Genomic DNA, 144,179 nt, shown 5'->3' with positions numbered 1-144,179 from the left:
TTCAGTGCCTAGGGTTTGGAAAGTACTTGAAGAAGTTCAGGTTCTACTTCAAATTGTTGTCATGTCTGCAGAGGTGTGCACAGATGATTCCTTACTTAACCTGTAAACTACCTGAGGACAAGGATATTTGAGTCATCTCTGCACCACCCCCCCACCACGATATTCAGGCTCACTGCTTGCACACAACAGGTGCTCAATATATAGGTTGAATAAATGCAGTCTATGAATAATGGAATATCAATGAATACATTAATTTTAACACACTAATGATTTAATAAGGCGTGATGCAATGATAAATGATCACATCTTCTACTACCATAGTGAACCAAGTGTAATCATGGCAAGCATTTGTTAAAGATGAGCAATAAAAGGCTGCAGCTTTTCAAATAACATCACTTCACTGAACATCATTTTGTTATGATGTTGCTGAGGAAACAACCAGGATTTGGGTTGGGACCACTGTGTGTGAGGAGTTGCACCTTCTCCCCTTGTCCTAATGGGTTTTCTCTGAGGACCCACTTCCTCTCGCCTCCCAAAGAGGTACACAAGAGTTTTGTGGGTGTGTCTCCATTGCCCCAGTTGCAGTGAGTGTGATGTACCCTGAGATGGAAGGGCGGCCTGTCCAGAGTGAGGCCTCGCTTTGCCCCTAGCTATGGGAGCTGCCTTTGGGCACCCATGACCCTGAACTGGAATAAGCAGTTAGCAAACGAAGGAAAGAAGGGAGAGATAGAGAAAGGAGGGGAAGAAGACAGGAAGGGATGAAGGATACAAATGATTGTTTCATATTGGACCTGCTGTGGGTCTTTACTGAGAACTTAGGTGATGTTTTTGTGATATTTCAGAACTGTGCCTTAGGAACTGAAATTCTTGTTTATATGAATCAGCCTCTGTTCAAATTAATTTTTGATTCATTGATTCACTTAGAGTTGCAGTTTCCAGGAACCTGTCCACCACATTAAGTGAGGACTTGCATGCAAAACTGCAGCACATCTTTGCTGTTCGGCTAGTGCTGGCTGCTATATTCATGGTGTACACGAGCAAGGTAATGAGTTGGCATTACAGGGGTCTTTTCCTTGTTGAAGCAAGCCAGAAGAATTTTTTAAAAGAGGAAGGGAGTACAAGGTAGGTAACAAAAGTGGGCAAAAAGCAAAGCGGAAAGGTTCAAAGGAACAAAGGGAAATAGGATAATGAAAATAATCTACCCCCATGCTAAATAGGATTTGTTTCATGAGATACCTCTCCAGCTCCTACAAGCCAGAAGTACTTGCCACAGAATTGCATCTAGAATTACAAATTTTGAATGATACAAAATGTAGGTTTTGAAAGCCCACCCTATTCCCTGTGAGAATATTCCTTTTGTTCTTTAGATGATGATGTAAGAAGCAGCACACAAGTCCTAAAAAAGAAATAGCAGACAGTACAGCAATTGCACATCTGGTACAGCTTATCTGAGTTGTAAATAGATTAGAAGAGTGAGAGGAAATTCTAAAATTCTACAAAGAGAGAATTGAAGTAGCCAGAGATGTCACCATATAGATAACAAATTACATGTTAAAAACACTTTTAAAAGCAAAATCACCAACAGTGATAATTAGGAAATTATAAAAGGAGAATGTTGATCCTAGGACTGCTGAGTAGAAAATAAGAAAGAAACTCATAGGTCAAGAGTTTATGAGATGCTAGTATCTGCAAATGGTAAAATGTTGCAAACATACGATTATCCTCTACACCCTCTTCAAATACAGAAAAGACCTTTTTGTGCTCCATCACTGGAAACACAATAACAATCATGTACTGAAAGCTGAACTATGTTAAGGCATAATGTGCTGAGACTCTGGTACACACTGCTCTTTTGGTATCTTTGCACACAGGAACTGAATCACCTAAAATGAATAAAGCTCTTCTTTAAAAAAAAAAAAAAAAAAGATTTATTTATTTATTTATACTGTCAGAAGTGCGGGAGGGTGAGAGAATTCACCAGAGCCAGAGCGGGGAACAGAAAAGGCAGACTGATGAAGTACACTGCTGAGGGGAGCAGCGGGTGCCACAGGAGAGGTCTGCGTGCCATGTGGGACCCCCACCAGAGGCGGGGGATCGAACCAGCACTGCAGAGGCTGCGGGCAGCTTTGTAGCCCAGCGCTCAACCGCTGCGCCACCGGGGAGGCCCTAAAGCCCTGCTTTTCCTCCTAAACCAAGCCTGGTCACTGTGACCAATAATCTCAGATAAATTGCTTTTCCCTCTGTAATACAGAAAGACATCAGCATACAATGTTTACACATTTTAAAAAGAGTTACAGTCATTAAAGTTACCTTTACCTATAAATTTCTATTGGAAATTTTATGTCAGAAAAGTCTAGGTATTATTACCACCTACATACTTCTCATTCTAGCCTCCTCTAGGATTACATGTTTAAAACTTAATTTGACTTATAGAAATACCCACACAGGTAACCATAATATCTAGATACAGGTGAGAGTTATTAAAGGTGAGAGACAATATCAGCTTAAGAGGTGAACAAATTATCAGTGTTCCTTCCAGGAAGAAAGAAACTGAGAACAGTCGAACCCCTGCTCCCCTCTTTTTGTAATATGAGTAATTTTCTTCATGAACATAACTACAGACTTAATTAATATCAAAACCAAAAATGTGTTCACTCATCGAGTGCCTATTTCTGACACTGCAGTTCGTGCTGAATTTAGATATTAGGTAGTCCTGCCAATGAGTCCATGTTGCATAGATTAAACCCAGATTTACTGCATAAAGAATCGGAGTATATAAAGCACAAATAACACAAGTGTCACTAAGAAATGAGGAAAGAAATTACACCCACACAGTGCATTGGTGAAGGAAATTCTATGGGGACTACACCTGAGGGGGTGGGGGGAAGCAAACATTGTTAAAAATGAACAGTGATGTAGAAAATATATTTTTAAAAAATTTTAAGCGAAAAAAAAAAAAAAGAAATTACACCCACACAGAGATAAAAGAAAGAAAATGGACGGAAAAGAAACCAGGATTTCTTTGAGATCAGGTGACTCCTGTGGGTTTTCCTTAACCCTTTTTCAACGGAAAAAAAAAAAAAGGTTTTCCATTTCACAATGCAAATAAAATTTAAAGTTTTTCACTGGGTCACCACATCATATTCTCAAAAAAAAGGAGATGATGAAATCTACTAAAAAAAAAAGTAGGTGATGAAAAGTATATGAAATTGCACGGGGCTGCTGTCAAAACATTGCTAATTTGTAAGACAGAAATGTGGGCTCGCTTTGTTCAGATTCCAACCTGGGTTGTGAGGGTTTGTTTCATTAAAAAAAATTCATCCGGTAAAGAACTCTCAGTGTCAGGCTGTAGACTTCTACAAGCACAGGACAAGATAAACGGGCACCTCGGGCTGTGCCATACACTTGATTTATTCCACACACTTGGGAAGAGAAGGATATACTGGTGAGAGAAAGCTTTTAACATTTTTAAATACAATACACAAGTAGTTCTAATAACAGGTTTCACAACATGCAGTGCAGGCGGCTGTGGAAGAAGATACTATTCCTTTGTCCTCAAGCTAAATCTCCAGCCAGCCCCCCTCTCTGGTCCTTTGCTGCTTGACCAGCATTTACGTAGGTTCTTGGTGACGCTGGAAACACAGTAGCTGCTGCGTCCACATCTGAATGTGACCTAAGAATCTCTGGAGCTGCAGGAACAGCCAAGGGGCCAACCAGGGTGACTGTGTCAGACTTTCTAAAGTGCACTTTAATAGGAAATGTCTAAATCTTCTCTTGCTGGATTCTAAAAAGATTACACATCACCTGCCTTGTACGAAAAAAATGAGGAAAATATGTCAAGTGCCTGTCGAACAGGTGGAAGGCGGTGTGCTCCCTTCTTTAGGAGTTCCTGATGCAACTCTTGATAGACACATTCACTGGAGGGTCCCAAGCCTGAGTCCCAGACTCTCATTACTTAATGGAAATTAAGTAATTCCCAAGACAGCTGCTGTCTGTCCTCCTTTCCAATATGGAATGTGTAATTCTATTTATTCCCTGTCTTATATGAAATAAATGGCTATTTTTGGAGATCACAAATGCTATATAAATGATGTCTACTTAAAAAAAAAAAACTTCTTTAAAAAGTGGCCCAAGGGCCTCCCCTGTGGCGCAGCGGTTGAGCTCTGGGTTGCGAAGCTGCCCGTAGCCTCTGCAGCGCCGGTTCGATCCCCCGCTGCTCCCCGGCCACCAGAGGAGGGTCCCACATGGCGTGCAGACCTCTCCTGCCGCCCGCTGCTCCCCTCAGCAGTGTACTTCGGTCCTTCTGCCTGTTCTGCTCCCCGCTCTGGCTCTGGTGAATTCTCTCACCTTCCCGCGCTTCTGACTCTACCCAGTGCTTGCATAAATAAATAAATAAACAAATCTTTAAAAAAAAAAAAAAAGTGGCCCAAGTTTGAGACAGAAGTAACATTGATGATCCTTATCAATGCCCATTCTGCGGAAAGGGTGTCACACTTCTAAGCTAACTGCACTCCCAGGATCCACATAACTATCTCTGGGTTAAATGGCAAAATAGTCGTGTGTAAGTAGAAAAACAAGCAACAGTATCCCCAAGTGAAGGGAGGGTTGTGGGAAGGTAAAATTACAACACTGGTGTCATTCCTGATGGGGATGTTATTAAATAACTCTTTAAAAATGAAATAATCCCCCCTTTTGCTCCCAAGCAATATTTACATTGGAAAGGGATTGCACCTTGAACAAATGGGATTTATAGGATGATTTCAGAAAATAGCATTACCCTCCTCCCTCTGCTGCCTGTCAAATTCATTTCATGAAATCAGTTCTTTCCCTCACTCACAAGGAAATCTTAGCCTGGTCACGCTACTTTCTGTTGACCTGTGAAAGAGGAAAATGCAAAGCCCTGTGATCACTTATAGTCCTCCCAACAGGCTCAGTAGAAGGTGGGTAGAACAAGTTTACCTCGCACTTCCTTTCAATTCCAGCTTCTTTCCTTCCAGAGCAACATACCCGACACCTCTAGTTGGGAAAGAAAGTCCCAGAGAGGACTTTTCTGTTTTCTATCCCAGCTTCTTCTGTCCTCCCCCACATTCACACACCCATTTCCTCCCCCAGGGTAGAACAAGACTGCCTCTGTCTCCTGCCGTTTGAGATTTGAAGGAGAGGAGTTAATGAAGCATGGAATGTCAACCTTGCCTCCTGGACCAGGACAAATATTTACCCTGACCTTCTCTTGTGGCCACTTTTGTGGGTCTTTGGAGACACCCTCCCCCCTTCATTGGTGATCTCTTACCTGCAGCGTCTTGGCAGGGTGAATGCTTCTCTAACTAATCACACACCATTTCTCCTCCAAATTCAGATATGCAAGCCATGCTTCAAGCCTTTCTGCTGTGGTCTCACCAACGCTCCATGGAATCTAATCAAGTCAGCCCCAAACTGTCTGGAGCAAGAACCTTTATAAAGATAACACTCTTTTCTTCCCACCTCCTGGCAAGTGGGTCCACCCTCCGACCTTTTATCTTGCATACATCCCAAGCATGAGTCAACACCCATCCATGCGTTGTGTCTGCAAGTGCAGAGGACAAATATGAAATACCGTTAGTGAATTTCTTAAAGCGTTTACTGGAATTGAGGTCAGGAGAGAGACTGCCCCACCCTGCCTTCATGGGAGTAGGAGTGAGACACAGGAGCAGCTCTTTCCAAAGAAGCCCTCCTCTAATCTCCAGATCATCTGTCTGCTTCTCAACCTGTTAGACACTCTGACCATTAGTGGTCAGCTCAGAGTTTCCATAAAACCCACTTTGGCTGTGTCCTGGCAGGTACTGGAGCCCTGTCCCACACATCAGGATCCATCAATACTTAGAAAACATGCACACCTTCCCAAGCTGCCTGGCGTGAGTGGTATTGAGACCATCCCTTTCCAATTCTTCAGTTTCTATTTAGACTCTGGTAAACTAATCTACCTAAAATTGTTCCCCATTTTCAGTGATGGCTTTGAGCTAGTTCTCCATTCCCACCTGCACAATCTCCTTTTCTCACAGGACAAAACAAAAGGTTTGCTCTCCTATCCTGAATCTCGCTGTGGCACATTCCATTTCCCTGTTTAGGAAAGAGCTCACTCCCGGACGCAGATGCCCAGGGGAACAGGCCTCACTACAGCTCCTACTCACTAGTAGTCCTAACGCCCTCTGCTTTCACACTTGATTTTCAGAAAGGATATATTTGTTCTCTCTTCACATCAAGACATCTATTGTACTTACATACAAGTGAAGGGCAACACATTCCCAAAGAGAAATCTAGCTAATGATTCCCTAAACCTTAGGAAACCCCTTTCCCTTAGTAGGACCAGATTATTCCTGTTCAAGAGGATAACACACTCTTTCATTCTAGCCATTTTGCCATTAGAAACACCTGCATCTTCAATAATGAAATTGCACTTTCTGATCAATTTGATGTATATTTTTCAAATATCCATTTCTCTGTCCATCTGTCAAGATTCTCGAAACTTCTTAGAGCTTAGAAAATTAAACTTTGGAGGACTCCCAGGTGACCTAGGTGTCAGATCTCTGCACTATCACCATTAAGGCCTGCGTTCCATCCCCAGCCAGGAGCTGACCCACATGGCACAGCAGATCTCTCCTGCCTCACCTGCTGCTCCCCTCAGCAATGTATCTGAGTAGATCTGCCTGTTCTGCTCCCCACTCTGTCTTTGGTGAATCCTCTCAACCCCCTGCACCTCTGGCCTACTGTTGTGTCAGGTAACACCACATTGTCACAGAAACGGAAGTCGTGGAGCAACCTGTTTCTGACAGGATGCTGCCAAGAAGGCAGAACCTGGCCTTTTTATTGAGTGAGTGATTTTACAGAGTCAATTACTCAGGGCAGGAGGCCAGAGAGAAAAAAGTTAGGAGGAAGGAATGCATGTTTAGGTTATCTTGACTTTATGGGGAGAGGAGTCTGTGAATCTGAATTAGATTTCTGATGATTCTGCTGATGTCTGTCTGGATGCAAAGTTATATATCAGTCAGTGGCTCCCAGGCGTTCCTGGTCATGCCTCATGATGCATACTCATTGTCCCAGGAAATTAAGCACCCTGATCTTGTTTAATTTAAGAAGCACCTCTGCAGGGCCAATAGTTAATTGATTGGCTGGGCCAAATGTAGTTTGTACTGGTAAGGCTGAACTGCATAACCAAAATGGTGGCTTAAGCAGCCCTTTAATTCTAGCAGACCCACAGCCTATACCCCAGTTATATGCAAAAATAAATAAAATAAATAAATAAGAAAAGAAAGAAAATTAAAATTTGGCAAAGAAAAATATGTCTCTTCCTAGCCTATGAGTAAAAAAAATTCAGAAATAGAGGCCAACTTAATGTGTATGTTTTTTGAGCCAGTTTCATCTCAGTGTAGCTTCATTAGTTCTTTCACATTGAGGTTTCATTGGCCCTAAGTGGAGTTGTAAATGCAAGCCACTTTTAAATGAAAGAGAAACAGGTATAACTGGGAAATTCTTTTATAAGTCTCAGTAAAATCACTTGGAATTTTTCTCAGAAATTGAGAAAGTGAATGATTCCAATGACTCAGTAGCAGATCCTCCTGTAAGAATTTCCTTTGCTTTCAATGAACTTGAAGGAAAGCCAATTGGTAGTAACTTATGATACTAGACCACTGCTTGATTGTTGACATATAACTATAAGGAGTTTAACAATGGCATGACGTTACCACAATAAAATTTCCTTATTCAACTACATCTTCAAGTAAATAATATTTCCTTGTGCCTTCATCTATAAGATGGTAAAAGCAGGGCCTCCCCTGTTGGCATAGGTGGTTGAGTGCCACGCTGTGAAGCTCTCTGCAGCCTCTGCAGCACCGGTTTGATCCTGGCCGGCTGGCCAGCGAGGGTCCCACATGGTACAGCAGACCTCCCCTGTCTCGCCCGCTGCTCCCCTCAGCAGTGTATTTCAGTCAGTCTGCCTGTTCTGTTCCCCGCTCTGTCTCTGGTGAATCCTCTCACCCTCCCACGCATCTGGCCTGTACCCTGGTTCTTGTATAAAATAAATAAATCAATATTAAAAAAAAAAAGATGGTAAAAGCAGCTTAGATAACAAATGCTGTAGCAACGTAGCAATAAATACAATACAGAGATCCTGCTACTCAGCATCTCTTCCTCACAGAGAAGCCATACATGTGGTGTTTCTGAGAGGCAGCCTTCTTCTCAGGGCAGGTGGTAGGAGATTTCAAGGGGAAGAGTGACCCCATGCAGCAGACAAGGCTTCAGAAGTCAGTACAGCAACCCTTAGGATCTTTGGAAACAGTTCCATTTATGTGATGGTGTCTATTGTAACTTTCTTTCCCATTCTGATCAACTTGCCATAGTGATGCCACAGAAATATGGACTGTCCCACCTTACTTCAGAGGGACAGCTACAACCTAGAATGAGTTGCCCCTGAACAGGTAATAATACCTGTATTGATACCTGGGCAAATTCGACTCTGTGCCCAAAAGAAAGGTGCTACAAATGTGGTCCCTGATGGGGCCTCCCCTGGTGGTGCAGGGTTGAGCGCTGGGCTGTGAAGCTGCAGGCAGCCTCTGCAGCGCTACACCCTCTGCTCCCCTCAGCAGTGTGTTTAGTCGGTCTGCCTGTTCTGTTCTCCGCTCTGGCTCTGGTGAATTCTCTCACCCTCCCGTGCTTCTGACTGTACCCAATGCTTGTATAAATAAATAAATAAATCTTTAAAAAAAAAAATGTGGTCCCTGGGGATAGTGAATTATCCCAGAAAGAGACATACATGTAACGCAATATTTTCCTCTTCAGGTATGTAAACACTTCTAAATATGGAACAAAGGACGTAAGTAGGACACCCAAGATCTGTATTTTCAGTAGCTTAGAAGACTGATTGACATGAAAGAGCGGATATTTCCATAATGTTGTTCTAGCAATTTCTTACCATCTTGTGGGAAGATGTTAGCAATGTACTTTACTTAGCTCTATAATGTGCTATGAAATAACTAAGTAAAATTAAGAAGAATAAAAGTCTGCCTGCTTATGATCATGATTCAACCATTTTTGATTATGCAAAATGATACTAAAAGACAAGAAAATGAAAAACATAAATGCGATAAATTAAAAATGTTTTCTTTAACTGCAGATAATTATTAATAACTGTAAGACACAAAAATATTCCTAAAATGTTATAATTAATCTAAGGTATGATACATGAAGAATATACAAAACTGAAGGCTTTTCTTTATACTGGCAGTGCCACCTGAATTAAGTTAAAATATATATAAAATCCTATTTAAAATGACAAACTAAGACTGCCTTGGGAAAACCTGAACAAAATAGTGTAGAAGCTCTGTGAAGAAGACTGCACTATTTTATATTGAAGGACATAATGAAAAAATTTAAGAAAAAAATTGATGAGGCTTACTCCACAAGAAAACATAAAATCTTCTCTCTTTCCTACATGAATGCTAGTGTTGATCCAGTCAACTGATAAGGGACTGATCACAAAGATATACAAAGAACTCACACGATTCAACAAAAACAAAATGAACAATCCAGTCAAGAAATGGGCAGAAGAACTTAAAAGACATTTCTCCAAAGAGGAAATGCAAATGGCCAACAAGCATATGAAAAATGTTCAATATCCCTGATAATCAGGGAAATGCAAATCAAAACCACATTGAGATAACCCACCTTATACCAGTAAGAATGGCACATATCAAAAAACAAGCAACAACAAATGTTGGTGAGGATGTGGTGAAAAAGGAACTCTCCTACATTGCTGGTGGGAGTGCAAACTGGTCCAACCACTATGGAAAGCTGTGTGGAGGTTCCTCCGTCTACTAAAAATGGAGCTACCATAGGACCCAGCAATTCCACTACTAGGGATCTATCCAAAGAACACAAAAACATTGATTCAAATGACCACCTGTACACTTATGTTGATGGCAGCACTATTTACAGTAGGTATAACCTGGAAACAACCCAGATGCCCAAAAATAGATGACTGGATCAAGAAGATGTGGCATATATACATTATGGAATATTATTCAGCAATCAAAAAAGATAAACTGATAAACTCATGCCATTTGCAGCAACATGGTTGGAACTAAAAGGAATTGCACTCAGTGAAATAAGCCAGAAGGAAAAAGAAAAATATCGGATGGTTTCACTTATAGCAGGAATATAGGGAAATCAAATAAGACATCAGTGTAAAAAAAATAATAACAGTACAAAACACAACAAAGCAAAAATGGACAATTATAAATCAGAGACATGCTGCAGGGGAGGAGGAGGGAGAGGGATCGGAGGGAGGGAGGAGCACAGGGGACTGAGGTGATGGTGCACGGGTGTGTTGGTGAAGGAAACTCTATGGGGACTACACCTGAGGGGGTGAGGGGGAAACAAATATTGTTTAAAAATTGATTAAAATTAAATAAAATAGAGAAACATATATAATAATAAATAAATAAATAAATAAATGCAGTGTTGAGTACCATGATCTATGTCATTTCACTGAGGAATACTGTGCTGTGTTTTCCTTTAGAATGATTTTTAAATTTGTAAGGAGAATAAATGTATAAGATTTACTAAAAAATACTGAGAACAAATGGTAGGCAGCTACCAGAGGAGGGACTAAAACTTTCTATGACCCTAATCTAATCAAAACAGCAAAGCATGACAAAAACACAAATAACCCACTAATATAAGACTGTGTTACTCTCTAAATCCTGTGAATGAAAATGTAATAGATGATAAATACCTGATAAATAATAGTTCCCCCCAAAATGCAGTGTATTTAATAAATGTTCTTGATAGCATAACTAGATCTCTATTTGGCAGGAAAACAGATTAGCCCTGCCTAATGTCATGTTCAAAAATAAAAATAACAATGGATTAAAGGTTATGTTATAAAAATTAAAGCTACCTGGAAAAAACAGGAAAATGTTGGAAGAAGAAAAATTTCTTCCAACAAACATGATACTATAATGAAGAAGTGTCCAAGTTGATTTTATGATAATTCAAATTGTATAAAAGCAAAAGGACTATAAATAATATTTTAAAAAAATATGGAGAGTGTGAAATAAATATAAGAGAAAGAGTTTATATCTCTAGTGTAAAAGAATCCTACATATTGATAAGAAAAATAATGGGTATGAACTAGAGTTTGTAAAAGAGGAAATGCAAATAGACAAAAAAATTTGGAAAACTTTCTATAAAAGATGCTATGTCTCACAAGTCGACAAGGAAATACAATTCAAGAGAGCATAATACTCATTTTTTTTTCATATAATGTCAACTAGAGTACTCAAAACCTTAGAGAACCATACTCTTTAAAAGATTTATATACCATTCAATGGAATGGGGAAGAGAAATGGTGATTTTGTGGGCTGCAGTACATATTATTTCTGCAATTTCACTTGGTAATATACCCTAGAAATGGATATAGTTCTTTCTAAAGATATGTGGGCCAGAATGATTTAGTGCTGACTTTGTAGCCTAGTACATGGTTAAATGAATACAGGAGTGAAAGAATGTACATATAAAATGATATCCTACTCTTGCAAATAAAAGAGCAGCATACATATATGTAATATCTAATATATAAATACATATAATTGCAAATGTTTTATATATATTTTACATGAGCATAGAGAGAAATGTAAAAAGATATGCACCAAATTGACTTTCTTTTTACACTTTCATGTTATTTAGATTTTTTTAAAAGTAACTTTTCCATATTTGAATTGTGAAACAAAACTCCAATGAATTGTGTGTGTGTGTGTGTGTGTGTGTGTGTGTGTGTGTGTAAGTATAGACAACAAATATTCCAGCATTTCAGGGGAGAAAGAGGGCCATGAAGAACATGGGACTTGAATAGAATTTAAAGGATAGATTTGGAGGGACTAAATAAATCAGGAGGGACCTTTTAAACTGCGGACAAAGTAGTAAGCAAACGTCCCCCCAAATTGGTTATTTCAAGGACTCCAATCCACTTGTAACTACATATTTGAAAGAAAATCAAAGTTCACAACCATATGTTTATGTGTGCATGTTTGTGAACACACCATATTATTACTATCACACAAACCTGCATTCATAAAATTATCGCCACTACTAACAAATTATAGACAAGGTTGTTAGAAAATCCATAACATATTGTATTTCTGAGTATTTAATCTGCCTTATAATTTTTTCACAGCTAAAGGGATTGAAGTGCCACCCACAACAAGCCAAATAAATGAACTCTTTTTACCTTAGCATTCACCAATCCTCTCCATTCACTGCAGCTTCCATAAGGTGAGAGCATCAGATGTTTTAAAAAATTCCATGTTGAGTAAGGAATATGCATAAGGCTCCCTGCACGGGGGATCTAGAGCTTCCTGCTCTCCAGAGAATCAAAGTGGTAAATAAAAGGATCTTTGTTTACATAAGTTTTAATCCTTTGATAAAATTTCTTGGACTCTGTGGGTTGCATAAAACAGGTTATAGAGATTAGTCACTTGGAACCAGAAGCTCCTCCTCGCTGTTGTTATTTTCTTTAACAGTTAACCCTTATATTGCTCTATAAGTTATTTCAATAAGGAACCCAGAAATTCAGATAACGAGTTAATGTTACTTGACTTGCTAAGCTTCCATTCGCTCAAGTCTTTTTCCCTCATGTTTAAGAAGTCTTTAGCAAATCTTGGAAATCAGAGAATCACTTGCTGGTTTCCTCACTTAAGAATGTTTATCTATTGGAGCCTGAGTTCAATTTTCTGTGTACCTGGATCACCTAAGAAAAGGTGACACCAAAATAGGAATAATCTTGAAAGCATGGAGTTGCTGTAGATCAGAATATTCACTTCTTTAGGCTGAAGTTCACCAACATGAACAGAAGGCCCAGTGAACGAAACAATGCTTTTGTCAATTACTTTGCTAGTGGCTTGCTAGGTTGTTTAGATGAGAGAAAGATCAGAGATTGAATTGGGTACTGAAATATCCACGTGGAATTTGGGGTGAACTGGTAAGTGTTGATATTTTAAAGAAAGAAATGATAGAAGATTACTATAGAATGCTCAAAACCACTGCTCAACCCAGTTCCAGCACTGGCTGATTGTGAGAGTGGGCAAATTCATTTGCCTCAGCTTTCTAATCTGTATAATATATCTTCGTTGCTTCTACTTTTAGTGCACACCAATATAACCAACTTCATAAAATTGCTGAGTTTCTTGGTCTCTCATTCAACAGTTATTTGTTGCATGCTTATTCTATGCCAAATACTGTTCTCAATCCTAGGGAGATGATAACAAGCTTCCCAGCCTAGATCTCCATTGCTTCTTTGTTTGTTTATGCTGATTAAAGGAAGAAAATAAACAATTCAACATAATAACATTAAGAGGGAATCTTTTCTCCAGATCTATTTCATAAATATATTTTAAACACTCTGTGTGTATATTATGCCAAATCAGCTAGAACATTTTTTTTGCCATTGCTTTCCCACCCTCCCCTTACCACACCCCCTCCCCCCAAGTCTAGAACAATTTTTTGACCCAAGACGATATTTAGTTATCCTCAGTTAGTATTTGTATTGCTCTTCAGTGTCTGTGGGTGTCTTTATTGTTCTCTATGGTTGAAGTAGCTTAAAGAAGAATGTGCATGACAGGTCTGTCCATCCTGAAGCTCTGTGGACAAAATATGGGAAATGTTTCAAAAGCAGGGACTGGGGAGAAACTCTGTTTCCACCTGTCACCTCATCCAGAGCTGAAATGAAAATTTCAACATTTCATTTCTCTTAAGAAGCCCAAGAGGCAGGAGGCAGGGCTGTGTTTCTTCTCTGGTGATAATGACAGTTAACACTTACTGGATGTTTATTACGTGCTCCAGGCCATTGGAAGGACAAAGGTGTATGGGCTCACTTAATCCCCTCAGATCTCACAGCTCATGAACTGAAGAGAAGGGATTTAAACCCTGGTAGTCCAGATTCAGAGCATTGTTCCACCCTGCCTCACAACAGGTCAGCAAGAACATGAAAATAAGTTGGTAGGAATTGCATGTTCTTTTTCTTCTTTTGCTGCAATCTGTATGAATGATCTCTTAAAGTATTCAAAGACTTGGAGAACCACACTCCTGAAAACAATATGGCAGTTTCTGTATTTTATCAAAAGAAAACATCATCCATCCCTGACATCCAGAAGCACCCAGGCTACCTCCCTTCCTCACTTCCAGAGCCCCTGGCAGAGTCATCCAAAGCTCTTATGAAACATTTCCTGGAGGCATATGTGCCAGAAGATGATCAAAGAGAGTGATGGATACATGGGAGGAGGGTGCCCTTGGGTATATGGTTTGGGGGTTTATCTGGGAACCCCCCTGAAAAGATACTGCTTGAATGAAATGCAGTCTAAATAGGAGCAACTATATGAAGCTCTGCAGACAAAGGCCCCAGAATGAAAGGCCAAGAGTGGAAGAAAACATTCTCACTGTGTTTGAAGATTGACAAGGAGGCGGTGTGGAGCTGGGAGATCCCCACTCGCTGAGGGAATGGAGGACAAGATGAAGCTGGGCATGCCACAGAGGCCAGGTCAGGACAGAGCTGGTTGGCAGCAGGGTGGTAAGATAGTATTCTACCCAAAATGGGAAGCCCATAGAGGTGGTGACCAGTGAAATTGCCTGCTTTTAAAAACTATCACTTTGGGGGCCTCCTTGGTGGCCTCGGGGTTAAGTCTCAGCACTACCATTGTGATGGCCCTCTGTGGCAGCCTGAGTTCGATCCCCAGCCAGGGAGCTAACCCACATGGCGCAGCAGATCTTGCCTTTCTCCCCTGCTGCTCCCCTCAGCAGTGTATTTCAGTCAATCTGCCTGTTCTGCTCCCCACTCTGTCTCTGGTGAATCCTCCCACCCACACTTCTGACCTACATTCCAGTTCTTCTATGCAAAAATAAATAAATAAAATATTATTTTAAATAAATAAATACTAAAAAAATATCACTTTGGCTGTTGTGTAGCCAAAGGACTGAACATGAGAAGCAAGATTGGAGCCAGAAAACCATCAAGACAGTTCAGGCACCAGGTCATGTGTGGCTCGAGTAATGGGGAAGCAGGCAATGGTGAGATTTATCAGGGTATCATTTAATAGGATTGAAACTTAGCCTCTGCACTTTGCTCCGCTGAACAATCCTGGGAGACAAAGTCAATAAAAAGGGGGCACCATTCAGTTGCCATAGAAACCAAGCTTTGGGTCCAAAAGAGGTAATGATCAAAAGAGACAATTGGGAGTTTCTAGGAATGCAGAAGCAGGCCAGGGGCATGTTCTGGGTCACAGGCCAGAGCCCAGACCACACACCCCAGCAGACACCTGGCGTAAACAGGCTCCCTGAGTATGAAAGCCATGGAAACAGGTTATAAAAGAGACACAAACCTTCTTTGGGCACAGACAACCTCTTCCATCTTGCCCACTGCTCCCTTAGCAGGGTTTGCAATAAATCTGCCTTTTCTGCCCCTCATTCTGTCTCTGATGAATTCTTTCACCCCACACCTCCAGCCAACACCTCAAATTCCCCACATCCTCCCAAATAAGATTGGCACACATTCAGAATATGCTTGAGAGATAGCCTGAAAAACTTACTGGTGAAGATTTCTTGCAGCCTCCCAGAAGGGAAAGGTTCAGAAACTCCTCCAGAAGGGAGTCCTAGATGCTAAGGTACCAGAAAATTTTCTCCAGTACTGGTCAGTTTTTACACCAAATAATATCTCCATGACTTAGATGGGCCTGCATCATACACAGAAATAGCTGTTATTAAGATTTATTTATTTATTTATTTAATTTATTTATACAAGCACTGGGGTACAGTCAGAAGCGCGGGAGGGTGAGCAAACTCACCAGAGCCAGAGCAGGGAGCAGAGCAGGCAGAAGGACCGAAGTACACTGCTGAGGGGAGCAGCGGGTGGCAGGAGAAGTCTGTGCGCCATGTGGGACCCTCCTCCGGTGGCCGGGGAGCAGCCAGGGATCGAACCGGCGCTGCAGAAGCTGCGGGCAGCTTCACAACCCAGCGCTCAACCGCTGCGCCACCGGGGAGGCCCAGAAATAGCTGTTATACATCAAATTGTTACAGGGTGGACACCAGAAAAGGGGAGGCTCCAGTTTCCCTGCCCCACGCAAGGAAGAGTGGAGCGGAGCAGGGAGAAGCTGGAGAGAAGACAGGGAGAAGGAAGGAAGAAAGATGGGGAGCCAGAAGGAGACCTCCAGGAGGCACATGTTGCAGAGAAACGTGAAGAAGCTGCTTTTGGTTCTTCCCCCACCCCCGTGGAATTTTATATTTTTGTTTGTTTTTTATTTTTTTATTTTATATATATTTTTTACATCATTTTTCATTTTATGTATTTTTACATCATTTTTCATTTTTGCACAATGTATGCATTGTCATCTTGGTTATATTCCCCATACAATTCCCATCCCCTTATTTTGACCCTAATCCCTCCTCCCCTCCCCTGCCCCAGTATGTTCCTGGTTTATAGTTACTTGTTGATTTTGATTTTTACTTTATCATCATTAGTCTTTTTCCTGGTCCCTTATTTAAGTTTTCTAAATTCCTGCTATGAGTGAGACCATCCAGTATTTTTCTTTTGCTTCTTGGTCTTGGACTCGTTGAAACAGATGTGGGTGAGAGACCTGTGGGACGGTTAAAAATGGCAGCTTTTTTTTTTTTAAGATTTGTTTATTTTTATACAAGAACTGGGGTACAAGCCAGAGGCTCAGGAGGGTGAGAAAATTCACCAGAGAGAGCAGGGAGCAGAACAGGCAGACTGACCGAAAGCATTGCTGAGGGGAGCAGCTGGCGAGACAGGAGAGGTCTGCCACAACATGTGGGAATCTCCCTGGCCATCCAGTAATTGAACCAGCGCTGCAGAATCGAACCTGCGCTGCAGAGGCTGAAGAGGCTGCGGACAGCTTCACAGCGCTGCCCTCAACCCTCTGTGCCACCAGGGAGGCCCCAACAATGGCAGCTTTTATCTTGATTTTAATTTTGCTCTTTTCCATCCAGACTTGTCTACCTGTTTCTGCCCCTTTTCTATGGGTAGGGCAGGGAACCTGGAACCCCCATTTTCCTGGTGGCCACCCTGTTACAAAATGCTGAGCCTGCTATGGTCCTGGCATTTAATGTCATTTCTCCGCTGTCAGCACTGTCTTACCACGTGAACGCCCACAGACCCGCATGAGTGCCTTGGCATTAGCTGGCGAATCCACCAGAAACCTAAAATGAAGAAATCCTTTTTCTGTCCACAAGACCCAGTGTGGTCTGTAGCCTGTGGGAGATACTGTTCTTAGAAGTTCTTGAATCTTAGCTGTAGGCAGGCCTGTGACTCAGGAAGGCAAGCTTTGAAAATCTCAGCGACCCCTCTCATGTGTGGGGTTTCTTTTCAAGACAAGCCAGGTCACTGCTGCTGCAAAAAGGTGAGCTTGTCTCATCTACTCCAAAAATAGGACAGGAGAGCTATGTCCAAAGATCCCCAAAACAATCCTGAAACATTTCCTGGAAAACTAGTAAAATAAAGCTTACTTTCATTTTCAAGAAGCTTCAAACTTGTAAATAATACACAGGCATTGAAATTGTAGACAGACAAATTGGCAAATCAACCTCAAAAAGACACCCTGGGTTCTGAAAGCATAGAAGGCTGGCCCTCCCCTCATCTTCATCATCCCCCCCCCCAAAAAAAAAAACTCTTTGAAATATTTTTCCTATTTGCTTTGCCTCAAATCCTCCATCTCAAATCTGCAACTCAGGATACTGTTATTTGATGATAATCCATTGTGACCATCCCTATACCCCGGTCAAAGCTTTCTTCTGTTCCTTCTGACATTGAAATATGTGGCATCCTTGGAGGGTAACTCAGTGAACCCTAAGACATGACCTAAACACCATGGCTCCATACTGGAAAGTGTGTTGTATGACACCCCCACTATGATGCAATGTAGAGACTATTCTTTTGATAGATCGTATAGAACAGGGTTCGGCAAACTATGCTTTTGACCCAGAACTGGACTTTCTTCTGTTTTTTGAATTAAAGTCTTACCTGAACACAGCCACATTCAACCACTCCATTTCATCCATGGCTGTTCTCCTAAGTTCCAACACCCATTGTATAGACTGCAATGCCTCATACATTTACTCATTAGCCCTTTAAACCAAAACGTATGCTGACCTGGGGCTAATAAATGCTTCTGGTAGTGGTAGTGCCAGTTTGGGGTAGTGTCAACAGAAGATCTGATAAAAACAGGACTTAAAGCTAAACAGAAACTAAATCTGACCTAGAAACTATCCTTTGAGATATCTGAGTGGCACAGCACAGAACCTTCCTTCAGGCACTGCACACCCACTTCTGTCTCTCTGAACGTAAAACACATTATGTGTGTTCTCTGCAACCCATTACACAAGTTCTTTCCTCTCAGTGAGCACTGATTAGTCAAGAATTGTTGCTCATTTTTTTTTTCCTGCTCTCTATTTTTAAAATAATCAGAGTAACCCTTTTAGGAAATCCTTCATTTGGAAAAAAGTTTTTATTTCGTGGACTTCCGGAACACTAAATTAGATTAATTATACTTCTTGGTTTACAAATTGTTCTCATCATTATTGATGCATGAATATGCTTTTATTTATGAAACCTAGAACTTTGCCAATCAACTATTTCTAACCATCTGATTTCCTTCCACCAACCCACTACTGGTCTGATCCAGCCCAAGGCAATTTGCGCCAAGATTCAGATGAAACTTGAAGTTCATCGTTCACTTGCTTGCTGTGTAGTTTTGTATGTGTATGTATGCTTGTATGCATTTAATTGTTATAAATTTTATAGAGAGTTTCAGGCTGTATGTAACTGGGAGGAGCTCAATTTTTTCACTTCTTGCTCTGATTTGACTACTCTACTGCACACTATGCCTTTGCAGTTAATTTGGTATTGTGTCTGCATAAAGCTCCATTGGGTAAATGCACCATGATAACTTATGAAGTCTCGCCTTCATGAGCACATAGGTTTGTGAGACAACAGAAAATAATATTGGCCTAGGCTCCTCATGCCTGACATAGAGCCCCTCATGCCTGACATAGAGCTCCCAAAACCTTGTAATTTCTTAAGTGTCTCTTATCCTAACATTTGTGTTTGACCCCATCTGGACACGGGACTTCTGAAACCATTGTTGTACATTTCTAAGTGCTAAGAACATCAGGAGCATCTTTGTTCTTCAGAGGCAACTCTGGGTGGGCTCCTGGATGGGGGCAGGTCACCAGAGAGACCAAGCCGTGCTTAGAAGCTTACAATCCTTACAATTATCAATTCTATACCTCAGCCTCCGGAAAGGAAGTTAAGTGATCATGACTATTCAAGGAAACCTCCCAGAATCCCCATAGTGCAGGGTTGGGTTTGCTTCCAGGTAGAGGAACACATCCCAGTACCAGGGGGTTTCCACTCCTACTAAATCAGCTTAAATACAGGACTTAACTATTGGCATATACAACAACCTGAATGAGACTCCAGAGACTTATGCTGAATGGAAAAGGTTACTAATTATCTGATTCCATTTATACACTGTTCTTTAAGTAACCAAGTTAAAGAAATGGAGAACAGATTAGTAGATACTAATGGCAAATGGGTGTAGTTACAGAAGGGAAACAGGAGGAATCCTTGTGGTGATGGAGATGTTCCATGTGGTACATTTGTGCAATAGTGACATTGTGCTTTAGTTTTTCAAGATAGCACCATTGAAAGAAAACTGAACCCAGGGTATGTGGGTTGGTTTTTCTGTGTTATTTCTTACAACTGCATGTGAATCTTCAATGATCTCAATACAAGAGGTCTAATTTTTAAGTCATGCAAACATTATATGAAATTCAAATTTCAGTGTCCATAAGTAAAGGAGTGTGGTGTGTGTATCAAGCGTGTGTAAATGGTTGCTTTCATGCTTCAGTGAGAGAACCTCTGAGTAGTTATAAGAGAGATCGTCTGGTCTGCAAAGCCAAGAATATTTATCATCGGCCCCTTTGTTTATTTTTTTAAAGATTTATTTATTTATGTGTACAAGATTGATTTATTTCTGCATACTGCTACAGTGTAGACCAGCAGTACAGAAGGTGAGAGGATTCACCAGACAGAGTGGGGAGCAGAGCAGGTGGATCTACTAAAATACGCTGCTGAGCAGAGCAGTGAGCGAAGCAGGAGAAGTTTTGCTGCTCCATGTGGGTTAGCTCCCTGGCCAGGGATAGAACTTGTGCTGCAGTGGCTGCTAACAGCTTGATAGCACTGTGTCTTTAATCCCTGCGCCACCAAGGAAGCCCCTCATACACCCCTTTATAAGAAAAATTTGGTGACTCTTGATCTAGATAAATCAGACTAACTTTCTAACATTGAAATACATGAAAAGCATATACATAAACAATTGCAAAACTAATCAACTTCTATGGATTCTGGCAACAAAAGCCTGACTAGAATGGATTTAAGAAAAGAAATATTTTTGTAAATGGGTCACTCCTACCAAGAGTGACCTTATGTCTAGTCTCCTTCAAGTCACTTCTGACTTATGCCTACAATTTCATACAGTCTTAGAAAATCGGGTCTGGATGATAACTTATGAAGTCCATCTACCATTGCCGTGTCCATTGTTAAACCCAAGAGACATTCCTCTTGCTATCTTATTTATCAGTGTCGTGGTTGACAATCTTTTATTCCTTCTCCTCCCAACTGGACTCCCAGGACCCCACATTCTCTTGTTTTCACCCCCTTCTGGTGACTTTTCAGTCTCCTTTGGTGGACTCCTCTCTCTATGTGATCTTCTAACACTGGGACTTGGTGGCTAAGTCCTTGGTCCCACCCTGCACCTATAGTTAACATCCTCAGGGATCTCACTAGTCTGATGACTTTTAAATATATTCTGTAGGTTGAGCGCTCCCAGACAGGTATATCCAGTGCCCACATTACTACCAAACTTCAGCTGTATCTCACTATTTCTACAGGATTGCTAATGGACATATCAACCTTAACATACACAAAACAGAACTGACCTCCCCATGATCGCTTCTTCCCATCCAGAAAACAACAAAATCCAAACTATTCCATAAGCAGGTTTCCTTTCTCCATGGCTGGCAGGCCATCCTATCATCCTTCTGGCTACTTGAGCCAGAGATTTTTCCACAGTACTTGTTTCTCTTTCTCTCCCAGCATTCAATGTTGATATTGTCCAGAGGATGTTTTTCTGACCTACGATAAACAATTGCTAGGATAAATAAAATCAATTGCTGTAGAATATAGGAACAAAGTCTGGCTGGAGTGGGTTTAAGAGAAAAAGAGAAAAGAAGTTGTTCTGCAAAGGGGAAAGATACTCTTTACAAGATCACTAATGAGTCTAATCTCACATCCAGTTTTGTCCATGACACTTCTCGTTTGTGTCTTCCCTTGTGCTGCTTAATAGCCTCCCTTTTCAGTTTTAGAAGTGTCTGGATGATAAAAATGTTACGTTCAACGTCCCCAAGCCCTGTTGATTCTTCCTTCAAAATATTGATATATCCAGGATCCAAATGCTTTTGCAGACGCAGCCACCATCTCCGCTCACCTGCTGTACTTTGTCTCTGACAGTTGCACCCTCAAGCTGGTGAGGGCAGCGAGGTCTGATCGCGATCCTGCTGACACAGGCCTGCCTCTATGAAGAAAGGAAAAGAAGAAAGTGAGGAGTGAGGTCACCGTTCCTTCTCTCTTTCAGAGTTTCGCTTCCTTTTCCAGCCTCTCCTTCATCTACACCTGGTCCCTCTCTTTTTGCCGCCTGAAAAGATCAGATTCCTTCTGCCAGTCGCAATTGTCAAACCAAAACATAAAGGACAGGGATTGAATCTTTAATACATTATTTAATTAGATAAGCAAGCTAATCTGAGAACAGCAGAGCATCAAGCTCCAAAGTAAACCATCCTGATACCCCATCTCGAACAGGCTGCTTTATAGGAGTGAAAGATAGTTAATTATCAGTGAATGGTCTTCACTCCAGGCAATTAGCTACTTCTGAGAGTTTTATGGTGCCCTGTCCCCCTGGCAGCCTGCCCCTCCTCTGGCATCTAGAGCACTTCACTCCCTTTGGGATGGCTCAGTCTCTGACAGAAATGGTGCCCATCACTCTTCTAGGAACCTCTGGCACTGGAAAGTTAACTCAGCACAAACAGGTCACAGGTCAGATATATGTGTCCATGCAGGTTCATAAGCTAGGCATGCTAACTTTCTCATCCCTCTTCTGGCCCCTGTCACTTTTCCTCTGGGAACTCAAGGGCCAGTATCTTCTCTTAGCTCTCCTTCAAGGGGAAATAGCTGTCATTATACACAGGATAATCTTGATCTTGGGCAGCGAGGCCAATAAGTCTTTAGAGAACTGGGGGGCAGCCTCATACTCCATCCACTTCCTAAATCATTCAGTATGTTTACATGGAATTCTTGCTACCAACTGAAGATGGGCAATACTACGGTAGACCATAAATAACCCTGAGATTAAGGCTTTTATGGTGAGGAAGGAAGGGAGAGATGGGTAATAAATAGTTAAGTGACATAAGTCAGGGGATGACCAGGTGCAATTATTGAGGGGGTTGTGATGAGAGTTGGTGTTCAATGAGCAGGGTCCTTGGGTTACCTCTGAGAAAACTTCATCAGAGCTCCCTTTTCAGTGGCATAGGGAAAGTCTACTAAAGAAAAGATGTATGCATAGATACAAATAGGCAAAGGCTTTTTTATATTTTAAAAGGATGGGTTTATTAGGAAAAGGAGAAAGAAAAAGAGGCACCTGCATAGACACAGGCGGGCAGTCTAGGAAAGAAAGCTTCATTTTGCTGGACTAGGAGTTGTTCTTATATAGAGTTGTTTTGAGGAATTCATTCCTTTGTGGACTGACAATCTCCATTTTCATAGGATTTCCTCTAGCAGTCCTGCATAAAGACTTTGCATTACCATAGCTGGTTTAATGACTATGTTAATCATTTTTATCTCCACCTCCACTTTCTGGTCTTGTGAAGCCTTCCAAATTCTCTCCTTCAGCCTCCATCACTAGTGAACCACAAAGAAGACACTGCTCAGGCTTAAAGACATTAAAGAAAGTTTCGGAGGTGAAACAGTCGCAGTTGTGCTGTTTGAAATCTGAAGTGGGTGTTGTAGTGGGCAGGAAAGGACACTGAGCAAGTTTTCTGATCCAGCAGAACGGGTAAAGGAAGAGTCCTGGAGCCCTCAGTGGCTTTTGCAGGCTTTTATTGAGATTTACCAGGTACACGGCAGGCAGGGGTGCTGCGGGGCAGGGAGGCTGGCAGGCCTCCCAGCCCCCAGCAAGTCTTCACTTTATCTGGGCTCTCCAGCCTTCTCTGGTGGTCTCTGCTTCTCTGCTTCTCTCTTGGCTTCTGCCTGCTACTCTGCTTCTGCTGGCGTCCCTGTGATGCCGCCATTAAAAGCCCAGTCTTCGCCCAGGTGAACCCCATCTACATATGCCCACACCCTATTTAGGCATGCATTCGGAACTGCAGGGTTCCGTCATCTATCCTAATGGCGGGAGGTCAGAAAAGCCTGATGCTTTTACCTTACCCTACAAGTGTGGACTTAACTAAGGAAAAGTAGTTGGGGAAGAGCATTGTAGGAAAACTTGTGTGCAAATATTCAGGGGGAAAAAATGGTGTATCCTGGGAGTGTGGAACCAAGCTTAGCCGAGGTTTCGCCATTTTGTATATCCTCCAACTTGATATGTTAGTTCTTGTCCAGCCACATTCCGGAGATAGTTTCAGCAGTCACAACCCTCACTCCACTTGGTGACGAAAAAGCAGACCACCCCAGCTGCCAATGAGGGCAGTCCTATCCATAAATGGGACAACATCTCTAACCTTCCAATCAGTTTGAAACTGTAAGCGCACGCGCCAAAATGCCTTTGTAGTAGCCAATGAGTAATTGCCAGCTTCTTTCAAAATTCGCACCACCTGTGACCCTATAATTGACCCCTGCCTCCTCTGTTCAGGGCTCTCGAACTCTGCCGTTGCATCGGTGCGTGTCGGGGGCCCGGACTCGAGCCCGTAATAAACTCCCTTTTGCATTTGCATCAGCTGTCTTTGGATTCTTGGAGGCTGTGCTAGCTGAGTCTGCTGATCTTGGGCACAACTGGAGCTGCAAGTGTGGTTCAAATTCCATGGAGCACAGTGTGAGTGTGCTCTCCAGAACGTAAGCTGGAGAAGTAGGCAAGTATACATGGGCTTACAGACTATCTCCTCCTCTAGACCCGCTTTGTTTAGTTCCCTCACCTGGTAATAGGAATTAGAATCACTGAACTGCTTACTATTTAACTAATTAAACTAAAACCACAATGATATCAGCAAGTCTCTGTAAAATTAGATGTGGTAGGTGTTTCTGTTTGTACAGAAGGGCTATTTCCAGAAGGGCTATTTAAAGAATTAAAAGGGAGTTGGTAATAGCCAGTTTTAGGGTGAACCACTAAGAAAATGACTCCTTTTTTTAAATTGTAATACAAGCCCTAAGGAATGTATTACATAATATAGCAAAGGTAATATTAAATAATAAAATAATGTAAATAGTGGCCACTGTAATGCGATATGATAAAAGTGGTTTAAAAAAAAATAGCCTTTCCTCCAAAGAAATGAATACCACCCAAAAATAGCATCAGCAGTGAAAATTTAGCTGGCAGTATTTCTTTCAGCCTGCACATGCTGCTATTTACTGGAAACTCGAGTGTGTGAAATTGAATGAAGGATTCAAAATTGAGTCCATCAGGGGTAGGGCCACATGCACCTGCACTGGTTGAGCTTACAGCAAGCTGCCCAGCCCAGCCGCAATCAGGGCCAATGAGAAATTGTCATCACCTCCAAATCACAATGAACTTTGCTTCAAAACAGGCTTTTCCTACTTCCTCTTAAGCCTAGTAAAAGTTAACCTCCCTTTTGCTTCCTTGGATGGCCTGTGGTTGCCAGAGTGCTGGTCTCTAGTTGCAATCCCTTTGATATCCCCAAACACACTGGGTTTAACAAGATCTTGTTATTTCAATTCATAGTTCACTGTGGGAATGCTCCCGTGTTTTCACTACTGGAAATTTAAGTCACGTTCAAGTTTTATTATTCCATATACTACTGGAATAGAAGCCAAGCTCAAAATCATACGTGAAATGACAACTTCTTTGAGAACAACTCCTTAGTATTTGTAGGGTAAATGATTGTCAGGCTTTTCAGCCCTCCTGCCATTAGGATTGATGATGGATCCCTAGGGTCCTGCATGCATGCCTGATGGCGGGCACCTGGAGTGGGCTGTGGGCATATGTAGGTGGGTACACCTGGGCTGAAACTGGACTCATAAAAGCTGCATTATAAGATGGGCTCCTAAGATGCCAGAGGAATATAACCATCAGAAGGAGAAACAAGCAAGAGAGCAGAATGAAAGAGGAGCAGAAGAAAGAGAACGAGACCACAAGAGAATGCTGGGGCAGGAAGGCCTGTGTAAAGCAACCAACCCATTCTGAGCAGGTTTATGAACGGTTTTAGCAGCCACATGCTCTTCGCGGTGGTTTGTAGTCGCTCCAACACTCCTTCGTACACTCCACTCCTCCACCCTCGACACCGCACTACCACCACACCGCACTCTGCTGCACCACCCTTATAAATCAGTCTCTTAGCTCAGGTGGACCCACTTCAGGTGCCCGCCATCAGGCATGCACCCAGGATCACAGGGCTCCCTCATCTATCCTGATGGCGGAAGGGCAGAAAAGCCTGATACCTTGTACCTTACCCTACAGCCTGCCAGTCTCGCGACCCCATGGCGCCCCTGACTTCCATGTGTTAGGGGGAAAAGGATGTCCTAAAGCTAATTCCATACAGGCTTTGTGGACTCCACCCCCACCCCAGGCCAAATCCAAAGACACTGGGAACTCCAAATCCCATCACCACCAAAGGGAAGGTGGCTGGTTGATATAAAAGGCAGACACGTGGGCTTTGGGGGATCCCCATTTTGGCTCTGCGCCAGTTCGCATCATCCGGCCAGCTCTGAGAGTGACTTTGGGTTTTTCCAGGTCGTGGGATCAGGTAGGACGCATTAAAGACTTTATTTCCCTATTTTCTCCCTAAGTTGTACATTTTCCTTATTTCCTTTTCCCTTGTAAATAAATCTTTTATTAACCTTTTGTGTGTGCCTGTAATAAAGTATTAATAAGTCCCTTTTTAAGCGCGCGGGTGAGGACCCACAGCCAAAAACCCCGTTAAATATCGGGGCTGCTCTATAACACATGTACCTGGTAAAATCCCCATAAAAGCCTGAAAAAGCCACCGAGGGCTCCAGGACTCCTCCTTAGCCCATCTGCTCCGATCATAGAGATCCTGCAGTGTGCCCTTCCTGCTGGCACTGCAGTATTGCTTTGCTGTAACAGGTCATGAAGAAAGAACTTCTACCAGCTTGCAGGTGAAGGGGTGGGGGAAGACTGATATTCCTGAAGGCCCTTTGCACCTCTAAGAATTTAAGAGCTGAGCCTGCACCTAATGTCTCATAAAAAGAATGGTTAAAAACCCACAGCCGTTCCTGTATTCTAAGAACGCTCTGGGCCATGAGAAGAACACTTGTCTGTGTTTAAACAATCTGACCCGCCTTTCTGGGACGGTGCTCTTTGCTCTGCCTGTAATTTGTTTCCGTCTTTAGCGAAGATCGGTGGGAAAATTCCTAGCAGGTGCCATGTCACAACGCGGAGCCCTGGAAACCACCAGGCGGCGCTGTGCTCCCGAAGCGCGGCCTAGGCCCGAAAGGCGAAGCGGTGTGACCTGCTGGGCACCCGTAGCTCGGCTTCGCGAATCGCGCCGGAAGCGGCTTCCTCCCCGGAAGCCCGGCCCCTGGGACGCCGCCGGGGCTGATGCTGGAAGTCGCCAAACATGGACGTGGACGCAGCGCGCGAAGCCCCGACGGCGGGCAATTTCGTTGTGGTCGGCGGCGGCATCGCGGGGGTCACCTGTGCCGAGCAGGTAGGGCGGGGGCGCCGCGGCTCCGCTTCTTCGACTCCGAGCTCATCCCTGCCCTTCCGGCCCCTCTTTCGCCGCTGCCTGCGCTCCCCCGGTGCCTTGCTCCCCAGAAACTGGGGTCACCTCGCCAGCTTAGACTCAGACACTGGGAGGAGGGTGGCGAGCAAGTTGTTGGGGGGCGGCTGGGTGGGGAACCAGGGCCCACTGAGCCAGATCCTGGTCGTAATACTGTCAGAGACGTAAGGGCTTAGGACTAGAATGTGCCATCTTAAAAAACTCAGCCCCCTCTCTTGATTAGCTGTTTGACTTCGGCTGCCAGATGGTGCTGAGTCCTTAGTGCAGCGTAACTTAAGAGATAAAGAAACCCTGACATAAATTTCCCGTACTTTGAACTCGCAAGAGCGTGGACATGTCACCACTAGTAATATTTTGTAAAGCAACCAGCAAGGGGATAAAATGCAACTTGGGGACTGGGTTGTTTTATTGACATTAAGTGAGCATAAGCAATCACTGATGTCATAAGAGGGCAAAAAATTCAGAAGTTTTTTTTTTTTTTAAGTGTTATTGAAGTAACATTGTATAAGGTTCAGGGGAATCATAAATTAACATCTGTATATATAGTAAGTCCACTCCTTTTTTTTGACATTTTCGGCCTTTGGATAGGTATTTTGCATTCATTCACCAAGTAAACCCTTATGTTCTAGGCACTATGCTAAGGGCTGATTAGTCAGATATAAACAGAGCATAGTACTTGCTTATTAGGGACTTGCCTCTAGTGGGAAAGAGATGTAAATAAGCCATTACATCAGTGTGTTGCCTGTGGAGGTGACGGGAATGAGTTAGGGAGGAGTTGCTGTTTGAAAAGGAGGTATCGGTTTGTCTCAGTATAGAAGAATGAGTCAAAGTTCACCAGGTAGGTTAGAAACACCAGCCACGCAAAGGTATAATGACAGGTGAAAAGTATGGCAGTGACTGGGAGCATCAAAGCTTAAACCACATGCTGCTTGGGGAAACTAATGCAATGAGGCCAGAAGGTTGACGGAAACCCAATCATACAGGGTCATATATATCATGCTAAGAATTTCACAGGAACTTACAAGTAATCAAATGATTTTGAGATGAGGGCCATTGTGATCACATGAAAATAGCTGAAAGGTGATTAGTTATGTGTCAGGGGCAAAGATACCTGTTTAATATGAGCTGGGAGGTTACTTTAAAAGTAATTTTAGTAGCATAAGGTTTTGAGAACCTAGTCTAGCAATGGAAATAGAAAGGAGATCATTACAGAATGTATAGATGAAAGATAACAAATGTGATAATATTACAAATTATTAGTAAATTTGGATAATATGATACTGAAAAGAAGCCGATGGGACTTCCAGAATGTGAAGGTGACTGAGCATGCAGTTTTAATGGTGTAGTAGAGAAGAAATAGAGATTGGTGGAGTTTAAGAACTGAACTATGAGTTAAAGTGTTGTCAAGAACTTAAAGGAGAGGTGGCTAGAGGAACATGATTAAACCAAAGCAAGATAAACTTTGAAATGTTAAAGTAATAATTGAAGATGCTTTGTCTTCCCTATTTTATATCTGGTTGGACATTTGGAAGGGAAAGAATAAATAACATTGTCCCTATCTCACTCTCCATGCCCTGTATACTAATACCTAAAGTTATTTTTCATATTTTTTTTCTTACTTAAATAAGTTGGCTGTCCAGTTTCCATCAGAAGATATCCTCCTGGTAACAGCTTCTCCAGTAATTAAAGCAGTTACAAATTTTAAGCAGGTAAGAACCTTTACATAACTTTCTTAATAATAACTGTTATACCAAAAGAAAATACAATAACTTGTGGGAAACTGCTTAAAGTAACACATAGTCTTTTGCTAGTCCTTTTTTGCTGAATTCAAAGCTCAAAGTTTAGAATTATTCAGATTGCCAAAAGGACTCAGAATGATACTGAATCACTGTTCAGAAAATCATAAATAAGATTCTTTTGAGGAAAGATGCAATGCTCATCTAAATATGAATGCAAATATATATGCATGTCTTTATAAATATGTGTGTGTTTACAAATTAGAAGAAAAGAGCTTCTAGTTGAGTTTGCACTAGCAGATAATCAGTTTCAGATAAGTATTAAGCATTATAGAATCTTTCATGGTTCCATATTATATTACATATATTATGACATTTGAGTAAGATCTAAGATCATTTGAGTCACACATTATCATAGAAGGGGATCTGCAAACAATTTTTTAAAGATTTATTCATGTATACAAGAACCAGGGTACGGGCCAAAAATGCAGGAGGGTGAGAGGATTCACCAGAGACAGAGTGTGGAACAGAATAGGCAGACTGACTAAAATACACTGCTGAAGGGAGCAGCGGGGGAGACAGGAGAGGTCTGCCGCGCCATGTGGGAATCTCCCTGCCAGCCGGGATGGAATCCACGCTGCAGAGGTTGTGGACAGCTTCACAGCGCTGCACTCAATCCGCTGTGCCAAAGGGGAGGCCCTACAAACATTTTTAACCCGGTACTTCACCTGCTTAAAAGTTTTGCACTACTCTTCTAATATATGTGCATTTATAAATTATATACATGTCCACATTGTTCTACAATTATGAATATTACAATGCCTGTGCAAAAATAAATTTAAAATGGAAAACAAATCTTCCCACATCTCAGTAAAGACTAATACCATAGTTTTTGATTTAATACGCGCTTTCCCTTATAATATTCTGATAATAGAATATAACTTTCTCATGCTATAAACCCCCAAAACCAAGGTCATTTCATGCCTTTTGCTGCTCCTTTATAACACTTAGAAATACATACGATATCTTAGTACCTGGTGCAGCCACAGGAACAATGGGATTGAAAGACCTAAGCACTCATGCTGGCTGTTCCTCTCTTTTAAAAAAGTGTATATTCTGTTGTATACACTTAAAGGCACACACATAATGGTGCAGGGCTGGGTCTTACAAGTGTCTTTTCAGGAGATTTAATTCAGCATAGCGATGCAGAGTTGTAAGCCTTTGGTTCAGTTTTTGCCAATTTGTGCTTGGGATGTGGTGACATGCACTGAAGAGGTGTGAGCCTTACCCTCTAATCATAATAGAGTGTAGAAAACCCAGTTGCCTCATTTAAAAAGGATTCATTTTTAAGTACCCATTTCTAGTGTATCATTGGTGACTGGGACCATTTATTCTATTTTGAGGAATGAATGGAAGGTAACTTGAATATAAAATAAATCAACTTTTCTCTTTTCAAAGTAGGCTGCAAAGAGAAAAAATTAGGGTGGCAGTGAAAAGTATTTAGTTTTATTTTTTTAAGGTGGAAAACACCTTATCATGTTTACCTGTTGAGATTAAAAAACCAGTGGGAAAGGCTGCAGGTGAAGGACCGACAAGGAATGCATAATGAGAAAAGCATCCTGAGGAGGTGAGAGGCCAGGAGTGTGGAGCACAGGTGAGGGGATTTACCTTGGTAATGTAGAAGGTGGACAGTCAGTGGAGAAAATGCTGTAGGATTTGTCAGTATCTCGAGTCTGGTCAGGATAAGAGGGGTATTGTTTGCTGAGAAGGAAGTGGGTAGATAGACTATATTTTGGGGACATGGGGTTAGTAACAGTGTGGAAGATTGTGGAAGCTGTCCCTGGCTGTGCTCACTGCACTGACCTTAGCAGGGACCATACTGCAACTCTGTTCCAAGGAAAAACAGTGTTGCAGTGCTGGGTTGCAAGATGATTTACTTTTTTTCACAGAACATCAATTTCACAGGAAACAACAAACTGGGTATATTTGGAAGATGGGTCAAGTAAGCCTTTCACTTCACGGAAAGCAACTGGCTGTATTTGTTGCCAGAATGAGAGGACTGGAGTTTTTAAGCAAAAAAATTAGTATTTTGGAAAACTATTCTTCACTGTGAGCATCATGATACTTAAACAATTTCCTGATGAGGTTGTGGGGGAGAATAATGAATGTGATTTTTCCATACTGTAGTGATAGGAAATGTGTCCTGCGCACATGTGTGGTGCTCCCAGAGCCATTCAGAGTGCAGCACAGATGCCGGTGTCAGGCTGCACATCCACCTGACCTTTAATGACCAACCTGTCACACAAAGGAGGCCGTACCACTGTCTAAAAAGGTTGCCTGTCTGTGAGAGGCCAGACTGCCTTTGCATGTTCCAACCAAAACAGTGCACTGCTGCAGTCTGAATGCAGAACAGAGGTGCAGCTTAGCTTCTCCTAAGGCCGGCCTTACAGAGATATGCAGAAATGTAGAACAGTACCCTTCTTCTCACCTAATTTTTTTCATGAAAAATATATGATGACCTGTGGGAGCACTGGGTGGTGGATGGGGACTGGTAGGTAGGAAGTGGGCGAGTGTTGTAGGGCAGGGTGCCCTTGGTCCCCAATCCTGCCCCCAGTGAGCCAGCAGTATTTTCCTTACATGATTGTTCTACTTGCTAGAGGTCTGAAAGGGTTATGAAAATGTAGCAAAGTAGGGTTAGGGGACTTGGGTTAGGAATAAGGGGGAGAATATCAGGCTAGAGATGAAGGAGACTTAGGGAGGCCTCAGCAGCTGCCACTGTAAACCCTGGTTGATGATGAGACCACTGCACATCTGAGTTCACAATCTGGGAACCAGATGATGGAGTGGAGCTTGGACTGAGACCAGGATAGATACAGACAATCTGTTTAACATGTATTAGATTTATTGTTACTTTCAAGTGAATACGAAATATTTAAACTTTTTATCATTTTAATTTCTAATGTAGCAAATGTCACTGGGTTTAACCATACAAACAAACTCTTCGGGGGATCCTCAGTCATTTGTGTGATTATAATAGGGTCCTAAGACGAAAGGTTTGAGAACTGTTAGGGCCACGTAGTAGGATTTCCCTGCAGTGTTTAGGGAGCAGGCAAGGGCATTCTGCAGGGTGTGGTTCTTCTCTAGTTATTGGTGTAGGACTAGAGAAAGCAGGTTGTGGATCTACATTTGGGAGTTTGGGGCAGTTAGTTGTTAAAGATAAGAACAAATGATCCACTGTAGAGTCTTACCTGGATACAAAGGAAAGTGAGTCCAAGAGGATGCCGATGCCTTGAGGATAGGAAAGTTCAAAGACTAGATCACATAAGGTTAGCTAATGGGCTAGCAGGATGAGGCAGTAGGTACACTGTTTGATGAAAGTATAGAAGTAGGTAGTCTTAGCATTTGTTTTATAGGCCAGGAAACTAAGGCTCCGGGACTGACCTACCTAGCCCACAAGGGGTAGAACTAGTGTTTGAGCTCAAATCTTCAAGTGCCGCCTCCACTCAGTCTAGTCTAACCACTGCAGAAAGTGCAGGTGACAGGCTTTCTTGTTTTATGAGCAGGGACTAAGTACAATAATTCATCACTTGGCACTGTTGATAGATTCTTGGAAACCACAGACAATGAAAGCAAGTGTTCCAATAATGGCATTTCATGGATTATTTTACCGTATTACATTTTCATGGGGCAACATGGAGCTACCTGTTAGTTGATGACCTGCTATAGGCTATAAAAAGAAATGAAAGTATTTTTATTTAAAATTGATGTAAATTCAAGGATATATTTTTTACCTCTTTGATCTAACGCAGGTTTCTAAAGCATTGGAAGAATTTGATGTTGAAGAACAACTAAGTACCATGTTAGAAAATCGCTTTTCCAATATTAAGGTTATAGAATCTGGCGTAAAGCAACTGAAGAGTAAAGAACATGTAAGAGATTTTTTTTTCTTTAATGACAATTTGTTAAACCTTGGTGAAATTTTTCCTGTCTTCATTAGGCCCTACCTGTACTATTTCTAGCACCCAAGTCTGTAGTATGCATAGTTCAGTTACACTGATGCCCATTATTAGAAACATTTGTCCTTTTTGTGAGTTTATTGGAATTATATAATTAGTTGGCTGAGCATTTTAGGTTCCACATTTCAAATGAGCATTAACATTTATGTTGACACTGGAGCTGGGAAACAATAGCATTAATGTGAGAACTTTCTTCTAGGAGCACTTGGTGTCATAGGTAATACAGACACGAAAACATAATTAAATGGACAGTAAAAAGTGCAGTCATTGAAATATTGTCAAAGCTCTGATATTAGGATTTTAGGAAAGCTTCACAGAGTAACATTTGAGCTGGGTTTGAAAGATAGGTGAACCAAGAGTTCACCAGGTGGAGGAAGACCTTCTAGGAGAAGGAGACTGTGTGTTCAGAGACCCAAAGGAAGTAAATGGGGCTTATGGAGTAGTGAGGTTGTCACATGGATCAGGATGAAAAGAAGTAAGGAGACTGCCAGACTAGGCCAGAAAAATAGGTAGATTGAGAAAAGTTTTCTGTCTCGTGCTAAGAAATTTTATCTGTTTGGTAATCACGGGAGAAATAGTGAAGAGATTTTATGGGGATGATGATGTGGATTTTATGTAAAAGATTTCTTTTAGGAAGATAAATCTAATAGCATCAAAATGGAGTCAGGGGTGGAGCAAGTAGTGATGCATTAGTCTAAAATGATGTAAGACATGAACCAAGAGGAGGATATTGTTGGAAAAAATGGCCCAGATGTGAATGAGATTTCTGTTATGGACTCAGTAGGACTCAGTAACCTGTTGGAGAAGAGTGACACAGGCTATCACAGGAAAGGATGTTAAGGTTTACAGTGTCTTCAGACGAGCTTTAGGTAAGATGGAAAATAGAGTTTGGAGTTTTTTTCCTATAGCAGCTCTAATTTATGAATTTTCCGCTAAGGAGAAAGCACATATACAATACATTTGAAACACAAATCATTTGACAGGAAAGAAGAGAGGAAAAAAGTACTGATTTTTTTCCTAAGAAAAAATAGTTTTAAATCCTCAAACCAAAATAAGTTCTGGTATTTATAGTGGTAGTATATATCCCATGTAACATGCCTGTCTGTTTATTTGCAAATTGAGGTGGGCTCAAAAGTAAAGTAATAAATTGTGAGGGAATTTCTTTTACAGCATCTGATGAGTCATTTTCTTCTATAACCACTTGAAAGTGTCCTACAGAAGAGAAGTCTGCCTTCTCTTCCCCATTCTTTATATTCCTTTGTGCATTAAAGGTAAAGTGTTTTACCTTCTTGCCTACTTCCAAAAATTTAACAGTAGCCATTGAAAAGAGGTTTTGTTTTTGTAGTAGTGAACTGTTTTAAAGTTGGCTACCATAACTAATACATGTTTGTCAGTTAAGGTTCTAATCAGATTACCTGAAAAGACTTGTATAAAATTCCCATATGGTTTATACTGTACTGGATTATTGGTTTTATGTGTTTGTTGTGCAGCTGAAGAGGTAAACTGAGTAACAGATATCTCCGTGTCTGTGAAGTGCTCTGTTGTAATTTGCCAGGTTTTATAAATAAAACACAGAACAAATATTAGCCCCTAAACCTTTCCAGCAAAGGCTGGCATCTCTCAAAGTAGCATGCCCTTACATATATCTGCTTTGTAAAGGCTATTACTTATTTATTTGTAGGTGTTCATTCAGGCCTGGCACATGAAAAGGTACTCAGGATCACTGATCATCTGGGCAATGCCCATCAAAATAACAAGGAGATAATCATCTCATACTTGTTAGACTGGCTGTTATCTAAAAGGCAACAAATAAGTGTTAGCAAGCATGTGGAGTAAAGGGAGACCTTAGGCACTGTTGGGGAGAATGTAAATTGGTGAGCCACTATGGAAAAGTATATGGAGGTGCCTCACAAAATGAAAACTAGAAATTTGATATGATCCAGCAATTCCACACGTGGGTATTTATCCAAAGAAAATGAACACACTAACTAGAATAGGTGTATGAACAGATACTCGTTGCAGCATTATTTAAAATAACCAAGATATGGAAACAATTGTATTGTCCATGGTAGGTGAATAGAGAAAATGTCATATATATGCAATGGTAAATTATTCAGATGTACATGAATATATTAATTAGTGTTATACTAATATATATAATCAGATATTTAATATAGTTGGATGTCTAGTAGGCATTTTTAGATTCCTCAATATTATTAAAAATTAATATAAGTGGGCCTCCCCGGTGGCGCAGCGGTTGAGCGCTGGGCTGCGAAGCTGCCCGCACCCTCTGCAGTGCCAGTTCCTCTGCAGCGCCAGTTCCATCCCCGGCCACCAGGTGAGGGTCCCACATGGCGCGCAGACCTCTCCTGCCGCCCGCTGCTCCCCTCAGCAGTGTACTTCGGCCCTTCTGCCTCTCTGCTCTCCACTCTGACTCTGGTGAATTCTCTCACCCTCCTGCGCTTCTGACTATACCCAGTGCTTATATAAATAAAAAAATCTTTTAAAAAAAATTAATACAAGTAACTTTATAGCTGGAAACTGCTGGGATTTAAAGTTTAGATGTTTTTCGCTTACATGAAAAGATAATCCCCAAAGAGCATTTGCTTTGTTGGTAAAGTAGTTGTTATTTGTTCTTAAGAATATAGGATTAAGATTAGCATGTCTAATCTTTTCAGGTTAAGAAAACATTGTAACTTCTTTTACCAACACTGCTTTAACAGATACCAAGGTGTAATCTGACTAGAATCTAGATCTTCCAGTGGCTTCCATTGAGATTAGAAAGGTTCACCAGGGCTCACCCAAATCTATTGTAGTTAGAATGCTCAATGTTAAAATATCTTAATGTTCATAGTACTTAACCTCAGGTCAACATACCTTTCCAAATACTATGAGACTCTCTAAGGTTAAAGTGATTTCTCCAAGGGAGAAAGACTAGTTTTCATCAGAACCTCAAAATGGCTCAGGCCTTTACAGTCATGAGTCACTGGACTAGAGACTACGTTTAGATACTTAGTTCTCGCATTGCTGCAACAAAGCATTGAGTATCATTGAGAGGCAACTTTTAATACTTTTTACTTTCGTCTTACTAAATTTTTAATTTAAAATGAAATTTTGCACCTATACCTTAATATATTTCCCTTCCCCCCTTCATTGCTGTGTGTTTTGCAGTGCATTTTCACAGAAGATGGCCGTCAGCATATATATAAGAAGCTTTGTCTGTGTGCTGGAGCTAAACCAAAGCTGATATGTGAAGGAAATCCGTATGTGTTGGGGATCCGCGATACAGACAGTGCTCAGGTAACATTCTGAGGTAGGGTCATGAGAAAGGAAGTGAAGGTTTCTTATACTTTCCTGCATTTGATTCAAAGTGTTCTACTTATAATTTAATCAAAAGTATCACTGCTGATTTCCATTGGGTTTTCATTGATAATTTGTTTTTTAGTTCCTGTTGATGTTCTATGTTCTTTCCATTATGATACCCAGGTATCTTCACTATACTAAAGGTTACAGTGTACATTACTCACACATTCAGCACCCCACCTTGATTGGGAACATGTGGTTTGCCACCTATAATATAATGATCTTTTTCCAAATGGGTAAAGCATATTCAAAACTTGCGGAACTTATTCTTCACCAGAGAAATTAATATGCAGATCTTTGTGTACAGAATCATGGTAATTCTGTGTGACAGTCACTACTCCCACTCTGCAAATGGAAAACTGCGATGGGGAAATTAAGAAATATGTCCCTGTAAGTTTAGTTATCAGAAGTACAGCTTAAACTCCACATCCAGTACATTTTACAGATCTCTAAAATTATTTACTTCCCTCAGTGAAAAACAAACTAAAATTAACTTGATCTTCCTTGTAGAATGTTAAAGGAGTTAGTTTTGATGATTATTTATTGAATATTACAATGAATTTTTGAATCAGTTTTGTGGGGAGTGAGGGATTGAGGCATCAACAAGGAGTTTTATGATGGTAATAACATTATTTTCCAATAAATGTGAAGATATTATGTGCCTGCTATTCTTAAGCATTATCTGCATCATCTTTTTTTTTTTTTTTTAAAGATTTGTTTATGCATACAAGAATGGGGTATGAGCCAGAGGTGTGGCAGGGGGCGGGGTGGGAGGATTCACCAGAGACAGAGTGGGGAACAGAACAGGCAGATTGAAATACACTGCTGAGGGGAGCAGCGGGTGAGTCAGGAGAGGTCTGCTATGCCATGTGGGTATTTCCCTGGCCGGGGATCCAACTCGTGCTGCAATGGCTGCGGATAGCTTCATAGGTTGTGTCTTAACTCCTTATACCACCAGGGAGGCCCGTTATCTGCATCATCTTAATACTTAACAGAAACCTTACAAGACAGATGCTTCTAATTTCCATTTATAGTTTAGGAACCTCAGGTGCAGAGAAGTTAAGCAACTTGCCCAAAGTCACCTAGTTGGTAACTGCTAGAGCCAAGGACTCTGTAGTCTGTGCTCTTAACCACTGTGCTGCTGTGCTTCTCATTCCTGCAAGTTCTACATGCTGAGTTATTCCAAGAAAAGTGTTCAGTGAGGGACTGGAAGGAAAGGCTGAATCTGTTAGTTAGGGTACAGTTCACTGTCATGTTAGTAAATTGGTCAAATGATTGGGAATGTGGTAAGCTAAGGACAGTGTCTCTTAAATTCTGAAGTACTCTTAAGTGTGGTGATATAAAATGCAAGGAAAATCAGTAGAGGCACTGCCATAAAGGCAGTGTGGAATGAAACATTGAGGGGAAAATTTGTGACACTAATTGGGATGGTACATCCTGGCAGAGTGGGAAAGTGAGATTTATGTTGTTGTTCTTAGGAATATTGATGAAGCCTCTTGCTTCAAGTATTGCCCACTGTTATAAAACAACAATGTTGTTTTCTTTTGAATACAGGAATTTCAGAAAAAACTTATCACAGCTAGAAGAATAATAATCATAGGGAATGGTGGTATTGCACTTGAACTAGTGTAAGTATATATATATATATATATTCTAATATTTAAGAATTTTTCTGTAATTCATGTGATTATTGGCAGACTAGAAAACATCTTGTTTGCCTGAAAACATAAATATAACTGTTTTTCATGTGTTTTTAGGGAGAAAAATATTTTTTTAGCTTTCATGAAATTCATAGTTGCAGACATGGTTTGATTTAAAACCATGTTGTATATTGAAAAACAATTTAAGTGTGCATACCTTTGGAGATTTCTACCCCTACCTCATTACTTTTTATTGTTTATACCCATCCTGCTTCACTCATTAATATTAGCTGTCTGTCTTGTGAAATCTAAAGTGTTTGTGTCTGTATTTCAGGACATGTGGCACTCCCAGTTCTTGTTATTTGGGAAATTCAAGAACTGTGAACTTGTCAATAAAATATAATCATTGTAAAATGATATTTCAAGTTCAGATAACTTTCTTAGTGATTTTATCTTCCAGCTGGTAGCTGACATGAATAGTCTAGCTATTTTTCAGGTAGAAAATTGATACCACCACAAAGAGAACAAATTTGTATCACAGTAGGGAATCCGCTAACATCCTCCCTTCTCTCATTTTTGTCCATTCCTACTCTCAAACTGGGTTGTTGCCCCTCTTTTTTAGAGACTGGTGAATCCCAGTTTGAAAATAAGGCAAGTGGCAGTCACTGCAATTATGGCATTTGTGGCATTGTATGGAGAACTAGAGGAACAACTAGAAAGTCAGCCACACTGGCCTGGAGAGGGGAGGCATGTGACAACTGTTCTCCATCAGCTATCAACAAAAGCATAACAGAGCTATTACTTACATTGAAAAACTTTCTTACATCCAAAAATGCACAGGGCCTCACAACACTTAGTCCTGTCCCTCATTTTCTTTAGGTTGGAGATTGAAGACTATATAATTGGATAAAGTCGTAATTGTATATTCAGTAAACTGACAATTTAAGGAATGTCCACATGGTAGAATTGTTTCAGTTTAGGCCCACTGAGTGGGTATTTTTATTCTCCTCATGAGGTGAGTCTCTGAGGCGAATTTTTCTCATAATTTCACAAAATTATATTTCATTGCTATCTTTGAAGTGTGGTTTAAAAAAGGAAAGCATTATTTTGTTCATGTGTAACGATACCTTCTTGTTTATGCATTTTTCTGAGGACATAGTTCATAGGGTAAGGAGATGAGAGGTTATCCTGTGAGTGCCACACCCGTCAGTCAGTGCTGGTAACTTGCGGTAACTGGCCTGCTGATCAAGAATCAGTATTTTAACCTATAGTGGCATGTGTTACACTTTTACACTACTTTAAAATACAGAACTATCACAGAGAAATTTCCAGTTTATAAAAATTAAAACATTTCACTACAACCGTGCCTATATGTAAATTGAAATACAAGAACTGTGTAAGTACCAAATGTTTGTGTATTCTACTTTCTGTTCATCCATAATGGTAGCCAACCTGAATAGAATAGCTGTGTTCTCCAAAAAATTTGAAATTCAGTAACTAAACATTCTCTGCTGCCATAGGAGAGCAGCAGTGATGAAGGCTCAATGGACAAGGGAACAGGCTCCTTCCGACGTCACATTTACTAAATCTTTATCATCTGCTTAGCCTTGCTTATGTAAGCATCTGCTTATTTCTGAAAAGGCGTATAATCTCATTGTGTCACTCTATATCGGTCTATTAAAGATGGCAAAATAAACACTGCACTATAAGTGTGAAAACTTAATAACTTTAACATGATACTCTTATTACCATTGCAAGTTTAAGTAAATCCTGAGATAGTCAGCTTGACCGTAACACCCGTTTGTTCAGAATTGTCCCAGTTTTCATCAGTTGTTCCAAAAAACAAGTCTGCAGGTAAATTATAATGGAGTTCGAAGACTTTGGGAAATGAGTATTACAGGCACAGTCACAGTGTCCAAACCTTGTTCATGGACAGGAATGGAAAGTGGCTTATATATATTCCGAGGCCATTCCTTTCTTCCTCTAAAATCCTTGATTTTCTGTGAATTTTGTGTCTTTGGCTGGGTGCCTTGGAAATCTCTGATGTGAAGGGAAGTACTGCAGGATAATGGTTCCTTTGTAACAAGGTTAAGATATTAGTTTATATCTCTAAATCTCTTCTTTCTCTTTCTGTAATATTGTGTTTTGAGTATATAAGGTATTTGTAACCAAGGAAGTCAGCTATATATAGAATGCTTATATATGTAATGATTCCATACATTACTACACTATAACCAGATAACAAAGTTTACTCCTTGGAACTCTGGGGGCGATTCTAAAGAGCTGTATTGTCGAAATTGAACATTTTGAAGTGGTGTTCATTGTACTGAAATTTTACCTCATACTCAGTACCTACATATTTGTCCCTTGCATACTTGTTCAGTAAAGTGGTTAAAATTCTTCTGTTGCTTATTGTACTTTAATTTTTACCTTGAAAGAGTATTTATTACCTTGTTTCTATAATCATGCTCCCTCATTTTGCCTTAAAATACTGTATTTACTTTCACCTTAGAGATCATTGTTAGTTGCAAATAGGAAAATTTCTACTCCAACTTTTGAAACTGCTATGACTAAATTGAATGTTCTTTTTAGGTATGAAGTTGAAGGCTGCGAAGTAATTTGGGCCATTAAAGATAAAGCTATTGGGAATACTTTCTTTGATGCAGGGGCAGCTGAATTCTTGACATCAAAGCTCACTGCTGAAAACCCAGAGGCTAAAATTGCACATAAAAGAACCAAATATACAACTGAAGGTAAAAGTAGCATCCAACTCATTTACTCATATATGAAAGGGTTTACTTTTTAACCATACAGAAAATTGTTATAAGAAAATTTAGCAATCTATTTGGAAGATAGTAATATATACAAATATATATGATATTTATTCCTGTGTAACTTTAGGGTTTTTAAAATAGATATTTTTAAAAAAAATATTTATAATTAAAACTGAAAGTATAAAGTAAATTAAGCCAGCCCATCTACAAGTACATGTTATAAGTGGACAAAACCTAACATAATTTTATTAAAAAATACAATGAGATTTAAATATAATACAAACCTCACAGTGCTTTAGTTTAAAAGAACTTTTTTTCTTTAACCTTTAGCTTCCAAAATTCGGGAATTTTATAACTAGATAGTTAAAAAATTTATTTTGAAAATCGGATTGTTAATTTTCTTATTAACTAATGTATATGATATCCAACACTCACTTGAGTGTTTATACTCAACACTCAATTAAAAACTTACAGCTTTACATTAGAAAGTATTTGAAATAACAATTAATGAATAGAGATAACTGTGTTTAGTCATGCTATATGTATAAATGAGAATCATATTGCCTAAATTCTTCAGACACAAGCATGATTCTCTGCTCATGACTTTTAAATCATTTGAATTTTTGAACGCTTTAGGAAGGAAGAAGGAAGGAGAAATGAAAGTGAATGCTAACAATTTAGGCAGTGCTTTGGGACCTGACTGGCACGAAGGCTTGAATCTTAAAGGAACAAAACAGGTAAATTTTTGTATGCTGATTAAACAGGTCTAAATGCAACTTGAAGTTCTTAAAATTTTTGTGAAAGACTGGTTATAAAGACACAATCACATAGTCACTAGGTCACTTTACTTACATCCCTAGTGTTATAAAAGGACTTCACAGCAACTTGACCTAGTTGCTCACCAAAGACTGATGGATAGTAGAGTCATCTAAACCTGACTCTCAGCCTCCTTTTGAAATCCCCAGGGCTGGAGATCTCCACACACAGGCTCCAGACTGTCCTGTTTTAAATTAATGACTTCTCAGAGGTTACCACAGATGCATTGTGAAATGTAAGATTATTTTACTAGATTCTAAATAAAATACACATTTCATATCCTAACTGGAGAAGCAAATGACTACTTTTACTCATTTTACTTCTGGAAATTTTAGTTTGTTATCAATGGTTAAAATATTGTGATATTTAAGTATTGCAAGATGCATATGTGCAGTTCTGATTACTATGTATGATTTCTTTACAGCCTTGGGTAGCTGGAAGGGAGGCTGGATGCATGTGTATCTAACATTCCTGTTGGAAATGAGGCAAAAATCAGTTCTTCCTAAGATTAATAGTAATTTTAACCAGGAAACTTCAAGTTATTTCCATGAACAGTTATTAAATATGTCATACTTACCTGGCATTTTATTAAGGTTCTGGGATTTAACATTTAGTTCATAAGACCTGTCTGCAGAAGTTTTTATTGTCTCAGAGTTGTAATTTAAAAATATATAGCCATGTAGTTATCAATGAATCTTCTATTAAAAGGCACTCGAGCTACCTGCCACTGGAGCCACTAGATCTCTCTGTTCTCAATGATTACTCTCTATGCCCTTTATGCACAGAAATTGAAAGGCTTATTTTGGGCCATGTGGTGTGTTTTCATTTTTCTATATGTTACTACAAATATAAATTTTCCACTATACTTTCTACAAGTATAGTGACCAGTATTTCCTTATTTTAGTTTTCTCGTAAGATTCACATTGAAACTGTGTGTGAAGTAAAAAAAATCTACCTTCAGGAAGAATTTAGAATTTCTAAGAAAACATCTTTGATTTTTCCAAAAGACCATCATAATCAGTCAGTTACAACTGAGACAGGTAAGTAATGAAGTAAGAAAATATATATTATAATCATTTTCACAAGGATAATTTAATCTTGCTGTATTATTTAAAACTTCAGGTTCCCATACAAAATTTAAACGTAAAAATAAACCATAATTTAATAATGTAAGTTATTTCATTGTCACTATTTAATTCTTTAGATTTTATAGTAAATTACACAGTTTTATATTTCACAAAGGACTCATGGTGTTTTGACCATTACAACCCTGTGAATCAAGCAATATCTTACAGGTTAAAAGAAAATTAATAAAAAATTAAGTAAAGAAAAACCAGTACTCTCAGAGGTGAAGTGGCTATCCCAAAATCAGATTGAAAAATCTGTAAATGTGGGACTAAGAAACAGGTTAAATTTCTCACCACCTCTGAGAACTACCATGGATTTGAAAGACACTCAACCAAACCAGCGTGAGAGAAGGCTAGTAAGGAAGGCACTGGAAAGCGAGCGGCCTACAATCTGCTACAATGTTAATATAATAGACTTCTAAAGTAGTAATTTATAAGTGATCAATAAATTTACTTTGTTAGATTTCTATGTTAAAATTTAAAGAAAAAAACTTGGGGACTACCATTCTTTTGTTAGTTACATCTAAAACAATGACAATGTTGATGGCATTAAATAGATTTTAATAGCTGTGCTTTATAAAATGTTATAAGCAGTGCTGCTTTAATGTTACCTCTGCTCTTTTCTTTGTTATAGTCATTGTGTTTGTGTGTATGTATATGTATGTACAGATATATATGTATGTATATGTTTGTTTGTTTTTAAGAAATTTGGCCTGTGTATGTGGAATTGACCAATGGAAAGATCTATGGCTGTGATTTCATTGTCAGTGCTACAGGAGTAACACCAAATATAGAACCTTTTGTCAATGGCAATAACGTAAGGTGACATCTTTGTTCCATTATGAATATTTTAAAGTATTTATGAAGATCACTAGTTCTCAAGCATGAGTACTTACTGTTTTAGTACAAAATTTTAACTTGACTGAAAAATATTTAGTTTTTCCTCATGTCTTGACTTACAGTATTTACTGCTCAAAGTCCTTAAGCAGAGATGAGAATCCCAGCATGTTAACATTAATGGAACATAGTGCAGTTTATGTATCTAAAGGTTGGTAAGAGAGTGACACCTGCTATAATTCTTAAAAGTGATTTGTTTAGAGGAACTATATTATAGTTCTTTTTTAGCATTTGAAGCTTATAAAAATATCTTTTTGCAATTTTGTGTGGGGTAGTCATATGGTTACTAAGTATTCTTGATGTTGAAATTCTTGAGAATTTTATGGCTTTGTCTGGGTTAATTGGAGTTTCATTCCCTGGCTAGCTCAGTACTCTAAACTTTGTAGCTATTTTTCGTTAAACAACAGTACGCTGAGATACAAAAATTTGACTTGTTGCATTAGTTTAGAATGCGGAAGTCATGTTTCATCTTTCTTACCACCTGTGCTTATGAGGAACCTTGTTTAGTTTGATCTAGGAGAAGATGGTGGCTTGAAAGTGGATGATCACATGCACACCTCCCTTTCTGACATCTATGCTGCAGGTGACATCTGCACTGCTGCCTGGCAGCACAGCCCCTTCTGGCAGCAGGTAAGTCAGCACATGGGCTCACATCTGTACCAGACATCCCAGAAAATAAAGGAGTTGCTGTGGGCAAATCCAGCTTTCTTGTTTTCCAACTTGTCTACTTGAAGTTAAATAAATAAATAAATAAGCTTTTTTTTTTGTGGCATCATTAGCATTCTTGCCTTTGGTAACTTATTGTATAATTATCTTTTAACTTAAAAAGAATTCTCAGCTATTTGTCATTCTCAGATGTTCATCAGCACTGTGAACTGGAACTAGATGATAAATGTGCTGTACTGCTGCAGTGTCCAGTCAGGTAACCACTAACCATGTGTCTGTTAGCACTTGAAGTGTGATTAATGTGACTGAGGAATTAAATTTTAATTTTTTTTAATTTATCTTTAGCTACATGTGGCTACCATATTGGACACTGTAGTTTTTGACTTAAAAACAAACCACGGACATAAACCATATAGGTAAAGCATTCTGTTTCTGCTGACCCTGTTCTGTGTCTATGGGAATTATTAATGAAAAAAATGTAACTATAGCAAACATCCTTTCCTGAGCCTAACAGCTCCTTCCAGCTGCCTCTAGACTTCTTCCTGCCTCCACAGTGTTACCACTTCCTAATGGTGGATCCAAAATTCAGCTTGGACAACTCAGAAGTTCGCAGCGTTGGCCCCCTCAGAAATCTGCCTATAACTTTTAACCACCTAATAATTACTGAATATCCAACTGTTGACCAGAAACCTTACCAGTAACAAACATACTTTTTATGTTACATGTGTTATTTACTGTATTTTAAAATGAAATAAGTGCGAGAAAAAAAGGTCATTTAAATCATTGGTGTACCTGTATGGTACTGTACTGAATTTATCAATACTGTACATTTACATTGTCTGTTTACAAGAAACACCATTTACAGGTGGGCCCATGCCATGCCAATCCTTGTCCAGGGTCACCTGTACTACAGGAATCTACCCAGTGGCCATAGTGAGGTTGTCTTAGGAGGAATAGAGGCAAGGGTAGATGTTATGAGGAAAAGGACTAGAAAACACTATATGGGAACAAGACCAGCTTCACAGGTGGGGATATATTTCATTCAGATTAACTGTGGATTGTGAAATAGCGGAAGAGCTAGATATGTTTTAAAAGTCAGCTTCACTATTTTATGTTTTCACTCATAAGAGAAATAACATGAATAAAAGTGCATTCAGCTTGTCTCTAAAATGCTTCAAATTAGCATGTTTTCTCTATGATCATTCTATTTATGGCATATCTATCACAAACTCTCAGTTAAGAATTGTAATTGGTGGGATTTTTAAAAAACTGCTTTTACTGAAAGCTTTTACTGAACGTATCATTGGTTTACAACACTATATAATATCTTGATAAATGTTATATCAACATCTTGATAAATGTTGATACCACACCACTCCCATCACCAAAAAGGTCTGATTGCTATTCACCACTATTCAATTGGCTCCCCTCTACCCACGTCTCCCACCACCATCGCACCCCCTCTGGTAACCACCATTCTATTGTCAGGGTCTACGGTTTTGCTTCATTTCTTTATATTCCATGAATATAAAATTATTCTGCTTAGCATAATCATCTCACGGTCCATTCATGTTACACAAGGCAAGTTACCTTTTTTTTTAGCGAGTAATAATGCTTTCGCTTATATTCACCATCGTCTTTATTCAACCATCCATCAGTGGATCGTTAACATTGTTTCCATGTCTCGGCCCTAGTGACTACTGCTACAAACATAAGGCAGCATGTATCTTCTTAAATTACTGATTTCATATTCTTTGAAGTGGAATTACTGTGCCGTATGGTATTTTTAGAGGAACCAAAATACTGTTTTACATGGTGGCTGCACCAGTTTAGATATCCATCAGCAGTGTACAAGGGTTCCATTTTCACCTCATCCTCATCAACACTTTGTTTCTTGTCAACTAGTCAGATCACCTGTAAGTGGTTTTGATTTTCACTTCCCTAATAAGCATTTTTTTCACATACCTGTTGGCACCATGCATATGTTCTTTGGAGAAGTATCTATTCAGATCTTTTGCCCATTATTTCATTGGGTTGTTTACTTTTGGTTGACTTGTGGGAGTTCTTTGTAGATTTGGATATTCCATTTCTTTATGGAATGAACAAGGGATATGTCTCCATCTCTGTGTGTCTTTTATTTCTTTTAACAATACCTTGTTTTCAGAGTACATGTGGAAATGCAATAAATTTTTGTATATTAAATGTGTAGACTGCCACTTTACTCATTGTTTCTCATAGATTTTTAGTGGAATCTTTAGGGTTTTCTAAATATGTCACCCAATCATCTACAGATAGTGCTAGTTTTACTTTTTTTAAACAATTTTTTATTTATGCATACAAGAGCTAGGGTGTAGGCCAGAGGTGGCATGGGGTGGTGTGGGGGCCAGGGGGGCGGTGAGAGGATTCACCAGAGACAAAGTGGGGAGCAGAAGAGGTGCATCTACTGAAATACACTGCTGAGGGAAGCAGTGGGCGAGACAGGAGAGGTCTGCTGTGCCACGTGAGTTGGCTCCCTGGCCAGGGATCAAACTCATGCTGTAGTGGCTGGTGATAGCTTGATAGCGCTAAGACATTAACACTTGCACCACCAGGGAGGCCCCTAGTTTTACTTTTTTTCCAATTTGGATTTACTTTTTCTTGCCATAATGCTCTGGCTAGGACTTAAAGACAATGTTGAGTATTACTGATGAACGGTGGACATCCTGTCTTGTTCAGATCTCCAAGGAAAAGTTTCCAGTTTTTCAGTACTGAATACGGTATTAGATGTGGTTTTTCATATATGGCCCTTATTATTTAAGGTATGCGTCCTCTATGTACTTTGTTGAGAGTTTATCATAAGTGGGTATTGAATATTATATTCTCTAGGATAAATTATATCCTTAATGTGTCATGCTGACATATACTCAAGATGTCTGTTCTGAGTGAATCTAGTAAACCCCTTAAGTTGCAGAAACATTCATTTTAAAATGTCTAAGACACAAACTTAAAGGTCTTTGGGACTGGAAAACATTAGGGTAATAGTCCAGCTGTATAATATCACAGGCCACTTCTAACAGTGATTCTGTAGTTTTTACTGTTCTCAGTATACTCTTAGACTCAGCTCCCTTATCATAGACTGCCTCTTCATTGTATCTACTTTGTTTACAAAGGAGAAAGTAAGAAGAGGAACTGATGTAGTTGTAAAATTAAAATGACTTCCCAGAATCAGCTGCTGAAATCTGCTATGATATTTTGGGGGCTGGGCACCAAACAGTAATTGTCCTGGCCAGTGAGGTTTATTTGTATGGTAGGACTAAACTGTCTAGCACTAAAAAGTGAGGGTTAGAGAAAGGGACACACTTGTAAGTTACAATTAAAATTTTATCCCCATCTCTTGTAACCTGAAGTATTTTAGTAATTTTTAATAAAATCTAGGTATCTTGAATTTGATATAGTCCCAGCTGTTTATCTTTGCCTTCACTGTCACTGCTTTGGGCGATGTGTCTGTAAAGATGTCTTTGAGGTACATGTCATGTAGTGTTTCGCCTATATTTTCTTCTATGTATTTTATGGTTTCAGGTCTTATGTCCAGTTCTTTAATCCATTTTGAGTTAGTTTTTATGCATGGTGTGAGGTAGTGGTCAACCTTCATTCTTTTGCATGTAGTGAGCCAGTTTTCCCAGCAGCATTTATTGAACAAACTTTCTTTGCTCCAGTGCATATTCTTTGCTCCTTTGTCAAATATTAGTTGACCATAAATCTGTGGGTTTATTTCTGGATTTTCTATTCAATTCCATTGGTCTGTGTGTCTGTTCTTGTTCCAATACCATGCAACTGTAAACCAGAGACATACTACCCGAGGGGGGGAGGGAAGGACTAGAGTCAAAATAAGGGGGTAGGTGCAATTGTATGGGGACTATAATCAAAATGAAAATGCATACATTGTGCAAAGATGAAAAAAGATGTAAGAATAATATAAAATAAAATATTTAAATAAATAAATATTTTAAAAAAGAAAAAAATGTAATAATGTAATGCCTTAACCTTTGTTACCGCTGACTTTGTGGAATATCACAAAATAAATTTTTCTGGAGACTCAAAAAAAATCTAGGTATCATCCTATAATTTTAGAGTAATTTAGATAGAATTGCCATATATCAAAGTCCAGTCGGTTCGTGTAAATTGGTGATTGCTTCTGTGGCAGAGATGAGTCAAGCAGTTCTCAAACTCTCTAGTTCTAACAAATCTCATGGACTGTAAAACATTGAATCCCTGTAAAGAATTTTATGAGGTTAACATGGTAACTTTATTTGTATTTCAGATGAGGCTGTGGACACAGGCTAGACAGATGGGCTGGTACACAGCCAAGTGCATAGCTGCAGATGCTTCTGGACACTCTATTGACATGGATTTCAGCTTTGAACTTTTTGCTCACGTGACAAAATTTTTTAACTATAAGGTAAAATTAGCAAATTAGTATCTAACTTTTGTTTGTACTTGTCATTGCTAATCTTAGTTTTGATATTATCTACCTTTCCACTATACTATCTTGATATTTACTTGTCATTGCTGATCTTAGTTTTGTTATTATCTACCTTTCCACTCTATTTTATCATAAAGAGGGAAGTCTCCTCCAGATTTGTTCCCTGTTGGAGTAGTTCTGAATTTTGAAATTCATTCTTTGTGAAAGGAGCTAACAGCTGTCATACTCAAGAATGAATCAGGTGTTTTCCCCCATACATACTGTCTTAATCCTCTTTATTACTGAAGCAGGATTTTTTCCTTCCTAACTTGTAGATAAGGAGAAACAGATGCAAACATACACATCCAGGGAGATGAAATCACTTGCCCATTAAAGATAAAACTCTTTATCTCAGTTCATTATTAAATTTTTAAATCATAGCTCCAGGCTAATGTAGTCCACATCCTATATATTTTTATATTTTTGATATTTGTGTGGTTGTATCATCTGTAGAATAAATGAATGCTATTTAGCTGTTATCTGTGGGACCCTCACTAGTGAGAGGTTTTGTGATAAGTGCATCTCATGCTTCCTTTTGGTACTTATTATGGTCATTTTTCTATCCCTCTCTGTATAGGTTGTGCTGCTGGGAAAATACAATGCACAGGGTTTAGGTTCAGATCATGAATTAATGCTGAGATGTACCAAAGGACAAGAATACATTAAAGTCGTCATGCAAAATGGGCGGATGATGGGAGCTGTGTTAATTGGTGAAACTGATTTAGAAGAAACATTTGAAAACTTAATCTTAAACCAAATGAATCTGGCATCATATGGAGAAGATCTGTTAGATCCAAATATTGATATAGAAGATTATTTTGACTAAAGTGGGCATTACAAGAAACACAACACAAAGTCACAACAGAGTAAGTGATGCACTGATTTTACTGATGACTAACATTGAAGCTAAAAATACAGACGTGATAATGATTCAGTGAAAGTTTTAAAAAGATGATGGAATTAAATAACTTATAGATTTTTTAACACAAAATTGACCACTGTTATGTGAGAATTTAAATTATTTTCAAATAAATGCATTTTAAATTTAAACACATTTTGTGATTTGGCTGGAGTATCTTTGGTTAGTAGATCAGTCATTCTTTGATTATAAAATATTGAGACAGGGATGTGACTTCAAGAACATTATAATTTTATTTTATTTAAACAGATGTAGCACTATCATACCTGCTAATATTTATACTTATACATTCTTTTAACTAATGTTTGTAGTTGATGCCTTAGTCTTTTTTAGGTTCCACACCTGTTATTCTAACCTGAAGTCACTCACTTTCTGTGATGAGCCTGTATAAATTTTCATTATAACAACATTTGATATACAACTAGGTATATCAACACAGAAAAAGCTTTAAAGTAGCTGTGCGAACTTCTATGTTTTTACATTTAAGGATTTTGCATAAAACACGATCCCCTTGTTTTATAAAATTATATAATTAATGATCTCAAATGTTAAATACCTCAGAGGAAAGTTCTGAAAATACAGTTCCACATGTATAAAATATCTCATACATCAATTTTTCTCTTCTTAGCCCCTGTTTTCTTAGAATCAGATTGCAGTATGTTTACAGGCTTCTGGAAGTTACCTGGATTTTTTCCTTCTTTCTTATTCTTAGCTCCTTCAGAATGACAAGTTTGAGAAGATTCAGTCTACAAAATAATAAAGTGAGCACTGTTAAAAATTCAGCTATTCTACTTTAATAATTTCAGTAGTCCTTATGTAAGTGTCTTGCTTTTTTATCTTTCAGTTTCTACTTAAATTTGAGCCCAATTTAAAATAAAAGCGGCTGGGCTGTGAGAGAAACCTTTAAGACCACGTGAAGTGTCCCTAGTCATAAGTTCATAGCATACTGTGCAGGCTTTGTAAAATTTCATGTATAAGACAGGCAGACTTCCCAACCAGTAGTGATCATGACCAGTATCACAAGGGTGGGTTGCATCTCAAAACTAGAAAACAGTTTTCGTATTTGTGTGTGTGCGTATAAGTAAATGAAAGGCTAGTCTGAATCCCACACCCAAAATCTACACATAACTGATCTCATGTTCAGCTGACCAAGGAGACTATTAATTAAAGAAAAGCATTTGTAGGCTTTCAATTCAGTCAGTAGTGAGTTACCTGGAAACAGCTCTGCTTAGGCTTCTTTACTTGCATGGTAATAACATGTGCCTCACCATTCAGAAGATGAGCTTTAGGTCCTATTTTCAAGTATGAAATAGTAGCATAAGCGGTAAAACTGTAATCTTCTCTGCAAAAGATAAGAGTAACAATCAGGTTTTAAGACATCATAGTAAAAACCTAAGTTAGTAAAATATTTAGGTGTTCAGATTATCTTAAGTAGTGATTTTAAGGAACATTGATATATGAAGCTTATGCCCTAAGAATGCAAATATCTTTATAGAAAGTACTGTGTTTTAGGGGTTTCTTTGCAAATTACAAAAAAGTGGATATAACATCATTAAGACAAAAAAAACAAAAAATGGGTTTGTTTATACTTAAGATACTGCTGTAGAAGAAAGTGCGCGATCATTTTCTCCAGGTCTTCACGAGGAAGTGTGGGAGGAGCCACGCCTGCTACTCGAAGTTTTGCTGCCCCCTTCCCCAGCCAGGAATCTATCAATTTCAGTGGGGTGAGTTTTTCATTCAGTTCCTCTGCCTGCTTCAGGATCTTGATTAGATCTCTGCAATGTTCTGTTACATTCTTTCTTTCAAATGCTGTCATGGAGGAGACAGTTATAGAGAGTCAGGTTTAGAAACTGGGCAAGGAAAGGCTGTCCTAAGTGGTCTGACTGATTTAAATCTAGCCATCATCATGAGTCACTCTAAATCAGTGGATTTGTTAATGTCCTAATTAAGGCCAACCTCTTCCTCAAGTCTCTGGGACTTGAGGAATAAATAACCTGGTTAGGGCCTCCCTGGTGGTGCAGGGGTTAAAGCCTCAATGCTATCAAGCTGTCACCAGCCACTGCAGCAAGAGTTGGATCCCTGGCCAGGGAGCTAACCCATGTGGCACAGAAGACCTCTCTTGTCTCGCCCACTGCTCCCCTCAGAAGTGTATTTCAGTAGATCCGCCTGTTCTGCTCCCAACTCTGTCTCTGATGAATCCTCTAAACCCCCATACCTCTGGCCAACACCCCAGTCCTTATAGGCATAAACAGATAAATCTTTAAAAATATAAATAACCTGGTTATCAGAAGGCCTTGTGGTAGCTCCTGGAACCAAAGTGTCTGGCAGACATGACGTGGGCAGTTTGTAAGGCATACTTCCAGGAAAGCCAGTCTGTTCTTCAGATTTACCTGATTTATGCTCATTAAGCACTACTTTACAGACTAGTGTGGTTTCCAGGTACTCTGATTTAGAGACAAGAATACCCTGGGTAGAGATCCCCTATTTTAAGGAACCAGCACTCTGATTTTTATATCAGTCTTGTTAGTCAGCAAAAGACAGTCACATAAACTCGCAAACAGGTTTCTCTTGCTGCAGGTTGTCTGCTTACCTCCACCCACAAGGCATCAGAACTCAGGAAGCTTTGTATTAGGAACTGGTTAGTCCAGCTCTCCAAATCCAGCACATACACACAGGATCAAATACAGCATCAAAACTGCTAAGTTATTGTTGAGGAGCTGCTGCCTGGATCAATTGTCTACTTTGCACTAAATTTCACTTTCCAGCTATGGTATTAGATTATCACAAGGTTAGTCCTTTTGATATAAATAGCATTCTAATTCAGAGTAATTTACAATTTTCCCTGCATTTCTTAAAAATTTCATTTGCATTCAGTATAGCAACATAAAACAAATCTTTCCTCACAGTTAGTCCTCACTTAACGTTGTAGGGTCTTGGAAACTGCAACTTTAAGCAAAATGAACAACAAATCATGAAACCAATTTTATCACGAAACCAATTTAATCATGGCCCAGTTGATACAAACGTGTTAAATCCTGTGGTGTATTTCTGGTCACAGAAACATCACCAAACTTCTAAACAAAGACCCAAAACACTTTTAATATTAAACAGGAATTTAGTCATTCCTTTTCCAACCCATACATTCTTGGGTGGCCAGAGCCTACCCCAGCAACCCAGGACACCAGGCAGCATCCCATTCATTGCAGGGTGCTACACTCTCTCAGTGGGACAATTTTGATATGCCAAGGACCCTACCAAGTGCCCAGAGAAAACCCACAGAGCCATGGCAAAAACTGTAATCTTTATATAGGGGCTCTGGCCAAGAATTACTATTCTAAAGAAGTGCCCTAGTGGCATTTGTTTCGACGCTCTGGTGCAACTTCTGAATCTGATTCACACCTTGTATGATATTTTTAATCCATTTGGGGGTATAATGTGCCCTCATGTAGTCCGAACTATATATTAGCCTATAAAGGTTTAAAAAACAACTCACAGGGCCTCTCTGGTGGTACAAGGGGTTAAGATGCAACCTATGAAGCTATCCACAGCCACTGCAGCATGAGTTCGATCCATGGCTGGCGAGGGAGCTAACCACATGGCACAGCAGACTTCTCCTGACTCACCCACTGCTCCCCTCAGCAGTGTATTTCAGTCATTCTGCCTGTTCTGTTCCCCACTGTGGTGAGTCCTCTCACCCTCCACATCTCTGGCCCAGTTCTTGTATGCATAAATAAATAAATCTTTTTAAAAAAAACTCACAAATGTCTTTACAGCAGTTATCACACATTTTGTTACACTCTGCAGAGTTCCACACTTCATCAAAATGCTGAGCTATCAATACACGCCGACATCTGCAAACACATTTGGAGATACAAATTATTAAATGAACTGATAGTTTTAAGATCCCTATTTGAAAATACAGGTTTTATTTCATCAGTCCCCATTGCTATCATAACAACACAAACTTAGTGGCTTAAAAAGCATAAATTTATCTTCAATTGCTGTAGTCTAAGACAGGTCTCATTAGCGTAAAATCAGGTTGTCAGCAGGGCTAGATTTCTTCTGGAGCTTCTAGGGAAGTGTATATTCTGCCCTTCCCAGTTTCCAGAATCTGCATTCCTTGGCTGATGGCCCCTCTCGTCCATCTCAAAGCCAACAGCAGTGGTTGAGTCTCTACATCATTCTGGTCTGGCCTTCTGCCACCTCCTCCCACATTTGATCCACCCAAATAATCCAGTACAATCTCGCTAAAGTCAGCTGATGAGCATATCTGAACAGCTTTTAATCTACCCACCACATATAATTTTTTTCCTATGTACTTGAAACATTGCTTTTGAGAAGGGCAAGACTTCTTAAAAATTACAATTTTGTTGATAGCAAGACAGTTTGTGTTTTAGAGTACCAATTTTAATTTAAGCCCCAAAATAGGCTTCATGAGCATCGACTAAACAATCAAGGAAATTTTCACTTTCTCACTTTAATTAGATTAGTGTAGCACCTACCAGAAAGCAATACCATTTTTTATCTCTGTTATGCCTCTCATTTCAACATTTTGGAGCACATTATATGTGATGGGCAATAAGAATACAAGAAGGGCTAAAACCAAGAATCCATCAGGGAACTTATACGTTCTAACTAAAGCCACCCTAAAAAATAGAAATGTATTTTTTTTTTAATTTTTAAAAAAAAATTTTTTACATCATTGTTTATTTTTAAACAATATTTCTTACTCCCACTCCCTCAGGTGTAGTCCCCATAGAGTTTCCTTCACCAATGCACCCATGCACCATCACCTCAGTCCCCTGTGCTCCTCCCTCCCTCCCTCTGATCCCTCTTCCTCCTCCTCCCCTGAAGTATGTTTCTGGTTTATAATTGTAGTTTTTGCTTTGTTGTGTTTTGTACTATTAATTTTTTTCACTGATGTCTTATTTGGTTCCCCTATATTCCTGCTTTAAGTGAAACCATCCAGTATTTTTCTTTTTCCTGCTGGCTTATTTCACTGAGCATAATTCCTTCTAGCTCCATCCACATTGCTGCAAATGGCATGATTTTATCTTTTTTTGATTGCTGAATAATATTCCATTGTGTACATGTACCACATCTTTTTTTTTTAAAGGAATCTTTTTTTTTTTTTAAAGATTTATTTATTTATTTATACAAGCACTGGGTACAGTCAGAAGCACGGGAGGGTGAGAGAATTCACCAGAACAGGCAGAAGGACCAAAGTACACTGCTAAGGGGAGCAGCAGGCAGCAGGAGAGGTCTGCGCACCATGTGGGACCCTTGCTGGTGGCCGGGGATCAAACCAGCGCTACAGAGGCTGCCGGCAGCTTTGCAGCCCAGCTCTCAACTGGTGTGCTACCAAGGGAGGCCCTTTACCACATCATCTTGATCCAGTAATCTATTTTTGGGCATTTGGGTTGTTTCCAGGTTTTACCTATTATAAATAGGGCTGGAATAAACATAGGTGGTCTTTTGAATCAATTTTTTTGTGTCCTTTGGATAGCTCCCTAGTAGTGGAGTTGCCAGGTCGTATGGGAGCTCCATTTTTAGTAGACTGAGGAACCTCCAGATAGTGGAGGTCCTTTCCATAGTGGTTGGACCAGTTTGCACCCCCATCAGCAATGTAGGAGAGTTCCTTTTACACCACATCCTCGCCAACATTTGCTTGTTTTTTTGATATGTGCCATTCTCACTGGTGTAAGGTGGTATCTCCATATGGTTTTGATTTGCATTTCCCTGATTATAAGGGATGTTGAACAATTTTTCATATGCCTGTTGGCCATTTGCATTTCCTCTTTGGAGAAATGTCTTTTAAGTTCTTCTGCCCATTTCTTGACTAGATTATTTTGTTTTTGTTGAGTGGTATGAGTTCTTTGTATATCTTTGTGATCAGTCCCTTATCAGTTGAATGGAATGCAAAGAATTTTTTCCCAATTAGTGGGGTGTCTCTCTGTTTTGGTTAATGTCTCTTTTGCTGTGCAGAAGCTTTTCAGTTTATGTAATCCCAGGTGTTTATCTTTTCCTTGACTATCCTTGCTTTGGAAAGCTTGCAATGGAAAGCTGGAGGTTCTTCAATCTACTAAAAATGGAGCTACCATACGACCCAGCAATTCCACTACTAGGGATCCACCCAAAGGACACAAAAACAGTGATTCAAAAGAACACCTGTAGGGCCTCCCTGGTGGTGCAGGCGGTTGAGCGCCACACTGTGAAGCTATTCCCAGCCTCCGCAGCACGGGTTCAATCCCGGCCTGCCAGAAAGAATCCCACATGGTGAGGCAGGCCTCTCCTATCTCGCCCGCTGCTCTCCTCAGCAGTGTATTTCATCAGTCTGCCTGTTCTGTTCCCTGCTCTGTCTCTGGTGAATCCTCTCACCCTCCCACGCATCTGGCCTGTACCCCAGCATTTGTATAAATAAAATAAATCTTTAAAAAAAAAAAAAAAGATCACCCATACCCCTATGTTATTGCAGCACTATTTACAACAGGTAAAACCTAGAAACAACTCAAATGCCCCAAAATAGATGACTGGATCAAGAAGATGTGGCATATATACACAATGAAATATTATTCAGCAATCAAAAAGATAAACTCATGCCATTTACAGCAGCGTGGATGGAACTAGAAGGAATTATGCTCAGTGAAATAAGCCAGAAGGAAAAAGAAAAATATCAGATGCTTTGGGTGATGAGTCTTTAAAGATGTTATTGTGATATATGTCTTTTAGAGTTTTACCTACATTTTCTTCTATTTATTTTATGGTTTCAGGTCTTATGTCCAGTTCTCTTAGTTTGATTAGAAATGTATTTCTTAAAGAGATGCTTGACTCTGCTTTCAAAGATTATATCCACCCATCCGGTTAGTGTGTGTTAATGAATTCCACTCTTAAAATGCCTACTCAATCACCTTTTCAAAATTATTAAAACATGTATTATAGTTGTATACGAGTGACCCAAAATAAAGCTTTTCTTGGATTAAAACAGATCCTGCAGGCTTGTGTCCTGGTTCCCACCTCTCTATACAGATTTGCACTTGATGTTACACAGTTCTCAGCAAGTACTCCAAATAACAGCATATGCTGTCACACTGCTAATCTTTCACAAAGTTACACAAAGCGGTGTGGCTTACTTGCTCATGTTCTGACAGTACGACACCATCTCATAAAGCTTCTGTTGTCCTACATTTTCCATCACCACCATTGAGCTTATTCTGAATATATCTCCAAAGCCATAATACAAAATACAGTCTGCTTTCATGTCATCTCGACCTGCAGCATGAGACATCTTGAGATTGCATAGTTATTTTAACATTTCAAAACATGCAATGATAATAAATGTACAATTCGCTGGCAGTGCTTCCATCTAAATATATCACATCTAAACATTCCAGACAAATGTCCAAGTTTTTTTTAATTTGAGGATAGTTGTTACAAATGACCAAAGAGACTTACCAACCATGAGGTTTATTAAGTAAAAAAAAGTCCATAAATAAAAATCCAGTTAAGTTACAGATTTTAAACCAAAATAAAAATTTAGGCAACAAAAATGGCCATGAAGCTAGCTTAGAGAACAGCTTGTAGCACTCCAAAACAAAATAAAGTTTCTGCACAAATAAGAACGTAATTCCAAAAGAATACCACTTACTTGTTCTAAAAATACTAGACAAGGTTGAAAATATGAAATCACTGCACATCATTTATAATGAGTTTTCTTACAGAAGGCTTTTTAAAAACTACATACCTGCACGTCCACTCTCTTGGTAGTAATTTTCCATAGATTTACTCATTGAATGATGAATCACAAATCTCACATCTGGCTTATCAATTCCCATACCAAAAGCAACAGTTGCCACTACGACCTAAAACATTTTAACATTTTATACATTAAATAAAATGCTTTTCAAGGTGAGCTAAAAACTATTGAAGAAATATACGTAACCTGAATTTCACTTGCAGACCATTTTCTGTGAACCTTGGTTTTATCTTCTGGCTCCATGTTGGCATGGTACGCACCTGCATGAATTCCCAGTTTCTGTAAACTAATCGTGACTTGCTCAGAGTCTTTCTGAGAAAAACAGTAGATGATTCCTGTAGTAAAAGGTCAATTATTAGGTGCTGATAGTATATTCCTAAAGATAATTTGCAACAGGCACTCAAGATCAATGCAATGCACAGGAGGAACAATTTTTTTAAAAAAATCTAAGGTCTTAAACATCTGTCAATTTTGTTATAATAAAAGATTTGATCACAAGCTCACTTTATGGAAATGAGCTGAGTTGGCTCCTATACCTCTTATTTCTCTCCAACTTTACCTCCTACTACATGGTATTTCTCAAAATGAGTCCCACAGCTCCCTAAGATGTTAGTGTGTACATTGTGCATGAGTTTGGGAAACACGGCACTGAACAAAGTTAAACAGGGCTGCTCAGCTCCTCTAATGTACTGATAAAGCCCTGTGAGTCTTTAACAAGGTCAGTAGCTGTAGCCTTTCTCAAACTTACTTGACCCTGGAACTCCTTTTAACAAGAGTACCTATTAAGAGCTCCTGAAAATCTACAGAAAAGTTCTGAAATGCTACTTGTATACAAACTCTTTTCTTTAGTAACACTTGCCTGATCATTAATCCTGGGGGGGGTGTGAGTGTGTGTGACTGCACATGTATGTTTATCCCATTCAATATATACTTCTTTTAGTATAAGGGACTGTATTTTCATATCCCTTTAGAATGTCAGTGCTTTTAACCTTCCATCTTACAGAGGGTAATTACTAAACATACACTTTTTTTTTTACTTGAATATTTATTTATTTATGCATACAAGAGCTGGGATGTAAGCCAGAGTTGGGGGCGGGGACGGTGAGAGTCACCAGAGACAGAGTGGGGAGCAGAACAGGTGGATCTACTGAAATACACTGCTGAGGGGAGCAGCAGGCGAGACAGGAGAGGTCTGCTGCGCCATGTGGATCAGCTCCCTAGCCAGGGATCGAAGTCATGCTGCAGTGGCTACAGATGGTTTCATAGTGCTGACACTTAACCCCTTGGGCCACCAGGGAGGCCCCTAAACATATGCTCTTGATAGTTAACATTGAGTCATTAGATGCCTTCTATAAAATGACTAAGCAAAAAGAATCACGACATTTTATGACTCCTACAGTCCCTGCTGTTAGCAAATTCTAAGATCAAAAAGCTAATTAATGTCATCACATTTTCAGGTATCTCCCACCATGCATTGGTAGTCTTTGGTGCTAATGGTTTGTAAGTATACTGTACTAGAGCTGTATTTCTGAAAGTTCAGTCTTCAAAGTTGGTTTGTATTTATGTTACCTGATTGCCCTTTGTATCTCCCACTGATGAGCTTTACAATATCCTCAATAAAATCTTCAGTGTTTGAGGGCTTCGGCCGAACCTAAAAAGATGGTAACTGTTAAAAAGTAAATTGCTAAGGACCGTCCAAGCAGTCATTTACTTACATCTCTCAGGTACCATTCTTTCACGAGCATGGCGTTTGTTTCTACTCTCATACACCTCCTCTGCCTCACTCCAGCAGCCCACTGAACTTTTTTCTTGATTTTTTTTTTTTTAATTTCTCAGAAGGAGGCACAGAAGCAATGAATACTTGATAACATGGAGACCTTTTCCATGATGTTTCTTTTTTAAAAACATAACCAGGCATAAATAACTATTCAATGAAAACTCTGGAAAATGTTGAATAGTCTTAAAAGGACTAAAAAGCAATATCACTATTAGGCTATTTAACTTTCAAAGCCACGTATCAAATGCAGTCTCTGCAGAGAGCAGTCCCGTGTTGCTCAACAACAGGGATACCTTCTGAGAAAACTGTCCTTAGGTGATTCTGTCATGTGATCATCTTAGAGTATAATACACAAACCCAGATGGCACAGCCTCCCACACAAATAGACTGGATTGTCCTCAGTGTGATCACTGTGGTTGTGCATGTGACTTGTGGACCACCAGCCGTGCACTGCATGGCTGCACAAGCAAAGCGGCACATTAGTTTAGCTCCACTTACTAATGAGCAGCACATTAGCTTAGCTCTACTTAGCAGTGACTTGCAATGCAGATGTTATTAGGGGCCCTGGTATCAATGCATTTCTTGCCATCCTTGCACAGAAGGAATGTAAATTTAACGAGGGAGTATCTTCTACTTAACCTAACAAAAGATTAAATAATATAGGAGATATATGAAAAAGTATTAATAAATATGCATATAGTTACCTCCTGTTCTTAAAAAATTTTAAACACAGTTAACTCATAAATATAGTGAAATGGTATCCTCTCTGCTACTATCCATCACAAAAATATTTTGATATGTTACATACCTCATAAAAAAGATTTGGCCGATTAAAAGAAGCTGTGAAAGTCAAACACTTTCCAACACACAGTATTTTCTGAGCATCCTTCAGAACATGATTAGTTGCAGTTGCTGTCAGCCCAATTAATGATGTGTTGGGGAACTGCCGCTTTAAGATCCCAAGTGCCTTATAATCTAGAAGAAAAGTACAAAGTGGCCTTCTCTCTGTCCTCTAAGGAATAAAGCAAATTGCACTTTTTAACATGATCCAGATAACCACGACTCCTGTCACTGCCATCACTCTCTGTCGGTTAATCCCAGCAGCTGCCCGCTCTAACAGGCAGCTTTATTATACTTTACACTAGCTCTTCGGAAGCACTGTTCTTGGCCACGAGTGCAAGTCCCTGTTGAAAACAGAACAGCTGGGTGTTTCCTGCAAGCTGTGCACTTCAACAGTTTCCTGCACATTCAACAGTGGATGCAAGAGACAGTGGGGTAGTCAAGGTGTTGGAATCAATCAATATTACAACAGACAAGAGATAAAAGCAGCCTTTAACCAAACCCTCCACCACCTCCAGCATCATCCCAGAGTGCCAAGTTCAACTCCTAAAAGCTTGGTCTGGGCATTGGTTTTTACATAACCTATTTCAAAAAACCACTCTGGGCTTATACATCTAAACCACTCTTGTCCTACACATCTAAATCACTAAATAAGCTTTCCCTCCTCAAATACTTAAACTTAATTTATCTGAAGAAAAGTGAAAAATGAACAGTAGAAATTGCTAAACGCTAAGGCAGAAGGCCACAGTGAAAATCCAGAGACAAAGTAATGCTTGGGAAGTTGTGACAGGTAACACGTGGGCTGGGTCATGAAAAGTGAGCAGAAGTTCACCAGGAAGGGAAGAAGATGAAAACCATCCAGCATAGGAAACGCTGCCAACACACCAGCATGAGATTACTTGGCAGGTTCAGTCACCCGCAAGCAGTTAGGTGGAGCTAAATCACAGGGTGTGGAGCCTAGTGAATCTCTCAGCTCTGGTAAGCCGAGAGCTGTACAACCTGAGTGGCTTCGAGAGGGCGCTGGCACTAGTGGTCCTCACACTACTTCGGGACTAACTAGTGAATTTTTTCTGATCTTCAACTCAGCCTTCAGACCTTCCTTTCCCCAGCTCCTCCCACAATCATGGAAAGTCTACTTCCTAAAATAAATCCTTTCCCTTAACATTCATAGTTGCTCTGCTTCCCCACCCAAAACCTGTTACATGGAAGAATATAAAAGTGCAGCTTTGAATAAGACCGTGACTAGAGTCAGCTGATTCTAAAGAGTGAAGGCTTTATCTAGTAGGAAATGAGTCATCATGTGATTTTTAAAGGAGAAAGAGACATAGACTTGTATTTCAGAAGTCACCTTCTGGTGGCAGCGCAAAGGATGGGTTGGAATAAGCAAAAGACAGAGACTACCAATATTTTGGAAGAGAAAGAGTTGTTGTCCATGTCTAATGGCACCTGTTTTGTGGGCAGTTGGAGGCATCTGCTAGGCATGAGGAGTTAGGGCCTAAAGAAAAGTTAATGATATAAAGAGCACACTGGACGAAATGTAAAAAGGAGATGAAATAGGGACAAGAGGAAAGGTACATGAAGAAAGGTGAACTGAGGTTGCAATGAATAGAGTTATGCCATTTTCCCAACAATGTTTAATAGCCAAATAGCAAGAATGGGGAAGCAGAAGTCCGAGTGGACCCTTTATCTCGGTCTAGCACTGCTTAAAGCAGACTGGTAACACACCAGGCAGTGCAGGAGAAATAGAAGAGGCAACAGAAGAGTCTGAATGGGTAAGAGTGGCCATCTCTTGGGAACCAGAGCCACAGACAAATATAAGGAGAGGCCCCACAAGCTCCAAAGAGGTGCCAAAGCTGCTTCACAAGGAAGAGGTTGAAATCAGAGACCAGGATTAACTTATTTTTTTCACAGAACAAGAGTCTCAGAAATCTGCTTCAATTTGGGCTGTAAAGTGAAGTTGAAGGAATAAAGAAAAGGGTTACTAAAAGGACCCATAGAACTGTAATGCTGAGGAGCTGGTTCGACAGATCCCGAGGATACTCAGTATGCTGACTAAACACAACAAATCTGGGGCAGATGCAAATCCTCAATGGATGTGAAGGAGAACTGGGAGGTCAGAAAATGCCACAAAGATGGGCAAGAACCATACAGTGCAGAACGCCATGTACGACAGTGCTCTCAATAGTGTGGAATAGGATACACCATGTGGTTTTGATGTGATTATACCCTAGGATGTTCAGAAAATAACTGAAGCACTTAACGTCCCATTTCTCGTAAAGTATTCCAGTCATTAAGTGATGCCTAAACTGTACTTGCACAGATAACACAGGTTGTTATAATCACACATTCCAAAGGATAAAGGAACTAAGACTAAACATGACCCAGAAGGGAATAAAGACATTAAAAATTCTGCTTTTTGGCTCCCCTGACATAGAGGTTAGAGAAAATGAGTAGTAGTAACTACCCAAGAGGATAATTTTAATGGAAGTAGGGATTTTCATCATGAAGCTGAGAAAGAAAATAAGGCCTAGCGTGAAGGAGTCTTCTAGATACAACATACATACCAGGCCTGAAGTCATGTCCCCACTGACTACAGCAGTGAACTTCATCCACAGCAATTCGGGTTAACCTCCTTGCTTCATAGGCTTTCTCTAGCCTTGACATAAACATTTTGCTTTTTGCAATTTTTTCTGGAGTCACATAAATTAGCTTGAGCATGGAGTTTTTATTTACCATTTCAGCATGAACCCATTTTACATGCTCCTGTTGAAAGAAAAACCAGACACAATGACACAGACATTACCCAAAGGCAGGAGCCCGGGGCTGTTCTAGCAGCAGATGCTTAGAGTTCATTAAAAACCAAAACCACGTCCCAGTGCTAAACTTTATGGCAGCTGTGTAAACAGCATTTTAGTTATTTACTTACATCCAAACTGTTGATGATAGGAAAATAGTCTCATTTGGCAAAAAGAACAAAATATAAATGTGAAAAGATACTCCAAAAAGCATTTATTCTGCAAGGGCATAATTCTAAATTGCTCATAATAAACTTTAAAATGTAAGCTAAATGGCTATAAAGGTGGGTCTTATCCATTTTAACATTGTAATTACTTCATATGTCTGTGCATGAAATTTATTCTTGGAGGGTAGGTTGGTTTAAGGTGGCGGCATAAAAAGAACCTGTACTTACCTCCCACAAACACAATATTCTACAAGTAAATAAGATAAAATCAATAAAATTAGGAAGATTAAAATGTATCAACCACACAACCAACCACACAAAAAAGGGCAAATAAAAACATCACAAAAAAGGTACAGACCAATATCCCTAAAGAACAAAGGTGCAAAAAGCATTAACAAAATCTTAGTGAAATGAATTCAACAAAAATACATTAAAAGAATCATACAGCATGAGCAAGCGGGATTTATTCCCGGATGTAATGATGGTTCAACATCTGAAAATCGATCAGTGTAATCCACCACATATAAAAGAAAAGATAAAAAATCATGTGACCATATTAATAGATCCTAAGAAAGCATCTGATTAGGTTCAGCATCCATTTATTATAAATGAGTAAGCATGGTAGTGTTCTAATAGGACTTCATGAATGGGCACTGAAATTTGAATTTCACATCATTTTCACGCTTCACAAACTAATTCTTTTGGTTTTTTTTTCACTACTCAAAACACAAAAGCCATTGTGAGCTTATGGATCATATAAAAATAGCTAGTGGACTAGAAATGGCTGCTGAGCAGTAGTTTACAGCTCCTGAGGTAGTTGTCAATCTATAATTTTATGCAACTCAAACCATAGCTAAGGCTTCTACTTCAGTGAGTATACATTCAAAAAAAAAAAAAAAAAAAACAGAACCAAAAAATCACAGACACATACCTTAGAACTAGAAGCATTTAACATGGTGGCTGAAATTCCTAATTGTTTTAAAACCATTAATTGGTCTTCCATAAGAGAAATCAATGGGCAAATCACGAGTGTAAAACCTAAAAGAGAAAAAAATCTACTTTAAATTTTACATCACCATCAGAATGACTCTTAATCACACCTTTGTTACTGTAACTTGTGGGTACCACCTATCAGTTCAGACTGATTTTTAATACAGCTTTAGCAATACACTACCACTGCTTACTCTCCTTAATAAAAGAAGTAGACAGGAATAAATGATCATAAGCCAAATAAGCTAAAAATAGGTTAAAAACTCTTTCCTAATTCATTTCCATAAAAAGAGAAGTGTTATTTTGAATTTTTATTTAATCACCATTTTTTACAATCAGCATTGGTTATCTCAGTAAAATAATTCAAATCAAGTCAAATACTACCCAGTTAAAGCAGGGAAAAGTTATTCCAAACCTTTCCGAAGTCAAAATAGCAACCTGTGTTATGAATAATAGTTACAGGATAGTCTTCCACTTACTGCAGACAGATTTATTGTGAGTGGAAATCAGTGAACATTTTATTGACCTGATAAAGTTCTGGCAATATATCCCTTTTCTAACTAAAATACCTTAAAACTACAAGAGCTATTCTACATTGTTAAAAAGCGTATGACCTTATGTTTCTGTAGTTTGTTCCTTAAAATACCATCAGGCAGAGAGCAGACCTATTTAAAAAATCTACTCAAATTAGGACCATATCGGGGATTCACCCTCTCCATTATCCTGTCACCAGTTCTTTTACTTTCACCCACGTTACTGGCACATTCTCATACATTTCAACAGTCAAGTCTCTCCTGTCTTGATATAACCCTGCACACCTAATTTAGGGTCATCTCTTTTTCCTTTCAAAGTAGTTCTTTCCACAGAGTGTCTCTGTCACTAGTCCCACTTCCTCTGGCTTCTCACAAATGCTGATGCCCTGATGAAAGCGCTTCTCTCCAACACTGGCCTTTGTGCTGACTCAGTGCTATCTCTCAGTTCAAATGATAACTTCCTCAGGAAGGACTTCTCTGGTAGCTGCTAGACCAGATCTCTGCACTCAACTCCCCATTAAAACCTTTACCTCAAAATCCTTACTGCAACTGCATGTTTCTCCAGCTATCTGAAAGGACACCATTCCTAGGAAACCTCTGGTGAGTCAAAATGGCATAAGGCAAAGAAGTAATTGTCATTAACGTGGAAACATTTTAAGCATTCCCCGACCCTAAAATCACATATCAAATCATACCAAATAACACATGAAACCTAAAAGAACATCTAGTAAAAGCAGGAATTATGTAATTAAATACAAAGCCTATAGAAAGCATCCCAGGGAAGGCCCAGGCAGGGTCCCTCACTGCTCAAGGTGCTGCTGCCTTCTAGAATGGCAGCCTGGAAGCCAGGCTGACACGCACAGCTCTACATCTTTAGTCAGATTTGTTTTAGTGAAAACACGTGCTCTGGTACTGGTAAAAGTGGCATAAGGTGAACTTTTGAAAAGCAGGGGACAGCTGTACCCCAGTTCCCTAGGGCAGGGGCAACACATTAAGTGCTGGTTGCTTGTCTTTCCAAATCAGGTTTTAATGGACACAGCCAACTGTTTAAAATATTCTGTGGCTGCTTTCTTGATACAAAGGCAAGGTTCAGTCATTAGCCCAGAAACATTCAACCCACAAAACCTGTTTAATATCTACTGTCCAGCCCTTTAAGGAAGTGTGCTGACCCCTGCTGTGTACCCCAGGCTCCCCCCAACATCAGGATCACTGGAGAGCCTGCTGAAATGCAAGCTAGTGGGCCCTACACTGAATTAAGTGTGCAAGTTTATCAGCTCTCCAGGGGGAGAGAGCACTGCTCCAAGAGTTCTGTGAGCTGGGACCGAGAGCACTCCAGTGCCTAAAACCACAGAAGACAAGGTGGTTGTCTTCAACCCCATGAAGACGAACCACAATCGAGGACTACTGAATCCTTTTCTAGTTGTTTTTTCTCCTCTAACATGATTTTTTGTAATTTTGGGGACCAGATAAAAGCATTAATTGCTTTCAGAAATGTTTCCCTTCCCTCTTTAAGGGAACCCCGTAATAATGCCTTTTAATATTAAAAACAATTTAAGAACGCACTTGAGTCTTACACAAGTATGGTTAGGATTTTTTTTTAAAGACTTATAAATATAGTAAAAGCACTAACTAAGATTTCTTAGATTTAAAATGAATGTGTATTAATACATACCATCTGAACACAATGCTGGCAACTGGTAGCACAAGCTCTTTCCACCCCCTGTGGGCATCACAAGAAACATGTCCTTTCCAGACATGGTTACATTAATAGTTTCAAGCTGAAGGAGTCTGAACTTCTGCAGTTTAAAGACATTTTGTAGAACATCTTTAATTTTGCCAGACCATGGAAAATCTAGAAAAAGAAATAAGATGAAAATATCACAACTATTTAGGAATATAGCTGAGACATACATTTAAATGGCTGCTTTTTTTTTTTTTAAAAGATTTTATTTATTTTTATGTGAAGAACTGGGGTGCAAGCCAGAGGTCCGGGGTGGGTGGGTGGTAAGGATTCACCAGATAGAGTGGGGAGCAGAACAGGCAGATCTACTGAAATACAGTCTTGAGGGGAGCAGCGGGTGGAAGAGAGATCTGCTGTGCCATGTGGATAGCTCCCTGGCCGGGGATCGAATTCAAGCTATCAAAGTGGGCCACTGTGTTGGTAGCACTGAGACTTAATCCCTAGGACACCAAGGAGACCCAAAATGGCTGCTTTTATAAGAAAGACTGAAACAAACATATGTAAGACTTTTTCTAATACTGACAAAGTTAAACTTTGATTCTAAAAATTTTGAAATCATTTTAACTCACCAAGCTAAACAAAAACAAAGTTAATGATATATCATAAGAAAGATTACATGTAGAAAAACTGGAAACACTTGCCAGTTGAGAACCAATCTACCCAAAAGAGTCGGTGACTGATGGGCCATTTGAACAACAGTCCAAGTGTTGATCATGGAATTCATAGTATCGTTAAAAATAAATCTCAAATATCATAAACAAAGTTAACAATTATCTGGAATTTGGGTATAAATTTCTCATTGAGAAGTGAATCACTGGAAAACAAGGCCTACAGAAGCACTGCACTACCCAGATAGAGTGAGAATTTTCCACTGTAATTTACAACAGACACGATGCTTGGCAAGACCTTGAATCAAGATCTCTCTAAAGAGTTTGCTCTCTAGGGAGAATGAACTAGACTTTGGCAAAGAGTTTGAATAATTTTCTCTTGTTTATTGTTTTTAGTTAAAACTTAAATAACTTATTTTTCCAAGCGTTGACTAATGCTATTAGGACCAATTTGGAAAAAAACAATAAAGTCTGTATAAAAAGAGATTGATTCAGATAAAACATGGGTAAAGAAATGGTCTGCCTGCTAGATTCCTGTTCCACTTAAGGAATGGCTAGTTTCACTAATAACAGCTTTCAGTACAGGCCAAGGCAGAATGATTTAATTCCAATATAAGGAAATATGAAACAAAACTAGCAAAAGAAAAAAAAAAGGAAACCTTCTTTATTCCAAGCAGCAGGTGAAGAATCACATTCATTGCTTTCCCCAGCATCCGAATCCTCTAAACTTTGCTTTATTCTATTTGTCAGGAGGGTTTTCTTCTGAATAAGCTCTTGCTGTCTTTCCAGAAGCTCTTGAATTTGAATGTCCACTGCATGTAGCTCACTGGTTATAGCCTCCAATTCCTCAGTCAAAGCTATGAGGAAAGAAAAAGATACAATGACTAGACAATTACACTTTCAGGGTTCTTTTGTTAATTTTTGGGTATTCCTTACCACCTAAATTACAGCCAAAGACAAAAATAGGATGGCAGAGTGCTTAAGAACAGGTATGTTAGAGTGGAACAGACCTGAGCTAAATCTTTCTTACCTGCTGAGTGACCTCAGGCAAGGTACTTAACTAATGCTCAACTTTCCCCCTGTACAATGGAGATACTACCTCGCTTTCACAAAGTACTGTTATAAGGAATTAAGTGAGATAACATACTGGAAATTCATGACTACCTAGTACACAGTTAAGCATTTGATAAAAGATAATTTTTATTTTTATTATTTTACTATGTTGGGGAACAGTCTCACAATCTCCTAAATCACTGAAGTAATGTGACCAGACTCAAACAAAAATGAGCTATTTAAAACTAAGTCCCTAGCTACTTAGTTACTATTTCACAAAAACATTCATATTTGGGTTCACATGATGGCACAATAAGGAGTTGGTGATTATAATGAAGAGGATGTAACACATAAAAAGAGAAATTGACTGTGCTATTGGAATTGACATTACAAGCCCATTGTGACTAATTTATTAATATGCCTTAACATATAATTCTAATCAACCCTAGTATTCAAGTCAAAGTGAAATTCGTTTTGATGCTACATCAACAGAAGCTATAACGTTTTTAAAAATGTCCTTGGTGCTTGTATCAAGACTTTTTTTAGAGCAGTTTAAAGGTCACAGCAAAATTGGGAAGGTACAGAGAAAAGTAATATTTTTTTCAAAAATGTAACTGGAAGTAGATCTCCAAAATGTAAGCTTTTCCACTGACCTGAAACAGATGCCATTCTAAAATTGAACTGGAAATCCAAATTTCTTTCTGGAGAAAAAAAAAATCAACAAATTTTAAAATCAGTACCACAGATAACCTCCCCAATCACAATAATCTGTCACCACTATGCATAAAAAAATGTTAGAAATGTTAGAAAGTAGATTATCTACTGCAGTTACCTTTCCAATTAGCAGCCCCCCCCAAAAAAAAAAAATGCTTATTTTTTGGTAAGGTTCCAGATTTTAGAGATGCCTCGAAAGTCACATAAGTAGATAATAACAAGTACAATGTCAGTAACACTGAAACATCCACCAAATTCAAAGTGATGTAGTAAGAAATGAGTAACGCTTTGAGGTTCAACAGTTTGAATATTCAACTACTGTGTGACCGCAGCAAAATTACACACACCCCCTTTCTCAACCTTTTTCCCTAGCTGAAAACTGGACTTTATCATAAATAATAAGATGGACAGCTTCCAGTGCCCCAGATTAAGCAAAACCCATTAACATGCTCAAAATAATCCTTCAGCATTTTTATTGAGCATTTGCTCGGTGTTAAAAGAGAAAATGGTATTGTATGGAGGGGTTTGCTTTCAAGAAGGAGAAAATATGAACAACAGGGATAAAACGTTTTTAAAAGAACTCTAAATATCCTGTGGATGACTAAAAGTGAAGAGTACATATAAGAAAGTAATAGGAAATGCGGTTTGAGGGTAGGAAGTTCAGATTACCCATAAACCCAGTGAACTCCTACCCCATTTTGCAACATTTTCTAAAACTAACTTAGAATGTTCTCCAAACACAGCTTCATCATCACTCTTCCGATGTAGAATTCTGGAGCCACCACTAGGCTAGAAAGATAGAGAGCTTATTTAGTTGTTTTTGTTTTTGCCTTGCTAAGGAGTTTAGAATAACCCTACAACTAAAGATTATTGAAGTAGGAGAGTAAAGCAAGGACTTTAATTCTTCTAAACATTTCTTCACCACTTCGTGGAAATCAAGGTATCCTTCTCTAGACTGTAAAGCTCTCTCCTGAAGGGGAGACGGTAAGTCTCTTCATCTTTGCATTCACATAGTCTCACCAAGAGCCTGGCATAAAGTACAGACTCAGATTTGATGCGATGGAAAGCAGCGGCCCTCCCTACCCTTAGGAAAGAGCAGCATCTTTAACAATTTCCCCCACAGTTTTAAACGACTTTGATTATGCCGCTGAAAAAGTGCTCATCGGCTCCTTCCCCACAGGATGAGCTTTACAAGTAAAAAAAGATACCTCAACAGAAAGTCTGCTCAGAAATGAATGACAGTAGGTCTACCCGTGAGAAGCATAAACCAGGCACTCACAGGGAAATGTTCACGGGGTGACTGCCAGCTTTCGATCCTGGAGAAAATGCCACTGAGGTACAAAGCCATGGAGACTAAATAGGACACTCGCACCCCCCTTTCCAGCCACCTGCAATTTAATCACACCCTCGCTTACAAGTACCGCATCCCCAGGGGTGTTTCCCAGTAAATAAACTTTAGGGATCAAGTCTCCTGCTTGGAAAAGGTTGCAGGGGGGAGGAAGAAAAGAAGAAACGAGTTGACAGGAGAACGTGCCCCTCAAAGCCCGAGCCCCCGAGCCCTGGGCGACGATTAACACCCCCCGTTCCCCCCTGCCAAGTAGGGGGGATGGACGTGATCAGAACAACCCGGCCTCGCCCCCAAGGAAGACGAGAAAAGGTGAACCCCACAAAGCGGTAATAGGAGTCACCCCCGAACGTCTCCTTAAGGGGTTAAAGAGTCACCAGCCTGACCCGCGCCCTCCGGCTCGCCAACCCCCGGCGCCCGGGACTCGGGACCGCTACGCACCGCTTTCCCCGGGCTCCAACTTCCCGCCACCAGGCTTCCCTTTCTCGCCGGCCCGGAGCACCCACCCTTCCGGGTCGGGCCCGTCTTCCAATGGCAAGTAAGTGACTCCTCTAATTGGTCAGGGGGTGTGGCCACAGAGCACGTCACCGAACAAAACCGCAGTTGATTGGCGAATTTTGGGAGCCGGTTGAACCAATGGGAAGCGACCTTGATTGGGGGTGGGGGCGGCTGCGTGTTTCCGGAAGACGTGGCGGCTCTCGCCTGGGCTGTTTCCCGGGTTCATTCCTCCAGACTTTGCTTCACACCCTGGGTGCCCCGAGCTGCTGCCGCCTCTGCCCTCGACGCCGCAGCCATGATCTCCTTAACGGACACCCAGAGTAAGCACCTGCCCGGCCGGGGGCCCGCCGGGAGCTCCGCGCGTCGGGGCTGGGGCTGGGGCTCGCCCGCCCCTCTGCCCGGGTCAATGAATGAAGCTCCCCGCGGGGGCGGCGGCCTGCGAGACGGAGCTCGGGCTGCGGGGACGCGAGGCCTTGCAGTGGCGGACCTGGCCCTCGAGGGGGGTTCTTTGGGGGTTTCTGGGGGTCCCCTCTGAAGAAGGGGCGCTTTCGCGGAGCGGGTTAGGCGCCGGGGTCGCCTCTCCGCGCCCCACCGAGACGGTCGCTTTGTTTGCCGACGGCCTTAGACAAAGTTTGGGGCGCGGTGCCCGCGGCCCACTCCTGGGGACGGTTCTGCACAGGGCACACTTAGGGTCCTCCACGAGTTGTTTTAAATGTCCCCTGTGGTAGGCTCTTCTCGAAAATAGTCCTTCTCTGAAGTGTTTTGAATATTCGCCTTTTGCCACCACGGAGAGAGACCTGCCAGAGATTCCTTGCAGCGACTTTGCTCGGCTACCCGGGAGTCTTTCTACAATAGTAAAAAGCCACTTTGTGTTCCATGAAGTAGTTTCTTTGGTTCATGGTGTATATTGTGCTTTGTTTTATTAATTTAGCACCCCTCTCTGCCTGCCACAGCGTTATCCAGGCCTGTCTTATCTCTAGACTTAACGTTGCTATGTCTTTCCTGGCCTCTCCTTTAGTTGGCAACCCCTACTTGCTAATTTTAATGATTTTTGTGTCTGCATCTCTGGGCAGCCCTCTCGCGTTCCTGTATCTGCCGTGCATTTCCTTCAGATTCTGCTTAACTTACTGTAAGTGTGTTCAAGATTGTAAGAATCAAACAGGCTGTTGAAGTGAAAATAGAACTTTATTTAAAATGTCTCGGAAATGGAGTCTTATTGTTTCACCTCTTACTGACTTGATCTTCTTAAAGTTTGTAAATTCTGCACCCACTGTCACCTCAATAAGGCTCCCTTCCTTCCTGACGACCGAGTCTGCACCTTGGGATAACCTGCCCATTACCTAAATGCCCAGTATCAGAGTCAGCATCCAAAAAGGATGCCCATCCAGAACAAGATCACCTGTTCTGATCAGAGAATATGAATATAGTCCTTTTGTTGTTTGTTTCTTTACTTATAATAATTAGTGATTGTATAAAGGCATCTTTCAGTTTACCAAGTGCACTTATGTAATTACCTGTATTTCTTTTAAGAACTCTGTAAGGCTGAGAGGAGTATCTCTTTTATATATTAAAAGAAATTCTGGGCCTCCCTGGTGGTGCAAGGGGCACAGTGCTGTGAAGCTGCCCGCAGCCTCTGTGGCGGAGTTCAATCCCTGGTGGGCCAGGGAGCTACCCACATGGCACATCAGACCTCTCCTGACTTACACAGTGCTCCCCTTAGCAGTGTACTTCAGTCTCTCTGCCTGTTCTGTTCCCCGCTCTGTATCTGGTGAATCCTCTCACCTCCCACACCTCTGGCCTATACCCCAGTTCTTAAAAAAAAAAAAATCCAATAAAAGAAATTACATTTCCCAGAAAGAAACTGACAGAAACCAGATCTGTTGGTCGGTTGATCCCTGGTCTGCTGGCTCAAAAACCTTTGTTGTCTTTGCACTTTTGTTGTCCTTGTGATACCCTATTCACAGCTAACAAGACTTGATATAAATTTTATTTGTGATGTTAGAATGATGGACTTCTTCCATAGCAAAAAATAGTTTCACTAGTAGGTACTTATCCTGTAAAATTATGCATTGATTTTTTTGTTTGGAGATTGTGTATGATATCCAGAGCCTCTTTTCCTTATGATACACAGTACTCTCAATTGAGGCCCCAAATTAAAGTTGGACTGTGCAAAGAAATTAGCAAAATTATATACAGAAATTGCTGGAATTTATTTCTAATTCTTGTAATTGCTCAGAGGAAATATTTAATTTCCACATAGATTTCCTAACTGTAAATTATTATTACTCCTATTTATCTGACTCTGTGATGATTACATATATAAAAATATAAACCTTTACCCTCTTTGTATAATTATTTTCTTTTGTTGGATTCTTACAGGGATTAATGCCTGATTTACATGCTTCCAAAATCCATAACAAAATAATTATGTTGAGTATGGGCAGAAAGGAAGTATTCTCCTCACTTAATTAAACTAAGGAAGATGAAATTATACTCTTTGCTGATTATTAGTCCAGTGTTTTAGATGGACAGTGGATTGGAACACAAAATAGTGAACCTGAAGTTCTATGGATTTCAAGTGTGTGTGTGTGTGTGTGTGTGTGTGTGTGTGTGTGTGTGTGACATTAACTGCAGTAATGGGCTTTCAAAGTGATTAGTCAAGCTTGTCCTGGGTTTCTGAATCCAGGAAAGAGTAAGCAAGCACTGATCAGGGTAGAGTAGATAGCAATTGATTTTTTTTAAGAGATTCTTTAATAGTACTCCCCATCCCAAAAAATACACTTGCATGATTTATTGAAGGGGACAAGAGTGGAGCAGTTTCCCTACTACCTCCAAATCCTTATTATGTTACATTGCCTGAAAATCTACCAGGGTATTCAGTTGAGTTCACTTGAATTGATACTCAGGGTCTTTATTATGACATTTTCTATTTTGTAAGGCATAATAAGAAAGATAATGCCACTTTCAATTTTTTTTTTTTTTTTTTTTTTTTTTTTTGTGGGACCCTCACCAGCGGCCAGGGAACCAAGCGGTGCAGCAGAGGCTGCAGGCATCCTCACAGCCCAGGCTCAACCGCTGCACCGCCAGGGGACGCCCCACTTTCAAATTTTCAAAATAACATATCAAAGTGTTAGCAGCAGTTGCTATTGCATTAAGCACATATCTCAATAAAATTTCCATACTACACTGTTTATGTTAGACAAATTTGTTAGATTGCTTTTATCAAATTGTCTTTTAAAACACACCGAGGTAAGAGTTATGAAGGTTTGAGAGCGCACAAGAGGAGAGTAAATGTAATTTGTTCTGTATTATTCTAGTGGTGAGCGAGTGGTATTATGTCGGGCGTTAACAACCAGGGGACTTGTGAATGTGTTGACATAGGGAAAAAGGGAATTCTGGAGATAGGAAATGACACAGTGAGGCCTGTTTGAAACTTTTGATCACTGTCTATTTTGGCTAAAATGTTCTAGGCAGCTGTTTGATGCTAGATTGCACTGGATAAAGAGTAGAAGTATTTTGATCTCAAATTATAGCCATAAGCTGTGGAGTCTGAAGACTGTACTTGAAGTCTAGCCTCATTCCACACCATCACCCTGCCTTTCACTACCCCACCCCTAAAACACACAAACTCTTGCTGATTCTATGATTAAGTGTAGTTGCTTAATCTGAGTCTTTGATTGGCCATACAAAACATAGGACTGGTGCTATTCTTTACCTTACAGCTGTGTTACAGGAATTAAGATATTTATAGAAATACTTAGTTAAATGTAAAATTATATTCACACATCCTTTTTCACTGCACACAATTTTTAATAGTTCTGAGTTATGTTAGATCACAAGTTAATCTTTTGAAAATTGAATCACTGAAAGATGTTTTGCCCAGATCTGTATATTCCAGTGTCCTTGAGTTTCATTTAATCAAACATTTAACCTAGGGAAAAAAACATCCTGTAAGAAGCAGTATGCATTTGGTTATGCACATGGACTTTGTATTCAAATAGACGTAGGTTCAAATGCTTAACCAGAAGTGTGACTTAAGGCAAAGTAAGTCAATTCTGTAAAACTCAGTTTCCTCCACCTCTAAAATGAGGTAATGAAACTCATCTCACTGCAGTCTCGGGAGGATTGCATTATATAAGGCATGTAAAGTTTCTCATAATGGCTAACTTGCGGTAAATTCTCAACACACACTTTTCCATGTAATTCCCTTCTGATCAGCAAATACCTCAATATGTTTAGGATCATTTGTGAAAAGATAAAAATTAGTTATATTCAAATAACTCAGCTGCCAATAATTAAATCCTTACTGGTCAATAGTTATTTCATGGAATTTTACTTGTTCTTTTATCCATATTTTCCTCTGGGAAATTGTCTGACACCTAAATTTTTTTTTTGGTAAATTCTCCTAAGTCATTTAAATATGAAGTATCAACTTCAAGTTCTCATAGGGATTTACATCTGTAAAACACATCAGTGTGGGCCTCCCCGGTGGTAGCACAGTGGGTTGAGCGCAGCACTGTGAAGCTGTCCATAGCCTCTGCAGCAGTGCGGGTTTGATTCCTGGCTTGCCAGGGAGATACCGACATGGCGTGGCAGACCTCTCCTGTCTCGCCCGCTGCTCCCCTCAGCAGTCTTTCCGTCCGTCTGCCTATTCTGCTCTCCGCTCTGTCTCTGGTGAATCCTCACCCTCCCACGCCTCTGGCCTGTACCATAGCTCTTGTATAAATAAATAAAATCTTTTGGAAAAAACACATCAGCATATTTATAGGCAGGTACCTGAATTCTTTAGAGTGAGTGAGGAGGGAAAAAAGCTAGAATGGAAAGCAGTAGTTAATTGTAAATTGAGGAAGTGGAGGAGATAGAAAAGGGTATACAAGAGAAATTTTCAACTTATCAGAACATTTATACAGCTTGAAAAAAAATTAAATAGCTATGACCTAGATTTGGCTTTCTGAAGCCGAGGCAAAAAAGTTAAGTAATGGGTCAGAAATCATTGTGTTTCCAAAAATATGATGGTTTCTGCTCTGGTTCATTATTTTCTGCAGCTATTACACCAGATAAAACAAAGATTGTTGACTATTTCATGAAAACAAATCTAAAAAGACCAAGAAAGTGATAAGATGAATTGTGCTGTGTGGCATTAGAAGAAAAGAACAGCTATGACCTTAGAAAGTTAAGACTCTCCAGGCTAAAAAAGATAAGTCTCAGAGAATGTAAAGTCCATGAAATTATTGCTTTCATATATTTGGTGAACAGAGACCTCAGCTGATGCTCTGTCCCCCTCTGCATATTCAGTAGCTGTTACCCTGGCCAGCATGTCGGACATGATCAGTAATTCTCTGTTTTTGAATGAAGTGAAAATCCAGAATATTGGTATTAGCTGAAACAATGTTCTTTGAAACTTTGGAGAGATGGTTGTGGGACTTTTAGACTAGTGGATGAATACATTCCTAGTTTAGATATATACATTTAGATACAAAGAGAAACCTACAGTGGGCCATCATAAAGGTGACAGTGTTTCGTAACCTGAAAATTAGTGAGGAGACAGCCACTCAATTCTGGAAATGTTTCCTGTTGCCATGATGAGAAACTGTAACTGAGAGAAGCATGTCGTGCTGACCGTCGATAGCATCTCTAATGACTTAAAGAAGGAATCAGTTTTAAAAGGGGAAAGAAGTGATAGTCAGAGATAGGAAAGACGAATAAGCCCATACATGTATTTATGGCCGATGTCAGAGGACTTCTTGGGAAGGAATGTATACATAACCAAATGTTTAAGAGTCCTGGTTTATCGCCCTCTGTTATGAGTATGTTTGTGAGAAATCCTTGTCTTATACAAGGATTACAAATTTCCAAAATATTAAAAAACCCAAGAAATTTCCATTCACCTTTTAATTTTGAGAGAATTTGCTGATGTTAATTTAGTTTGTTAGAAATTTTAATGAAGTTAACCTGTAGTGTTGGAGACTTATTTTGTTACATCAGCCAAAAGATAACAGAAATAATTTCTTACTTTGTTTAAAGAGATCTTAATGTAACTTATATTTCTCTGTCTTTAACCATAAAACTTCTGTTGCAGAAATTGGAATGGGGCTAACAGGATTTGGAGTGTTTTTCCTGTTCTTTGGAATGATTCTCTTCTTTGACAAAGCTCTACTGGCTATTGGAAATGTGAGTGTTTCAGTATATATTTTAACTAAATTCATCAGGAAATTTTAACTATAAATGAGTATTGCCTGCTATTAACTTTTGGGGAAATAATTCACTGTTACTCATGTGAAGATTCCTATAACATTCCCTTTTTCCATCAGAAACAAAACCTTTCTGTTTACATATGAGATAAATGCTAATGAGAGTCCTAATTGCATAACTACTCTATGAAGTGTTTGGTATGTGATTTACAAAGATTAAATGAAGTGTGCCTCTAAATGGGAATTCAAAATAGATGGCTATAAAGCCCCCATAATTTGGCAAATTTGTTAATATGTTTTGACTTTAAACATTTGTGTTTTCACATTTGATTCAACAGCATAAAATTAACAGATTTTTAAAAAATTGTTTAAACCTTTTAAAATTATGGCTCTGTATTAATGGTTGACTTGGTTAAAAAGGTGTGTATATTTTTATTTGGAATGTATACTCTGTTGTCCGTGCATGGAGGTTGTACAGAGTTCTTGAAACAGATAATAAACCTTCTAAGAGGACCATAAAGTTACTGGATAATGATTAAAACCTTTTGAAGTGGATATTACCATTGTGCTTTTAATTGGAAAATATAAAGTATAACCAAATTATCCAGAATTTATGTTTCATAAATAAGAATATAAACAGCATTGGTATCTCAGAATATGAAACGTAATCATTAAGCTTGATAAATATCGTGGGAAATATTTTTCAGTAAAGAAAATTAATGAAGAATGGCATGTGATTTGGGAATAAAACCTGGGAAAAGCAAGCTTTTAATTGCTCAGTGTTGCTTATGCTGGAAACATACCAAATACATGTACATTTGAGAAGGCATGACTATTTTTACTGCGGCTGCCACTAAGTTATCAGTAGAAAACTAGAATCTTCTTCCTCGCTTTGCAGTTTCTTCTACTATCATTTGGCCATATTTGTATTTCTGCCCTCTCTGTGAACTCCCATAGCCCATGATGAACCAGGGTTTCTCTGATGAGAAGCATGCCCACCTAGAAGAGACATATATATGGGCAGCTTTCCTCTTTATTCCTCGCCACACATCTACTTGACTAAGCTGTGCCCACCAGCAAAACCTGGGGAAACCGCTGCAGGCGCAGGTGCCCACCAGTAACATCTAATCTGTCTTCGTTTCTCTTTTTCTCCACTTAATCAAAATCGGACTGGGCTAGAAGGCAGGAACACAACTGCAGCTTTAACAAAACACATAGTTCACTCCTTGCTTCTTCCCATTATCTTTAGCTCTGGCCTTACTTTTCAAATCTATGCAGCGTGTTTAACTACTTTTTCTGTGTTGGCTTTTCTTCTAGGTGTTATTTGTGGCTGGCTTGGCTTTTGTAATAGGTTTGGAAAGGACATTCAGATTCTTCTTCCAGAAACATAAAATGAAAGCTACAGGATTTTTCCTGGGAGGTGTATTTGTAGTCCTTGTTGGTTGGCCTTTGATAGGCATGATCTTTGAAATTTATGGATTTTTTCTCTTGTTCAGGTAAGGCTTCATTCCGTCTTTTCTCTTTCAATAAACACTGTGTCAAATAGTTATGACAAAAACTCAAGATGTTTGCATCAGTGTAAGAAGACTGTTTCTTAAATGGATTTTTTTTTTAAAGATTTATTTATTTATTTATACATACAAGCACTGGGTACAGTCAGAAGCGCGGGAGGGTAAGAGAATTCACCAGAGCCAGAGCGGGGAGCAAAGCAGGCAGAAGGACCGAAGTACACTGCTGAGGGGAGCAGCAGGCGGTAGGAGAGGTCTGCGCGCCATGTGGAACCCTCCTCCAGTGGCCGGGGAGCAGCCGGGGATCGAACCAGCGCTGCAGAGGCTGTGGGCAGCTTCGCAACCCAGTGCTCAACCTCTGCGCCACCTGGGAGGCCCTTAAATGGATTTTTTTATGTTGAATCTTTTATTACAGTTGTAGATAATTCCGTCAGCTACAAAAATGTTCATTAGGTGCCAACTGCCTATGTAAGGGTGTAAATTATCTTGTAAAGTATTTTCAATGTATAACACTCATTTCATTGGCATTTTAAGTCAATGTCTTTATTGATTGATGGGTACATAGATAGCACTTTAATATACAGAATCTGATACCGCAGTTACTGCCACGTGATAACAGTGCCTTAAGTGCATATGCCTGTTATGAAATTATGTTCAAAATAATGGTACCAGAGATTTTGATCAGTTAAAGTTTTACAAATGCCAGTTTCCTAGTGAATAAACAATGGTGTGCAAGTCAAATTTATTGAACTATTTATTCAGGGGCTAGAGATCTTTTGTCTTCTATCTGCCAGGAACCATATTACCCACAGGAGATATAAAATGAATGAAGTATCAAATCCATGTTTGAGAATCGCTCATTTGTACTATGGGAAACCATCCGTACCCATACCAGCAGAATATAGTAGCAATGCTATTGAACGTATATATGCGGAGTAACACAGGAGCACACTAAAGGAAGGTGTCAAGCTCCGGGAGACAGAAGAAATATTAGCTGAAGTTTGAAGTATCTGCAACTTTCAAAATTTGGGCAGAATCCTTTTTCTTTCTTTGTCACTGGTTAGAGATTGATTTGGTAACAGAGAATGTGTTGGTTCTAAGAACTTTTCTTCTCTCCCAGGGGCTTCTTTCCTGTGGTCGTTGGCTTTATCAGAAGAGTGCCAGTCCTTGGGTCCCTCTTGAATTTACCTGGAATTAGATCAGTAAGTAGTCATGTGTTTAGCAGTATATTCAAATAATTGCCATCAAGATAAAATACTCTTTGTTGCTCTTCTGGAAATATGAGTGATAGGTGATTAATTGATCAGTTTTTTGTTATGACATAGATCACCACATCAGACAGACAATGATTACCAGAGAAAAAATAAGCATTGCAAGTACTGTAAAACCTGGAACTTTTAATATTGTGCTGTTTTTGAATGTAACTTGGATTAATATTCTAAGCCACCATTTCCTTTGAGAGTTCAAGGCGCTTTTCAGTGAATTTCACATGATCTTTAATATTGGAAGAGCAGTCATGTAAAAAGAAAACCATTGCTTCTTACATGTATTTTCTTTCTTAGACTAGATCACCAAATGCGGTACATTTTGACAATTAAATACAGCACTGTTATACTGGGCGTCAGATGATGAGCTCCCGTCCCTGGCTCTGTGGACAGTTTGAGCAGTCTTGTCAAATCTCTGTGTCTAGAGTGGGCCATCAACTTTCTAAAGTTGTTCGTAGGTTCTTACAAACTTTACGAACCTTACAGATGTTTCTAGAGAGATGGCCCATCATATTTACTGAATTCTTAGACAGCTAAAGGATGACTGATCCACACCAGTCCTATTCAAAGCTACCTTTGGACAGAGACTGTTATGCTTTCTCACCACTTATATTTACTTGAAAATTTAAGGATTAAGGAATCCATGAATATTTTCATAGCAGCTTTTAGTTTCCATGTGCCTAGTTACCTGTTTGTGAGCAAGTGCAGTGTTGGGACACAGGCTGCTAAGGGGGTATCCTGTTTCATCTGCATTAATCTCCACCCTTATGCAGTAGTTACTGTTTATGCTTAGAATGGCTTTTGAATTAACTGGGACTTCTGTTATAAAGTTATAATAACTTCCAGTGTTCTTAATGTAAGGATTCTTGAATATTTGCAAAAATGGACACCTAATACTATACATTCTGTTTCCTATTATTTACTTAATTATAATATGTAAAGTAGAAACTGACCAGTGAAATTGATCTCTAAATTTTGAGAGTACAACCACTTGGGTTTGTAGCTTTTAATATCTTCACTAACTACTTTGTTTCAATATTTGTTTGCATCACCATCTGGAAAGCTGAAGAAAGCCCAATTACTTTATATCTGGGGTGGAGCAACCAAAGTAAATAACCACTTACATTAATGTTTGTTAAAAGATGTACTCAGTAATTATGAATTTATGCTTGCATTATTATTGCATCATTGCCACTTTCAGTCTGAAGTCCAGTATACACATTTAAAGTGTTTGTAGTTAATCGCTATTGTTAATTATTGAACTTAATGGAGTTAAATCTGTTTGTTCAAAGTCTACATAGGCCCAGAAGAGATGCACAGTTATGGTCAGTTGAAATATCTCGTTGGGTTCATTAATGCATGAATGGGCTGACATTTCAGCTTTTTATTTTTGTGTTGAGCTAGCAGTGTTAACTTCATTTTATCTAATTTTTTTCATTGTGTTGTGCATTTCTCATGTTGCACCCTTAAAGTCATATGTATAACATGTCATGCAAAAACAACCTGTAGAAAAAAAAATGTTATATACATTTATGTGTCAGAAGATAGTGGTGAGTAGTACTGGGTTCATCATCGTTCGCCATACCTTAAATTTCCATAAATGTTCTTACAAATCTGACTTTTTAAATTGATATAATGATATCAATAAAAAATTGATATAATGATGTGTACTGCTGTAGGCATTCTTCTAATAATCTGTTTTTCTTCTTGCAGTTTGTAGATAAAGTTGGAGAAAGCAACACTATGGTATAACAACGAGTGACTTGAAGACTCATTTAAAATATTGTATTATTTATGAAATCCTTTGAAGAATATTCAGCACAAAGTTAAATTACATGAAATAGCCTGTAATGTTTAAAACAAGTAGCCTACAAAGTACCAACAGCAGTTAACAAGGAAACATCGAAAACAGGCTTCTAATCAAGTCATCTAGGAGTCAGCAAGCAAACCGCAGGGGATGAAATCTGTTACAATGCATTATTGAAACTCTTGAAGGCAATTTTTCTTGTATTTCCAAAAGGTGCAAAACCCAGCCATCTTTAGAGATGGGGCCTGCTCCTTTTCTATCCCTCTGGAGGTGCAGGCATGCCACGGGCATGTGCTGTTGAGAAATGCCCGCTGCAGTGACAGGAGTATTTCCAGTGTCTCTGAAGGTGACTCGTGAATCAGATGGGATTATGTCATGTTAGCATATTAACCAAGGAAAACCCAGCTTGGGGGTTTAAATCACCTTTTTTTCCCTTTTTTTTTTTTTTTTGGTAAACTGATGGTTAAAGTAAAATTTTTATGGTTGACAACTTAATGCCAGATGGAAATCTCAATGAAATATTCTTTGTTGGAACACGCAGAGGTCATTCTTTACTAGCAGCTGACTAAAAGCTCTTTTTTGGTCAGCTGCATACTCCAGAAATACATTTAGTGCTTGGGAGTTTGTCGGTAGTTACATATAAATACCCAACAGAAAGCACTCTTGGCCTGGTCTGTTACATAGCTTATTTTATTGAATACTCTTTCATTCTAGATACTAAATGATGCAAACCAAATGGATTTTTCCACATCACAGTGTAGTTTTTCTTTCTTTTTGTAAATTTTAGCAGTTTATTATTTTGCTCTTCATAAATAAAAATAACTTGATAATGTATCAAGGTATCAAGTTATAACATGTTAAAAGGTTAACCTTAGAGCTGTTTTTTAAGGGCTGGTTATTTAAGGCTGAGTTTGCCCTTTTTCATCATAGAGATCAGTATGCATGAGGTGTACATCATATGATCACTCTTTGCCTTGAGTTCATGGAGAAAATATCTGTTTTCACATGCTGAAGTTATTTAACTGTAGTGAAACTGGCTATCATTTCTTAAAAACATGACACTAAAAAAAACAGTGTGTGGTGTTTGTCTATCACTGCTGCTTGTCAGGCAGTAAAAAACTGGTGGTTTCTTCATGAGTAAAGGTGACAGCTTTTGTAGTACTAGGAATGCATCTCAACAGCCATTATACTATTTGTTTTACCACTAATGATTGCACTATTAACTTAAAAAAAAATAGTGATACAGCTTTTTAATGTATAAAATCATAATTGAAATTTGTGATTTTTATTTACAAATGTGTACAAAATAAATGACAGCTTGTGTTGTTTTTAGTTCAATCTCTTCATGCTCAGAAACTCCCAAACTTGCTCATGTAAAGACGGAAAGACTTGGCATACAGGCCAGTGGTTCAGTCTTGTGGATTTCTGTCTTTTTGGTACTGCGTTTGACTTACAATCTGTGAAAATAGGTAATATTGATGAAATGAGACTCCTACCTCAATAGTTCATGGAATCATAAGAAACCTAGTGTTGTGTCTAATGTTCTTCAAGGAAGTAATATCCTCACTTGGGGAGAGCGTCAAATATATACATATTTGGAGGATGGACTTATGAACGGTGTCCTGTCAGACTCTGTTACATGTGTTTTTGACTGACCCATGTGATTTATAGTGGCAAGATGATTCCACCCTTTTAGAGCAGGAACAATATCTGTTAGTGTAAGGAATTCTGTATTATCTAACTCCTTTGTAGAAGTGAATTTCTATCATAATGCTCTTTGCACAGTAACAGACATCTCTCTCTCAACAATCTTCTTTCAGAAAGCATCATTAGACAGGCGTATGTAAAGGATTTGATAATCTCCCAGTCCTTAGTAAGTTGAGAGACTGGAGCAGTTTTCAGTTTTAACTGAAGCCACAGTCAATCTCCAGTGTGAGCTTGGGCCGCCAGGCAGCACTGCATATTTCTTTTTCAGAACCATTGATGAGCCTCTATTTCTAAACCTACTAATCCTGTGATGGGAAGCATTGGATATCCTGTTGTTTTTTCCTTTCAAAAATTAGCCTTCTGTCTTTCTGACAAAAATATACTTTGGTTATTGCTATAAAGATGGAGGAAAAGGTCTAATACTACTTAGCCTTAACTGTTTTTGGCATTGTTCAAATGTATTTTCTGTAACAGAAACTTATTTGGAATGTTCTTTCTTTTCTCCTTATAAGTTGTAATTCCTGGAGTTTCGCTGCTTTAAAAGGTCTCAGCCAAATTATATGATCTAACAATTGAATATTGTAAATACACTTGTCTTACCTCTCAATAAAAGGGTACTTTTCTATTAATTGGTGCTTGTCTTAGCTTCTGTAGCAAAATCCCGTAGACGGGGTGCCTTAAACAACATTTCCTTCTCACTGCCCCGGGGTCTGGGAAGTTCAAGATCAAGATGCTGACTGATTAAATTCCTGGTCTGGTCGGAGCGGTCTCCCTGGTGGCCTAGGGGTTAAGTCTCAGCAATGACTGTTCCTGTCTCACCCGCTGCTCCCCTTAGCAGTTTATTTCAGTAAATCCACCTCTTCTGCTCCCCACTGTCTCTGGTGAATCTTGTCCCTCCCTATCCCCCCTCCACCGTTGGCCTACACCCCAGTTCTTCTATGCAAAAGAAAAAAAAGTTCCCGTTGTGGGGACCCTTTTTTTGGCTTGCAAGTGGCTGCCTTCTCTATGTCCCCCATGGCCAAGAGAGCTCTGCTCCCATCAGAAGACACTAATCCCATCATAGAGGGCCCTGGCATAATCTCTGAACCTATTTCCTCCCTGCAATACCATCATATTGGGGATTAGAACTACCAACAGGAATTTTGATGGGAGGCAAATTTAGTCCACAACAGTGGTCAAATGTATATTTATTATGGAATTCTAAAATTTAGCACGGCACAGTAGCCACCTTATTTTTGAAAAATGAGCCTTAGGCAATTCCATTTTGTGAAACATTAATCACATTCATTTCCAAATTGCTTGACTGTAATCGTAAGATAGAAATGGACTTTAGATAACCCAAAGAAGTGGTCAACGAATTTAGAAATTGGTACACATGTGCTTAAATATCCTTTATTAAGGAAGGAATATATAATACTTATTTGTTAACAAAACCACTTAACATCTGCATTGTCAATTTTGTTAAGGCCACAAAACCACTGGCCAAGTATAGGACTAAAGTATCCAAGAAGTATGTGTTGAATCCAACAATTAAACTGCAAGTCTCAACTCTGGTGAACTGGAAGTCCTGAAGGCTCTTATTCCACCATCCAGCATAGCTTTCTAACCTCGAGGTCAAAAGATCCAACCTCTGCCCTTCTGCCACCTGGACCCACGGAGGAGATTGCATACGGAAGCAGTGAGCCCTAACTCCTTCCTCTACTGACTGCTAACACTCCCTCGCAGCTCTCAAGAACTCATTAAAAAGGTCAACTCTGTCATATCTTTCTGGACCCACTAGGCCAAAACAACCAATCCTTTCTTGTCCTCTCAGAACTTTGAACCTGTTTTGGTATTTGTTGAATTATAGAAAAAAGATTCTAAGAATTAGCAATGAAAAAAAGTAAAAGGAAGACAATGGGCAATGAATGGAGAGTTCCGCTTGGAATAGCAAGCCTCCTGCCCCTGAAGATCTTCTAACTGGCAGCCCTTTGGGGAAATTATTTCTTCCACCTGTTTGTGAGAGAACTGGCCTACTGGGTGGAAGAACCCTGGCACAAATAAAGCCAAAGTAGGAGACCAACCCAGTAGCTTCGTTCATATGATGCCTAAGCCCTAATGGCCATATTGTGCAGGTAAGCTTACTCAGGCGTTGAACAATCGTCCTAACCTTGGGAGAACACAGTTTAAACAATGGCAGTCATTACTGTTTAAATGGGGCTGGGTCACTGTCCGATAAACTACAAGAATTCAGCTGACAGCAGCAATGCAGGCAAAATGGTCTCCACCGAATGTGCCTTTAAGAAAGATTACGGATCCTGCTGGTTCCATGCCTGTTACTGGTCATAATGTCAGCAGAATAAAATATAATGGTTTTATCCATCATTTGATTCTTATAAAACAAATTTTCTTAGCCCATTTCTAGGCTCAGACTTGTAAAAATCTTTAAACTTTGTGATATAACAAGAACATTTTATTGGGAGTCAATGCCCTTTTGGAGCAAACATTCAGGCACGTTACTTTTGATGAGACTATGGTATTGATCATCTGTCAAAACACTCTGTTCAACATATTATACTGAAAATGGCAGCTTTGACGTAATTCTTGAGAATTCATTAAACTGTTGTAAACAAACCACATTTACTTTTCCTTAAACTTGTAAATCCAAAACACGACATTACTGGCAATTCATTTTCCTGTCCATCTTTCTAAAGCCTGTCTGTGTTTTTGGAATGGAGAAGGGGGAGAGGAATTTTACTTGTTAGGTAACCAACAATTGGGTTTAACTTATGAATTCATTTAAACACATGGGTATTTTTATGTATTTTATTTGTTTGGAAGTTGCTACAATTCCTTGAAATTAAACCCTAAACTCCTAATATCTACTGTTTAAATAACATTAAATTTTTTTCCAGTTTTGGTGTTAATCATATCCTATTCACTTTTCAACCTACTTCAGTCTAGCATCTGTCCTCAAAAACTGTCATATTCCCAAATTCTGTGCACATTTCTTGGCTGGCATCTAGCTCAACCTTTCAACATTTCTTGAATATTCTCCAGGCTCCCATAGCCTCACTGCCTCTTCTGATCCTCCCTTCTCTCTGATACTTCACCTCAGCTTCCTTTGCTGGCTCTCCCTCTCTTATTTTCTGGGCTTATTTCCCTTATTCTGTCTGTCCCTTTCTCTTTTCTGTAACTTCATTTACTCCCAAAGTGCTATTCTTCAATCCCAGTTTTTCCCTGCCTTAAGATTCTGAAAGGGGTCTTCCTGGTGTCTCAGCACTATCAAGCTATTACCAGCCACTGCAGCAGGAGTTCTATCCCCCCAACCCCAACGCCCCAGCAGCAGCCCTCTCGTCTCCCCCCTGCTCCCCTCAGCAGTGTATTTCAGTAGATCTTCCAGTTCTGCTCCCCATTCTGTCTCTGGTGAATCCTCTCGCCTGCTGCCATAGAATTCCTCAAATTCTTAAATCTGAGCATTCCTGCTCTTAGAAAAAAAAAAAAAATCTAGGCTAGCGACCTCTTAGCTGAGCTCTATAGAGCTTTGCATTTTTAGTGGCCTGATTAGTATTTCTATTTGGATAGTGAATATTTAATTTCAATATGTCCCACACACCGCTCTTAATTTGCAGTTTCTAAAGTCTAATTTCAGCATTGCATGACCCAGCATTTAAGCTCAAAACTGAGAATCATCTTAGATTTCTTTTTCTCAGCCTCTGATCTCCCACTGACTCACAAGTGCTATGCTTTGCACCTCCACAGGCATCCAAGGTCATGGATGTTGAACTCTACTTATGCTTCATAATTCCTCTCTCTCCATTTTTACCTTCCTTGAGTAATCCACCACTTACTATCACAGCACCTTGCCTGCTTTTCGTGCATAAAACATTTAAAATATTGTGCAGTGTTACCAGTTCAGTGTTTCTCCCCTAAGCAAAGCAAAGACTTTTTAATGCAGTCTTGCATTAAATGGAAGAATGTCTGGCCATAGTTGCATTTAGTACATATTGCTTAAATAATTGAATGGGTAAGTAGTGAATGACTGATGTCCACTTCCTTTGAGATTCCCTAATCTCATTTCTCACCAGCGATGACTTGATAGCTAGTTACCAAGGTAAGTTTTGATTTTATTCATTTACTTTTGATTCTGCCTGGAGCTATTACTCATCTTTAAAATAATAATATACTTTGGGAAGCAAGTGGGAAAAGTAAAGGCAATGGTGCTGATACATTCAGAATATCTCTAGGTGACGTCATCACCGAATCTGAACAAATGATGTCCATTCATCAGTCATCCCTCTGCTTCCTGCAACTGAACCTCCCTGGAGGACTGTCAGAGCCTCTCAATCTTGACGACTGACAAGACGTCCCTGTGGGCTCCCTCACTCTGCTGATGATTGGGAGGGGTCCTTGAGAACAGGATTTTAAAAGCCCCACCTTCCAAACAAGATTAGAAAACTCCCTGGGATAGTTATTGCAGTTTCGGGAAAGGAGCAGAACATGAAGGTAAGTAAAAGTTTTACTTACTTGAGACTCATGAGCTGTTTTATAAAAAGCTTTGTAGCTTTTTACCTGTTTTATGTTTACTGTGTTTTAGGGGCTAGAGGATATGCCTCGAAAATACCAGAATCATTTGATTTTTCAGAGGAAAAAGTCATATCCATTCAATTCTTCATTTGGGCTAACTAATAAAAATAATATATTTCTAATTTAAAAAAAATTGATTGTGTATAAATCAGACATCCTGCAGGGGAGGAGGCCAGAGAGTGGTCAGAGGGAGGGAGGACGGAGCACAGGGGACTGGGGTGATGGTGCACAGGTGCATTGGTAAAGGAAACTTTATGGGAACTACGCCTGAGGGGGTGGGGGGAAGCAAATATTGTTTTAAAATGAAAAATGATGTAAAAAATTTTTTAAATTAATATAAAAAAATTAATTGTGGATTAATTCTATGGACTGGGGGACTCTCTCCAAGTATAAAACAACACGGGCGAGAGTGGGGGTTTTGTAATTGTCCAGGAATCAAGGAAGAAAGCAAAAGTTTCTTGTCGGACACAGAAAAGACTCTCTTTGATCTTTTCACCTAGGGGTTCAGAAGTCTGACAGCAACGACCTTGGCTCTTCTCCTCGCGTTTTCTTTCTTGGGAAATTCCATTAGTGCCCCACAGGTGAATCAAATGCTCGCAGTGGAGCCCCTGCACGCTCTTTCCTTCCATCTCTCCTTCCTTCTCTCGTGTGCTTGTTTGTCTGCCTGTTTGCCCACGAGAGAACCGGGCAGCAGTGTGTTCCTAACTGCTCTTCTCTCCTCGCCGCTTTGTAGAGATTCTTGGACAGAAGGAACTGGACTCCTCAAGCTATGCTCTACCTGAAGGGCGCGCGTAAGTTTCAAACACTTTGCTCTTCCTGCTGCAGCGCAGGAGGAGCCTGGAGGAGCTTGCATCCCCGGGGCAGGCGGAGGGAGAGCGGCGGGTGGGGAACAGTAGCGAGTTCGTCCCCTTACATCACCGAGGTCGTCCAGGTTTCTGGGCTCGAGGACAGGGCCGGGCGGGTGGCGGGGGACGCTGCCTAACGATTCAAATCCTCCCTCCTAAGCTGAGGGCTGCAGGCTCTGGCTCGGGGGAGCACTCCCAGGTGCGTGGAAACCTTGCGCGTGATCCTGAAAGCAACCGGGGCGCCAAAGCCGCCTGGCCCGCGGCGGGCAGGGTGGGCGAGGAGCGCGGGCGCCGGCTCGGCCGGGGTTGCGCCCCGCACGCCCGAAACCCCGCAGCCGCGCGGATCTGACCCGGAGCCCGGGGACGGGCGGCCGGAGCGGCCGGAGCGGCCGGCGTGCGGGCGGGGGTCGGGCGGGGGGCCGGGCGCGCGCGCTGAGTCCCGCGTCTCGCCTTCGCAGAGGGGCGCCGCTTCATCGCCGACCAGAGCCGGAGGAAGGAGCTCTCCGACCGGCCGCCGCCCGGTGAGTGGCCGAGGGAGCGGGGTTGACTCCGGCGCCCGGGGAGCTCCGGGCTGCGCGCCCCAGGCTGCCCGGCGTGAGAGCTGGGGGTAGGGGGGTTGGGGGGCCGGGGAGCAGGCACCGAAACTAGGGGCTCGCCACGCCCGTCACCCAGGGAGACAGGGCAGCAGGGGTGGCGGAGCCGGTGTGTGCAGCGCCCGAGCTCAGCTGCTGACCCGGGTGGCGGCGGCGCAGGTTGAACCTCTGGCCTCTGGGTGTGCAGGGGCGTCGTATGAAATTGTTATTGTTATCCAATTGTCATTACTATTAAAATAGTGAATTACTTACAAACTTCAAATACACCCCTCTAGTCTACTACAAAGAGCCCTTCAAAGAGCTGTCTCGTGTTTCAAGTCATAAATAGTAAGTGCAGGCCATTTAGAATTGAGCCTGGGGCTGTTATTTTTCAGGATAAGCCTCTGCATACCATTGTATTTAAAGAATAATATTACAGTTTTACATTTGATGAAGATTGAAATGCTAACAATGAGCAGGACATTTATTTTGAAAATTACCAAGCACTGTGTTGAGCACATAGTAGGTGGGCGATGCATTCTTGTTTGCATTTTTCAAGCTTGCAGTGTAATTAAGTTCTTTCACTTTATGAGGATAAAATCCAACTTCAGTTACTTGCAATTTAAAAATCCTGGTTTGTGTTGAATCAGGTTTTGGTCTCTGACTGTTTCGATTTGAAATAACTGAATATTTAGCAGATACTTTTTCAATTAAATGATTACCTTACATGTGGAGAATGTACATTATTATCTCAAATTGTTTTGGAAGGAATGCAGAAAAGGTGGTCCAGGCTGTGATGTGGATAACATCTAAAACTTTTTGCCCAGACATCCCTTATTGAACTCTGAAGGGGAATATTTCTCATGATCTGTTTATTTGAATCCTCCTTGCTCTCATGAAATTCCCTGGAAGGTGTAGTTGAACTTCTCTTCCATGCCCTTAACACACAACACAACCAACTGCAAGTAATGTCCAAAGCAAGTGTAAAATGTTTCCGTTACTAAAAATCGGTCTTCTGCATAAGGAGTCTTGCAAAGGGATCAAACAGATATTTCTAGAGGTTTTTCTAATAGTGTAGCAGAAAGGAGCAGGATTTGTTTATATCAATATTTCAATGCTACTGGACTCTTATACATTTTGTTTCTTCAGAAAGACGAAGCGCAAATCCCCCAGCACTAACTTTTCCTGAGGCATTGGCTGTGTTGCTGGCTTCCTGGCAGAAACCACAAGGTATGAGCAGACCTCTTTCAACTACAAGACAAAGAAACTTTGATTCCCTTTGGGATGCTGTGTTGAATACAACAAAATTGCCTTCATTTAGTCTTTAGGATTTTTTAAAAATACTTAACAGTGGTTACCAATCCTCATTCCCCAAATTCACTGTTCGTTACTGACAGACCAGTATATTCTCATTAAATGAAATCCTAAAAAAGCATGTCCTTGGTCAGCCTGGGGCATTTTATATAAAACCCAAAATCCTTAAACTGTTGTAAATCTTTATTTCTCTTAGAATTCTACAACTGACTGAATAAAGCTCAAAGATCAACTTCATTATTTTATATTGAAGAAACTGAGCTCAAAAGAAGATTAAATAACTACAAAGCCCATTACTCACTAACACAGGATAAAGCCAATGAAATTACTGATTATCAATTAGTTTTTACTTACAAATATCATATTCACTCTATAAATATATGCAATTTTGTGTACACTTTATAACTTATTTTATGGCAGGATTTAGCATAAACTTTTAATGGAGATACTGTGGAGAGGTGTGGTATCATTGAAGAGCTCTGGGTCATCTGACCAGAGTTAAAATCTCATTGTCACTTCTGTGTGATCTCAGGAAAGTAAAGACACTGTTTGAAGGCTTAACTTTCTGAGCTTTGAGAATTAACAAGAACATCTGAGACTTTGTAGCCACTCCTCTATTATAGCTGCTGTTAGTGCTCTTCTTGGGAACCATGTGCCATACCAGACTCAGGTCCTATTAGGATGGTGTTTCTTGCTGAAAATCATGGGACCTCTTGTTGATTCTCAAAGAGAAAGTCACCTTCCATGCTTGATCGCTGTTCTTATGCATACCTGCTTGAGCTAGAGGGCAAGTGATTTAATCTGTGTGTCCAGTTCCTCATCTGTAACATTTGGACTAATAATAGTGCCAGGTCCCTCTCAAGCTCTCAGGACTGGGTCTGGCCCACTGGTCACCAGCTGGCAGCAGTAAGGCTTTAGCATAACTGCTGCGCCTCCGTTCTGCTCTTCATCCTACCTATCTTTTCACTGCAAAAGCCTTTTCCGTCTCAATCCTGCTTTTCCTTAATCTGCAATTTTGTCTGCCTTGCTAAGTTCGGAACACCTCTTTTTCCCTCCCTGAATTGTATTGAAGAGGAAAGACTGAAGAGGGGAATCAGTAAGAAACTAAGGAAGTAATGTAGGAGGGAGGTGACGAAGTTCAGCTAGTCTGAGGGAACGAATGGCGAGGCCCCCTCTGAAATGCACTGGAAGGAAGAACATCACATGGGATAACTATTCATCACAGGTATAAATGAGAACCCAGAATTGAGCATGTTTTGAAGGGATTGTGTATGGGTTTAAAACAATAATGTCATCTTTACCCATATCTATAATCTAATGTTTTTCAGTAAGAACATAACTTTTAGATGCATCTATTGGGCATAATTTTTGGTACTTTTTAACCAAGAAATAAAAATAAACTAAATGAGATGCCAATGGTGATAAGGAATGGAAATTTCTGTGGGTATGATTTGAGGTGATAGATGTTCCAGGGCATAAAGATGTTTGGAGCCCTAGTTCTCAGCTTTCTGTCCAGGGGCTGGTTCTAGCAGTTAACCCCAGGCCTGATGAACACACAGATTTCTTGCGTGAGGCCTATTGATCCTGATTATGTGCTATGGAAGTAAAGCCCCAGAACTTGTAACCCTAAGTAGTTCCCCCAGATTATACTGATGATTGGTCAGGTTTGGAAGCAACTGGAAATTCAGAGCCATTGAACCAAGTTTGAAACCTTGGAAATGAAACCCCTTCATTGGCTTCCACTATATTGGGAGAAGGATAATAATAAAGCATTTCCTTTGGAGTGTACCTAGAAATCAAGGGGAAAGAGGGAAGATTGTGTTAGTGAAAGGAAATTTTAAAAAACAGCAGAAATGTAAGGGAAGAACCATGTAGGGGCAGGATGGGCACAGGGCAGGTTTTCTATGATCCAAGCAGGCAGGGTAAAGGAGAGTCCCGGAGCCCTCATTGGCTTTCTCAGGCTGTTATTGAGCTTTTACATGTAGTACAACAACCAGGTACACGGCAGGCAGTGGTACTGGGGGCCAGGAGGCCATTAGGCCTCCGACCCCCAGCAAGTCTTCACTCCGGACTTCTCTCTCCTTCTTTCTCCCCTTCTCTCTCCTGCCTCTGCTTCTCTTGGTGAATATCTCAATACTGAGCCATGGCCCACAGAAATAAACAGCACAGCTTACAACAATGTAAAAACTACAGGTATCCCATCAGGCAGGGCAATCCTAATGGCAGGAGGGCAGAAAAGCCTGAAAACTATTTCCGGTACAAACCAGTACACCAGAGTGTCTCAGAAATCAAGGGCGGGAAGTCTGAAACGAGTGATTAGAAACCCCCAATAAAATGGTCTGTAAGGATGCAGATGTTCAGGGAGGGGGAGTGTGTTGGCAGCAGGGGTCAGTCCATCTGCCCCCATTCAGGGATGTGAGTTGCTGAAGCCTTGTTTGGAGGGCATCTGGGTCAGGAATGTCAACAGCAGAGTTGGGAGAAGGCAGGTGCTGGCTGGCATGGCTCAGTGCCCTTGCAATGAGCAAGATGGGACTAGCGGAGGTATTCAAGGTGACCCCTCCTAAGGTCAGCATTGGTCCCCTCGCTGATTTTTTTTATAAAGATTTATTTATTTATGCATACAAGAGCTGGGGCACAAGCCAGAGATGCAGGGGGTGAGAGGATCCACCAGAGACAGAGTGGGGAGCAGAACAGGCAGACTGACTGAAATATACCGCTGAGGGGAGCAGCGGACAAGACAGGAGAGGTCTGCCTGGCCATGTGGGTTTCTCCCTATCTGGCTGGGCATCGAACTCGTGCTGCGGAGGCTGAGGATTGCTTCATAGTGCAGTGTTTAACCCCTTGCACCAACAGGGAGGCCCCCCTCGCTGATTTTTAAAGTCAGCAGGAGGATGATGCTGGAGGCAGGTTGACTGATAGTCAAGGTTTGAATTTGATTGTCCAGAAGATGCGCTGAACCAGCAAGTCATCCAGAATGGAAAATGGAGAGTTCATTTTAAAGAGGAAAGTAATATTCATCAGAGGCTTCAGGAAAGGGTTTGACTGTAGGCTCCCAATACAAGTCAAGTTGTATTTAGAAAATAATTATGTTTTAATCATTGAAGTTTACAATGATGAAATGAGGAAACAAATTGCACTAGTCTAAATTGGTGAGAAAACTGTGGATTCCCATGTTAATCACTAAACCACCTTTACTATTTTTATTCTACAGTTATATTATTTGGAAGGGTTCTTATTTTATATAGTGGGGTTTTATTTTAGTGGCTTATACATAGGAATGCCTTTCTTACTAAGTTTTTTCCCCATCTCTGAAAAACATTCCATTGTCTACCATATTTCACACTGTGTCAGCTGTCCAGGTTAAAGTGATTCTATTATAACTAACTGGGGGGGATAGAATTTTATCTAGAAATGACCTTAAGAGAAAATTTTGCAACTTCCCTTCTTCTCCCCATTGTGGTTTTTAGCCTTTCTCCTCATTTAGAGACTCTCAGGAAGCTGTGTTCATCTGACTCAGCTCTCCCTGCTCTATAAAGTTTAACATTCCCATCCAGCAAACAGTTTCCCTTCTTTTTGTATCATTTCCCCATCTACCTCCAGCCCCACGCCCACCCCATGCTCCAGACCTCTAGTTCAGCTAATAAGAGATACTTTTAACAGCATTGACATGTCTTCTTTCCCAAGTTAAATGCATTTGAACAGGAATCCTAGTCAGTACCTGGATGCCAGAGGATGATTCTAACTTAGCAACAGTTCTCATTCATTATGGAGATTTGATGTAAAATGTCAATTCCCCATGGGTCCCAAGTGAGGGGAAATTTCTTAATTAAATCATTCAAAATCCAATTTAGGGAACTTCCAATAGCATTGTGCACCCATTAACATAACTAATATAATCTAATATTTATTTGGGAATGTTTATTTCCTGAGATTCTCTTCACTTCTTTTAAACCACAGAATGTCTACTTATTTGGGGTATTATTTTTTTTTCTTACAGTTGCAGAAGAAAACTTTGATCAAAGCAGACTCCTGGAAGACAATCTGCTAAACTGGTGAAAATATACCAGATTACACTCAATGATAGTTCTATTCTCGTTGAAAACGTGAACCATGTGAATAAAACCCTTGGGCCTTTTTACTTCATTTGTAATCTTAGGAACATGCACAGCTGATTTTATTCTTCCAGAAGTAAAAGTACTGTAGTGTTCTTAGATGAGAATATCATAGCCTTCTTTCACTCCTTTAGGTTCTATTGAAATCACCCTATGTCCCAATCGTGGATTTTTCTAGAGCATTGATAAGTTTAAGACTGAAAACTCTTTAGAGTCCTTTTTTTTTTTTTTCCCACTGCAGCCAGTCCTCATCTGGTTGCAATAATTTAGAGTTGTTAGTGTTTTCATTCTGTTCCCACTTGCCTTGTCTCATCACTCTGTGACAATCTCCCATTCTTTTCAATCACCCCATTTCCAGCCTCCAAGAAGGGTGAGAAGGAAGTGCGGTAGCATGGCAGAGAGGAAAGTAAATCTCTGAGCTGCTGGTTCAGGAGGGCTCAGTTCTAAGAGAAGGAATGGGAAAGAGATGGCTGGGGAGAAGTCCTGCAATTCCAACCCTTTGGTGTGTTCGCTGAGAATGGGACCATCTGGTACACAGGAGCCAATAGAAGTTTCCTCAGTAAGATCCTCCCCACCTTGTGATGTTTTGGGATCTTTCTGAATTCAGTTTAGAAATAGGGATGTAAAAGTTACTGGAAATAAGCAGAGACACACTTTGCTCCTTGCACATTATACAGAGAACAAACCAGTTTTTCAGAAGTAAAAATTACCATCCCATTATCTAGACTAAACAGACTCAAAGACTCTTACTTGAATTTGTAGAACCCCTAGGCTTTGACAAAAACATTATGTATTTACTCCTTTTCAAATCAACTTGGGTTAAATATGATCTGAAAAAAATGCACACATACATCCCTGCCCCACAGCAAGCATAATATTTTTATTTGGAATCATCATATGACTGGCAAGTTAACTTGTGATGTAATTAATTGATGGCTATCACTGGTTAAATGTCATTAGTGAAATATATTGTTAATTCTTACTGTCTTCAGTGTGTAACCCTTTTTTAGTAGCTAGAAAATACCTTTATGTGAATGTGTCTGAAAGTAGAAACTGTTTACAATTTCACTGTGTTAAATAATCAAAACCCTGCTTGGAAGATTTGACTGTATCTTCTTTCATAATTGAATAATGCAACTATATTCAAGTTAATGTACTACTGATATCTGCCCAAGAGATAATATACTAGCATTAAAAAAATAATCTACATGGCAATATAATAGGCATGTGTCATTAATTGTAGTTTGATTTTGAAGTGGATTTCTAGACAATTGCAAATAATTTACTCAGGTGACATAAATTTGAACATGTCAGTTATTTAAATAGTATGCCAAGAACACTTTTAAAATCCATCTTCGGACACAGCACTTCCTACAACTGCTTAAAACATTCTCAAGAATTTCTTTTTTTTTTTTTTTAATTTATGCAAGAGCTGGGTACAGGCCAGAGGTGCAGGAGGGTGAGAGGATTCAGCAGAGACAGAGAGGAGAATAGAACAGCCAGACTGGCTGAAATACACTGCTGAGGGGAGCAGTGGGTGAGACAGGAGAGGTCTGCTGCGCCATATGGTTATCTCCCTGGCCGGCTGGGAATTGACCCCACGCTGCAGAGGCTGCAGACAGCTTCACAGCACTGTGCTCAACCCACTGCACCACTGGGGAGGCCCAAGAACTTCTTAATAACCCATTTTAAAAGCTGTCTAATTGCCCAATAGGTATTAAAATAATATCTGCTCCAAATGTTATTAGTACTTGAATTCCTGTACTGCCCTCTTGCAAGATGTGCTGATTAATATAGTAGTGCATGAAAGTCCCTATGCCCAGTTTGCTGTAACTCTCTCAGGGCATCTTTGCAATTCTTTTTCTTTCTCTTCAAAACTGAATCCAACAAGTGATCAGTGATCAAAATGTGTTCCCATTGTATAGCTATATTTTAAAATTGGGAAATTTCTGCCTTTAGTGCTTATCCATATTGTCTACCCCCACTCCAGGTCCAACTTTTGGCCACTTTCCCATAGTTCCAGTTCCCTCCCCGCTCTGCCTCTGGGTCCTTAACTCAGTGGCTCTCTGTCCCCACTTCCTCACCCCTGAGGTTTTCCATTAGCCTTTGTTCCCCTGCCTCTGCCTTCCGCACCCATCATTGTGTTCCTGAGCAAGGAGACAAGGAAGCTTAGAGACTATCGTATCTTAAAATTAGCCTCCAACTATCATTTCTTATCTACCAGCTTATGAGGAATGACAGCTGTGTCCCATGCACCTTGAGTGGCATTATATTTCACCCCCAGGAGACAGGAGAGTCAGGGATACAGTGTGCTCATCTGCTGGACTACACATTCCTTTAGGAAGAGTTCGTTTCTAATCTGATTTGATCCTTCTAACCCCCACGTGAAGGGGGCGATTGTTTTCCTTAACTTCATGGAAAGTAAGCCTCACTCAATGAAGCCCCTTGGATGGACCCCATATACTCGATAGTCCCTCTTCAAAGTCCTCCCAGTGCCTGGAAGTCTGTTGGCATCATATGTCTTCATCCGCATGTGTAAGACCTGCTCTGTTCACCCAAACTCTGGCCTTGGAAGGAAAGGCCATACAAAGCACACAAACTCGCTGGTCAGGCACACACAAGTTGCTTTCTCCAGTTCTTGTCCTTCAACTTGGGAATATACACATTCTTTAAAAGCATTTATTTTTTATGCCTGTTTCTCCCAATAAGACCATTCATTTATGCAACAACTTGCACCATGAGATTGGTTGGGAGGTGTTGGGTTCAGAAAGCCAGGTCCTTGGGTTACCTCTCAGAAAAGTTTCTTCAGAGCTTCCCTTTCAGTGGCGCACGGCAAGATCTCCCATGAGGCAGAGATGTTCAGTTATATCCAAAAGTGCCGGTTTATTATGAAAAGGGAAGGGAAGTAAAGGACTTTACTGCCTTGGACGGGGATAGCTTTGCTAAAAGAGGCCTGCAGAGTCCTAGGCGGCAGCCGTTGGGGGAGGAGCTGCCTCTGCTGTTTTCCCAAGAGAGAAGCCTGGTGAAGACAAACACCCACATAGGCACAGGCAGGCAAGAGAGCTGCCTCTTGCCAGTGCAGAAGTTGCACTGATAGTCTTTTTTTCTCTGGGAGCGGTTCATTCCTTTGTGGGGTTGTTCAGTGCTGTTAAATTAATTATTTATAGGGTTGGTGCCCTGAGTATTTTTCTATATTTGGTCTGACTAAGTCCATTTGAAAGGACCTGTGATTTTCTTTTTTTTTTTTTTTTTTTACAAGGGCCCTTAATCTCCATATGCCCACCTGGTCTTTACCTCCAGATACAGGTGGTTTAACAACTATGTTAATCATTTCTACCTCTACCTCCAGCTTCTGGCCTTGTGCGAGCCAGTTTCTGGTCTCACGATGCCTCCTTCCTGAATTTTCTACTCTCAGCCTCCACCATATAACACTGTGCTAGACACAGAGGCGTCTACCAGTGATGCTATTGGCTTCTCACTAGGCTGTATCAGTCTGGAGAAGGATGAAGGACTGGAGCAAGGGCATGGAGTCCAGTGACAATAAGCATCATAGGGCAGGGTAAAAGGCACCTCAGAGCCCCCAAACGTGCCTACTCTAAATGGGTTCTGCCATTTAAACAAAACATGCTCATGTGTAAGACCTTCAGTAGAAAATTAATACAATCAGCGTGTAATAATTAGTGTGCAGCTAAGATAAAAGAAAGAAAAAATATATTTTTCAAAGCAGGCACCCAAGTTTACCCATTCTCATGGGTAAATGCCCAAACAGGGTTAGCCCAAAGCAGAACTGCTGAGGTACAGAAGCTTGTGCCTAGTATAACGGCCCTCTTGTGGGGACCCATAGAAAAAGGGTAGAAGGGGCCAGGCGTGTCTGGAAGGAGAAGAGCAAAATCAAGATAAAGGCAGCCACTGTCAGCCTCCTCACAGGCCTCTCACTCACATCTCTGTCTCATGTCTCTGATGCCAGAATTGTAGGTTTTCAGGCCTCATCTCCCAGCCAGGAAGGGATCCCAGGCTGCAGGGGCAGCGCTGAGTCCCAGCCACTAGACCCCCACGGGCTGGTGTCTCACGAAGCCGCAGCAGGAACTTCACAGACGCTCAGGCAAGCAAGCGAGAAGAGGCAGGTTTGTTTAGAGAAAGAAAAAGTTTATTGAGGAGAAAAGGAACAGAATAAAGTGGGACTCCCAGGCCATGAAACCAGGCCAGGGAGGGGCAAGGAAGCCAAAGTGGAGTCGTGTCTCAGGGAATATAGACCTTCTTTCCCTCATTATTCTAAAGCTCCACCAGTCTCTCTGTGATTGGTTAGTTCTCGGCGGTCTCACTCACTGCCTCAATGTCTCTGTGCCCAGAACTAAGTCTCTGTGTCTCAGCCCTTATCTTTTTCTTCACTGTCCTCTATTTGGAATGTCTTGTTGACCCTCATAGTCGTTAAACCAGCTATAGAGAAGTAAAGTATCTGGAGGTGAAGATCAGGTGGGCATATGAAGATTAAGGGCCACTGTAAAAAAAAAAAAAAAAAATCACAGGTCCTTTCAAATGGATTTAGTCAAATCAAATATAGAAAAATCCTTAGGCACTGTAGGGTAAGTAAAAATTATCAGGATTTCCCACCCTCCCGCCATAAGCATTAATGATAGACACCTGTGAGCTTGCACGCGTGCCTGATGGTGGACACCTGGAGTAGGGTGTGGGCATATGTAAGTAGGTGCGCCTGGGCTGAGAGACTGGGCTTATAAGTGGGGGCATCACGGGAACCCAGCAGTGGTAGGAACAGTAGTAGCAAAGGAAAGCAGAGAAGCGGAGACCACAAGAGAGCCCAGGAAGAGTGAAGATTCGCTGGGGGCTGGGACGCCTGCCATCCTCCCAGCCCCCTGCATGCCGTACCTGGTAAAAGCTCAACAAAAGCCTGAAAAGCCACCGAGGGCTCCAGGACTCTCCTTTACCCGTCTGCTCCGGAACATCGAGATCCTATTCTGTGCAGGTCCTACACCTGCCCTTTTGGATATAACTAAATGTCTCTGCCTTGTGGGGAAACTCACCCTGTGCGCTGAAAGGAGAGCTCTGAAGAAAGTTTTCTGAGAGGTAACCCAAAGTCCTGGCTCTCTGAACCCAACACCTCTCCCAACTGACATCAGTTATGGTAAGGATGAAACCTCTGTTTATCATGAGATTTTTATGGCTCTTCAGCAAATGAGGCTTAATATGGTAACACAAATGCATTTCATGTTTTATCTGCTCTCCAGGGCCTGAGTTTTGTAAACTGCTCAGCATCCACAGGGCATTTTTCAAGGGTTAGGCTTTTAGGTAATTTGTTGCCCTTCTTGAACCTCTAACTGCAGTGAGCCGGCAGCCATCTTTCATTCTGGCTGGATTTTGCTGCCTATATCCACTGTTCTCCTTTTTCCTAATAATGAGGCAGTAGGTGGGCTGCATCATAATTTGCTGCTGCTCTGAACCAACTGTCACACCATCATTCTTATTCCTCCCTGGTTGCCATCCACAAATCCAGTACCCAGACGACCAACATGATTTTAGAGCCTATACTGACCTAGGCCAACGGCAATGTCAGCCAAGGTGTTAACTGGGATCTAAAGGTAATGAAATTCAGTTGTTACAAAAAGCAATCCAAGAATGAATGTGTTTTGTTTTTGCTTTTTTTCTCAATTTAGATTTGATTACATTGAAACTATAAATCTGTTTAATTGAACCCATTCACATCACAGAATGATAGAGACATTATTAAAAATAAGTAGCTTCTTTATTGTCCTTTTGTTAATTTTTTAAAAGATGATTGATTTCCAGTGTAACCCTTCATGAGTCACTATTTCATAGCAGGTGCTTCCTAGTAGGTCTTATTTAAATGTCTATTTTTATTAAAGATTTGTTTACTTATGCATACAAGAACTGGGGTGTAGGCTAGAGGTGCGGGAGGTGAGATGATTCACCAGAGAGAGTAGGGAGCAGAACAGGCAGATCTACTGAAACACACTGCTGAGGGGAGCAGCGGGCAAGACAGAGAGGTCTGCTGCGCCATGTGGGTCAGCTCACTGGCCGACCAGAGATCAGACTTGTGCTGCAGTGGCTGGCGATTGCTTGATAGTGCTGTCTTTAACCTCTGCGCCACCAGGGAGGCCCTAAATGTCTAGTAAACAAGCCATTATTAATGAAAACTAAATTTTTTAAATATTGATGCATTTATTTGTAGCTAACAATTTATTATTTGCAGATGATTGAACAAGTTTTCAAAAAGGTTTTCCTTTTTAACAGAAAAATTGTTACAGTTGGATAGACAGAACAGATAGTAACATTTTCCTATGATTTATTTGAGAAGTGACCTTGTAATATACAATAATATGCATCTAGATCGGGACCTAGGATAGCTTATTTCTAATGAATTTTGATTGTCTGCAAAGTTAGCTATAAATTCATGGTTCTGACTCATGTGAAAAATGAAAATAATTGCTAAGGCCAAGTTTGAAACATGAAGGTAGTTCAGATTCATGGCTAAGATCAGGGCCTTTGAGGGCGATGGGGGACTGTTTTGGTAGGGTATGGAAGCTATATAAATGCTAAGCAAAGAATTATGGTGATGGCAATTTTAAAATAAAAATTTTAAAATAGTCGTCAAGGAAAATTCTTATCTATTTAAAAAAACACTCCCCAGTCTTTCCTCTTTAATTAATATCCTTCCTCACACCTAAATGCGCTGGGGAAAAGGAATCTGGGAAAAGAATTTGGATTTTTTTTTTATAAATTACAAAAATTGCCACTCAATCTCCATGTTCCAGGCAGAGAATACATTTCAAGAATACATGTCATTCCTACTGTGTTCTCACTATATTAACTCTGCCCAGCAAGGGTGGAGTTCAGTTCTTGTATTCACCATGCAGCTTTTTCTTCCCCTGAGGAATATGACCCAGGGAAAAAGGTGACTTGATATTTAACCGGTCCCTTTCTGCCTCCTCTTCCTCATCGTATCGATCCTCCTCATCTTCATCTTCCACATCACTGCTTTGAGGACTGGAGACCTGAGATCCTGATGGAGAAGGAGGAACTGAGGAAGGTCTAGGGTATTTAAACCCTTCTGTCTGCCAAGACAAAAATGAAACAAACAGTGTAACCAATGCCTTGATTTTTCAGTGGTAAACACTGGGAGGGCATACAATAAACAATAGCTGTTAGCTTGGATTCATTTTGATTCTGGTTTCACCAAGCTCAAGAAATATTCATTGTATAAATAACTTTATTAAGCACTAATGTCTAATGCTATATGATGTCTAATGTCTAATGCTATATGGTGCTAATATGAAATGTATTCCTTTTATTTAATCTTTGTAACAACACTGATAACTTCGTTCTTCCCACTTTACAGAAGAAAATTGAGAATCAGAGAGGCTATATGACTTGCCCAAGGTCATATAGCTGCCTATATGGAACATGTAGGCAGTGGAAGCAACATTATTATAAAGTATAATAGTCTGTATCCTTAGTTATCCCAATTAAAACAATACCAATTAAAAGGTATTGTTTGAACTTACCATAAAGAACTAGCTTTCAAAACAAATAAGCAATATATAATATATTTACCGTTGGTGGTGATATGGGTTCCATATGGAATTTGTCTGGAAAAGCTCTGCTTAATGTCAGGTGCCTGGCATGCTGGTGATACTAGGATAGAAAACCAATTTGTGGGTCAAAAAAAAGTTCTATATCTCAATAATTAAGTTATAAACTCTTGTTCTCCTAGTTATGAAATATATTTTTTAAGTGGCAAATTTATTTATCCTACAATTGAGTATCAGAAAAAAATGATAGAGTTCAATTATTTTTTAAGTGAATGGGTAAAGAAAGGCTACAGAAACTTGGAGGAAAAAGCCACCCTGATGAATTCTAAGAGGCACTTAGTGGCACTAAGGCCACTGAAATCACTGATCTCATTCTCCAGAAAAGCTGCTGTGGCCTGGAGAAAAGATGGGGCCTAAGCAATCAGGTGAACTGAATTTAAATCCTGCTTTGGACCTCAAGTAAGACACACTTGCAAAGGCCTTAAAATTCTAATTCTATTGTCAAAACAAGACAGGGAAATGAATCACCCAGGGTTGCAATGAGCACTGGCATTGGGGTGTGTAGAAGCTCAGCAAATGGTACCATCTAGCATGTGTTTGGGGACACATGACAGTATTAAGCAGACACATTGTGTGAAAGCAAAGTCCGCTTAACCATTTAATTTATCTCACCTGCTACTACTGAGGCCTGTTGCTACTGGGCTGTTAATGTATTTTTCTATTAAATCATCAATACTAGGATATAAAAACATCTGGGTGATTATAAACCTATGTTCTGACTGAAGAGACTTTTCTGTGCTTGTCATTTTCAAAAAACAATATAACCTCAACCCCCACTGTAGTGGAGGAATAGGGTTGCATTATCTCTTAGAATTAAACAAAATAGGGACTGCTGATGTTTTCCTTGCCTTCATAAAACATTTCTACCTGCCTGTAACATCAATTTAAGCGTGGACACAGAATAACTAGTAAGATTCATATGTGTGAATGTAAAATGTTGACTTTAGGATTTTGAAAACTCATGCAGTTTAAAATTATGTGAAAACATCACTGAAATTTCAACAATGATGATCCTGAACTGACTTCTCAGGTGGCTAACAGAATCAATACTTTGAGAGTCCAGTGGAGTTTTTTAAGTGCTCCTCATGTTGGTCACAAACTTGCTCACTCTGCCTAAGTATCTCCAGTCCAGAAGATCTGAGAGCCTCTCAGTTCGATTCCTCTGGATAATTCTTTGGCGGCGTGACTGTTTGCAAAATCCATAGAGAAACTGAGTCAGCTGATTGCAAGAATCGTCTGGAGAGCGAAACCGCCTGTCAACAATGTAAATACCTGAAAGGCACAAAAACCAAAAAAGGTGTGAAAGCTGCTCCCCTTCCTCAGCTTCTGTATAGACTCTATGCATGAGCCACTGGCTGACTCCCCTACACACCCTGCTTCAGCTTTTCCCTTCTAAGGCTGTTTTTCTTCTCTGATCTCTTAAGTACTTACAGGTCACCAATGCACTGCCAACAAAATGAGTCCTGATTAAAAATAATAATAATCTGGCGGTATAGGAATACCCGAATCAGTGATTCCCCCTGGGATTGCTCACTAACCAGGAATTCCCAGTGGGACCTGGTGTCCATGCTTTCTAGGTTTGTTCCCCAGGCTTCCACCCTGATGAGGCCAGGGCTCAGAAACAGCAATAGCAAAAAGCAGGGGACTGGTCATGTCTGGGCAGAGAATCCACCAGACTCTTGCTGCTAGGCAGCCTAGACATGTAGATGATGATAAGCACATTCTCCTGCCATCTTCAGCAACTTAAGTGAATTTCACTAAGTGGGCATGGACTTTCAATAATGCTGCTGATCTGTGTATGTACTCTGAGACCGTGGCTATTATAATATTACTTCTGGGGAGCAGAGGGTCAAACCAGTTCAGAAAATAAAAAGATAACAGGGCAAGATTAGTCAAAGTATAGCCTACTTTTACAGTTTGTCTTTTGGGTAACTATTTCATATTAATAGTATTTTAAAAAATTGTATTATTTTTATTGAGGTCACATTGCTTCCCACTCTATGATTTAGGGGGGTACAGGTTCACACCTCTTCATACCACACCCACCACCAAAACATCCATAGTCCTCCACCACAGCCCACTGTGCCCCCTCCACCGTTTGCTCTCCACTTCCACCTTCCTGTTCTGGGAGCCTCACTTTTGCGGTCAGATTTCTAGGCTTTGTTTTTGGTTTAGCTCTGTCTATTCTTTTGCTTTGTTTTTCATATTCCACATAATGAGTGACATTACCTTCTGACTTATTTCACTTGGTATCACCCCCTCCAGCTCCATCCATTGTATCACGAATACTGAGATTTCTTCCTTTTTTAGAGCTGAGTAGTATGCCATATGTATATACACCACACCTTTATTTACTCCTCTGTCCTTGGCCACTTAGGTTGTTTCAATATGTTGGCTAATATAAATGGTGATAATAGCAGTTTTCTCTTTTCTAAGGACCACATACTATCACCTACTTTTACTGAAACAAGATGTATAAATAGGTGTTATATAAACAGGTGTTAATCATCAGGGTAGCTTTAGCGTTTGCCTCTCTAAAGACCCCATGTCTTGTTAGAGGCCAGTTAATGATGCAAACCTTACCGTATGCAGTGGGATCAGCCACGTGTTCCTGTACAAAACAGCCAAAGCCAGACAGGTTGGTTGTCACACTGGGGATGCCCATCACAGTACATTCAGCTGCAGAGGGGAAGACAACGGTTTGGCTGCTGACCAGTGCCTATATAGGCCTTTGCCCGCAGAGGGGAAAACGGCCTGAGTTCACATGGTAACAGCCATATTGGTGCCGTGCCAGGCAGAGCACTAGGCTCTCCATATGTATGAACTCATTTAATCGTTTCAACAACAAGTGAAGGAGGCTATCACTAGCTCCATGTTGCAGATGAAACTGAACCATAAAGAGGTTACGTATCTCACCCTAACTTCACGAAGCCAGGGGCCCTGGTGGAATTGAATTCTGACACAGGTGCCATCTCCAGAGCTCTTGCTAAGTTCCACTCACATATCTATTGCCTGTCTCATTCCAGCTGGTTCTGTTTAGCTCCATTTTAAGGCTGTGCCTTTAGGTGTCTGGCAAGATCTCAATGGGATAGGACCATATGCTGTGGGCCTAACCCAACATAAATCTGTCTTGACCCAAATCCTTTTTTCTCCTTTCTCATGTGGCTCAGTGGGCCTGCGGTGTCCACCAGTCCTCTCTCACCTTTTAGTCAAAGCCTGCTTTTCAGAAAATATTGGCTAGGTCCTAAGCAACATATTCTCAAGGATATCTGCATTTTTGACAAGAAATTTACATTTGATCATGGAATCACTTTTGGTTGGCTCGCAGGGTTGGGTGGGAATAAAAGAGACTTGCCCATTCCCCATGAAGAAGCACAAGTTAGAGAGCAGACTTGCTCCTGCTCTGTAAGTATTTCCACTGGGTTTGGAGCTAGAGAGCACTGATTTCCTAATTTAGTGGGAGGTAGAGGGGGTGGCAGAGAGTAGGTGGGGCAGGAGATGTTGACCTACCTGATAGTCTGGTGGAGACTGGAGCTCCTCCTCAGAAAACTTTTCATCTATGTATTCAAATCCCAGGTACCCATGTAAACTGAGTAGGTGTTCATTGAATGAAATAAGTACTTGCATTCATTAGACTTTTCAACACACAAAATGGGCTTTAAGGAATACTTTCTGGAGTAAGTTATATGTAGTACCACATAAAAAATCATTCTAAAAAATTGGGTTATGTATGTAGTATGCTAATACCCAAAGTATACCACCAGAGGTCTCCATTATTTCTGTAATTACAGGTGAGATAAGGAGTGGGCAGGTGCCTTGTTTAATTCAAAACACAGTGACTCACTATGTGGTTTTTTCCATATTCCCTTTTCTGTCTATTTTTTTATAACACCTCTCCTGGCCTCTATTTTAAAACACTAGCTATACTACCTTTAGTATTTCACCAAAACTAACATTGTGGTGAGACATCTGCAGTAAGTTATAGAACATTGTCTTCCCCCAATATAAATAACTTCCCTCATTCTCATGGATTTGCTTTGTGCTTCTCTTATCTTTGAAATGTTATTGATAATTAATTTTTACTTACTAGAAATGATAGGACAAGAGTTGATAACAGATTGCTAAATTCATCAGTGTTTTATGTATCTCAAAAAATAGTCTATTGTATACAATTTAAGATAATTATTGGAACAATTCATCAAGAAGAAAGCAACACTTTACACAATTGGAACTGATGCCAATAACAATTTTTAGAATTATAAGATGGATAGCGGGAGACTCGGATCACTAACTTCTCTATGTCATGTTTCAAGAATTATCCTTTGTTTACCCCTAAATGTAGTAATATTTTTATAGTTGCTGACAAATTATTTTTGGTAGAACCTAGAGCAATAGAATCTGATCTATAAAAAATGCAGAGCCTTCATGTCATTTCAACTGTAACATTTACAGGATTTGTTAAATTTTAAATTCTATATTTAAACAAGGATCAGAAGAGTTTAACTGGCAGCAGCAATCAAGGTGAGGGAGCTCATAGACTGAATTATGAAGACGAAACATTTTGTGATCTGGAGGCGATCTGGATATGATCCCTTTCCTGTACCTCCCAGGCAGCCTGGGGAAAGTGGCTGGCTCTGGGTTTGATGGAGAGAAGACAAACACTATACTCCTCCTCCTTCTGCTCCTCCTCATCATCAAAGAAGTAGAAGCCAGGAAAGAAACATGGTGGATCTGAAAATCCACCATCTGTTTAAAAAAAAAAAAAAGAGGTGTGGCTGGACCTATGTCATAAAACCTACCACCAAGTTGACATTTTATCTTAAAAATACATCTTTTCATGGGGGACAGGGTGTGAAGACTTTTCACTTATACCTCTTTATACTGTTTGTTTCTTTAATCCTGTGACTATGTCACCTACTACAATTTCAATATGTCCATTGTATTTTTAAAAGTATTCTTCTGGGGCCTCCCTGGTGGCTCAAGGGGTTAAGTCTCAGCACTATGAAGCGATCCACAGCCACTGCAGCATGACTTTGATACCCAATTAGGAGCTACACACATGGGACAGAAGACCTCTCCTGTCTTGCCTGCTGCTCCCTTCAGCAGTGTATTTCAGTGGATCCACCTGTTCTGCTCCCCACTCTATCTTTGGTGAATCCTCTCACCCCTGCACCTCTGGCCTACATCCCAGCTCTTGTATACATAAATAAATAAAATAGGAGTATTCTTCTGAAATACATTTCAGAGGACCATTTTTCTGAACCATTGTTCTCATCCCAAGTACCTGCAGTCAATTTCCCCTTCACATTAATGGATGGGATGGGTGGCGATAGCTAAATAATACAAAATCTTTATAAAATATTCTTTCTCTTTTGAATGCAATGAGACAATAACTTAGAGTCCATTAAAATATGCCCCCATACACTAGTACCTTTACATAAACTTTATTCTTAAGATGTACAAAGCATAAGGTTGACCCCTGACCTAGAGCCAACCAAAATCACTTTTAAAACAAGCTTCAAAACCAACCCCTATGTAGAAATGACATATCAGCTCTGTATATTATATATATATTATATATATATTAGAATATTATGTGCCTATATATATGTATATATATATATGTATATATATAGGCACATAATCTAATTCAAAAATGTCTTCCTCTACACATGTCTCTTACCTGGAGTGTAACCCCAGGGTTCATAGTATGATGGGAAGACGCCAAGATGACAACCTCGAACAAACTCTTCATAATCCATGGGTAATAATGGGCTGGTGGAGGAGAGAAACTCTGGGTGCAAAATCACCTAAACAAGGAAAAGATCTAATGAGAAAAAGAAAAAGATAATGGAAGCAAAAGTATCTCCTACAGTCTGATTACTTCAATGCTATAGATTCCTTGTGTTCTGGAGTTAGGGGAGGGGGAAAGAGATAATAAAAAAGAAAAAGGAAAAAGTCTGGGCTCTGCTCCTCTCCACTCCATGTAAACATTGACTCTTCAGTCTAACTTTGCCTCAAATCCTGAGGCCCAGATGGTAGAATGGGTTCCACCCATGGTTTTTGTTCTCATGCTAGAGCTCATCTTCCAAGTCAGCCTTTATGGATTTTGTAACATCTGACTCCTATCTTCTTTCTCATTATTGCATTCCTAATATAAGTAGGAAAATGGGGAACAAGTTCATGGACTGCCCTCATGTGCCCAAGCAGCAGTTAGCCTGGTGACATGGAGCCAGGGGAAGCCACTCACCAGAATGGGCCAGGCTGGTAATCTTAGACTTCAAAGCCTCCAGAGTTGTGAGGAAAAAAAGTCTTGATCATAAGACACCCTGTCTGTGCTATTTAGGGGCCCAGCAATCCAAAGAGACTAAGACTGTCCCCTCTACTTCAGGAGTCTCTCTCCACTACCACTCCCTGACAAGCACAGAGGCCTTGCTCCATCTGGTTCCAACACACTGCCAGGGTTTGTTCCAAGGTATAGACCATCCTCCCCCTGTCTAGGATCTGACCCTGTGTCTGGGGACCACAATCCCCCTACCAGTGTGGACACCTAGCTCATGTTGCCTGCCAGGGCTGTAGACCTGGATTGCTAGAAAGGAAAGGGAAAAGAAAGAAGAGGGGGGAAAAAACTTAAAAACAAGCTCAGGGGTTTCCCTGGTAGTGCAAGGGGTTAAGACGCAGCACTATGAAGCTATCACCAGCCACTGCAGCATGAGTTCGATCCCTGGCCAGGGAGCTACCCACATGGCACAGCAGACCTCTTGTCTTGCTCTCTGCTCCCCTCAGCAGTGTATTTCAGTAGATCTGCCTGTTCAGTTCCCCACTCTGTCTCTGGTGAATCCTTTCACCCCCTGCACCCCTGGCCTGTACCCCAGTTCTTAACTGCATAAATAAATCTTTAAAAATAAATAAAAACAAGTTCACTACACCTTTTGAATTTTAGTCATGGAATAAATATATATCCTTCCAAACAGATGGTAACAAATATATATCCTTCCAAATGGTAACAAGTTGTGTGGTACATATTCTGACTAATTTTCACATCTGTTACCTCATTGAATCTTAGTAACATTGAGAGAGGAGCAGAATCCACATTCTCATTGTCTGGCTTTAGAAACAAGGAATCCAAGACTTTACAGATACTAGCTTAATTTCTATACATTCCTACATAGGAGATGTGTTAAATTTAAGAAGAAATGAAATTATAAAATGCCCAAAACCAGGACCTAAAATGATAGTTTATTCAATCTCAAGAATCACACACTGGCAAAATAAAATGGGTAAAATATTTTTCTCCTCAAAACATGATTTCAGTTCTTATTACATGCGAAGTGCTTTATTAGGAAAAAACAAACTCAAGGACGACCTCTGGGCAACCTCTGGGCAACAGAAAATCAGTATGTCTCTTGGCAGATTTCAGGAAAGCCAGCAACAGAGCAATTCTGAGCTTGGGAAAATGTGCACTCTCCAAAGCCCTTTTCAGAACACGAATATAGCAGGGCTCATTTGTTTTGTTTCCAGACAGACAGAATGACAGCGCAGCTAAAATAAGAAAGCAGCTGCTCTGGGCCCTAAAACAGCCAAAGGCAGAAGCCCAGAGAGCTGGAAAGGATACCAGAAGTCAGCCCAAGGTCAGAGAGAGGATTAAATGAGAGCCAATGGGCAGCCCCCCCCACCACCTTCCTCCATCCCCTCCCCCAGGACCCTGGGCACTGGCTCACCGCAGGCCCTGTATCAGTAGGGAAAAAATAAAGAAATAAAAGCTTGTCTGACTATATTTATCCTAGGAGTGAAACAGGGGCCTAGGAAGTTAACTTAGTTTCACAGAGTAGCCTGAAATCTACAGGCCAGATATCTTCTCTCACTGTAACACTGCAGAAGCCCAATTGAAGAGCAACTCATTTTCAACAACATGGATGGAACTGGAGGGGATGATGCTAAGAGAAATAAGTCAGGAGAAATCAAATACAAGATGGTTTCATTCCTATGTGCAATATAAAGAAAAGAGCAAAGGAACAGAGAAAACTAAACCAAAACAAACCCTAGAAATCTGACTATAGAGTTGAGGCTACTAGAGGGGGCAGGTGTGGGGAGGGAGTAAGGGGAGGCGTGGGTCCAGTGGTCTATGACAGGGAACCTAAGTCATATACACCGCTGTAAAACAATGTTAACGCAATAAAAAAATGATGTATATAAAAATGAAGATAAATTCAAATCCAAAATAATCTGCAATGTTTTCTGAATCAGATGGTCACAAGAAAAATGTTGACTTAGGGTCTCCCTGGTGGTGCAAGGGGTTTGGTCTCAGCACTATGAAGCAATCCACAGCCACTGCAGCAGGAGTTCGATCTCCAATCAGGGAGCTACCCACATGGTGCAGCAGACCTCGCATATATGTGTGTGTGAATATATGTATGTATGTAAGTGTGTGTATATATACACATATCCATCCAAAAGGGCAGGTTTATTATAAAAGGCAAAGAAGAGTAAAGAATGCTTGCATGGGGCCTCCCTCGTGGTGCAGTGGGTTGAGTGCAGCACTGTGAAGCTGTCTGCAGCCTCTGCAGTGCTGGTTAGATCCCCAGCCAGCCAGGGAAATGCCCACATGGTGCAGCAGACCTCTCCTGTCTCGCCCACTGCTCCCCTCAGCAGTGTATTTTGGTCCTTCTGCCTGTTCTGCTCCCTACTCTATCTCTGGTGAATCCTCCCACCCTCCCGCGCCTCTGGAATGTACCTCAGTGCTTGTATAAATAATAAATAAATCTTTAAAAAAAAAAAAAAGAATGGGCCCCCCTATGGCGCAGGGGTTGAGCGCTGGGCTGCGAAGCTGCCCGCAGCCTCTGCAGCACCGGTTCGATTCCCAGCAGCCGGCGAGAGTCCCACATGGCGCACAGACCTCTCCAGCTGCGCCCGCTGCTCCCCTCAGCAGTGTATTTTGTCAGTCTGCCTGTTCTGTTCCCCGCTCTGGCTCTGATGAATTCTCTCATCCTCCTGCACTTCTGACTGTACCCAGTGCTTGTGTAAATAAATAAATAAATCTTTTAAAAAATTATTAAAAAAAATAATGCTTGCACAGGCACAAGCGGGCAGAAAGTGCTATTAAAGAGGGAAAGGTTTGTTTAAAGGGAGGCCTCCATTGGCACAGGTGGGCAGAAGGGCTGCTGCCGCTTGTCTGGTTTTAGTGGGGAGAAATTGAAGGGATAGTCATAGCACAGGAAGAATTTGGCCAACCAACAATATAAGAGAGGATAAATAGATAGGGCAAATGTCCTACAATGTGGGAGGGACTGGGTCCCAGAACATCCCGTAGAACTTGAAGAAAATGAAATAAGAATAGGTCAAAATCTGCATTTGAGGCTAGCCTGGAGGGTCACTGAAGCAATTGGTAACTCATTGGATTCTCAGTTAGGTTTTCTGCCAAAGCAGAAGGAAACAAAAGAAAGTGGAACCTTTGAAAAGAGTGTAAAAGCTTGTGACAATTTGATCTTGAAGTCTGGAGAATGGAAACTTAGTGAGGATAAGCAAGCTCTGTCTATATGTTCCTTGTCCCCTAGTGCAGTGCCTGGATGCAAGACTAACACAGCATTCACCTATGCAATAAGCCGCTCAACTGAGAAACAATTTTTTCTCTATTGTGACTCAAAAGTCCATGCTCTTTGAAAACATGAGGGATTTTTGGCTGTCAGTATCATTACAATATATACTTTTTCAATTTGATGTGCTATTTCTGAAAAAATATTTTAAGTGGATACCACTTTGTAAACACCATAGAAATGAAGGTCCACAGTGACAGAAACCAGGTCTTATTCTTGCCCCTGTGACTAAGCCAAATCACCATAAAAACTCAAGAGTTATGAAAATAGATTTGACTGAGTTAAATGACAAAAAAACATCATTAATCACATTTTCTGAAGCTGCAGACTTCTCAGTGTCTCCTATGCTGAGCTTTTTCAAGAAGAAACCAGGACAATTCATGTTAATCTAAGAGATTCATTAATTAAAGTAATTCCAGAATATATTTATATCCTTAGGTCTTTATGCTTTCTGACCGTAGGGCACAAGGAAAATAAATGCTAGAATCATGACTCAAACTCACAAACTCCTGTGAGAAGGATACTAAAACAGTCATGCTATCAAAACAGGCAACACAATTCATGCTGTTTAGAAAGATATTCTAAGATATTTTTGAGAGATGTGACAACAAATAAGGGAGGCTTCTAAGATATTTTCAATAGATTCTCTGCCTATAAAACATCAGTAAGTGGATTCTCTGTCCACAGGCAGAGCTCTACCTTGACTCTGTCTGTGCGACTGTTGAAAAGTCCGATGCGTCTGATGGTGCTGAGGATGGGGTCACTGGAGTCATCGATCATGTTGTGTGTGGTCACTGGAGGCAAAGACTGTCGCTGCAAAGCAGGGGACGGAAAATGTCAATTATGGAGGGAGCTGGCGTGTGACTAATTGCTGCCATAGGTCAGCAGCAACTTGTCATCCAAGCTTTCTGCCTGGTCTTCTAACACTAACGATGACACTAGAATGATGACTAGATTCTTCGTGGGTTTCAGAAGAGGATAATGGGTTGAAGAACTTGGAATATTGTGAACACCTGATGCTTTTGCTTTTTACCTGCAGCTGTGAAGGGTTTCCTGACAGCTTCTGGGCCTGAATGGGAGAAGGATGCCCTGAAATCTGAACTCAAGGTGGCCCCCCCTCCGGGTTCCATCTAGCAGGCTCACCTCTGGAGCCTGGATGCAAGACAGACACAGCATTCCCCTATGTGATAAACTGCTCAACTGAGAAACGTTTTTTTCTCTATTGTGACTCAAAAATCCATGCTTTTTGAAAACATGAGGGATTTTTGGCTGTCATTATCATTACAATATATACTTTTTCAATTAGATATGCTATTTCTGAATAAATAGTTTAAGTGGATACCAAAAAAGCCCCATGAGAATTTTTTTTTTTTTAAGGCATTCTGAAAGCCACTCCTAAAAGAGAACTCACAGAGTTGTCACTATGGTAAACACCCAAGAATGACTTTCCTAGGGCCTCCCTGGTGGCACAAGAGGTTAAGCACTGCACTATGAAGCAATCCACAGCCTCTGCAGCACAAGTTCGATCCCCGGCCGGCCAGGGAGCCACTCACATGGCGCGGCAGACCTCTCCTGTCTCGCCTGCTGCTCACCTCAGCGGTGTATTTCAGTCATTCTGCCTGTTCTGTTCCCCACTCTGTCTCTGGTGAATCTTCTCACCCCCCGCATCTCTACCCTGTACCCCAGGTTTTGTATGCATAAATAAAAATAAATCTTTAAAAACAAAAAAAGAATGACTTTCCTAGCTCTGGGGTTTAAAAATTCCTCAAATTAACTCATCCCAACAAATTAAAATCATGACTGAAATGGATTTTAATCATCTAAGAAGTGGTGGGCAATTTTGCCTTTATTACCTGAGTCGAAAAGATGGCTCTTTTCATTATTGTTAGATCATCTCGATCCAAAATGCTGTTCATGTCAGGAACTTCTCCTCTGTGGGGAAAACAATGTTCATCATAAAGATAAAAACAACTGGCAGTAATTGAGGTCTTTCTGTGTCACACACTGTTCTGAGCACTTTAATAATAAATGGACAGTAAAAAAAAGAGTTTCCTGATGAACCTCACAGATACATTCCTACAGTGTGAGGAAATTTGATGAAAGAACACATTTTGTAACAAAAAAATCAGAAAGTTGGTCCTCAAAACACTGAAGATGGATCTACCATATGATCCAGTGATTCCAATCCTAGGAATCTACCCAAAGAACACAAAAACCCTTACCCGAAAGGAAACCTGAACTCCTACATTTGTTGTAACACTATTTACAATAGCTAAGATATGGAAAAAACCTAAATGCCCAAAAACAGATGAATAGATAAAAAAATTGTGGCATATATCCACAATGGAATACTACTCAGCAATCAAAAGAGAGAAACTCATGCCTTTTGCAGCAACATAGATGCAGCAGGAAGAAATTATGCTAAGTATAATAAGTCAGAAGGAAAAAAATACCAGATGGTTTCATTTATAGGTGGTAATAGAGAAACTGAAGAAAAGGTTAAAAAAAGACAAAATTTGTAAGTTGATCATACATCAGAGGCATACGTCTGGGAGGAGGTGGGAGAGGTGTCAAAACAAGAGAGGGAAGACTATGGTGATGGATCATGGATGGTGTGGTAGTGGGAGAACTAAGAGACTGCAGCTGAGGGGAAAAAGCAATTATTGTACAAAAATGAATGACGATGAAGAAAAATAGTGGAAATTCATTTGAAAGTATTAAGGATGACCATCCAGAAGCCTCTTCCTGAGTACTAGGGTCTAAAGTGACTATAACTCATCCCTCTGCAGGTTGATGTTGATAGACACCTGCCACAGGGGTCGGCAGACAATGTAACCCTCTTGGAATCATATCCATAGCCACATATTAGGAGTATACTATCTCATAATACATTTAAATTTGATTTTCTTCTTCTGAGTCACTCTCTGTATACATTTAGGTATTCTCTTCATTTTTTTACTTATTTTTTTTTAAGATTTATTTATTTATACAAGCAGTGGGTACAGTCAGAAGTGCGGGAGGGTGAGAGAATTCACCAGAGCCAGAGCGGGGAACAGAACAGGCAGACTGACGAAATACACTGCTGAAGGGAGCAGCGGGCAGCTGGAGAGGTCTGTGCATCATGTGGGACCCTCGCCTGTGGCTGGGGATCGAACCAGCGCTGCAGAGGCTGTGGGCAGCTTTGCAGCCCAGCGCTCAACAGCTGCGCCACCAGGGGAGGCCCTTATTACTTATTTTAATAAATAATGTCTTTTCTTTATGAAGTAAATATGCTTATTAACATTAATCAGTGGGTTAGTTAATATGGGTTAATTTTATATATAATTAAATATATTAATAAATCATGTTTTTAACTTAAAATCTCAGGAAATATCCTCTCTGAGATGTTAATCCTGAACAAGATTCCCAGGGAATTAGAAGCTACCTGTATATGCAACTATGTCCTCATTTATATGACCTGTTTGCAAGTATTTGTCAGATGCAGAATAAAAAAATCACATGATGTAATACCTCTTCAAAGGCTATTAATTCCTCAGTATTTTGAATGAAATAAATGTATCCCAGTGTCTATATTATCAAGCATTCCCTATTCACTTTGAATAGTGAAGCCCTAAATGTTTGAAGGATTAATTATTTCCAGCACCTACCTTAACAATGCATCGTAGAGTTTCTTTCCAAACTTTTCCTTCAGGGTATGTGCCGTGTCCCTGTGTGAACAGAAAGATTTCTCATTGAAATATCATCATTTTGAATCCTTATTTTCCATGCCAATGTATTATTTTGTCAGTCATTCTGGGAAAGTCTATCTTTTTGAATTATTTTCCTAGTTGTCCATTTAGCCTGAGTTAGTACTTCAGAACAAAAGCAGAGGAGAGCAGTCTGACCACCCCCAAAATACCTCATTTTATTTATTTATTAAAAAGATTTATTTATTTATTTATTTATTTATTTATTTATGCATACAAGAACAGGTGTGGGGGATGAGAGGATTCACCAGAGACAGAGTGGGGAGCAGAACAGGTGGATCCACTGAAATACACTGCTGAGGGGAGCAGCAGGCGAGACAGGAGAGGGCTGCTGCACCATGTGGGTTAGTTCCCTGGCCGGGGATCAAACTCATGCTGCAGTGGCTGGTGATAGCTTGATAGCTCAGTCTTTAACCCCTGCACCATCAGGGAGGCCCCATTTTGTTTATTCTTGATGATTATCAGGGAAGGCAAAAGGCAGGCAGAGGGAGAGAAGGGAGATGTAGAGATAACAAGACTGGGCATTCATTGATAATTTTGCCTCTGGGCTGTCAGCATGGAAGGGTCATTATACTATTCTTTTTACTTTGACCTATCTTTTAAAATGTCCACAGTATGGGGCCTCCCCTGGTGGCACAGTGGTTGAGTGCTGGGCTGAGAGGCCCGCAGCCTCTACAGCACCGGTTCGTTCCTCGGCTGCCGGTGAGGGTCCCACAAAAAAAAAAAAAAAAAAAAAAAAAAGTCCACAGTATGATTTAAAAAGATTTTCATCTTTTAAGATTTCCACATAGACTTTCAATTTCTCTGGCAACTCATTCCAAAGGTCCATAGTAACACAGCTTTGCAGGCATTATTAAATCTAGCACAATGAGAAGAGATCTCTGGAGTATTTGTGCTATCCCAAACTTAAGGAAAAAATAATTCAAGGAGATATATTGTTGGGGGAACAGTATGTCCTGAATGAAATCCATCCACTGTTTTTTTACAGACTCCACCCCTACCTGCATGCTAAAGAGATCCCAGGCCCCCAAGGATTACATCTCCCATCATGCCATGGATCTGCATGACTCTCGACTTCTTAAAGGAGGGATTATTGGGAACTAAGGATGGAGTTAAACAGACATGCTGGTATAAAACCAAAGATATGGGGGCCTTGGTTTTGCCTGCCTACAGCATGCACCTGGAGTCCCAGCTCAGACAGCATCACTGGTAGGACATATTACCTATTAATCTCTCCTTCTCTTCTCATATTCCTTGGAAATAAACCTTTTATTAACCTTTCCCTGGGTGCCTGCCCTGGAGTCTTACTGAGTTAAGCAAGAGGGTGAGGATTCACATTCAGGTGCTCTGGGGTATCCCTTTTGGGTAGCCCTGTAACAATATCAGAAATCATTCACTTAAAAACAAAACAAAACACCCTGGGCCTCATTGGTGGCCTAGGGGTTAAGTCTCAGCACTATCACTACCACAGCCCACAGCCTAAGTTTGATACCTGAAGGGGCCTAACCCATATATGGCACAGCAGAGCTCTCCTGTCTTAACTGCTGCTCCCCTCAGCATTTTGTATTTCAGTTGATGCCTGTTCTGCTCCCCACGCTGTCTCTAGTGAATCTTCGCACCCCTCCACCTCTGGCCTACACTCCAGTTCTTGTCTGTAAATAAATAAGTGAACATATTTTAAAAAAGTCACCCTTTACTCTTGTGGCTTGAGGAAGTTTACAGGAAGTGAGATTACCACAGCTGTTTCCGTACTGCTTGGCCTTTCAGGGTTTCCACATTGAAATTATTGGTCTTGGCAGGCATGATGAAAAATACCACCACCGTGACATCACTTCTGTGCATCTGAGGAGGGAGTGAGACACAAGAGTCACCTATCAAAGACAGACGAAATGGATGTGTGACGGGTGGGCCTTAAGTTGTAGGAAACTGGTTTTAAATATCTTTTGAGAAAAAGATGACTAATGTCTGATTCACAAAGAAATGATGCCCAGTGTCCCGAGGCTTTTTCAGAAAATTTAATTTCAATCTGACTTTCGATCGAGATCTTTCAATTAGAAAATTCAGACAAAATATTTTCAAGGCCTCACCCATCTAAAATATCTAACAAGTGGTAAATTTAATGTTGTATAGACACTTGGTAGATTCTCAATGGTGTACCCCTGACATGTACATTATGTTATACTGCAGAGTTACTTTAATTTAAAAAAGAAAAACTAATGATTGCTATTGATACCACTGTGATTTTCTGTGGTTAACAAAAGGAACATAAGGTATGTGCTAACATTATAAGGCCAAAATGAGTTCTTTAGGGTCTCCCCGGTGGCGCAGCGGTTGAGTGCTGGGTTGTGAAGCTGCCCGCAGCCTCTGCAGCGCTGGTTTGATCCCTGGCCACAGGCGAGGGTCCCACAGGGCACGACAGACCTCTCCTGCCATGCCTGCTGCTCCCCTCAGCAGTGTACTTCGACCGTCTGCCTGTTCTGTTCCCCGCTCTGGCTCTGGTGAATTCTCTCACCCTCCCGCACTTCTGACTGTACCCAGTGCTTGGATAAATAAACAAATCTTAAAAAAAAAAACAACAAAATGAGTTCTTTAAAGTTTTAGATGGAAGTTAATAAGGATTTTGTTTGGTTCACTCTAACTTTGTTTCTTGCTTTTCCACAGTGGTTTGTAGACTGCATTTTTCATTTAAATGTCTTAATTCTCAGGATGCTGCATTTTGGTGTTTTCTCCCTAACATAAAGGAACAGGAAGATGTTGAACATTTCTTTTGTGGCAGGCACTGAGCAAGGTCCTTTGAAGACCTGTTAACCCAATCCTTCTAATAACAAAGCACAGTAGATGACACTGTTCTTCTTTGACTGATGGCAAAAGACAGACACTAGAGACTCAATATTGTTAGACATTTAGGGCAAGGAGGGAAATGCCTAATGAAAATCAATATCAGGACCCAGGAAACACTTTCCAGAGCTAATAAAGCCTGCAGGTGGAAAGAACGCCCCCCACCAATGCCCCAATCTACAGGAAGGTTGATAAAACCCAAGGAGCACAAGACACACCCAGAAAAGGGGACTTCCCCAAACCAGCAGCTGGTTTCTGGATGTTAAGACAGTTTACCTAAATAGGACAAGCAATACCCCAAAGACCCCCAAATGCTCTCCCTTACCACTCCTTGTGGCCTGGGCCCATTAGAAGTGGGAGTGACTTAGAGTCTGCTGCCTGGACCAGTAAACCAACACCCCAGGAGCACCTGGGCAGTATACCCCAGGATGGGATGGAGTGAAGAGGTCCTGCACCCCATTTAAGACTAGAGCCTCCACAAATCCCTCACAGTTGTTCTTACAGGAACTCTGTTTGCCCAGGCACCTCTCCTTGGGGGTCCTTTTATTCTGTCTCCAAATAAACTTTGTGTTTACTTCTTCTAAAGACATGACTGTGAATTCTTCTCACACAGGTAAAACCGAGGAACCTCAAAATCCAGGCACCTCAAAATCCAATAACAATATTCACTCAGAAATCTATTTTCTTTTCCTCTTCCTGCAAATACCATTGGCTCAGGATCTCTCGAAATGATATATCAAACAGCTTCAGGAATGAACAAACACAAAACCAAAAACATCTGATGCTTCTGTGTCCTGAAAAGGACAGTATCCTGAGTGTGGTCACTTTATCACACTCTGGGTTTGATATGTGATTTAAAAATCTACATAAGTCATAGAATAAGAAGCTCACCCCAGGAGCAGCCAAAGAGGTATTCATGAATAAATGAATGACATGGGGAGAGAATATCTTCTTTTACCTTCTGCAAGTTTGTAATCACCATTGATAGCCACAACAAAACAGTTGCTGTTTTCTGCACACCTAAAGCTAAAGGGGATACTTAATAAACTTATGGATAATTTGACTGATAATGTCCCTGAACATAATGCATGTCGGCTATCATTGCTATTTCCATCTATGAAGCTTGTAGTATAGACACATACTGAAAAAATAGTATGATAAAAGATTATTCCATCTTATTCTGGAATCATCTTTCAGAACTTCAGTACTATTGTGCAGACTTGGGTTTTTCCTGACACATTGCTTTCTTATTGTAGTTTTAGTAATTCTTTTACATACTTGCTATAATATCTGCCCTAAGGTAAAGCTAGATCTATTGTTATGTCCCAGAAATTGAAATTTGACTGGCGAGGAATAGAGAGCTTAGGGAAGTTTAGATAACCTCAGTATCTCAACAACATTGAAATTTCACACTGCTCTCCAGTGAGTATTTTATTGCTATTTATTATATATTTTTATGTCCTAGAATATATGACAGTGGCTTTAATCCATAGTTATGACATGATATCATTTTCCAAAGTTGTTGCTATTGGCACGGTTGTTTGTTTTGTTTCGCCGGACTAGCTAGGAGTCTATTTTTAGTGCCACCTTCCTGAGCATAAAGTAATTCCACATTGTTGGGCTGGCTGAGGAACCTCCTTCCCCTCCCCTCCTGTTTCCTGGTGGTGGGATATTGAGTTTCACAGCTCCAGGCTCTGAGCCTCAAGAAGGAGGCAGGAACAGTGAGTTGGAAGGAGCAGAGTGTGTTATCTGCTCAGGTCTACACAGTGGCTACCTGACTGTCGCCCATGTGGAACAAGTTACTGCTTCCACTGGGGCAGGATGGTGGTGACCAGAGCTGCTTGTAATTCGATAGCTGAGCTGAACCCACCATTCAGGATCAGCAAGTCAATGGCTGCCATATCCCCCAAGCTGCCTCTTCCATTATAGTCTTTGCCCATAATTAAAAAGGTAAAATTTTGTTCTCCATTGACCTGTTTTCTCTAAACTTATCTTCTAGTTGGTTACAAACTCTGGCTGGTACGTGTGTTTGTGTGTGTGTTATTATGACATCTTAAAACATAGCACGTGGGATGCAATCAGCTCATGACTCTCTTTAAAAAATATCTGACAACACAGGAAAAGACACATGTGGACAGTGGGGCAATCCGGTGTGTACACTGCAGACAGAGGCCATTTGTAGAATGTGGTTGTCATTGTGAATCTTCAAGAGCATATATTCTCTTGAAAGTTATTTAAGGAACCAGAAAGTTCTTTACTTCCCACAAAGAAAGTCCTATAGAAAGCACTGTTAGTTAGTTCCAAGAGCTTTCTCACCCTCAGCAGGAAATTCAGCCTGGATAAAGATTCTAGGAAGATGTCAGCTCCTTTGTTTGAAAACTCATACCTCCCGGCAATGAAAAGGAACAAAGTTTTTTCAAGATCAAAGTCCAGATGACTAAAACAAAACAGAACAGGTTCAAATGAAATCGAGCAATGGAATGACGTACACACAGGAATTCTGTTCAAATCTAAGGGGACAGGAAAAGATAAACATTTACCTGTTTTCTCTATACCATAGATCCCATGCCAGTTTTTGTTGTTTTTTGTTTTACTAAAGAAAAACATACCCATAGAAATGACCTCGAACAAAGTCTTGGATCCTGGCCTTGTACATGGCATGTAGATTTTGAAACTCATGTACTGCTGAAAACTTCTTAACGTTCAAACCATTTGGAGTAATTACATCTGGAATAGCAAAATAAAATCATCATGAAAAGTTTCTTGAGAGAAACTGTTTTAAAATCTATAAAGTTTATGGAAACAATGATGTGAACTAACATTAACTCAAGGAAAAATATTTAAAGAATAAAAAATAATTAAAATCTATAATGTTAGATGTTAGATTACTATGCTAGTTTCTGACTGTAATGTGCCACCTTAAGGTACACTGCACCTGGCCAAGTAATAATAATCATAATAATAAATAATAATAATATAATAATTGTGATAATTACCAGGCTTTCTCTTCAGCATGTGTTCTGCCTCTATGGCTGTTATTTCAGACACTGTGGTGAACACGTGAGCACAGTGGACAGAAGCTCTCTCCATGCAGTACCGGTGATAAATCTGCCTTTCCCCTGCCTCCTTGTCTATGTCAAACTGTCACAAAGAAAACACATTTACATTTGCTGGCCCTGATCCTTCAGCAGAGCAAAACAAATTCACACGTTCTCATAGTGCTTTTAGGCTGTGGGAAATTTTATGACCACAAAGAAAAGTAATAATTCGACCTATACTAAAATACATAGTTTCTTAATTTTCACAATTGTTTATTTCACTTCTGCTTCTAAATACTATTTAACTACCTAAGTAAATGAGTTTTCTACTTTGTTATAATCACATAGATTTCTTGATTTTTTTTTGTATTTTACTTATTTTACTTATCCTACATTATATAAATATTCAGTTAATTCCTTAGCCTATTTCCCTCCTAAACAAGCAAAGATGACATTAAACTTGATACTGAAAATAAATTGTTACCATCCTTAATTCACTGAAAGGGAACCTGACAGAGGGAAAAAAAGGCGTTTCCATGGTTATATAACTCCCACCACAGTATAATTTTAGGGACTATACAGTTACTTTAATTAGAGTGTGTGTTAGATTGCTCAATCATTTATTATTCTGGCTATCTTCAGAAAGAGCAAGCCAACCCCCCAACAATTACTTGAAAAGATGGTAAGAGCTATGGCCTTTTGGGATGAGAGCAAAGAAGGTCTATGGGTGCTTTGGCGGAGGGTGTGGTGTGGTGGCATACAGCTCAGGAGGTGTGAAACTGTTCCCCTAAGTCATATACAGCAGTGTGAGCCAAATTTTACCCCAATTAAAAAAAGAGAGAGAAGTCAAAGTATAACAGGGTAATCCTCAGGGAAAGGGGAGGTTCCAGGGTCCCTGCCCTGTCAGGAAAGGTGGAGCTGGGCAGGGAGGAGAAGCTAGAGGAGGCAGGAGGAAGGAAGGAAGATGGAGATCAGAATGGGGACCTGGTGGAAGCAAATGGGATAGAGACATGTGAAGAAGCTGCACTTGCTTCTCAGCCTTGGATTTGTAACAGGGACTTGGGGCACCTGGAAGGAGAATCTTGAAACAGAGGTGAGAGACCCTGGGGAGGCTGACAGTAGCAACATTATCTTGATTTTGCTTTTGCTTTTTTGCTTCCAGACTTGTCTGGGCTCTTCTGCCCCTTTCCTATGGTTCCCACCAGAAGGTGCCTTAGACTTGTGGCAGGCTTTTGGGCCTCAGCTGTCCTGCTTTGGGCCAACCCTGTTTGGCTGAGCATTTACCCACAAGGGGATGGGTAACTTTGGGTGTTTAATTGGAAACCCTTTTAACTATATTATTTCTCTTCTCTTTATTGTACACTAATTATATTAAAGTTATTTTCTATTGAAGGTCTTATGCATCAGAGTATGTTTTGTCTTGATGTGGAGGGTGGCAGAACCCATTTAGAATGAGAAGAATCCATTTAGTAAGGGCAAGTGTACCCCTTCTCCTACCCTGTAACAAAAGTATGAAAACCTTACAAGAAAAAACACTAATTATCTAGCTCTCTATAGTTATTGCCAAAATTAACCAAGGACTAGACTTATAGGGATAACTTTGGAAACACCTTTTGGAAAGCCTCAGAGAATTCATATTCTGGCTGGAAATGGTTGCAATTTTATTTTAACTAATAAATTGAAAAACTTACACTATATCAAGGTCCTTGCGAATTGACTATTATCACAAACCATTTTCAGGCAGCAATCAGTATTTGAGTAAAATAGTTGTAACGTTTCTTCTTTTACAAAACTTGAAATTTTGATTCTTGTTCTCATTTCCCCCCAGGTTTTATTGCCTGAGGCAGAAATGATCCTGGGTCTTGCACCAAAGACTAACTTATGGCTCATTCCTTGTGTTGACCTTTTAAAATCTTCTCAGGTATACAATCAAGTGTTTTTATAAATCACCCAAATTCTAAAGTTAGACTGAACATGGGATCTGCTGTAGAAAGTGATTATGGGGATTTTTCTGTGACAAACAATGATGAATTTAATTCAAAATGTATTTATCTACTACTCACTACTGGGTAGGATGTTTTACAGAATGGTGGACTGGGATCTGACTCAGCTTATGCATTTTGACACAGACTCATATTTGAACACAATATGATATAAATACTGACCTATCATCAATGGGTAAAGTGGTGGTATTGAACTAAATAGTACTATGCATTTGTTCTTTAAAAACAACTCACAATACCTGGTGTATATTAGCTGTTTTTATTAATTGTTATAATACCTTGCTCTTTAGTAATCTGGAGTGAGAAATATTTGATAGGCCTCTTTAATTTTTTTTTTTTTCACAAAAATCAAAGTCTGCTCTTCTCCAGGAAACGGTTGTTGAGCTTACCACACATCACTGGTTTGCCCTTATTAGTCTACCATTGATCACACACTGTTAGGAAATTTCCCTCATCTCCTGGCTTGCAGAATTCCATGGTGGCCTTATTTTAAATGTTCCTCTTATGTTTGCAATTTGACCTTTAGATTAGGCTGGCCTTTTTATAGGAAAATTCTCATTGGGACTATTCATTGCTTTGCAAATGTTAAAGTTTGTCAGAAAGAACTTTTCTGTACTCAAACTCTCTTTAAGATAGTTCCATAACCTTCCATTACTACTATGTGAGCAATAGTCACACCTCTCTCTCTCTCTCTTTCTCCCCGCCCCCCACACACACCACAAATGCAAATATTCTGTTTTATAAAATCCTAGAACTTTTCAAAATGTGTGCGACTTTGGAAATCAACTTTCCAACTACCCAGTTTTCCTGACAGTGAAACAGAACCCCAAAAGGCTAAACTGATTTGATAGCCCATAGACACCAAATCTGCAAAACTCCTGACTTTGATATTCAAATGCTTTGCTGATGCCATTGACATGAAGATATACTTTTATAAATCTGAGTTAATTGATAGAAAATAAGAGAAAGAAACCAAGATGGAGTGACTTAAGTCGCAGAACCAGGCAGTCTCCTCTGTGGAGCAAACACAAGCATTTGGTCCCCAGGGACTCACATACATTCCTGCTGTCAGTAACTTCTGTCTAACTTGAACTCCACGGTCACTCCACCTATGCATTACAGGGCTGTAGGGGAAATATGACCATCCCTTCATCTGGAGGTAGAGAGAGAAAGCCTAGTGTGATTGTGCACCTAGAACTTTCACCTGACTCAGATGTGTGTGGACCCCATATTCACACAGCATCCCCCAAGCAGCAGGGTGGGACAGGAGCCCTAACATGTGTCTGGTGTCTCACTTCCACCATGTCCCTCTGCATTTTAGATCTGTGACTCCCAAGTGGACAAATGTCCAGCATCTCATCGCCACACGATAGTGCTCTCAGAACAGAACTGAGCTCTCTGTTGTCTCAGGGGAGGCTTTGTCATGAATACTGATTAGTTAAAAGGGCACTCTGCCAGCTGACCAGCAAATGACACATTAAGATCAATACTTCTCATGGTTCAGCTCCAAGGACTAGAAAGGTAATGGTGGTGTGGGGGTGGGGTGGGGGGAGGACCATTTACCTTGTCAAGATGGTTGTAGAAATCAGTGTTGGCTGCACAGAGGTACCGCCCCAGCAGTGTGGCGTGAGTGGTAAATACTGTAGCAATAGGAAGTTTCCGGGCTCGAGAAAGGATTAGTCCAATCCCCGCCTGCCATTCGTGAAAATGAGCAATGACACGTTTTCCATCCATGTGGTCTGTCACCTACAGCAGAAAAGCAGCGTTTAGGAAAATGGTTGAGGAGGCTTGATCTTGCTTATGGTTCAAAGCATAAGGAAAGTGAGACCTGCAAATCTGTTCTCAATGTCAGGGGGTCTAAATAGCTTGTATGCAGAGTTAGCAAGTGCTTAAGTGTGGTTCCGGAGTTAGTGGCATGTTCATATGAAGTCAACATATTTTTATGTCTTAATCCTCACGTTCAGGGGTGAGTGAGATTTATTCTTGAATCCAAAGAGGGACATCATTAAATAAATGCACAGTGGAACAGATGAATGAATAATGACAATAATAATGCCTGGAAGGTGCCCCTGAGAGCTGAACCAACTGCAACTACTCAGTTGCAAAATTCTGTTTCAATCAACAATGAATGGCTCATGCTAAATCAGTCCTGTTTGGGTTTTGTGTTCTTTGAAGTCAAAAGCTTTGTGAATAATGTATTACTGAGAATGTGTAACTGGGGCGAAAGAGGCCAATGACTTACTTAGAATTAAATTGTTATTTAGTAGCACCCTGAGAACTCAGGCCTAATTCTAATTCTAATTCTTTTTTTTTTTAAAGATTTATTTATTTGTTTATACAAGCACTGGGTACAGTAAGAAGTGCAGGAGGGTGAGAGAATTCACCAGAGCCAGAGCGGGGAACAGAACAGGCAGACTGATGAAATACACTGCTGAGGGGAGCAGCGGGAGCAGCAGGAGCAGCAGGAGAGGTCTGTCGCGCCATGTGGGACCCTGGCCAGTGACTGGGATCAAACAGGCGCTGCAGAGGCTGAGGGCAGCTTGGCAGCCCAGCGCTGAACCGCTGTGCCACCGGGGGAGGCCCTCCTAATTCTAATTCTAATTCTAATTCTAATTCTAATTCTAATTCTAATTCTAATTCTAATTCTAATTCTAATTCTAATTCTAATTCTAATTCTAATTCCAGACTATTTGTAAAACTAGGACATCCTTCTTTAGTCTCTTTGCCTTAAGATTACTTTATTCACCTTTAAAAAAAAAAAAGAAAAAGAAAAAAATGCTCACATTACATTCAAGAAGTCTGAGCAGAGACCTGGGAAGTCTACAGAATTAACCTGGGCCAGTGGTCTTCCCCCTTAATAGGCATCAGGCCCATGGAAGGCTTGGGAAGCCCTGATGCCTGGGTCCCATCTCCAGGCAGTCCAATTTAGTAGTTTCAGGCTGGGGCCCAGAATTTGCATTTCTTTCAGGTTTTCAGGTGCTGCTGTTCCTGGTACATGTGAACATTCTTTGAGAACCACTGACTGAAGCTAAACCTTTGTCTTTCAAAGTACCAGCTCTTCAAAAAAATTCCTTGCAGCTGTCACAGTTGCCCTGATCACTGGCAGCAGACAAAGAGCAGAAACTGGGCCTGCCCTGCAGCCTTGGATTTGTTTTCATTGTCTTTATCCTTTGAATCTAAAAAATCTCCACTATTTCTGGAACTGTTTTACTTTAAAGAAAAGCAGAGCTCGCCCCTTGTTTCTCTCCCCTTTATTTCCCTTTAATGGAAAGGCTGCCAGCAGACAGACAAACATCTTGCAGACATGCCACACAGGCATGCACACTTGGTGTCTGACCTGAGCCCCTGGGGCAATGGCTCAGGGAGGCAGGTACAGAGGAAGAAGTGTCCCACCAACTGATGCTAAAACGAAGTGGCACATCCATCATTAGAACAGGCCCTAGCAGCACCTTCACCCTTTCTGTCACCAGCACAAAGCAATAGGACACCCCTCTCCACTCAAGCACACTTCTGGGTTCACATTAAGGCAGCCCCTGCTGGTTACTGGAATATATGACTTAGTAACAGGGCAATCCCCAGGGTAAGGGAAGGTTCCAGTTCCCTGTCCCACCCAAGGAATGGTGGAGCTGGGTAGGGAGGAGAAGTGAGAGAAGCCTGAAGGAAGGAGGAGATCACGAAGACCTGGAGGGGCCTCCCTGGTGGCGCAAGGGGTTAAAACGCAACCTATGAAGCTATCCGCAGCCACTGCAGCACGAGTTCGATCCCCAGTCAGGAAACTACCCACATGGTGCAGCAGACCTCTCCTGTCTTGCCCACTGCTCCCCTCAGCAGTGTGTTTCAGTCAATCTGCCTGTTCTGCTCCCCACTCTGGTGAATCCTCTCACCCCCACACCTCTGGCCTGTACCCCAGTTCTTGTATGCATAAATAAATCTTAAAAAAAAAAGAAGAAGAAGACCTGGAGGAGGCAATGGAATAGAGCTATGTGGAGAAACTGAGCTTGCTTCTTGGCCTTGGACTGGTACCAGGGACTTACGGGACACGGATGAGAAACTTGAGACAGAGACGTGGGTGAGAGACCCGTAGGGAGGCTGACAATGGTCGTCTTTATCTTGACTTGGGTTTTGCATCATTGCTTTCCTTCCGGACTTGCCTGGGCCTTTCTGCCTCTTTTCTATGCGTTCTCACAGAAGATGGCTTAGCCTTGTGGCAAGTTATTGGGTCTTAGAGGTCCTGCTTTGAGCCAACCTGTTTGGCTGGGCATTTGCCCTTGAGGGGATGGGTAATTTTGGGTGCTTCATTTGAAAACTATTTTTTTTAAAAGATTTATTTATTTATGCATACAAGAGCTGGGGTGAAGGCCGGAAGTGTGTGGGGAGGAGGGTGAGAGGATTCACCAGAGACAGAGTGGGGAGCAGAACAGGCAGATCTGTTGAAATGCACTGCTAATTCACCACGACCAAGTAGGATTCATTCCAGGGACACAAGGATGGTTTAACATCCGAAAATCAATCAACGTTATCCAACACATCAACAAAAAGAAATATAAAAACCATATGATAATATCAATAGATGCTGAGAAAGCTTTCGACAAAGTGCAACACCCATTCATGATAAAAGCCCTTGAAATTCTTGGGATACAAGGAACATACCTCAACATCATAAAGGCCATCTATGACAAGCCAACAGCCAGTATCATTCTCAATGGTGAAAAGCTGAAAGCAATTCCATTAAGATCTGGAACAAGACAAGGATGTCCACTCTCACCACTGCTTTTCAATATAATACTGGAAGTCCTAGCCAGGGCAATAAGACAAGAGAAAGACATCCAAGGAATCCAAATAGGAAAAGAAGAAGTCAAACTATCACTATTTGCAGACGATATGATATTATACATAGAGAACCCCAAAAACTCCACAGAAAAGCTAATTCAACTCATCAATCAGTTCAGTAAAGTGGCAGGATACAAAATCAACACACAAAAGTCAGTAGCCTTCCTATACACAAACAATAAATCTGAAGAAGAAGAAATCAAAAAAACCATCCCTTTTGTTATTGAAACAAAAGAAATCAAATATTTGGGAATAAATCTAACAAAAGAGGTAAAGGACCTATACAAAGAAAACTATAAAACACTGTTAAAAGAAATAGAAGAAGACACAAAGAAATGGAGAGACATCCCCTGCTCATGGATTGGAAGAATAAACATTATTAAAATGGCCATCCTTCCAAAAGCAATATACAGATTCAATGCTATTCCAATCAAAATTTCAATGACATTCTTCAAAGAAATAGAACAATTATTGATGAAATTCATATGGAATCACAAAAAACCCCGAATAGCCAAAGCTCTCCTGAAAAAAAAAGAAGGGAATGGAGGCATCAGACGCCCAGACTTCAAACTATACTACAAAGCCATAATCATCAAAACTGCATGGTATTGGAACAAGAACAGACATACAGACCAATGGAATTGAATAGAAAATCCAGAAATAAACCCACAGATTTATGGTCAACTAATCTTTGACAAAGGAGCAAAGACTATGCATTGGAGCAAAGAAAGTTTGTTCAATAAATGGTGCTGGGAAAACTGGGTCGCTACATGCAAAAGAATGAAGCTTGACCACTACCTCACACCATACACAAAAATCAACTCAAAATGGATTAAAGAACTAGACATAAGACCTGAAACCATAAAATATATAGAAGGAAATATAGGCGAAACACTACGTGATTTGCACATCAAAGACATCTTTACAGACACATCACCCAAAGCAGTGATAGTGAAGGCGAAGATAAACAGCTGGGACTACATCAAATTAAAGAGCTTCTGCACAGCAAAAGAGACAATAACAAAAACAAAGAGAAACCCCACCAACTGGGAGAACATTTTTGCACCCAACACTAATGATAAAGGACTGATCACAAAAATCTGCAAAGAGCTGATGAGACTCAACAACAACAAAGAAAATAATCCAGTCAAAAAATGGGCAGAAGAGCTAAAAAGAAACTTCTCTGAAGAGGAAATGCAAATGGCCAACTGGCATATGAAAAAATGTTCAACATCACTTGTCATCAGGGAAATGCAAATCAAAACTACCATGAGATACCATCTTACACCAGTGAGAATGGCACATATTAAAAAAACTAGCAACAACAAATGTTGGCGAGGGTGTGGAGAAAAAGGAACTCTTCTGCACTGTTGGTGGGAGTGCAAACTGGTCCAACCACTGTGGAAAGCTGTGTGGAGATTTCTGGACCTACTAAACATAGAGCTTCCATATGATCCAGCAATTCCACTCCTAGGTATTTACCCAAAGGACACAGAAACATCAATTCCTAAGAACACCTGCACCCCTATGTTTATAGCAGCACTGTTTACAATAGCTAAGCTTTGGAAACAACCCAAATGCCCAAAAATAGATGACTGGATCAAGAAGATGTGGTACATATATACCATGGAATATTACTCAGCATTCAAAAAAGATAAACACATGCAATTTGCAGCAACATGGATGGCGCTGGAAGGGATCATGCTCAGCGAAATAAGCCAAAAAGAAAAAGAAAAATACCGGATGGTCTCACTCATAGCAGGAGTCTAGAAAACTTAAATAAGGGACCAGGAAAATGAATATAAGAAAGTGAAAATCAAAATCAACAAAAAACTATGAACCAGAGACACTTTTAGGGGGGCGGGGGCGGGAGGGGAGGGATTGGGGTCAGAATGGGGGGGCTGCAATTGTATGGGGAATATAACAATAAAATTTAAAAAAAAAAAAAGTAAAAAAAAAAGATAGACATGTTCTAGGGATTTAATATACAGCATGGTACTATAATTAACAGCATTGTGTTATATACTTGAAAGTTGTTAAGAGACTAGACCTTAAATGCTATCACCACAAAAGAGAAATAGTAATTATGTAAAGGGATGGAGGTGTTAGCTAACTTGATTGTGGTAATCATTTTGCAATATATATGTCTATCAAATTGTCACATTGTGCACCTTAAACTTAACATATGTTGTGTGTCAATATTTCAATAAAGCTAGAAGAAAAAAAAAAAAAGCACTGCTGAGGGGAGCAGCAGGTAAGATAGGAGAGGTCTTCTGTGCCACGTGGGCCAGCTCCCTGCCGGCTGGGATCGAACTCATGCTGCAGTGACTTGATAGCTTCATGGTGTTGAGACTTAACCCCTTGTGCCACCAAGGAGGCCCCTAAAAACTATTTTTAACTATATTCTTTTTCTTCTCTTTTATTGCACCCAAATTGTAATATAGTTATTTTCTATTGAAGTTCTTAGGCAGAGTATGTTTTGTCTTAATGGGGCAGATGGCAGGATCTGTGCTTGGAAGATACCGACCACATTAGCAGGCAAGTTTGGGGGTTCTATGGTACTCCTCACCCTGCCCTGTTAACAGATTGTCATTTAGTCATATCCCCACTTTGCCTGGGATACCTTTTCTTCTTCTGATTTTTAGATTAGCATAATCATCTGGCGGTAATGCAGGGATCGCACAGAAACCCTACACTGAAACTGTGAAAACTTCAGAGAGCAGTCATGGTTCATGGAACAAAGACTGGCTTCGGGTACCCTCCCAGTTTTCTTTTTTTCACCTATATGATATTTCGCTGCTATGGACTCCTTAGCGATGGCTGAGATAACTTCAGCCCCTAGCCAAAGATGAAAATATCAAAAAAGACACTACAGTTGTTCAGTACCCATGCAAAAGCAAAAGTGAATATTTTGAGTTATTTTCTACTCCCATCATACTAGAATTCATGGACACAAAGTATGCTGTTTATTCTTTTTTTCTTGTGCATATTGAGAATCATCAAAATAGCAGGTGATGTAACTGGGTGTTTTATATATATATATCATTCTATTTAAACCCGAAGTGAGGTCCTCCCTGGTAGCTCAGGGGTTAAAGACACAGTGCTACCAAGCTATCACCAGCCACTGCAGCATGAGTTTGTTCCCTGGCCAGGCTGGGAGCTACCCACATGGCACAGCAGACCTCTCTTGTCTCACATGCTGCTCCCCTCAGCAGTGTATTTCAGTAGCTCTGCCTGTTCTGCCCCTCACTCTCTCTGGTAAATCCTCACACACACATACACACCTCTGGCCTACACCCCAGTCCTTTTATGCATAAATGCATAAATCTTAAAAAAAAAACCCAAGTGAGGTAAAAATTAATATACATTATTGTTGCCATGTTCCAAAGGCCTTTATCTCATTGAAGAAAGACAGAACATTTGCTCAGATTTCTGAGGCTAGGCAAGGGTGATGTCACCTTGACATCATGGAGCACAAAGAGGTTGCGCATTTGTGTACAGTAAACGGTAGACTGTACCTCCTTTAAGAACCAGGAAGTTAAAGATCCAAATATCAGCATATCGTTGGCTTCTCGGTCATGGTAAGGGATGCCGACACTGCATGCTTCCCAGAGATCACCCTTCCACCTGTCCAGGTTCCAGGCCGAATAGCCTATGTCAAAGAGCACCACGTAAGGACTGCCTTCTATCAGCCATCTGCCGAAGTGCACCTGCATATAAAGAACATGCCGCCATGTGGGCACATTAGGAAATGCAGCCACGGTTCATCTGCGCTTGGAAGATACCAACCACATTAGCAGGTGCAGATGAGACAAGATACAGAAAGTGTAGGCATAACACAAACCCTCCGCTTTTTGAAACTAAAGGAGGAATGGGCTTGTCCCAATTCTTTCAGACTTCAAATCCTTGGTGTTATTAAATGTGGTCATTTTAAAAGGGAGTGCACTGGTGCCCAGGCAGCACCAGACCCACTACTGGCAGAGGTGGATTCCTGCTCCTGGGGGCCTGGAGGGATGGGCACCACATCCCTCTGGGCTGGTGGCACAGAGCACTGGGAGGAGAGTTGGCTCTCACTCTCTGAAGTTCCATGGTTGCCATCTGGGTAGGATCCTTGAAGTCTGCCTCCTGCATGGAAACTCAGACCTGCTTTTCCCCCTGTAAGAAGTAGGGCTGACTACCGAGTTCTAAGGTGGTGAGAGCTGCGGTGCAGACACCATCTTGAGCAGCTGTCCCCTGCAAGGCAGCTTGAGCAGGTGCAAAGATCTCCCCAGCACCCGAGTCGCTGCCTTCCCCTGCACACTCTGAACTGGTTTGGAGTCCTGGCTCCTCAAGTCAGCCCCAGTCCCAAGTCAGCTTTCTGCAGGGTCTGCAGCGGGCTGCGGCCGGAATCTGCATACTGGGATTCCGGAAGGAACTTCCACAGCTGGACCTGAGCCACCTGCCCTGTGACCACAGAGCTGGTCTGTGACACAGTATGTGTCCCTGTGCTGCCTTATCTCAGGCCCCTATCACACAGGCCACTTCCGTCACAGATGGCCCTGCCCTCCCCCACCCCTGCGATTGTTCTGGTCTGCAGGTTTCCAGCGTTGTTAGGAGACTTAAGCAGACTGCATTATGTTGAAAGTCACCGTAGGAAAGACCCTTGGAGGTTGGTGTTCTCCCAGGACTGGTTCATAGGTTCATGGAGGGCCAGTGTGTTCCCATCCGAACTAACACTTCATAGAGAATCAACTGTGGTTTCAAATTGCAGGAAGGACAAGAAGTGCATGCCTCCCTTTCACCAGGTCCTGAAACTTGATTTTAAAGGAGGATAAACATATATAAACTAGCAGATCGGAAAGGTAAGATCCTCCTTCAATAAAAACGCAAATAACCAGAGCACATGTGCAGCCCTGGGCAGGTTTTAAGTTAAAAGCAAAACAGAGCTGACCTAGAATTTCAAAGAGACTCTAGGAAGAGGCCCTTTAGGTTTTTAAAAACCTGCCAGGAACAAGACTGGCCTCTTAATCTGTTGAAGGACCAACTGAATTTCCTAGGTGGGACACTGTGTCCCTGAATTATTTTCCTACTGGGTTGATGATATTTTTGGCAGTTTCTAGGAGCAGAATCTTTATGTTTGAGAAAAGTTAGTCCTTTGTTCATAATACAAGCTGTGTTTTTTTTTTCCAATTTGTTAACTTTCCTCACTGTGGTTTTCAAAAACTTAATTGTAAAATTAAACACATTGCATCAAAAATTAACATCAAATGAAAACAAAGTTTCTAGATCATGTATCTCTGTCCTTCTGTTCCTCATTACCCTCCTGTGACCTGGAGCTCATGATTTTAGGATTAAATATTAGGGTCTTTTATGATAGACTCCTCAGATGAGCTGCTCACTATCTTGAGCAACTTGTAGTTGTATGTAATATCTTTGGTGTCACGTATTTTCCTTTATGGAATGAGGCATATGATGTTTTCTGCTAGCAAAAAGATGTTTCTGTAGACAAATGTGCATAATTTCTTTTATTCCTCCCATCCAAAACAAAAAGTAAGGTGATGCAAAGCATTTCCCATTATGACTCCTGCCACAGAGCTTAATCAATTGTATTGCCCAGGACACATTATCTCTTTAATCTAGCATCTAAAGTCTAATTGTATTCCAGTCTTCAAGCTGACTTCCTTTATTCCTAAATGTTTTATCTTTGCATGTTTTAAAAAGTTTATTTTTTATTGCAGTAACATTGATGTACACTGCCATACCTGCAAGTTATAATATATTAGCTAGCTCAATTTTTTCCCATTTGTAATCATACAGTTATTGCAAATATCCAAGTTTTAACCTGGTCTCTATTTTTTAATTTACTCATTCTTCTGTCTTGATTTTCACTTAATCCTATCTAGAGAAGACTAGATAGGCAATGAGAGAGGCTTTTGGTTGCTGATAACTCCAAAAAGAAAGTGACGTGATTTATGAAGTGGTATGCTATGTAATAGAAGAATAAATATAAACTGAAATCGGGACAAAGAATATGAATCAGAATTGGGATATCTCTGAGTTCTTTTAATTAGATTCTCTAAGGTGTTGATATTCCCCAAGGATTATTTGAAAACCTAGTCTATAAAATATTCTTAGTCTATAAATTTCATTGAATACTGTTGTCAACACCCATAACAACAACTCTAATTCAGATGCAAAATGACTTTCAAGCAAATATCTGATACCTTCTACTGAACTCCAAACCCATTATCCTATTAGACATTTCTCCGTGGTTTTCGCCACATGTCTCAAAAATAACCTATTTAAAATCAAAGTCATCATCTTTCTCACAAACCTGCTCCTTTTCCCCCAAGTAGATGAACAGCCTTCTAGAGAGTTCATGAAAACTGGTCTGTTTTTCCATAAGGGCTTTCTAAGACTTGGCGGAGAGAAGCTTTGGTCAGCATGTTTTACCTGGCAGCCGTGCTTGTTCATTGTGTCCACTGCTCTTCCAACAGCATCATTTACAGGCTCGCACTGTTCCACCTGAGTCTTCATATTGTGCTCAAAATATGGACCAATCAGAAAATAGTTATCTCCCCATTCATCGGCTGTGATTTTGGCCTTCGTCTGAATCACAGTATAGATGCCCCCAACTGTTCGAAAGAAGAGACCCGTGATCATTCTGGTTAGTGGTTTATCTTTAAGTGATGCAGGGATAGAGATGAACTGTCCTTTTTAAGTTAACATTTAGGATCCACCACACACAGGGGTGTATTTAACTTTTTATTTTTTTTAAAGGTTTATTTTATTTATGTATACAAGAGCAGGGGTACAGACCAGAGACAGAACAGGGAACAGAACAGCAGACTGACTGAAATACCCTGCTGAGGGGAGCAGCGGGCAAGACAGGAGAGGTCTGCCGCGCCATGTGGGTTCCTCCCTGGCTGGCCGAGGATCAAACTCGTGCTGCAGAGGCTGCGATCGCTTCATAGTGCTGTGCTTTACCCCTTGCGCCACCAGGGAAGCCCAAATTTAACTTTTTAAAAGAGTGTTTTTAAGGGACTCTAGCAAATCATTAATAGTAGGTCTATTAGGTTCACTATTCATTATGCACCTATCTTTAGAGGCACTTCCCATTGGTGGCACCACGCGTGGTACCTTCTGAACAGGGACAAGGAACTGATAGGTATGGAGGGGATCCTCTTCCCTCAGAATGAGGAATGCCCACCCCCAGTCAAAGCAATAACAGAGGTACACATTTTCCTGTGTTGTTTCTTTTACCCCCACCCCCATTACCGCCACTACTATTAAAACACGAGGCCCAATATATATGTCTCAAGAGTGTGTGTGTATATATACATGTATGCACATAAACACACTTGGAAAATAGGAATATCCCTGGGTCCAGCAAGTCCAGCTTTAGAAAACTGTGCGATTTTGGGGGGGAGGGGGACAGGGAAGGGGGGAGAAGTGGGGGAAGGGTGGATAAGGAGAAAGCCCAGAGATAGGAGTGTAGAGGCCCCGACCTGAACCTCTCTTCTGTACCTATATAACACTGTACACATCCTGAATAAATGAGACTAGCAATGATCCTGGCTTTGTCTCCACTCCTTGCGTACCCCTGTCCTACCTAGCCCCTGCTTCCTCCCCCGGGTACTACGTTAATTGCCCGGCAGGTCCGGACATAGGAGTATAAGGATATTTATAGAAGCATTATCTTGGGGCCTCCCCGGTGGCGCAGCGGTTGAGCGCTGGGTTGCGAAGCTGCCCACGGCCTCTGCGGCGCCTGTTCGATCCCCGGCTGCTCCCCGGCCAGCGGCGGAGGATCCCACATGGCGCGCAGACCTCTCCTGCCGCCCGCTGCTCCCCTCAGCAGTGTACTTCGGTCCTTCTGCCTGCTCTGCTCCCCGCTCTGGCTCTGGTGAATTCTCTCACCCTCCCGCGCTTCTGACTGTACCCAGTGCATGTATAAACAAAACAAACAAACAAATAAATAAATAAATAAAAAACATGCCTCTATTAAAAAAAAAAAGATTTATTAAAAAATAAAAAAAATAAAAAAAAAAGAAGCATTATCTTGATGAAAATGTGTAACCAACATAAATGGAGCTAGTTAATTTGCTTAACCCGTCCAAGGTTCAATGAGCTCATCCTTCCATGGGGGCAGACTAGTACTCAGCCTGGGAGAAAGGACTCTATATATAGCAGCAGCATTAAAATTGTGTCTCATTGAAATGGTGATTTGTGAGCACTTAAAAGGGTGTGATTAGGTAAGCAGGCATAAGAGGGAAGAACTTTTTAGGCTGAGAGAGGTAGTTAGAATCAAGGCCTCATTTGGGACAGGGCGGTGTGCAAGTAAAGAGTAGTAGGTGTGGACGGGAGAAGGTTGAGATGTAGTAGCCAGGTGGGAGAAATGGGGAGGAACAAGAAAACCTTCAGTCATTGCAGGTAGGATATTTCCTATGTTGAATATAAGCAAGAGAATATAGAAACAATTTGAGTCAATTCTTGAGCAATACCTTGTTCATGAACTTTAGATGACAATGGTCTTAAGAACTTCTGTGTAGGGCCTCCCTGGTGGCACAAGGGGTTTTTAAGCACAGCACTATAGCGCTATGAAGCTGTGCCAGCCTCTGCAATACAAGGTCAATCCCAGGCTGGCCAGGTAGCTGCCCACATGGTGCAGACCTCTCCTGTCTTGCCTGCTGCTCCCCTCAGCAATGTTTTCGGTCAGTCTGCCCCTTCTGTTTCCCACTCTGTCTCTGGTGAACCCGCTCACCTGCTGCAACTCTGGCCTATGCCTCAGTTCTTCTATGCATAAATAAATAAATCTTAAAAAAAAAAAAAGTTCATCCTTAAGAAAAATTGTTTGTACCCAAAAGAAACAAGGTGTTACTGAGCACTGATAATGACACTGTCACTCACAGCTCAGATGCCAGTGATGGAGATTGCATGGACATGTGAAGAGGAAAGCCTCTCTCTCAGCAGAGCCCTCCAGACCAGACCAGAGTGACACCCTTCACAGCCCTTCAACAAAGAATCTGGGTCTACCCCAGTGAATGTCAACATCAGGTACACCTAAGCAGTTCACCAAATTCCAGGAAATTTTAGGAACCATCAAAACTATTTATAGAGGAAAGACAAATTTAGAGAAATAATTTAAAAGGGCAACTGAAAAGAGAAAATTATCTTTAAAGCATGAGATTTACACCCTGGCAACATACCTGCATATACATAAATTTTATTTAAACCCACTAACCATAAAAATGCAAAATAGTTCAAATAGTTTCTTTTTTCTATAGAATTATTTCCTTCAACATCATCTTCTCGGGGGAAATATGTTATGCGGTTCTGATGGCACAAAATTACTAAACACCTTATTCATATTTCTATTCCTGAAAACTCATTATTTGCAACAGTGTGTCTTCCTCAGAGATGATAAAACGTCCTTGTTTGTTTGATTATGTGTTTCAAATTCATACACACCTGGATAAATGCAAACACAGTTTTATTTGTTAAAGGATATAAGGGAGAAGAGAAATTCTTTATTTGGAAAAAGGTGGATGGTTAGATTTGGGAATTGAAATGTGAAGATAAACATAATTAACTGATATGCTACTTCTTTTCCCATTTGAAACCTTGGGTCTTAATATAGTCTCCAAATAGCCTCAGGGTGTTTATAAATACAATGGATATGCTGTTTCCATCTATTCAGAATTAAAATATAAAAAAGAAAAATTTTACCCCATTTCGGTTGAGTCCTGGTTGTAAATAACCCCCCACTTTTCCCTGTGCACCATTTCTGTGGGAAGGCCTTCCTTTTTTTTGTATTCCTCCTACTCAAGCATCTTAATAGCCCCTCCTTATCCTCCACATATTTATATACCGACTACTTGCCCTCATTTTTTATACTATTCTTCACCTTTTACCCCAAATTTCCCTCCTGGAATGCTAACTAGAGGTGAGCGGGATGGTGCAGAGATAGGGTCACTCCTATCTTCAATTTTGGAGTACAATCCAAAGTTTCAGCCCCACACGTATCTTTTTAATGAATTATTGTTTTACCTCAATGTAGGTCACTGAATTTGGACCTACCCTTCAATTTCAAACATGTACTTTGTGTTTTATTGATCTATATTTTCCTGAAACAACAGGGAACTCTCTTTAGTGTGAGGGCAAAGTATCAGACCTTTCATAAGAAAGAAAAAAAGATGAGCTACAGTGGCATATATGTCCATAAGGCACTAAAACGCCCTTTCCCCTAGAAACTCTGCTAATGTTGCTAAATTAGGTTTCCTATCAAAATAAAGCTATATATGGGACATCCCTGGTGGAGCAGGAGTTAAGTCTCAGCGCTATGAACGTTACCGCTTAAGTTCCATCCCTGCCTGAGTTCCATCCCGGGCCAGGGAGCTAACCCACATATGGCACAGCAGACCTCTCCTGGCTCACCCACTGCTCCCCTCAGCAGTGGATTTCAGTGACTCTGTCTATTCTGCTCCCTACTCTTTCTGGTGATTCCTCTCACCTGCTGCACCTCTGGCCTACACCCCAGTTCTTGTATGCATAAGTAAATAAATCAATCTTTGAAAAATGTCAAAAAAACAAAATAAAGCTATATATGTATACATGTATATTCATACACACACACAGATACATACACATTTATATACACACAAAGAGAGGAGAGACTCATCGCTGTTTTTAAAAGCCACAGAACAGGGAAATGACTAATCTGACCCTCCTTCTCTAGACAATTGCAGAAGCAGGAGCACACACTGGGGACATCATTCCCTGAGGGTGCAGCACTGGTAGGAAACTGCTGCTGATGACTATGCCCAGCAAATATTTATGTGGTAGCACTTTGCTGGGTGTGCAGTTTAAATCGCAGCAGCTGCAGTCATGGGCAGTGGGAGGTGATATCTGAGACCACGAACACCCCGCCACTCTGATGACACCACAATGGCAGCTCCAAATGGTGGGGGAGGTATAGACAAGGCAGTCAGGACAAGAAAGACGTGAGGAAACAGGCTTGTTTTGAAATGATATGTGTACCAAGCTTGACTTTTACTGTGCTGCGTGTGGTATGACCATTGACGTGGAGACTGCATATCCATGCAGGGCAGAGAACCCTCAACCCCACACACACAAATTATACTACTATGCAGTGATTCTGCTGTGACTGCAATATCCCTGATCATATCTTCTTCTGTGCTACGCCTGGATAGCATTGAGAACAAAATTACTTTCATTCTTCTTAATGGAATGCTAAACAGCTGCTAAGTTAAAATTTTAATCTCAAGTTAATCTTGAATTATTGAGAACACTATTAAACTTTTCATGATTACTAAGAGTATATGGAGTTCAAGTTTTAAATTTTTTAATCAGATGTGTTTCTTCCTAAAATAAGCACACACTTGTGCCTTTTAATTGAAAAAATTAATAAAACCAAAAAATTCACTTTTATTCCTGTTTTGTCATAAACATGAATTTCAAACTTTTAATTTAAAGGCCCATTCCCTGGAAACAGCTAATATTTTCAACTTTCTTCCCCTTCAGCACATACATAGCATGAGCCTGTTTTCTTGCCCTTTTAGAGACAAGGCTAATTACAACCTAAATTTACATTTGCTTTGAATTACTTGCCTCACTCCTTGGCAGCTAACACATTCTCACTAGTCATCTGTGAAATCCTAATCTACATCTTCAACAACTTGGCAAACAGGCACCTTCAAGGGCAGTACAAACCTTTATTAGTCACTTCCCAAGCGACTTCAAAGAGCAGTAAGTCATCCACTGGAAGTTCTTCCACCTCCCACCGCGGAAGGCCACTCAGGGATGTCACGGATAGGGATCGCCCCCGGAGCATTCTTCTTCCAGCCGCTGAAACTTTCCTGAAATGCCGAGGCTCAGATCTGAAGACCTCAGACTGTGGGAGAATCTCATAAGACTAAAACAGCAGAATGAAATCTTGATTCTTCCCAGAGAGCTCCCTGTTGATGAGCGAATTCTCAGCCCCCTTTCAGTCTTTCTGGGCAGGTCCAGTGAAGACAGTATCTCCACACAATCCAATCATAAGTAAAATCCTGTGGTCTAGGGCTTGGGTGAGCAACCCCTCTGATGGTGGAATCCTCATAGGCTGAGCCTGATTCAACTCCAGACCTTTAGCCCTTGTCCTTTTGACCAAACTCATAGACTCACTCAGTCACCAACGCTGGTTTCATCACTTCCCAAAGCCATCCAAAAGATTAGCAATTCTGCTTATAAAGTTTTTGGACTGCTTTAGATTCCATGTAAAATGGATTGAGGCATGTTTCTATGCTTTAAGTCCTTTTGGATTTTCTAAAATCCTTCTTTTGATTCCTATATCCAGTGTGCTTTGAAAAATTATGCCTGGTTATTTTATTGTACATTTACAAATTGAATTTTGATGATAAGCATAGATTTTTTGATACCTTTACTTAGGGTTTTTCTTAAAAATTTCCCTATGAGAAAGAGTAAATTGCAGTGTGCCTTTGGGTATAGTATATAAAGTATGTAATTTTGACTAATCAGAGATTATCAGATCATATTTTAATTATGCAGTAGAACTTAATTATAGTTATATTTGCTTATTTGCCTCAAATATCAAATCAATAAAGGATATTTCAGTAAATGTAAAAATGTTCAGATATGGAAATTAGATTCTGAAATTTGATCAGAATCACCTGACTGATAAATGCCATGTAGTTACTTTTCCATGTGGTTTGTATGTATATAAATATGTATGTGCTAATTTGTATACATACAGACACGTTCTATTTTGTGCCTGAGTAAAGACATTCATTCACAAAGATACTTAATTTTGAATCACTTTTATTTAGAGGTTTAGACTAAAGCCAGTATTTTTACACTTTTGTTCCATTTGGCCACATAATTGAAATTCAATCAAAATATCCTTCACATCAGATTTTATAGACAGAAGTCTCCTAGGATAACTTGTCATTTGTTCGTATTATTATAGAATTCTGTATTAGACTTTTAGACATTTTCTGTGTAGTTGACACTATTAAGCCTTTTTAAAAAATTACTTGTGTTAGATAAATCATATTTCATTATGTGATATTAATATTTCACTTTGAATCAAGAAGATGAGGTATTTTCCATGATTCAGTGACATTTTTGATTCATTGTCTATAAAAGTTAATTTAAATATATAGATTGTTATCCATTTGAGTAACGAAAAATTGTTATATACTGAACAAAAAGTCACGTACTACAATAGTAAAGATAGGAACCCAAATTGTCAAAATGACTTCTTCCTTCACAAAATGATTTGCTCTTGTTGACATAACCTCGGTGGGTCCTGCAAATAGAAATTCCAGTAAAACCAAATAGGAACATGTTGACAAGCAGTGAGAATCGGATGGCAGGGTGAGGACAGAACTTCACGTTTGCAGTGCTTGTTCTCAACAGTCCTAGGATTGCCTCTTCCAGGGTTGAACAAGCCCCAGCAGAGCAGGTTCACATTATCCAAATTATAGCATAAGACTTATTCATTTACACTCTGTGCCATGTACCACGTGCCGTGCTAGCTTGTGAGGTAGTTACTCCTGGGTGACCCCGGGAATCCAATCTGCTGCTTATCAGTTAGGTAACCTCAAGCCAATTTCTTAACTAAGTTTTGGCTTTCTTCTTAAAATAGGGATGAGATCATTTATGTAAGGCTCTTAATATAGTGCCTGGCACTAACCCAGCCACTTTAGCAATGCTCAGCCTTATTTATAAGACATGCAGTAGTCTATTAAAAATGTCCCCTAGTAGTAGCTGTTACTACTGCATGTGACAGTAAAAAAGAGACTTATTTTTCTATTATTTGTTGAATATTGTGCTATGAGCATATATTACCTGCTCAAGTAATTCATTTTTAAAACATTTTGGGAGAAAATAAACTTATAGCCATTAGATATTTTATAATAAATGAAAATAAGAAATATATAAAGTAAAATATTCTGGCTGAGGCAATTTTATTAAAAAAAGTATACATCCATTTCTCATGAAGTATATATATAAATAGAAGATTGGGCCTCCCTGGTGGCACAGGCCGTTGAGTGCCGCACTGTGAAGCTGTCCGCTGCCTCTGCAGCACCGGTTCGATCCTGGCCGCCGGGCGAGAATCCCACATGGTGAAGAAGACCTCTCCTGTCTTGCCCACTTCTCACCTCAGCAGTGTATTTCGTCTGTCTGTCTGTTCTGTTCCCCGCTCTGTCTCTGGTGAATCTTCTCACCCTCCTGCGCATCTGGCCTGTGCCCTGGTTCTTGTATAAAAATAAATAAATCTTAAAAATAAATAAATAGAAGACTGAAATAGGTATCAATTAAATTCTTCTAATGGTTTTCTCTAGGTGGTAATGATTATGATTAATATTTGTGAACTTTTTGGTTTACTTGTATTCTACGTCGTATATTTATTACATATATATATCTTTCTCACACAGGATAGTTTTCAAAGGCTTAATCAACTCACCTCCTGATTCATTTCCTACTGTCATTATTGTGATCTGACAACCTAGTACTGAGTTCTATTGGGATTTTGACTAAAGAGCCAACTCTCTTATAACACATCATCACCTAATGCCCCTTCAAAGTAGATTCATGTATCTCTTTTGATCTTGCCATTCCCAAAATGAGGACACTGTTTGCCAGTTCTTTTATTTATTAAATTTATTTATGTTTCCTTACATCATTGTTAATTTTTGGACAATATTTGATTTCTTCCCTCAGATATAGTCCCCATAGTTTTCTCACCACCATAGCACCCATGATGCATCACCATAGTCCCTTGTGCTCTTCCCTCTCCTGTTTTGACCCCTCTTCATCCTCCTCCCCTGCTGTATGCCTCTGATCTATGGTCAGCTTGCTAGTTTTGACTTTTTCCTGACCCTCTCTTCTATTCCTCTATATTCCACATATAAGTGAAACCATCCAAAAGCTATCTTTTTCCTTCTGACTTATTTCACTGAGCATAATCCCTTCCAGTTTCACATTGCCACAAATAACATGAGTTTATCTTTTTTGATGACTGAGTAGTATTCATTGTGTATATTTTCCACATCTTCATGATCCAGTCTTCTCTTCTAAGGCATTTAGGTTTTTTCCGTATCTTGGCTATTGTAAATAATGCTGCAATAAACATAGGAGTTTAGGTTTCCTTTCAAATTAGTGTTTTTGCATTTTTGGGGTAGATTCCTAGGAATCGCTGAATCATATGATAGGACCATTTTTAGTGTTTTGAGGATCCTCCACATAGCTTTCCACAGTGACTGGACCAATCTAAACAGTTGTAAAATGTTCCTTTTTCACCATATCCTCACCAGCATTTGCTGTTTCTATTTTTTTTTAATTTGGGTCATTCTCATAGGTGCAAGGTGGTATCTCATTGTGGTTTTGATTTGCATTTCCCTGATAATAAGTGATGTTGAACTTTTTTTTATATGTTGCATTTGCCAATTTTTAGTTTTCTAGTGGCAAATGCCATTTTTAGTGTTGCTCCCTGAGTCAGGAAGGGTGTTTGGGACCATATGAAATACATCCATGGGACAAATTGTCTTTTTTTTAAGGTTTATTTATTTATGCATAAAGAATTGGGGTATAGGCCAGAGATATGGGGGGGTGAGAGGATTCACCAGAAACAGAGTGGGGAGTAAACCAGGCAGATTGATTGAAATACACTGCTGAGGGGAGCAGCGGGAGCGACAGGAGAGGTCGGCTGCACCATGTGGTTCATCTCCCGACTGGGGATCAAACTAGCGCTGTAATGGCTGTGGATTGCTTCATAGTGCTGAGACTTAACCCCTTGCACCACCAGGGAGGCCCCCCATGGGATTAATTTTCATCTATCCATTGTATCTGAGTGAACTCCCTTCTTTCAAAAATATATGTAAAGAGAAATGAAGTCAACTCTAAGATAGGAAGGGATCAGAAAATGTTCTCTGCTTCCTCTATTCCTGATTACTCTAAAATTTGTGCTAAACGTACAAATCATTGAACTGGGAGCGGAAGGAGAACAGACATCATGCAGAAAGAAAGGTTGGGTTTCTCCAAGATGAGAGAAGGACTCTTAAAATTCTTGATCCCTAATTTCACACTCACACCAGCATTTTAGCATTCAATGAAAATAGCTGAGAGGGCAATTAGGGGGAAAAAAAACAGACTTGTTTTTGTTTTCCTTACTCATTATTCCAGCAGGGGTCGCTAGGGACACTTAGAAAACCACACATTTGTTTCACTGTTTTGGAATCTTATGGAAGCCTTTCAAGATTTTCAAGACTTGAGTAGTCCACACTTGCATAT

General features: G+C 40.3%; 5 protein-coding genes across 6 annotated transcripts; 3 read left to right on the top strand and 2 right to left on the bottom strand.

The window, feature by feature from the left end:
* Window positions 1–32,635: 32,635 nt before the first annotated feature.
* PYROXD1 (pyridine nucleotide-disulphide oxidoreductase domain 1) lies at window positions 32,636–49,419 on the top strand (the record flags this gene model as incomplete). Of its 2 annotated transcripts, none has more annotated exons than XM_084254578.1 (10): window positions 32,636–32,722; window positions 35,981–36,109; window positions 37,727–37,800; window positions 40,405–40,571; window positions 41,223–41,323; window positions 42,307–42,442; window positions 43,234–43,346; window positions 43,934–44,056; window positions 48,393–48,530; window positions 49,171–49,419. In XM_084254578.1, the coding sequence occupies 10 exons, from the start codon at window positions 32,651–32,653 to the stop codon at window positions 49,417–49,419; spliced, it is 1,302 nt and encodes a 433-aa protein (XP_084110704.1). The 2 variants fall into 2 exon arrangements, with proteins under 2 accessions (XP_084110704.1, XP_084110703.1); XM_084254577.1 differs by having other exon boundaries at window positions 32,651–32,722; window positions 40,405–40,565.
* A 695-nt stretch (window positions 49,420–50,114) lies between these two features.
* RECQL (RecQ like helicase) lies at window positions 50,115–70,623 on the bottom strand (the record flags this gene model as incomplete). The annotated part of the gene is given in 18 exon segments (XM_084256013.1): window positions 50,115–50,258; window positions 50,725–50,854; window positions 51,102–51,321; window positions 53,272–53,363; window positions 56,643–56,781; window positions 57,254–57,371; window positions 57,452–57,600; window positions 58,835–58,916; window positions 59,851–60,017; window positions 62,447–62,645; window positions 63,776–63,882; window positions 66,040–66,219; window positions 67,376–67,573; window positions 68,423–68,470; window positions 70,266–70,392; window positions 70,394–70,485; window positions 70,488–70,535; window positions 70,575–70,623. Coding segments are annotated over 18 exon segments (2,289 nt in total).
* GOLT1B (golgi transport 1B) lies at window positions 70,622–81,042 on the top strand (the record flags this gene model as incomplete). The annotated part of the gene is made up of 5 exons (XM_084255652.1): window positions 70,622–70,646; window positions 76,406–76,497; window positions 77,835–78,013; window positions 79,146–79,227; window positions 81,004–81,042. The coding sequence occupies 5 exons, from the start codon at window positions 70,622–70,624 to the stop codon at window positions 81,040–81,042; spliced, it is 417 nt and encodes a 138-aa protein (XP_084111778.1).
* Window positions 81,043–87,283: 6,241 nt separating this feature from the next.
* On the top strand, window positions 87,284–90,311 carry SPX (spexin hormone; the record flags this gene model as incomplete). The annotated part of the gene is made up of 6 exons (XM_084256012.1): window positions 87,284–87,289; window positions 87,871–87,951; window positions 88,104–88,161; window positions 88,674–88,736; window positions 89,937–90,017; window positions 90,298–90,311. 6 exons carry the CDS (start codon window positions 87,284–87,286, stop codon window positions 90,309–90,311), a joined length of 303 nt encoding a protein of 100 aa, XP_084112138.1.
* A 10,768-nt stretch (window positions 90,312–101,079) lies between these two features.
* GYS2 (glycogen synthase 2) lies at window positions 101,080–139,802 on the bottom strand (the record flags this gene model as incomplete). The annotated part of the gene is made up of 16 exons (XM_084255372.1): window positions 139,596–139,802; window positions 134,319–134,500; window positions 131,405–131,596; window positions 124,620–124,802; window positions 121,012–121,156; window positions 120,625–120,742; window positions 120,332–120,452; window positions 116,913–117,019; window positions 115,079–115,138; window positions 113,285–113,363; window positions 112,131–112,244; window positions 107,522–107,648; window positions 104,422–104,517; window positions 102,947–103,110; window positions 101,801–101,881; window positions 101,080–101,301 (listed from the first exon to the last, which is right to left on the bottom strand). The coding sequence occupies exons 1-16, from the start codon at window positions 139,714–139,716 to the stop codon at window positions 101,080–101,082; spliced, it is 2,112 nt and encodes a 703-aa protein (XP_084111498.1). The 5' UTR covers window positions 139,717–139,802.
* Between the last annotated feature and the right edge of the window lie 4,377 nt (window positions 139,803–144,179).

The sequence above is a fragment of the Talpa europaea genome (assembly GCF_964194135.1).
Source record: "Talpa europaea genome assembly, chromosome: 15".
Lineage (NCBI taxonomy): Eukaryota > Metazoa > Chordata > Mammalia > Eulipotyphla > Talpidae > Talpa > Talpa europaea.
This window is presented reverse-complemented; position numbering and strand designations above follow the sequence as displayed.